The 144,179-nt window shown below is 45.2% G+C and overlaps 1 protein-coding gene across 1 annotated transcript; it reads right to left on the bottom strand.

Annotated features, from left to right (window-relative positions):
* Positions 1–72,532: 72,532 nt before the first annotated feature.
* BCL2L10 (BCL2 like 10) lies at positions 72,533–107,502 on the bottom strand. The gene is made up of 2 exons (XM_085644178.1): positions 106,803–107,502; positions 72,533–74,524 (listed from the first exon to the last, which is right to left on the bottom strand). Exons 1-2 carry the CDS (start codon positions 107,205–107,207, stop codon positions 74,393–74,395), a joined length of 537 nt encoding a protein of 178 aa, XP_085500304.1. The 5' UTR covers positions 107,208–107,502; the 3' UTR covers positions 72,533–74,392.
* Positions 107,503–144,179: the final 36,677 nt, after the last annotated feature.

The raw sequence follows: 144,179 nt of genomic DNA, 5'->3' as shown, positions 1-144,179 counted from the left end.
CTCCATGTTACCCTATCCCGCTAAGATTGTAGAACGCGTGGTCAGTGGTGCACTCTCTAAGTACCTGTAATTCAATGGAATCCTAGAGGATGTACAGTTTGGGTTCCGTCCGGTCCATGGTACAGAGACGGCCTTAGTGATGGTGATGGACGAGCTTCGCATGCGTGATCGAGGTCAGGCGGTGGTCTTGATCCTGCTTGACCTGTCTGACGCATTCGACACGGTCAATTACGCCACTCTTCTGAAGAGACTTAAAGAGGTGGGAATAGCAGGCACGGCTTTGAGCTTGTTTCAATCCTTTCTTTTCAATAGGAAACAGGCAGTCTCGCTCCCCCCTAATCAGTCAGATTTTACTGACATTTTGCATGGCGTTCCGAAGGGCTCTGCGCTTAGCCCTATTCTCTTCAATGTTTAGATGAAACCTCTAATTCATGTCATAAGGTCACACAATATTAACATTCTAAATTATGCGGATGATACCCAACTGATTCTCTCCTTAGAGAGAGAACAGGCTACAACGCTGGAAGTGCTTCATGAGTGTCTTCGAGATACTGCTCAATGGCTGAAGGAGAATTCGCTTCAGTTTAACTCTGAGAAAACTGAGATTCTCTATTGTCCAGTGGGGAAGAACCCCACGGGGCTTCCCCCGAACTTCTGGCCATTAGCATCAGCTAGTCCAGTGTTGCCGGTTGAGAATGTCCGCAACCTGGGTGTTATGTTCAACAGTAAGCTGACTCTCGATTCGCAGGTAAGTAAAACGGTGGGGAGTTGTTTTGCCATTATTTGAGCCCTGTGGAAAATTCTCCCGCTACTCCCATTGCATGCACGAGCACTGATTGTGCAATGCACTATCGTAAGCAGATTGGACTATTGTAACGCTTTATTGCTTGAGTCCCCGAGATATTTACTGGATAGGCTTCAGAGGATTCAGGCAATAGCTGCAAAACTCACCTTGGGGAAATCAAGGCGGTCTTCTACCTCTTTGGCTTTGGCCGAACTGCACTGGCTCCCAATTGGTCAGAGAGTCCAGTTCAAATCTTTGTGTATAGTTTTTAAAGCCCTGCATGGACTTGGGCCGACTCTGCTGAGAAGGAAATTTGCGTGGTATATTCCAGTGCGGAGCCTTCGCTCCTCTACAGCAAGGTTGGTAAAAGTGCCTAGGTATAAAAAATAAAAAAAATTAGGTGGTAGGGCCTTTTGCACCGCAGCAGCACAACTGTGGAACAGGCTCCCTCTGGAGCTGAGACAAATGAAGGACCTCCTCCCTTTCAGGAAGAGATTAAAAACTTGGCTCTTTCCTAGCTTGTAATTGGTCACTTGCGTCTCCCAGAACACTAGTCTGATGGTTTACACTGTTGGTTCAGCGCCAGGATGCCTGTTAGGTGATAGAGCGCTTAATAAATGTCATAAATAAATAAATAAATAAAATAAATTATTATACCCTAGCCTGGATATAGGAGATGGTCCTGCATATGCCTGCTTCTCTTCTGTCTTGTAATCTTGCTGTCTTTTAGTGGGAGCTGTCACGGACTAGAACAGTACATTTATATTATAAGTGCTTACTATTGGCTTTGACATGGCCTCATGTCATCTTGTTTTCTGACTTTGCCTTACTTCTGCGTGCACAGCAGTGCTTGCGATTCATATTCAAGGTCTTTCTGCTCCTCACTTATTTTTCGCTCTTCACTGACCAGTGTGAACTGGATATTATCTGTACAATGTGCAGCTCTGCCTCGAAGTCAAAATATGGGAGCTTGGCCAGCCTCCGTCTTGGCCTTGACTCAGACTGGTACAGCCAGCTCGGTTTTTTCCAATGAGAAGGGGGAGAGGTTTTCTAGAATCTTCGCCTCACGTTGAGTAATAGTATTAAAGCTGGGAGCATTCGGGGGCCAGGTGGAATTTCACCACAGATTAGACGGAACTTGAGTCCTGATTAAAACTCCTTCCTGGGCTTTTGACGAGCTTCCCAAACTTGTGTTGGCAAGGATGATGCAAATTCAATCTGTGAGATGTTCCGAACCATTTTGTATATATTTTCTACTCTTTGCTACCTATACATACTGCATTTTATTCTAATTGTTCATTGTAGTTAATTGATACTTGGGAATCTGCATTTATTGATATATTTGGCCTACCTTTTTAAACATTACATTATTAAACTTGTGTGTGTTATTTTAAAAAGCACCTGAGTTTGTATTTTTGCCTCCAGAGTAGAAGTGCTGTGCAAACGTGTATTATTTAAAGGTGCAGTGGTAAATGTTAAGGGTGGGCGACAAATTCCATTCCGCTCGCGGAACGTACGAAATTTCAGCATTTTCACGATTCGCGCGGAATGCGAAAATGTTGAAACTTCCGCGGTCTGCGGCGGAACGGAAATATGCAGGGCAGGATTCATTCTGGCACGATGCTCCTGTCACTAAACCTCAACAGGAAGCACTTACAGGTATAAATAAAGCAGGTTACAGGTATAAATAAAGCAGGTGCCCAAGTTGAAGCTCAAATTCAGTAACACATTAATAAGCACAAAAGAAAACATTTGTGAGCACGGTCGAGGCTGGGCAGGTGTGCTATCTCTCCATATCTACCGTCAACAATTTGCTGTAATCCTTGATGGAGCTCTGTGCATCCATGAGTTTCTCGAGCGCAATCCCCGTGTAGTTCCTGACACCAGGAGGTTCTGTCTCCTCATCTGCTGTTCTGATCGGTCTCTGGCCCTTTATAAACAAGAGGCATGTGAACTTCATGGAAGCCCCGCCCGTTTGGCCCCGGCCCACACACCAGCGGTGTGCAATGTCTTCCCGCCCTGTCCCCCACTATGATGGACAGCTCACTCGAGGGACCCCGGCGCCCGTCGGCACGGTGACAACGTTACAGACACACATGGTCACTGGAGACAACTCTTCTGGCCCTGTACGCAGCTGTAGTGTAGGGCAAGCACTATACATTTACCCAACGAGGTAGCACTTACTGATTAGCCAGTAGAAAGTACTCCAGTTGAGTAGAGGTATTGCGCAAAACGTTGGCATCTTCTTGGGTAAATAAAAATATGCAGGGCATTATTCATTCTGGCACGATGCTTCTGTCACAAAAATTAAACCTCAACAGGAAGCACTTACGGATATAAATAAAGCAGGTGCCCGAGTTGAAGCTCAAATTCAGTAACGCATTAAATCAGCCCAAAATCTCCACGAGCACGCAAAATTTCACATGTTCGCAGAGATTTTTTGCCGTTTCGCAAAATTTTGCAAAATGTAATTTAGCAAATTCCGCCAGGTGGGAGTGCAGGGTTTCGGTGTGTCCTTTTAGTGAAAAGCACATACATTACAACTTGGAGTCACTTTCGTAGGCTTCGAACGTTGAATTTTAAAAGGGAAAAATGCTTTCTAAAATGCTTACAGAGTCCCAGATGCCAACTGAGTTATTTCAAAGGGAGCTGGTCTCTCTCAAAGAAGGAAAACAATTTGGTATTTCAGACAGAGACAGTGGTGTCATCTTGAATGTGTTGTTTAGCATATATCAAAAATTTGAACATTTAGAACAAGAATGTAGTGAGCTGAAAAGAGAGTTAGCTGATGTTCAAATTGAAAATAAGTCTTTGAAAACAGAATTAAACATGTACCAGGCTCTGAAGCCGTTTCTTTGACCAGCGATGAGTCATATGCGAAAAATGCGGCAACAACATCTGCGTGGTGAGTCTCCCGGAGGGAGAGGAAGGGAGGACCCCTGAAACGTATGTGGAACACTGGCTCCAGGATATCTTACCTGCTGGGATGCTGTCGTCACACATCGTGGTGGAGCGGGCGCACCGTGTGCCGACCCAACGCCCCCCCCCCCCCTGGAGCATGACCGCGATCTTTACTCTTCCGACTCTTACACTACAGTGACAGGGACACGATCCTGCGTGAGACTCATAAGCTCTCTGAGTTGAAAGTCGGAAGAAGCTCCATCATGGTGTTCCCAGATTACACGGTACATGTACAGAGGCGCCGGAGTACCTTCAAGGTGGAGAAGCGCCAGCTGCGTTATTTGGAGCTTCCCTACTCTCTGTTATTCCCTGGAAGACTGAGAGTGGTGGCTAAAGGCGTTGCACGCTTCTTTGACTCGCCTGATGAGACGTGGGACTGGCTGGAGGAATCCGGCCTATGGACAGGACCCCGCACCTCAAGTGACAATCCAACCTAACCGGTCAACAAAAGAAATCGCTGTTAAGGGAAGAGAGAGCGGAGGAATAGCGCATCCAGTCAAGCGGCAGTGCCGCTGCAGGAGCAGAGCGTGATGGAACGTCGTGATGCCCTGGAGTTGGTTACGACATTGGGGACCCAGACCTATCAAGAGGCGAGTGAAATCAGCTCCTCTAGATCGGCAACTGCTAGTGGATCGTCCACCCCCAGACCTGAAGACCCTGATGAACTGCGACTACCAGATGTCACCCTGCAGACTGCCGATGACCTTGTGTGAGGGACTGCCAAGTCTCAGACATGTGTGAAGACCATGCACGCAAGTAGAGACTGCCTTGTATTGATTATATATGATGTTGTTGGTTTGCTGAGATGCGCTCAAAGATTGCTGCCATACGTGCAGTACGCACATAATCTGTATGTATGCTTACGTCACTGCAACACCGACTTAATGTACCACATCCATTAACACACAGGTAGGGAACTGGGTGGTTACTCCCTGACATAGAGGGATAGCCAATAGGTGTAGTAAAGCTTACTTTGTCCACACCTCCCATCAGTCTCCAGACTGAATTAGTCACTGCCTTGTTGGGCAACGCAGTAGTTTGGACGAACGTCACTGGAGTTCGCCCCGATTGTTACTATGGTTATGGTTCATGTTTCCCGTTTGAGATATGCAAGAGCAGCCCACGCTCCCAGTCTACATAATGCACCGGACACGCCTCTGATCACCGCACATATACTGACAACGTATACTACTCCGCCATGATGCAAGTAAATGTGACAACGTGGAACATATGCGGTATGCATACACCCACCCGTAGATACTCTATATACTCTTACCTACACCAACATAAGACACACGTGGCATTGCTTCAGGAGACCCACATGTCATAGCCCGAACTGGTGCGCCTGCGAAGTAGATGGAGGGGTCAGGTATTCGGAACTACCTTTACGGTGCATGCAAGGGGTACATTGGTATGGGTCAGGGCTGGGGCCCCGTTTGTTAGTGATGAGGTCCTCAATGACGTGGAGGGCAGCTATGCCTTTGTGAAGGGGTGGTTAAATGGCCTAAACATGCTGCTGGGTTCCATCTACTTCCCCAATGTCGACCAAGTTTCCTTCCTTGAACGAATCTCTGGGGTCCTGGCCCAATAGAATGGCATCCCCTGGCTGTTGGGTGGCGATATTAACTCAGTACTAAATGTAGAATTGGACAGATCATTTTCGCCATTAAATAGGACCCTTTCCCTGTCTAATGCGATGGCCCTTACACATTGGCTTACGCACTGGGCTCTTATAGACCTATGGCATTTCCTTAATCCCACTGCCCCTGTTTATTCTGATTATTCCGCAGTACATAACCTACATGTGCGTCTCTTCAGACTGGTGGGCTCGCAGGTTCTGCTCCCCTTGATCCATGGCATTGACTACCTAGAACGGACGCATTCCGATCATAATCCCCTGTTGCTGCGGCTCCAATGGGAGATACAGCGCCCTCCGGCCCCCATGTGGTGACTCCGAACTAATGCATTGGAGGACCCGGCATACCGTGCCTCGCTGGGGACGGCAATTTTTACATATTTTGAACTAAATGAAGGTACAGGAAGCGACGCACTTATTGAATGGGAGGCATTCAAGGTGTTTATTAAGTGTCACTGCCTAGGTGCCACCTGGAATATCAAGAAGCAACTCTCCAACTCCCTTACCAAAATAGTACAACAATTGTTGCACTACGAACAGGGAGGAGATGAGGCAGGCAGAGATGTGAGGCGTCTCGAGGTGTTGCGATCTACGCACGCAGAACAGTTAGAGCGTCTTCGCTGCCATAATTAAACTGCACATGCAGCTCGCACGCACGTTACTGCTGATAGAGCGGGCAGGCTCTTGGCATGGTTGATACAGCAGGAATACACACATGCCCCCATTGGGACACTGCGGGGAGGGTCAGGTCAGATGTTATGTACACAACGTGAAATACAAGATGTCTTGACACTACACTATACCGACCTATACCGCTCCCATAGACGAGACAATGGGCGTGACCTAGAGGGGTTTCTGGACGCACTACAGCTGCCAACGCTGGGTCAAGAGCATAAAAAGGCACTCAACACACAGTTTACACTGGAAGAGATTGGGGAAGCCATACAAGCGCTTGCTTCTGGAAAGACCCCGGGTCCTGATGGGCTGCCAGCAGAGTACTACAAAGCATACCGGGTCTCCCTTGAACAGCGTCTCCTCACCTTATACACCACTGCATTAGAGTCCCAGCAACTTCCACCCTCTATGAACGAGGCGCACCTGATATCGCTGTTCAAACCTCAAAGACCCTACGGAGATGGGCTCATATAGGCCCTTGGCTCTGCTTAACACCAATTACAAGATACTAGCGAAGGTGTTAGCAGATAGACTGGCACCGCTTGTTCTGTCATTGGTTCACACGGATCAAAATGGCTTTGTGCCTTCCTGTAGTACTTCCCTTAATCTATGGCGCTTTTTCAGGGTGTCTGCGTACGCAGTGGAAGCATGGCCCCGGGCGGGTCGCTTTGTATTAGACCTAGAGAAGGCCTTTGAATCCCTGGAGTAGAGTTACCTATTTATGCTGCTTGAGAAATTCGAGCTGGGTCCAGTCTTTAGCCAACTGACACGCCTCCTCTACACCAACCCCACAGTCAGACTCTATTCCAATACAGAGGGGTACGTGACAGGGGTGACCTTTATCTCCGCTCCTGTTCGTGCTCGCGATAGAGCAATTGGCAGAAGCACCACGCACCCAACTGGGCGACGGAGTACCTTTGCCGGGCGGTGACATCCTTCAAATCGCAGATGCGATTTTGGAGCACTGTACCATTTTCTGTAACAGGCAGGGTTGCACTTACCAAAATGGTAGTGCTCCCGAGACTCATACTATTCACAAATCTGCCGGTCTACATCCCAGCCTCTTTCTTCGCCCCCATAGAAAAAAAAAAAAAATCGGGATTTTATCTGGGGTAACGCCAGACATAGGATAGCGCAACGGAAACTCTATCTGCTGATAGAGCAAGGGGGAATGGCGGCTCCTTGCCTTGCCTCACAGCTTCAATGGGTGGCACGTTGGCTCTCAGACCGCCATTGTGCAGATACTGCCACTACGCATCTGCCCTATCCTCTGCAGCATATAATCAACCTCTTTTACCCAGGTGCACGTTCTAGGCCACCGGAGCCTCTACTACTTGATGTAGCCTATAGATGCCTCCGCAGAAGCCTGTACATCACCCGTGGAGTGACCCCCTATGCGCCAGCGATACCTCTGGAGGGAACCCCCGATGGCTGCGAAGTAATCTCTCCACAGATCCTTAGAAGGTGGCAGGAGAACGACATTCAGACGCTTAGAGACTTATATCGGGAGGAGGTACTTCTACCATACACGTCCTTGGTTGAAGAAGACGGGCTACCGCCTGACATTTTTTGACTCATTGTGCATTGGTGGCCCCGCTCACAGCCAGGTAGGGGGATACGACTACTGAGCCACGGACACACCTTACCATGCAATACTTACATGTTATGGGGGCAGGTAGGCACCTGGTGCGGTGGTTCGCAACTTCCTTGAGGACCCATGCTGCAATTAGCCTTGACCCATTATGTCATAAGTGGGAGCAGGATCTAGGACACCAGCTTACTGACACAGAATGGGCTCGGGCACTTGAAAGCCCGACACGTATACCCCACAATATGCGTTTCTGACAAATACAGCTTTTCATCATTCATAGGGCGTATCTCACACCTGCTAAAATTAATCAATACTTCAACCGGGTAGATGATGAGTGTCCGAGATGCACTGAACGAGGGGCTGACTTAATCCACATGGTATGAGGTTGTGCCCAGGTGGGTACCTACTGGAACCATGTGGCATCTCTCCTCTCTCCTGCGTACCTGCACAGACCGAACGCTGACGCATGACTGGCCAACCTACCTGTTGCATAAGTTCCACAGAACACCCGCTACAAAGGTTTCTTCGAGATTTCTAGACTTAGGGCTGATAGTGGCCAAGCGGCTCATTACCAAGAAGTGGAAGGCGCCTGACTCCCCTACCTTAATGGTCTGGCGGAACTCAATGCTTGCCTGGACGAAGGCAGAGAGCATTGCCATTAGGCAGCAATGGGACTGTGCAAGACCCCCATTGCAGCATGCTGGGACACTCTCTACAATGAGCTGCAGCTCACTGTGGGCATGGAAGGAGAGGATTCCCCTGAGCCACACTCTATAAGTGACTGATGTCATCCTGAGTTTGGGTGGTGGCTACTATGCGTCGCTTCCTTAACGTATTGCATACCACTTGTGCGCATGGGCTACTACAACTCACAGCTGGAAGGAATGGCAGTTGGCAATCTCCGGTAGTGAGTAAACAAGACACAACTTTCAACAGGATGTCAAGGGCTGGATAACAGTTACTACGGTTTTAATATTTTCTTCTTTTGCAAGTTAATGCAATCTGTGTTTTCATTTCTCACTCTAAACTTGCGATACTGCCTAACAGTGCAAATAACAATGTTATTATCCGCGTAGTGGGTTAACTTATGTGAAGGCACGCATCAACAGACAATGTACAATGTGTATAATCTTTTGAATAACTGCGGCCAAATGTTCATGATTGTTGCCCTGCTTTTCTTGTCTCTCCACAGCTTCTCCCTCCCTCAGCCCCCCCCCCCTTTTTAGGTCTCGCCTGACCCAGCGCATGCGCTGGTCTGGCGAGACTTATTGAGAGGGCTCCAAAAAGTGCTACCAGGCCAGCCTAGAGGTACAGTGCATGTGTGCGGGCGCACGCGCCGCACTTTACCGCAATTACTTTCACTTTCGCGGCCGCTTTGCATAGCCAATAGGTCTCGCTTTTGGGACCTTATAAGCATTTAGTTATGCAACTGTTGCATGGCTAAACACTTATAAGGTCCCAAAGGCGAGACCTATTGGCTATGCCAATGCTGGTTTCCTTTTAAAACTGATTAATGGACACAGACTGTGGCTATGTTAACTAATTTGGGTCTACTGTTACCTCCCGCTCCAAACGAACATTGAGCCTCTGATCCTCATACTGTGATTATGTCATATTACCGTATATGTACCATACTCATGTTGCATGTTATAATGTCTACTACTGCTTGCACGCAGGTGTTATTAGTATTGTAATCTCTTTACAAAAAGGAAAACAATAAAACAGATATGCAAACATTTTTTTAACAGAAAACGAGAGAACAACGTGGGTGTGATGGAGAGGGCACGTGCAGTGGAGTGAAGGAAACACGCACCACAACTGTGCAGTGGGGTGAAAGGAAGCACGCACCACAGTTGTGCAATGTGCAATAAGGTGAAAGGAAGCACGCACCTCAGATGTGCACTGGGGTGAAAGGAGGCACACACCACATATCTGCACTGTGCAGTGTTGTGAAAGGAAGCACGTGCCACTACTGTGCAGTGGGGTGAAAGGAAGCACTATCCACAGCTGTGTACTGTGCAATGGGGGAAAGGAAGCACACACCTCAGCTGTGTACTGTGCAGAGATGTCAAAGGTAGCACGCACCACAGCTGCGCATAGGTGTGAAAGGAAGCGCGCACCACGGTGCTGAAAAAACGCGAATGTTAAAAGGTGCGGTCAATTTTTAAGCTGTGTACTGTGCAATGGGGGGAAAGGAAACACGCACCACAGCTGTGCACTGTGCAGAGATGTGAAAGGTAGCATGCACCATAGCTGCGCAGAGGCATTATTTAGCAACCGGTGCCAGCAAGCACACACAAAAAGCAAGTGCTAATAATTAAGTGCCCATGTGCACACTGGCAGACACTGGCTCAAATTAAGCCCCCAGCAAGGGCCTGCGTTATGCCCCTGGATCAAGCGAGTACCAAAAGCAATGTGGGGAAAGGAAACACACACCACAGCTGTGCACTATGCAGAGATGTCAAAGGTATCACGCACCACAGCTGCGCATAGGTGTTAAAGGAAGCACGCACCACTGTGATGAAAAACGCTAATGTTAAAAGGTGCAGTCAATTTTTAAGATGGTACCGAAAAAGAGGCGATTATAGAGGCCAACTACAGAGTACAGCAAATGTCTTGACAATGACATATTAATACAAAGATAACGGTGCAGGAAGACAGTGCTGACAAAATGCGAGTGCTGGAAAAACAAGTGCGCACTCTTGTGGCGGTGGGGTCTGTCCCTTGGCTGGGATGGAGGGGACGCACCTTGTTAATATCTTATTGTCATGAATGCGAGTGCTGGAAAAGAAGCGTGCACTCTTGTGGCGGTGGGATCTGTCCCTTGGCCAGGGTGGAGGGGACGCTCCTTGTAAGGAAAGCTGCAAGGTCTTGAAATTAAACATGATCCACAACAGATGGGACGCTGCGCGCCGCTGCTCGCCGCTGCTCGCTCCCGACAGCTAAACCCTGTGGGAGTAAACATTTTCAGAAAAGGTGGGACATGCACCCGCCTTTGGCCAATTGAGTGCTTTCATTTTTGAAAGCCACGCGCAAAGGCCAATAGCATGTGTGAAAAATCGAACACCACTCACACGAATTTGCAGAAAGTCTGAAGTGATTCCAAGAGGCCTTCTCCTAGAGCGGCGCATGCGCGCTGCGCTAGGCTCGACCTAAAAACCAAAACAAATGTCAGGCAATGTCCACCCATCCATGAAAACGAATGCCCAGCGTGTCTCTCTTATACCGCTAGATTCAAGTAGCTGATTCAAGTTTCTGAATGGTCGTTTTAACAATATTGCAGCACCCAATCAGTTTATTATGTACAGTGATGTAACACAGTCCACAGAAGCAATTCATAGTTCATATAAGGTTAGTGATTGGATGTTACGTTTTGTTTTCTCTCGAAGAATATTGTTCATTGTTTTTTAAATAGCTACTTTAAATTGATTGTTTACTCTAGCAGTTGTTAACATGCCTCTGATCAAGCATTATAAAAGTGAACATGGCTAGAAGAAGAGAGGAGCTCTTGGTGCCACTGCTATCAAGAGAGGACGAGCATGGGGTGAACCCGTGACTCACCCAGTGCTCCACACAGTACTGTCCATGGGCCCTGGCCGTCACTTAATTACTTGGAAATACAAGCCCATCTGGGAACTCACATTAGCACCACTTACCCAACTTAGACTGAAATTGGAAAGAGGAGCTGGAAAGGCCACTACATGACAAAGAGTGGGAGCATTCCCCGGAATTCCCAAAGAAAGTATCCCGAAACTTGTTTAAAAAATATGCAATTTTTTATCCTACACCAAGCCTACCTGACACTGGCACAACTTTAACTCTACTACCCGAAGTCACACTTTTCCTACCCCTGTAGCTAGGCCCCTAGCGCAGCATTTCTACACAGATTCTGGGACTATCCCGCCCAACAGCACTACTGGGACACCATCCATACCCCGCTGCCTGAGGTCACGGGGCATCCTGACATAACTACCTGGGAGTCCTGCTCGCTAGGCATATTCCGACGCTGGAAACACCACAAAGTCCAGACGCGGTTTACAGCCCCAGCTGTTCTTCGATACACAAAGCTGCTCTGCAACACAAATATCAGAATTGCTATTCAGATGGAACAGTCCTGTTCTGAATCAGCTATGCAAGTGTGCACCACCTTTGTAACTCAAGATAGGCTTGCAATTCATCGCTCTGCTACAGCTATCAGAGTGCCTAGAAATAGCAATGATGTCACTGTTACAAATACAATAACCATGTTAGAATATTTTTTGCCGTTTACAGTATTCATTTTTTCACCTCTTTATTGTGTGCTGCACGGTTACAATTAATATAATTTGCATTAGGTTGGGATTTTAAAATGAACAGTTGGACACGTATATATTATGTTTTCTAGTGCTGGCTGATTGTGTTATCCATTTATGAAAAAAGGATTTGCGATTCTACTAAGTCCCCCTATCTAGTCTCAAGGGACTAAGAGTTACGAGAAACCCATCTTATGCAAACATTGCTCAGTGGGTTATGTGTTGGTTGCAGTCCAACTTGTTTTGTGATTCCGTTTGGTAAATTGACTAAGTCCTTGGTGCCGTAGGGTCTAGAAAACTGAAAACTGTTATTCTGCAAAGCTCTAGAAAATGTATGAGGGGGATAACAGTAACATTTAAAATCTGTATCCTTAACCACTGCATGCCCTCCAATTCAAGAACCTTTATCAGTGACATCCGTGGCGTGGTGTTCCTCCAAGCATTTTGCCTTAAACCCTCCCATTTTGTTGAATTTGTTTTAATTGGCCTAACGACTAACCAGCACTAAAGTGCTTGAGCTCACTCCTCTAAAGATGGTGAATTTCGAGCAAACCCAATTGGCACATTCAATTTACTAAAAAAATGTCCCTAGTAAAGTCGTACAACATGTACCTTGGGCCTGGAAATAAATGATACTAGTTGGCCTGCAACAATTATTGTACCACCCACTTAAGTAGCCTTTTTAGGTCTCGCATGCGCTGCATAGGAAAAGACCTTTAGAAATCGATTCAGTTTTGCAGGCAAAAACTTGCACGCATTGCATTGCTTTCAATGGCAACGCGTGTACGTTTGGTTCCTGCACACTTCCGCAAGGGAAACAGGCGCAGGCCCCCTCTTCTCTCCCCTCCCCCTGCTTAACAAATGCCATGCCCAGCCTTCACTTTCACAATATCGGCTGCGCATTTCTATTGTTTTGCACAGCTCGCCATACTCCTACTGCGCTTAATTCAGCTCTCTGTGCCGCCAGTCACGCCTCCAAACCTGCCCGCTCACTTCCTCTCAGTTTCCCTGCTGAAGTCCCTCCATCCCCGCGCCCTCTGCCGTGCGCTTGGTTTACCAAGCTCGCTGAGGTTTCCGAGCTTGGTTGCAGTTCCTGTGATAGCTGTGGCTCGTGTACAGCCAGCTTAGAAGCTCTGCTGCAGTTGATGTGCTGCATTTGTAAGTTGCGTGTTTTAAAGGTGCTTTTGTGTGCTTTGTGTTCCTGAGACTCGGTTGCACAGAGGGTTGGCTGTACTTTTTCTGTAACCCTCCTAGAAGTGCAGTGTTGCATGCATGCTCCCAAGTTCCCCTTTAGCTCTTCACAGCTCGACTCCTGCTTCTTTGCTACGTGCTTTAAAGCCCCGCTGCGCTGACCCATTATCAGCCTTGGAAGGATAAAAGAGGCAAACAGCATTTTAGAAGACCTGCCAAATAAAATCTAGCCATGACCAAGAGACCAGTCTTTCTGCACTGAAACCTATGTGTGCTGCTTCAGATGCCCTGAGTGGCAGCACTTTCCCGAATACCTTTGCATCCCGTGGGACACGTGAGGTCGTTTATTACAGATCCGAGTATAGTAGTACTGAGGGCCAAGCTTCTGGATTATCTAGCTGTATGGGATTTGCGTTTCATTCTCTAACGTGCCTGACTTAAGCCTGTGGCTGAAAATGGGGTGCACAGTTTTAAGTTAAATGTGCCTTACGCTGCAAGAGGGCAAAGGCGATTTGTATTGTAAACATGAAGGGACATTTTGAAATACACCCATCATACATGCATCCCCCGTTGTACAGGCCCTGCCATGTGCCCTTTAACGTTACCTTGAAATGCAGCCCCATTGTGTCTGTGTGTGGCATCTCTGTAACAGGAAGTGTGCGCTGTGGTGCACTAATCTGTCAACGTAAGAAAGGGTTTTTGTGTGTTGAAAAAGTGCCCTCTGCTGCATAAAGACAGCTTGACAACCACCTCGCCTTTTTTGTCAATTTTATGGGTTACCGATACAACCAGGGTCGCGGTCCCATACACTCCAAGTCTTAGCTAAAAAGTGAAGCATTTACATAATGTTAAATATCTGAGCTCTGATACTGTCTGAACATCCCAAAAAGCGCTTAAATGTTGAACGGCACTAATAAAATAAAAAACACTAGAGGAAACTTGGTTCCTTTGAAATAATGCCCTTGGCTAATAGTTGTTATAAAAGATGCTCTTTAGAATCGCAGTTCATTATATCGTGGTTAAAAAATACACTTTCCTTCGAAGATGTCGAGAGCAGCTTTAATTCTAGCCGTTCATTAGAATGAAGTATACAACCATTTTTCTTGGTTGAAGGTATGAATGTATAGATGATGGATGGTTAGGCAGGCGGGCAGCAGTTCCTCTTAGCAATTCTCTTAACACCTCAGGTTTTGCACCTGGTAATGCAATTGTCTACATTCAGGAGCACAACTATTATTTTTTTTAAACAATGGTTATTGTTAGCAGGTATTTAAACTATCTGCTTTCCGAGTCACGTCAGAAAAGATCCCACTGTTGCCAAGTAAGCGGTTGTCTCTATTCTTGACACTGGAAGGATGGAAATCTGAAGGGACTATGTAGGTGGTAGGATACAGTGGGCGCTTTACCGATCATTCTACCTCACCGTTTTGTAGCGAGCTCGCTGTTGCGCTGCCCACTCAATTTATTCATGCAAAATATTTTGAATACCTGAATAGATGTGCAATGCATCACAAATTATGAAAAATGCAAAGCATCAACGATTCTTTGATGATTCAGAATAAAACTCTGAATAATGCCATGCATATTATTTATAACGTTCTCACCCATCACAGACACTTCCCAAAGACATTCATCAATAACAGCCATCTTGCTGATGCTGCTCGTCAGTGTGATGCTATTGACATGCATTAGACTTACGAATGGTGTGAAAGGTTGAATCAGTGTAACGATTTAACCCAAATGGCAAGTAAATTAAACAAGCATTGGCGGCATAGCCAATAGCTCTCGCCTTTGGGGCCTTGTAAGTATTTAGTTATGCAGCACAATATCCTTGGTGCAACAACATCAACGGTTGCATGGCTTAACACTTATAAGGTCCCAAAGGCGAGACCTATTGGCTATGCCAAGGCTTCTTAAATATGTTTCAGGTCTATCACCGTAGCCTGTGTGCAGTTTTAAACTGCTATTTCAACCTCACAAAATAAATATTTTGCCTGGCTTGAAATTCTTTTTTAATACATGTAAGTCACCCCTAAGTTAGGGCCTAAACATTTTACAGGACATTATATTTAAAACAGTTGGACATACACTTTTACGTTGTACATATCCTGGTAGTGAAAAACTCTCAAATCTGTTTTTCACAATTGCAAGGCCTACCTCTCCCATAGGATAACATCGGGTTACCTTATTTTATTTAATAAGCATTAACTTTTGATTTGGAACAGCTGGAAATTCCATGTTTGGTGTCTAATGAATTGTAATTTTATATCCTCTTTAATGGAGAAGTTAGATTTTAAGATACAATTCTGAAAATGCCACTTTTAGAAAGTTGGCATTTTCTTGTCCGAACAGTTTGTTGCTTGAATTGAATTTATGAATAACAATATGTATAATGTCATTTACCATGACATATAATGGTGAGGAAATTGCATTTCTAGATGTTGAGTTATATGTCGACCAAGGCAAAATGAATATTGAGAAAAGCAACGGAAAGCAACTTCTTGTAATTCTTTGCAACATGCAAGCAGCTCTCACCCTTGAAGCTAGATGGAGTCAATTTCATTCGGGGAGCTGCTAAGAGCCAGGAAAACCTGTCGTAATAATATTGAATTCACACTTAATCTTATGGACATAGAACATAGATTTTTGACACAAGGATAGAATAAGGATGTAATCCTAAGAGCCAAAACAAGACTAAAATGGAGTGCTACTCCTAAGGACACATTAAAACACAAGAATACAAAGAAGACAATGAGATTAGTCAGAGGCTATCACTTGGGGTCAAAAAAGTGTATAACATACTTAGACGACACTGGTCGCTTCTCACATCAGACTTGACAATATGACAATTCATAATGGACCACCCAAGTATTACTTACCGTAAAGGCAAGACAATATGTAATATAGTGAGTCCCAGTTATCCCAAGATGCAAACAACTTGGGACACATGGTTACAGAGACTTAACAAGGGCTCATACAGATGTGGTAATTGCAATATGCGCATGTCGTCATTACATGGAGTTAAGGAATTAGAATACAATAATTCACGTACATTTTTTATTTGTTCACACATTGACAGTACCACAAAAAAATTTGTTTAGGTGATCATTTGTAAATGTAAGAAGATGTATGTGGGTAGTAGCATCAGACCACTCAGGAACCAAATTGTGGAACATTTTAGAGCTTTAAAAATTTGCAAGAGAGGTACCCGATTGCAACTTGTGCTAAGGAATGTGAAGCACAAAAAATTATCTTGCGATTTGCCTTTCATGGGATTGAATCTATACCAATTGATGTGAGGGGTGGAAACCGGGCACCTAAGTTGAGACAGAGTGAAGGCCGATGGAGTATTAAATTGAATGCAGTAAATAAGGGACTAAATATAGATCAGGAATTAGGTGAGTGCCCTGTCTTTTCGAATTTTCTTTATCATGAATAAGCCTCGTTATTTCTATCCTAGGTACTCGTATACACTGTGTCTTTGACTACCTGCTCGGGTTTGTCTAAAATTTGGTTTTGCGGATTGCCTGTGTAAGATTCATCTTACCCCACTCTGGTCAATAAAGTCAGCTACAGATCTGCAGACTTCGGTAATAATTAGGCACTATCTAAATTATTAGACAAAATAAATTAATGGCTACATATGACCTCACTCTCTACTTTTTGCAGGCACATTTTAATCATCATTATTAGACCATCAATTCATAGATCCTTTTGGAGCCTATATCCGGGTACAAATGTAAACTTTTTCTTTTATGTCACTATGTAGATCTTGGTGCATTGAGTGCACAAAAACTTTATGTCAATTAGGGGGTCACTGCGTAGTGCATGTATACATAGTCTACGGTTTGGCTGCACACCGTATTGGCATGATACACATATATTTCTTCTCTTTGGGTTTGTTGCATCATTTCTTTGGTACCACAGGATCTTAATCTATTACACTTATTTTTCATTTTTCTTTCTTTTCTTTCTCTCCACAACATTCCTTGTGCCTTTACCACTATTAAGTCCACAAACACAAAGCATTAAAATCCTCATTTTTATTCATTGATTTGTTGCTGGGACTACATATACATTTTTTATATTTACAAGTACTACACAAGTGTCTTATGTGGCATTTCCTGACAAAGACACTTTTGTGCCGAAACGAGCACAGAAAGGAATTTGTGTTCCAGCCACTGATTGTTAATCGATTGTATTATCTCTTATATTTACAGACCAGTGTCTTTCGACTTTGATTAAATGTTTATTATATACTAGGAAACACAAGATATTATCAGTTCATCATACCTGTGTTGCTATTGTCCTGTTTGTGTGCCTTGTTCTTATTGTGTAGAATGATATTAGAGTGAATGCAGATATGATTGAAGTATGTATGTGAATTATATAATTTAAGATTTATATTGTGTTTATTTATTTTAATTCTCATCCGCCTCTGACCCCAGTAAACTAAAAAAGTAGGATGTCATTACCGTTACTCTATTTCAAGAGACTTAGGCAATCAAGATAGGACCCGAAAGATGCCGCCCGCCTACCGGTAGACGACAAACCTACTAGGTGTTACTGACCTCTCGTCAGAGAGGGTGGTCGCACTCCCTTCTGGTTGATCGTAAACGATGGCCGTAGCTGATGGCCCAACAAAGAGAGAGCAATGCCTAGCACAGTCAGAGAGCTTCCCGAGGGGCATAATCATAGGATCAAAGAAAAAATATATATGTATATATATTTTCCAGAGTGATAACAGACCAACTTAAAATAATCAATTAAAGTTGCTCCCGAACTAATGAAGAGATCAGTTGAGCCAACAGTCCCATAGTGCCTTCTTTCTACTATTCTGCAATCTTTCCAAGTCCGTTTTGGATGTCTTATATAAGGAGGACAGTCAGTCTGAATGAGTGGGGGGTGTATCCTCTACCTATCTCCTACATATTTGTCGTCTAGCCAGCAGGATTGCGTAATATAAAAAACCCTAGCCGGGCCTGTAACTCCACTGGCTATGCCAAAACTGATCAGGGCAAGGGAAATATGAACTGGGGTTCCCAAGATGTCAGCTATGGTAGCTCCTACTCTCTCCCAAAATTCAGAAATAGCTGGACAGTCTTTAAACATCTGTATGTCTGAGGCAAGTGATTTTTGGCAGAACTACCATTCTAATTAGGTTGATTCTATCCAAAATAGTCAATGGGAGATGGGCCCACGATTTCATGAGTTTCTGTCACTCCCTGGAAATGTTTGCAAGATTGTTCCCCGAAAAGTTGTCTATGTTTTGGACAATCCTAACCCCCAAATATCTTTTTTCGCTTTTGATCCGGTGTCAACACTCTGGCAGATTCCATGACATGTCAGTTTTTCCCGCATTTACAGCGTAGCCAGACACCTGGCCAAAGTCTTGTGCTAACCTGATGACATGAGGAAAAGACGACTCCAGATCAGATATATGGATCAGGACGTCGTCCGCATACAAGGACACCTTCCTCTCCCATGCTCCAAACTTAAATGTGTGATTCCCGTCTCCTTCCTCAGACGCTGAGCAAAGGGCTCGATGTACAAGTTGAATAAGAGCGGGAGAGGGGGCAGCCCTGTCTAGTTACCCTAGTGATCTTAAAAGGGTTAGTCAATTTACTATTGACTAAAAGTCTTGCCGATGGGTCACTATATATAAGCTGGTTAACTCGGTGGAATTTCGTCCCAAAGTTGAACTTTTCCAACACTGCCGAAAGATAAATCCCATTGACCCTATCAAAGGCCTTGGTGGCATCTAGTGTCATTGCAGCCAGGGGTAGTGAAAAGGTGGAAGCGAGATCAATAGCTGCAATAAAATCATAAGTAAGATCAAAAAGATTCCTGCCTCTCAAAAAACCCTTTTGATCTAAATGTAATAATCCACCCGCCACCGCACCCAATCTATCTGCCAAAATCCTTGTGAAGACTTTATAGTCTGTGTTTAAGAGGGAAATGGGTCTATATGACCTACAGTTCGCCGGAGACTTTCCTGCCTTTAAAATCAATGTTATAGTGGCTTCTCCCCACGAGGCAGGAGATCTAGCACCTTCAACTAATATCTTGTTGAATAAAATTGTCATAGTTGGAATTATTGCCTTTCCCAAGAATCTATATAATTCCGCTGGGAGCCCATCGGGCCCTACGGCCTTACCGCCTTTACAAGCGAAGATAGCTTTCCTGCCCTCCTGCTGAGATATATCAAGCTCCAGATTTTCTCGTTGGGAGGAGTTTAGAGAGGTGAGCTTAATCCCACTTAGCTACTCCCAAGCGCAGTTGCTATCCACCAGATTGTCTTCATCAAAAGACAAAAAAGGCTTCTCCAATCTCTTCGTCGGTAACTGCCGATGTGTTATTGTGTTCAATGTCAATTTGCTTTATGACATTTCGTACCCTGTCAGTCTTGGCTTGCCATGCCAGGAGTTTGCTGGCCCCCTCCCCATTTTCAAAATGGGCAAGCTTACTAGCCTCCCATCTTTTAGAAATCCTGGTCTGGATAGTGCTCTCCAACTGATCTTTCAGGGTTGCCAGTTTCACCAGATGTTCCTGATGTTTTGCTGTGTCAATCGCCCCATTCAGGCTCAGCTCTACAGCCTTCATTTCACACTCAGTACTCGCCACCTCCTCTATATATGGCCTGTTCTTGTAAGCTATACTACTTGTTACAAGGCCTCTAAGATAGGCCTTCAAGGCATCCCACACTACTGAGATCTCAGCCGACCCGATATTTATTTTTAAGAAGGACTCGGTCTCCTGGGATAAGTATTTGGCTTCTGATTTGTCCAAAAGTACTGAACGATCAAACATCCACACTCTTGGTTGTTCTTTCTCTTCCCAAGTTAGATCTATCCATACCGCCGCATGATCTGATAGATGAGGAGTAAGATAACCTATATCCTTCGTTTTGTCGCTCGAATCATGGCTGAACAGGATATAATCGATCCTTGATTTATGTTTGTATTTACAGTTATAGAACGAGACGCCCAAGTGGGAGCCAGACTTTTCTCTCCAAATGTCGCTCAATCATCATCATCATTTGAAGATATGTCCTAAATATAGACAACACATTTGCCCTGCTGCTTGGGGACTTATCCAACTGAGGATTCAGGACTATTTTAAAGTCACCAGCAAAAATAATTGGAACTAGAAATTCCAGCATATTTGCGAAAAAAGTTTTCAAGATGGAGGGGTCATCTTGGTTAGGGCCGTAATAGCCTACCACTGGTAATAGAGAACCTTTACCAAATAATTTAACGATTACCTGCCACCTGGGTCTATCATAGAGTTTAAGAGCCGGTCATTTGCTTGCTTTTTAACCAGGATGGCAACCCCCTGATGTTAGCGCTCTGATTTGAGCTGACAATGTTCCACCCATCTGACCTTTCCAAAGATCCCACTCATTTCCTCTTTCAGGAGATGTGTCTCCTGTAAGATGATTATTTGAGCAGGGGAGTCTTTGAGGTATTGTAAAATGTTTGCCCTCCTACTTTTCACCCAGAGGCCATTGACATTCCAGGATAAGCACTGTAAAGTCCTCATGGTGGTTTAAATAGCGGAACCTTAAGTATGCCAGGTCTCCCCGAATGCCGACAACAAACCAAGCGCGATAACCATAAGCAAACCAAGCTAAAAGGTGAATGAGAATTTTTTTTTTGTTTTAACCCCTATGCTCTCCCCCCAGTGCTCCCTTAACCCCACTTGAACCCCTCCCTGGAGAACCCTAGCCCCATCTGCCTGGACTAATAGTCCAGATTCTGCTTACCGGGGCAACCTACCCTGTCCCTAACTACTAAAAATAATACAAACAGGCAAAAAAGAAACTGAAACTCCAACACGGACGCCCTATCTCTATCATCCTAAAAGTCTACTTCTAGTGCTGTGACTATGTGTTTCGGTTTGACCGTAAAAAAAAAAAGAAAACTCAATATCTAAAAGATCTTAAGTCTTGAAGTAAGATTCAACCATTCCCTGAAACCCTACCGTGTACATATTGGTCATAGCTGAGCTATTTGGAGACTTTGGTTAAATATTCCAAAAGCTCATCCGCCTCCAGCACTGTTTTTAAGTTATACATTTTATTATTGTGCATGATTTTTAGGAGTGCAGAAAATTTTAACTGGGCCACTGCGCCCAATTTCTTAAAGTCTTCCATTTTCCTGCCCAGCTCCCATTGTTGGTCCAAAGTGACGCGTGCCAGGCCAGAGCGGATTTCAAAGGCAAAGTCTCTGGATTTCAATGATTTTTGTTTCAAGGCACAATTCAAAATCTTTTCTTTCATGGAAAATGTGAGGAAGTTTATTAGGATCTTTCTCGGTTTGGTCCGGTTAGGATGTTTCCTGAACGGATCCCTGTGGATCCTCTGTATGTCCTTCTTTAGGTCTTCCTCAGATTCCTCGATCTGGACTGAATACTTTATGAGAGTTACAATAAATGCCTTAAGATCGTCCCCCTCCTTTCCCTCAGGAACATTCCGAAGACGTATATTATTACTCCGAGAGTTATTTTCCAGCATTTCGAGTCTGTCCCGGAGCACAGCCTCTTCCCACTTAAGTGATGATATATCTGCTTTAGCTGCTCCCAAATCGTCCCGGAGTTCTCCAACTGAACTCTCTAAAGCCACAGTCCTTGTGTTTAAGAGATCGATTTTTTTTCTCAAGAGACTGACAGAAGAGCCTGATCTCCCCCTGATTTGCCTCTGAGACAGAAAAGCCCTTTCTAATATCTGTTGAGAGGGTAGAAAAAAAGCACCTCAAGAGATGCCACAGAAGACCCCGCAGTATCATGGACCACAGAAGTTTTCTCCACTTCCACTGGCCTCCCTTCTTTCGTAGACAGGGCTTTCGACTCCTGTGTGACTATTACCCTCGTCCGATCCCAGAGTTACAAGTTTAATCACGGGTGCAGTTTGTATAGCGGACATAGGGGTGCCAACTGCCTCTCTCTCAGTCATATCCTCCAAGGAGGGCCTCAACCATAACTGCCAGGAAGTCTCTCTGAGAGTCTCCCCCTGCTTTGCCACATCCAACACCTGAGGTTGAATTTTAAAGTAGGATCTCAAGGAAGGGGGTAATCTTAATTCCTGCATCCAAAGATTGACCCTTAACTCTGCCTGCTTTAATGCTTCTGCCCTTAATTTCACAGAGCTGAAAGGTTGAGTTATTTTCAGGTTCTGTGGGCGAGGTAGTACCCTCCTTCCTGTGAGTTACACTGTTATGTATGACAAATTCGCCTTCCAAGGCCAGCTTGATATTTTTATCGGAGGGGTTCCATTTAGTCAACCCCTTCGCTGCTCCCCCCGCTTGCTATCTCTCCTTGCGCTTTTTGCTATAGGGGTTGTAATATTAACAGGAGCTTTATTGTGCTGTGCAGTACTGACCTTAGAGAGCCCCCCCCTGCTGACCTGCCAATGTCTGCTCTGATCGATTCTGCGGCGTGAAAAAATGGCAGGAGAAGCTTACCATCTTCTTTTGCGAACGTTTTGGTCGTAGAAACTGCACCGGAGTTACCCCCTCCTCCTGGCCCCCCTGTACCTCGTGTCATTGTAGCTGCAGATACGGAAGAGCCGGGGTGAGCCCATCGATCTCCGAGGACAAACACCCGCCCTTCTCCTCCAAGCAAACAACCTTCTCCAGCATGGATAGCTTCCCTGTGCTGTCTCTGCCTTTTCCGGAATCGACTCGGAGGAATCCGCGAGCCGCCACTCTGTGGCCCCTCCTCACCTTCAGGGTGGCAACGGTCCAACGCAGCATTTAGGTGCGGGACGAAGGTGCCTCCGGAGACAAGCGACCGCTTAACTAACGGCCGCCATGTTCTCCAAGATTTATATTTTATTGTTTAAATAAAATAACATCTGTATTCGTTTATAATATGGTTTGTTGATCCTATATGTTTATGTAAAAATATATTATATCAATTTTGAATACATTTGAGTTACCCTAGGTGTTTGCATTCCTATAGATCAGGAATTGCAATACTTCTTCGGTACTTGATAACCACATGCCACACATGCTTTATCACGTTGGCACTATTCTTTACTTAATCTGAGTCTTACCACCTCTTCTCGTCTCCTCATCTGAATAGAATTACTAATGGACCTTTGTGGGAGAATTTATCTGCAAACATAGGACCGATCACAGGTTGGCTCAATTGCAACTGCCCTCTGGCATTAATGTAGAGTATAGGTCTGCTTTTTCATAAATGGCACTGCCTCGTCCCAGAATGAGAAGGGTTTGTGCGCAAACAATAAGTGATAAGAGGCTGCTTGACATTGAATATGGGACTAGCCCTGGACCATGATAGGCGTAACTGAGTTATGTCCGGAGCTAGACGGAGATTATGTTAACCTTATAGAGAATCATAAATATAGCCTATTTGTAATTTCTCATATATAATGAAACGATTGAGAATCATCAATATAGCCACTTTTTAAAAATTTCTCCCCCTCCTATTTGAAGCCCACAGATACATGACTAAAGAGCGGAGGTGACCAAAAGAGGGGAGGTGATCCGGAACCGGAAGCGAGCACAAGTTTAGCGAACTGCAGACCGTGGCCACGAGTTGCAGCCGGCAGCGGTACGTCCCGTCTGAGCCACTGCGCCTGTCCAGCCGATCGGTTGTCCTGCTTGGGATTGGGAGAGAGAGACCGTGGTGCGTGGTTGAGGTGGAGAGGCAGAAGGGAAGCGGAGCGGGGGTGGCATTTGAGTCCCGCTCCGTGTTATACCACCATCGTTTTCACCCACTTCATCCTGCTCTGAACCGTCACGACAACCGCCGTCAAATCCCATCAACTGAAAAAGGGGGGGGCAGAGCACAGCGGACCATTGCTCCCGCGAACCCTGCCACGGTGCGCGAGCCGTGGCTGTACCGCACGAGCTGTGTTGCTGTGCATGCGAATGCCCCAGTGAAGCGCGAGGAAACTGGAAGGAAGTCCTCGGAGGGAGCGTGTCTAGTCTGGATATCCGAGTGGCTGAGCAGCGGTTCAGCGGAGCGGCTGGGCAGCAGAGTGAGCAGTAAAAATGTCCTTAGTGCCGACACCGTTGTGCCAGTACTTGTGGCACCTCGGAGACCTTAACGAGATCCCAGTGAGACCCCCCAGACATCGGGGGCTCACAGAGACCGTGGCAACGTGGCAGATCGGACGGAGCCGGAGCTCCTGTGGTAAGCGCGGCCGCTATTAGACACAAAAGACACCCCTAGAATTCTGGATGAATTAACTAGTAACATTACAATCTCGAAATCAACAAAATTAGAAAGTCATCAAGTACAGCAAACTTTAGACTACAATGTCACGTGTCCAGATATCAATGTTAAGGACTTAAAGAAGCACCAAAGGAGCCACAGACAATCCAGAACAGTACGCCACAAAAATAATTTGACCCAGAAGGGTCAGTCTGTCAATCAACAGACTTTCCACTCCTAAAGATCACGGAACTATCTAAAGAACATACTCTGGTACCTAAATCTTTGTTTACCCTTCAAAAATTCTTTGAATCAGTCCTTAAACATCTGGGGAATATTTTGGAAAATTCCGATCAGATGCTGTTTACCCAAATAGGAATGTTAAACTACCCAGTGGAAAAAAAAGGAAGAAAGACCAACTAAAAACAACACTTCCAGCAGAAAAAGGTGAAAAACACAAAGCGGAAAACTTCCTCTAACCTAAAGACGTATCAACAACAAAAGTGCTTTCACCAATGAAGAAAGAAGTAGCAACTCAAACAGGTCGGAGTCTAACAAAAAAGGGAACACAAGAACTCAATCAGATTTATTCGTTTAGAAATCTCTTCAAGGAAAATAATAAGCTGGATACTCATCAACCGTCCGTAACATATTACCCAATCTTCGCCAACATAAAAACTAAAGCACAACTAAAATTGAATAATTCAATTGTATCTAACCAAAGAGCAACAGAAACTACTGCAAATGTAACCATCGTTTCTCCTGGCTTAGAAACATCGAACAACAAAAGGAAACAAAAAGAATCATTCAGAAAAGGACAAAGAAAAGAGCGATAAGAAGGATTGCAAAGAAGAAAGCTCAGAAGTCAAAGTTCCAGAACACCTTTTCTCCCACCATTACGTTTTTAGGAAAAGAAGAAAGACCAGAAATGGTGCAGAACCCGGTAGAAAAGGAGCAGAAAACTTCAACTAAAGGTTCCAAGGGGAAACTGTAACCAACTTAACCCAATGGCATTAAGTTTCTCAGCTATAGAAACTGGAACAAAGACGCTGGTTCATAAGGACATCCCACAAAAAAACTATTCTACTGGGAAGACTCACAAACAGCTTGAGAACATCATGCCATGCCGCCTCGAAATTACATACTTATTCCCCTCAGGAGATGTCCCGCTTAAACGTGAGAGAATTATACATTTACTACAACAGATACAGCCGTTACCCTCCTTATCTAGAAATGAAATAAAGTTAGTAACTTTCCCAGAAAAATCTAAAACCACAACAGCGATTATAGAAATAAAGTTAGTAACTTTCCCAGAAAAATCTAAAACCACAACAGCGATTGTAGAATTCTGGTTTCCAGTAATACCAGGAATAATATTAAAGGAAAGTGAGATTCTTCATAAATATGGTTATGACTCGACACCAGTGCAAAACTGCGAAATACAAAGGTTGGAGACTTCTGAAGTAACTAACAAATCTAAATCTCAGCAATCGATCCAAAAGTACAGTGCCATAAATAATCCCCCAAATTTCTTTAAAGAAAATATAGTTGTCTCGATAAAGAATGGAGAAGCTTGAGCAAAAACTCACCAAAGAGGGAAATAACAACAAATGAATACTCATGGGCCTGGATTGCAGAGAATCTGAACAGTAACAAACAGGGCAAGGAAATCAAACGCCCTTTTTAACGCAGGTTTGACCATCTTTTCCTGGAACATCGCAGGAAAAACACAGGAGAAATTAGCCTTAATTATGGAAGACCGACCAGGGGTAGTGGCACTTCAAGACACCTGGTCAACAACAACTTTTGACCAACAAGACTACTTCGTATACGATATCCCTGCAGTAAAGGTCAAACGGGACATGCGAAAGGTGGGATTGCAATTCTTCTTAACGAAGATTTTAAGTGGGACCAAGTAATTATCCCAATAGACTCAAAGAACTTCCAATGTATCAAGGTCAAATTTGGGATTGACCCACTAGAAACTAGGAAAGAACTCCTCAATTTTAATGTCTATATTCCCCCCCCGGGTCAAAAATGGATGCACTAGCATTGGAAATATTCGAGGGAATTGAAAAGGTAATAGACGGACAAGGCTACCCGTCAGTCTTTATAACAAGCGACTTTAATGGAAATATATCGAATGAGTTACTCAAAAAATGGGTACACTATGAAAAAGAAGTAGCCTTGGGAATTTCCACTCCTTTATTCCCCAAAGAAAACAAAGCTGATAAAAGGTAAAATCTTGCTAGCCTCACTCTCAATGCTAAACGGAGTAATAATAAACGGCAAAGTTGAAGGCGATATTCCGGCATCATCCACAAAGCAAGGGAACTCCAGCTCCACAAACCTGGACTATATGATCTGTAGTTTGGATCTGTTCAGATAAGTTTCACACCTTAAAATTAATTTTGCACCGGGAAGTGATCATGCAATCCTTCAATTAGCTAGTGGAAAACACAACTTACATCCTCAAGCAACATCATGTATCTCCAAAGTACTGTCTTGATGAACCAGGTCCAAGGATGGATACTTTGGAACTCAAAGACACTCAATAAAATAATTATTGCAATTGAGATGGCTCACCCATTACAGATAACGTACTCTATAAACCCGATAACAAACTTTGAAGTAGTCATCAAAAACCTGATACAATTTTTGCAAGAAAATCTAATAAAGCAGGGCCCAAGAGCGAAACAAAATAAAAGACGTATCTCGACACTAACGCTACGGAATTAAATAAATTCATGAGGTCACAGTTCCTCCAATATTCTCAAAACAACTAGAAATTAACAACCTTAAAAAATGGTGCAGGAGAGAAAAAGAAAAAAATCGTAAAGAAACACAGGATAATAACTGGATCGACATCCAGACAGCAGCAAAACAGAATAACCAACGTGCATATTGGAACATAATCGCCGAAGAAACAGGCACGAAAAAAATCATTACAAGCTATCCCAGTACCCCCTTCAGAATGGGAAACATATTTATCCAATTTATATAAATTAAACAAAAGTCCTGAAAGTACGAACGGATCTGAAAGTAATCCAGCAATAAATACTTTAGTTAATGGAGGGGCTCCATCTTCCTCTCTAATTGAATTATACATAAAAAAGGCAAAAATGTCGGGAGCAACAGGACCGGACCAAATTTCAATTAATGTCCTCCAAACCAATCCCAAAGAATGGAGTAACTTCCTTGCTCCCCTCTTTTGCCACATCTTTGATACAGAGGAAATTCCCAAATCTTGGAAGGGTAGCAAAGTAATCCCAATACATAAGAATTGTTCTAGGTTACTACCTGGCAATTATAGGCAGATAGCTCTCCTGGATGCAACAGGAAAGATTTTTGCAGCAGCAGTACTAGATCATCTTAAAGACTGGGCATTTTCATCAGGTCTAATTCCTTTATATCAAGCTGGATTTAGCCCAAAACACTAGGTCACGGACAACATTGCAATGCTGCAAACAATAATTGACAAATAAGTATCCTTAAAATCTCAGGTAGTGTATGCTGCGTTCGTCGATTTCACGACCGCATTCGACAGGGTGGATAGAGGAACCCTCAGAGAAAACTTCGTAAAATGGGTATCCCAGATAACCTACTCCATGTAATAATATCACTATACTCCGGAACTTAATGTCAAGTCCAAATGGGGAGGGAGAAGGGTCTCATGATCCCAATCCCTACACCAAGCGGCCTCAGACAAGGATGCCTTCTCGCTCCCTTACTGTTTTATTTATACCTTAGCGATCTGCCCGATAACTTCAAACAAGTCTGCAATTTTCCACCTAAAATTGCAGGTCATAAAATCCACACCATGATGTATACAGACGATTTAGTCATTTTAGATTAACACCATTCGGCCTGCAAAGGAATCTGCAAGCACTCTAGGACTACACTGAAGAAAACTATTTAATACCGAACGCTGCAAAAAGAAAAATTGTTCCATTTTCCTGAAGGAAACGGTATGCAAACTACAAATAGACTCTAGGGGGTAAACCGCTGGAAGTGGCAAGCGAATACACCTACTTAGGGAGAATCTTTTCTAAATCACTACAATACTTGCCTCAAATACTGAATCTGAAAGTCGACGTCCATGTGGGGGTAAACTTACGAATTTATGCAACGACCAGTCAAAAGCATTTTTCCTCTCTTCTTCAGGTATATAGTGCTAAGATTCCACCAGTGCTATCATACGCTCTCGAATACATCCCACTAAGTCAATGGAAAAATTTGGACTTGAAAGTTCTCCAGAAACTTACAAAGATGTCTCAAGCAGTTCCGGTACAAGCTCTCCGCCTCGAAGTTTCACTAGTTAGCTCTTATGCTAGAGGAATTAGCAATATTATTAGATGGGCATATAACATAATCCATGTGGAACAAGGAATGCTAAGATCCCCATTACAAATAGAGACATTTGAACATGGTTCGTTGAAATTTGTATTTTGTAGGAATGTCTCAATTGCTTTTAAAATATCTAATGTTAACATTAATATGTTGCAATCTTGGACTCCTACCTAATTGAAGCTCTTCTAAAAACATCTGACACCAAGGTTAAGCTTTGAACTTGACACTCAGCATTGCTCCAAATTGAAACTATATAAAAATCATGCTGAAACAATTCTATATAGGAAAACACAGCAGTATATCTTTTGTAACCTAAAGCACGGTGTCAGGCGATCAATTATATTACTTCGGCTTGGGATACTCCCCTTAAAATCTTTTACTTACAACGGTCTCCCAAAAGAAGAAACTAGCACTTTCTGTAACCTATGTAATGGTGGGGAGCAAGATCTGGAACAAATGTTATTTGTGTGTCCAAACGTAATAGTTGTAGAAGCAAGAGAAAGGTTTATACAACCCATTCGTAGAAAATGTAAAATGTATTATGCTCAGACCTTGATTTAGCTTTGTAAGGTACCGCCAATTTAATTTGTATGCTACAATCCATTCAAATTTTTAAAATCTTTTTGAAGTTTGTACTAGATTGACAACTTTTATCATCTTATTGTTAAATTTTAAAGGTAAATATTATGTATTAAATATTTGATGTTCTCAGCCGAGAACTAAATCAAATAAACTTAACTTGAACTTGATACATGGCTAATGCTCTTTGAACTGCTAAGAGTTATCACTTGTATAATAAAGTGCTGGGTCGAGATGAGAAATAATTAAATAATGTAACGCGTGTTAATTTGATTAAAGTGCAAATGTCCTTGGGTTCTAAGAAGATGACGCCCAATCGATTGTGTATACAGAGCATATCCTTATATGACCGCTATGTTCCTTAATAATTAAATGGCGTTTTGATTCGTGAGAAAAATTGAAGATATTTCAAGTCTTTATGACATGACGCGAACACGCTAACCAAGATCCAAACCTGGTTTAACGCAAACCACTTAAAACTGAACCCGGACAAAACTGAATTAATACCGTTCTCTCTGAAAAGTAACCACAGACCAATTTGAGACTGGCTCAAGGAGCTTGATACTCTAACCTGCTCACTCGTCCTATCTGACTCGGTAAAGTCACTTGGCATTACCCTGGATAAGAACTTGTCACTGAAGGACCACATCAAGAACTCTGCAAAAAGTGCGCTTTACTCTCTAAAACACTTCAAGAAAATTAAACCTTTCATTCCTCAAGATGATCTCAAGACAATCGTACAATCCCTAGTCCTTTCAAAACTGGACTATGGAAACGCCATCTTAAGAGGGTCACCAAAAGCACCTAGACCCACAAAGGTTATGTTATGTTAATGAGGCTTGTAAAGCGCACTGTTACCGTTAGGTGTCCTGGCACTGATATGCATTGCCTACTGGTTAAGAGGTTGAGATGGTGAGTGAAGGGAGCTATTAGCAGAAAAGCCAGGTCTTAAGACCCCTCCTAAACTCCAGGAGGTCAGGAGTCTTTCTCAGCTGCAAGGGGAGATTATTCCAAAGTTTAGCAGCACAATAAAAGAAACTTCTGCCTCCCCAACTGGCTGTTTTAACACGTTGAACTTGTACCTGCCTAGCTGAGATTGAACGGAGTGCCCTGGAAGGGGTATACCAGAGTAGATGTTTCCTCATAAACTCTGGCCCGCATCCCACCAGGGTTTTGAAAACAATGCAAAGGGCCTTGAATTCAATCCGCTGTCGCATGGGCAGCCAATGAAGGTCCCTAAGTCCCTTTATTATGGATACAAACTTAGGGATACCCAGAAGAGGTCTGGCAGCAGCATGTTGAACTGTCTGTAATCGACTAAGCTGCCTTTTATGGATATTTATGTACAGAGCATTGCAATAGTCTAGGCGGGACATAACCAACGCTGTGACTACTGTTCTGAGGCAGTCGTCCGGGAGAAAAAGTTTGATTTTCCTCATAATCCTGAGTATAAAAAAGCAGGATGAGACCACCTTGCTGATTTGATCAACTAAGGACAGTCTGGAGTCTATCACAACTCCCAGATTTTTTGCTTTTTCCGTGGGAATTGGAAGTGAGCTTAGGGATTGAGGCCACCAACTAGGTGACCAAAGATTTGAGGGTTTACCAAGAATGACCACCTCAGTTTTTCCAGCATTAAGCTTCAGACAGTTGGCTGTCATCCAACCGGCAATGGATTGCATACAATTGTAACAATCCCGGCCGGCCTCATCCTCTTTGCCTTTTTGAATGGACATCACTATTTGGGTGTCGTCAGCATAAGAGGTAGGTTGGAAGCCGAAAGAGCGGATGATAGCTGCCAGAGGAGACACATACACATTAAAAGTGTGGGACTAAGCGTTAAGGTCAGTCCTTAACATGGCAGCATGACTCATAACTGGTGTAAAGAGATTTGAACACATCTCACCAACCCTCAACGCTCTCAGCTGGCTTCCCATAGAGGGTAGATGTATTTACAAACTGGCCTGCATCACACACAAGGCCCTTCAAGCCCAATCCCCCAAGTACCTAAACAGCAAACTAGTAAAAGCAGGAAAATCCAGAACTCTGAGAAGCACCAACTCTCTTCGTCTCATCCCTCCGAAACTGAAAAAGAAAACGACCCAGTGCCGGTCCTTCTCTGGTAACGTACCCAGGATGTGAAACACATTCCCTATCGACCTCAGATGCAACCCCTCCTTCTCTTGCTTCAAAAAGGACCTGAAAATCCTTCTCCTCAACCAATACTTTACCGACCAAGACAACCAACCTGGGCATCAATAACCTAATGGACTCCCCCCGCACTCTGAACTTCAAGGATGGTGATTATCTGGCGGTGTAAACCACCTGCGTCTTTCTCCCCTCACTGGATACTTTAGTATGTTGTCTTTGCTTGTATCTTTATGCAACCTCATGTCCTACGATGTTATGCAAATTTTATTTTCCTTTATGTATGTAAAGCGCTCTGATACCCACGGGTCTAGCTAGCGCTATATAAAACTTTATAAATAAAACAAATAAACATGACATGTTTCTCTGCTTAATAAGACAATGGCTTGTGGTGTTAATATTTAATCAGTTTACTTTCTCTTAACTTGTATGAATACTTAGATTATTGCAATATGGCGTTAAAGTATGGAGCAAATACAGAGTCCTTTTTCCATTCAGGTATTAGATGATACTGATGGATGCCATCACAAGGAGTACTCTTTTTGGAGACAAGTCTGAAAGAGATCAGTAAGAAAATGTCTGAATCTGGTTTAGCTAATAGACTTATGCGCATCGGTGCGCATTTCTGATCATTCGGTTGGCGTTTAATATCAGGGGGTGCGATGATACATACCGAGTATGTACTTCCTATGTCGACAGAATATGTTGACTTTACAGTTTACACGTTATATAGAAGACTTGTTGTGATGTGGCACAAGGTGCCTTTTTAATTTGTATGACAATATGATAATATATGCTGACAATGAGACTTGAAATGAAAATGGCATGAATTTTTGGCCCTACAGATGTTACACGGTGTATTGGAATGAGGGTTAATTGAAGAATAGATATTTGAGAGGCCACGGATTTTGGGTAGTATGTCCAGCACTGAATACTTATTGTAACCAAATGAGCCATATAGGTGTGATTATAATTTTACTCAGTCGATTTTTGAGCTTTTGGATACAATTTATAAAAGACAATGATACTGTTCAGAACAAAAATAAACTTTTGTGAGTAGAAGGCCTGTATAGGCGAGGGTGTAAAACTACCCCCTTGATCACAAGAACTCAAACATGGGTAAATATTGTGGTATGCCATTTCTGTAAATTCTGGAGCATTTAACACAATTGGTGCTTTCCCCCTTCCTACTTTCTTAGCTTGTTAAGTACACACATGTAATATTCTAACCTCCACCACCTCTAGAATTTAGTGCACAAAAAGGAGGAATACTATTTTGCATGGAATCTAGCATTTTTGGGAATAGATGATTCTTTTCCAAAAGAAAGAAATTCTTGTTCCCAAATTTAATTTTCTAATTTTTACTCTTTTTTTTGCTGCTTGGGTTCTATATAAAAGCACTACATTTCAATACATGATGGCTTTAGTTTGGGCTCCCCAAATCCAGTTAGATTAGGGATTATTTAAAATGCCAAGAGTGGATTATAGAATTCTATTGTTCATTTTTGTAGCTCTGAGGAAGTCAGTGATTTACTGCATGGACGAAACACGTGTTGGTTGGCTACAACACCATTTTGGTGTATAACAAGAGTGTGGACAAAGATGAACAACACAATTGTTTTGGATAAGACTGAAGATGGAAAATAAATGAAAAAATACAGCTTGTGGGCATTTATGTTGGACAATTGCTTGGGATAACCTTTCTTCTGTTTCCGGGGGCTTCTGCCTCCGCTTTGAAATTGTTGTGTGGCCGTTTTTGTATATCTTGAGCATGTTGTACTGATTATTGTTTCTTTGTGTAAAGAATCAATCCTACCACCTTCCTATTGCAAATACAATAACCATTTTAGAGTATTTCTTGCTGTTCACAGTATTTATTCATTTATTCACTGCTTTATTGTTTGCTGCATGGTTACAATTTATATCATTTGCATTAGATTGTGATTTTAAAATGAACATTTTGATATGCATATTCTGTTTTCTAGTGCAGCCCGGGTGTTTGGCTCATTTATGAAAAAAGGATTTGGTTTCCACTAAGTATCCCCGTTTAGTCTCAAGGGACTAACCGTCACCAGAAACCCATCTTACGCAAACATTGCTCAGGGGGTTATGTATTGGTTGCAGTCCAACTTATTTTTGTGATTCGGGTTGGCACATTGACTAAGTCCTTGGTGCCGTGGGGTCCAGAAAACTGAAAACTATTATTCTGAAAATCTCTAGAAAACATATGAACGTATGAGAGGGTAACAGTATGAAGGGAAGACAATGAGACAGTGGTTCAATACAGGATATTTATTAACAGGATAAACGGGTACAGAGAGCCGTCCTGGCCAGCAGCATCCCAAGCCACATGAAGCAACTGCCACATAGAGAATACATGTGGCATGAAGCTCTTATCAACACTCCAGATGACATCACACACACAAACACTCTGCCAGCATCACCACACCTCCCTCTTTTTAATAAAACATTTCTACATATACTCACTCCTCCAAAGTGGTGCAATATACCTGGAAAAGGTACGGAATAAAAAAATGAATTATCAGAGAGAATTAAACATCCTTTAAAACACAAACAACAAGACAGTGAAAAGAGTAAAAGGAGCAATCAAACGTAATCATGTAATTTGACGGGTCTGACCTGATCTCTGGTGCTTTTACTGACTCTCTCATGACCATCCACATTGGTAGCAACCCCCCGCCGTCCCCCTTGGAAAGCACCCCTGGCAGCATCAATCATCTTGGAGCGCACACAGGTATCCTTTGCAACACGAGACATATTCAACCAGTTCATATTGGATAATTTCACAGCATTCCTATGTACCTCAACAATCTGTTGAGATTCCAAAAATTTGGAAAAACCTTTTCTAACTGAGATCGGATTTCTTACTCTGACCCAGTCTCCAACATTCAGTCTATGAGTTTCTCCTCTAGCAGTGGATTCACAATTCTTTAAGCTGGCTTCAACTGGCTTCTTGTTCGCAGACTCCCACACACACTTCATATCGCAACCTTCATGAAAGGTCTTGACCATCCAAAACGAGTAAGCCTGAGTAGAAGCCCTTCTTCCCCTCATGAATTCAAAAAGAGTGAAGTTTGTGGCAACATGCAGTGAAGTACGATATGACCAAACTAAATCCTTTATAGCCTGAAAAACACAGGATTTGGTTCTAAATGCTGCTTGCACACTTTCCACAATAACTCTGTTAAATTGTTCCGCCGTGCCATTACTCTGCATGTGATAAAGCAGAGTTCGAATATGCTTAATGCCACAGGTGCCTACAAATAAATTAATTTCTTGCAAGACAAATTGAACACTATTGTCCGTTAAGATTTCTTCAGGATAACCTTCTCTAATAAAAACTTTGATCAAACAATTAATTACGCTCTTGAAATTTAGAATGCTGATTGGCTCAACTTCAACCCCCCTGGACAGATGATCTACAAAGACCAGGAAATACCTCAAATTAGAAGGTAAAATTTGGAACGGTCCTAAAAAATCCATCCCTTATCTCTGCCACGCTTTACCAGGCGGAGAAACAGGAGCCACAACCACACCCTCCAAAACCAAAGCTTTGTCACTAGTTTTACATCGTACACACTGTTGAACTAATTCATCAATTTGAGAATCTATTTTTGGCCACCAAAAATCAGTTCTAACCTTCCTCTTAATAATTGTGGCACTCAAATGACCCAGATGTGCAGCTGAAATTATCTTCTGCCGGAAACACTCTGGAGGAACAAGTGTATCACCTCTAACTACTTTGCCACCCTCAACAGATAATTCATCACACACTTTCCAATACATTTGTAATTCTGGTGAAAGACACTTCTCCTTGGGCCAATCTTTCCTAATCAAAGACAAGACTTCATTCAGGACGACATCCTTGTTCACTTCAGCTACCTAATCATCTTCAGCAAAGGACAGACTGTTTTGACTAATGCAAGCCACAAAACACTCTTCAATTTCTATTTCCCAATCTTGTTCCTCCGTATCTGCAATGGGAAGTCTAGACAGACAATCTGCCCTACAGTTCTTTCCCCCTGGGATATATTACACATTAAAAGTGTATTCCAAGAGCATTGCAAACATTTTTTCAAAGCGAGCAGTGGTGCGTTTTATCTTTTTGCCAGATAGAATGTCAACAAGTTGACAATGATCAGTCTTTAGTACAAAAGATCTACCCCACAGATACTGCTTGAACTTTTCAATATTCCAAACACATGCCAGAAGCTCTTTTTCTAAGACAGAGTACTTCCGTTCTACAGGACAGTGTTCTCGATGCAAAACCCACTGTGTGGTCTTTGCCTTCCTCATATTGCAAAAACACTACCCCCAGACCATAATCACATGCATCAACAGTGAGAACAGTTTGTCTCCCCTCCACAAATGCTTGTAAAGCAGGAGCTTTAACAATATGATCTTTGATATTTTGAAAACCCTTTTTGCACTTATCGGACCATATGAATGTTGCCCCCTTTTTCAACACAGCTCTGAAACATTGTCGTCTTTGCAAAATCCTTCATGAACTTGGCATAAAACTCACAAGCCAAGAAAAGAGAAGAGCTGTTCACTATTCTGTGGCGCTGGGGCTTCAACAATGCTTTTAACTAAACTGGTCTGGGTTTTATGCCATGCTCTGAGATAATGTGACCTAAATACTCTATTTCTTTTGCTTTAAAAGTACATTTGTTTTTCTTTAAGGTCACACCTCTATTTTCTAAAATACTGAAAACTTTATCAATGGACAGAACATGTTCTGCCTCAGTTTTAGAGAAAATGAGAATGTCATCTTGAAATACCACAACATGAGGATTGTCTTCAAACATTTCAGTCATGAGTCTCTGAAAAATAGCGGCCGCCGAAGCCAATCCAACAGGGTAGACGTCAAAACTGAAAGACGCCATCAGGAGTAACAAAAGCTGTGAGATGGCAAGACTGAGGATCTAATTCTACCCGATGATATGCAGCCTCGAGATCTAATTGTGTACCAACAGGAAGATCCAACTTTAGCAATTAAATCCTCAATGCGTGCAAGAGGAAAGCAGTCGACCCAGATGGCATAATTCAAGCTCCTTAAGTCAACACACATCCTCAAGTCCCCAGACCTCTTCTTTGCAAGAACAATCTCCGAAAGCCGCAGAGTCCACTTTTCCAATTATACCTTGATCACTTAGACCCTTCAAATGTTTAGATAAGTCGGCCCTAATGTTAAGAGGACATTGCGCAATTTATGCTAAACAGGGCTTGAATGATCTTTTACCCTGATGTAGTGTTGGAAACCAGTCACTTTGCCTAAACAATCTTGTAACACTTTTTCGAACTTATGCTTCCACTTGCTTGTTATGTCAGTGCTAGACAAAGAGTTGATGTCCTTTTTTGGTTGACATTGTATTGACTTTTTATCAATGAAAACTGGTCTGTCTAAACCTGGTTTAATAGTTAAACCAAACTCATCTTGATGTAGTAAGCCAAGAACATTGATGCCCTTTCTTGCCACATAGCCCTTGCCTTTGTTGACCTCTCCCAAAACACGGATAGTGGCCCAGAAATAACCTAGTAGCTCAATTCTGCTACCTTCATAAGCCACCGTAAGTACATCAGGTGGTAATAAACTTTTCTTCTCCCAATACATAAAATATTTATCTTGTGACACAATAGTGATACCTGCTCCTGTGTGACAAGAAGTTGAATTTCAACGCCTTGAATGCCAATATCAACCTCTGGATCAACAATGAATGATTTTATTTTTGTGTCATACTATATCTCTCCACTACAATGTATTGTTGATTGGTAACCAGTCATCATGACTTTCAGATTCATTCAGAACACACCTGACACTCTTCCTTTTAGTTCCCCTACAGACTCTCGCAAAATGGCCCATTTTCCCACATTGTTGATTAACAGCTGGAAAATTCCTAAAAGATGAAACATGCAAAGGTGAACCACATCTGAAACAACTACTTTTCTGACTATATGCTCTATTTTGCACAAAAGTTCTTCCACATCTGAACACATTTTGTTTCCTGGCATCATCACTCTTGATAATTGGAGATTTACTAGAAACAGCACCTGAAACATTGGTATTAGACATAGCAGTTTAATTGTTTTGCCTCCTCTAAGGACCTCGCGATGCTTTTAGCAATAGCCACTGCTTTGACTAAAGAGGGATCCTTACAAGTTAGCAACCTTTCTTGGATTCTTTTACCATTACACCTAGCTACAAGCTGATCTCTTATAAGCTGCAAAATAAAGTTCTCAAATTCACACTTGGCATCAAGAACCTTTAACGCAGTGATTAAAGTATCAATATTTTCTGTGGGTTTCTGCACTCTGGTAAAGAATTTCTACCCGTGTACCACAATGTTTTCAGTTTTTGTGACATCAAGTTGAGCCACTGCTATCTCAAATTCATCAGGATCTTCGCCTTCAGGTGGGTCATATGGCAGCAAATGATCATAAACATTCTGTCCTTCAACCCCTAAATGATAGTACACAAGATGTTTTTTTCTTTCAGGTCTAAACCTTTGGCCGTCAATAGCACCCAAATAAGCTTTAAAACACCTTAGACACAATTTCCATTCTAATGGTGGATCTCCTGGTTCTTGCAAAAAAGGTGCTGGAGCTGTAACACTCTGCATGACAATTTAAATACCTGTAAACAAGAAGTTGGTTAATAACAAGAAAATGAGTAGCAAAGAGAAAGAAAAGAAAGCAAGGAGAAAAACAAGAAAAAAAATGAAAGAAGGAATGAAGTGTTTTTCTTTTGTTCTTTCTCTTGTCCTTTTTAAAAACACAATTGTAACATTTCTTTTTGTGAATGAAATATAAAGGATGATGAAGTGATTTCTTTGTTTTCTTCGTTTAGTGCAACCACGGAAGATGAACAAGTCCTTGCTTTGTTTTCTCACTTCGAGAAAAGGAAGCACAGTAGTCCTTTCTTTCTCTTCTGCTCAGATTACCGAAAGTTTGAGCTGGGAACGCCCTTTTATAAACAAAGAAGCTGTGAGCCCCACGAGAAGATCAGATACAGGCTCCAGCGCTGTGTACCGCAAGGAAAGATCAGACACTGGCTCCAATGCTCCCCGTGAAATGAGAATGCGCGTAGACATGGAAAACAAAGATCGAGTGTGGGCTACGACTCAAGCTCGAGCGCTGAAAGCAGGTAGGATTACGTAATCAGCAGCTGTTACAGCACTAAATAAGATACAGCGCAGCGCGGCACTTGAAGGTTTCCCAAAGCTCATGAGAGGTGCTAAAATACGTAAAAGCACCGGGAATCGACGTTGGCTATATTGAATGCGAGATCGTAAGGTTAAAAGTTGAGCTCACATCGGCTGTGGTGAAAGTCAGAAACAGTGCGTTGCATTGAGGTGAAGTAAAGAAATTAGGATGCTCTGTGTACCCCCGCAAACATGTGTGCCTCGGTGAAAATGAAAAAAAATAACGTACTTACAGTTTGCCTAAAAAGCACAAGCTGAAAGGTTCAAACCGGTACCTTGTAAGGCTGCTCAGAATTCCGTTCAGTCTTCCGACATCTCGCAAAAGTGTCACGCTGATTAAAGTCCAATCACGTCTTCTGTCCCCACTGAAGGGAAGATGAGACACTGGTCCAATAGAGGATATTTACTAACAGGATAAACGGGAACAGAGAGCCATCCTGACCAGCAGCGTCTCAAGGCACAAGAAACAACTGCGACATAAAGAACACTCGTGGTATGAAGCTCTTGTCAACACTCCAGAAGACATTACACACAAACACTCTGCCAGCTTCACCACACAGTAACATTTAAAATCTGGATCCTTACCCCTGCATGCACTCCAATTCAAGAGCCTTTCTAAACATGGTGAATTTGGTACACACCAAATTTGGCACATTAAATTTACCCCTCGTAAAGTGGTACTACATGTACCCAGGGCCTGGAAATAAATCATACTAGTTGGCTTGGAACACTCATTGTACCACCCACTTAAGTAGCCTTTTTAAACATGGCTCAGGGCGGTCACTGTAGCCTGTGTGCAGTTTTAAACTGCTATTTCAACTTGACAAAATAAATATATTTTCCCCTATGTTCAATTCTTTTTTCATACATGTAGGTCACCCCAACGTTAGGCCCTTAACATTGAAGAGGGCATTATGTTTACAACAATTGGGTATGCACTTTTACATTGTACACTTTCTGGTAGTGAAAAATTGTTACATTTATTTTTCAAAATTGCAAGGCCTCGCTCTCCCATAGGATAACATTGGGTTGCCTATTTTATTTAAGAAGTGTTAACATTTGATTGGGAATAGGTTTAAAGACCATGTTTGTTGTCTAATGAATTGTAATTTAAAATCCTCTCTAATGCAGGGGTAGGATTTTAAGACAATTCTGAAAATGTCACTTTAAGAAAGTTGAACTAATTCAAACAAGTTTAACTCATATACAAAACTTAATAAAAATCACGTGTGCACCTAGTAAGGGTCTCTGCCAGCCACCTGATTCATTAATGAAAGTCCAAAACCCAGATGAATATCCAGGAATGCCAAGTGCACTACAAACAAGTCGCTGTATAAGTGTATAAGTGTACACAAAGTTTTCAAAAATTGTTAATACAGCAATGCAAAATGTTAACCATTCTTGAAAGAGTCAACCAAACTGTATTCAATGTGTCCAATGTTTCAAAAGAATTCGTCAAACATGGAGCATATTTCAATCTGCTTTGTTCTTGATTGTCGCAGACGAAATATAGTTTTGAAGAAAAATAAATATGCTTGAAATCAGCAAAAGAAATGACAGCGTCATATTTCCCAATGCATTTCGGGCTACAGTGTGAGCCCTTCGTCAGGGGTATCTGAAATACATTAATAATCTACATCACTGATTCTGGTAACTGTTACTCAAACATTGTCAAAGAGTTAAAAGGGAGATAAGAAAACAGAAGGGCTCTTCAGAGGACAGGATAAATGTGAAAAGAGAAAAGGATTCAGTAATCGACCACAAGTTTCGTACATTCTAGGGTGTCGGTGTGCTTTTTGAGTCGTTTTCTTTTCTGGATTCAGCCGGACTGTGTGGCAGTTTAGATTCACTCGCATAGTCTGCATGCATTATTTTTTTTTTTGCATCGCCATTATGCCTTTTGAAAAAATACTTCATCTCACCAAGAATAAAGCTGACACTAAAGCTTACACTTCCTCTGAAGCAACACACATTTATGGGCTCATTAGAGAAGTCAGGTCCTTCAATACCTCTCTAGAACCAGTACATCAACAAATCCAGCAATTGGAATACTTAATGCGTAGAGAAATAAATCAGCGCCTGCATGCTACAACTCTAATCCAATATCATAAAGCTAGCAGGATACAGAGGGGTCTACCTTTAGCAATGAAACCTATGTTGTTTAAAATGAATAAGAAATGTATGGACAGATGGTACGCTATTTTAAATAAGTGCTCCCTGGACCTTATTTTAATAATAGTTGAAGAGATGTCTTGGGTATTAGTAGGCTTGGAGACTGAAATCAAAGAATTACAAGCCACATTAGTATCACGCATGGAGACAGTTGTTTGGACAACTACCTTAGCTGAAATCAATACAAGAAAGATTATCCCCAGCACACTTAGACAGTCATTATAGTTAGTATAATTGCATACTGTGAGCAACGATTAAACACAGTTGAGTACAATTTGGTGATTCTCTTTCTTTTATACAACCTTGATAAAGTTGCGGGAGATTGCCCATTAGCGACGAAACACGTGCCGGCTGTCAGAAGAACTTGACAATAAAAGAAAGAGAATCACCAAATTGTACTCAACTGTGTTTAATCGTTGCTCACAGTATGCAATTATACTAACTATGACTGTGTACATGTGCTGGGGATAATCCTTCTTGTTGCGGTTAGCTACGGCTGACAAACTTTGGGGGGGGGGGGGGGGATCAGTGGTGCTCCTCACCCTACAGCACCGTTATCAATTTTGACAAGCTGTACACACCTATATGATAATCTCCTGAGTGGCGCCATTATTCCTATACCCAACCACTACCTTACAATTGTCATCTGAAATCAATACAAAACTTGATTATGCTAAAAGAGATTTATGAGCGTAACATCAGAAACTTTCGTCGTGACACGATCGACTATAAATTAGATTACGCCTACGATACTTTTTTCCACCATTGTCGCAGATTCTAAGGCTGCACAAGATTTTGAATACCGTGAATTTAAGCCTCGGAGTACTTTTGTCTCTCCTGTCTCCCACAAGATTATAGATGCTTTTGAAACTTTGGTCAAACAAGACTTGGCTAAATTACCTGCCAATAGCCCTGTGGGACCCAATCTGTCAAAAAAAGAAAGAGCTGTTTTGAAATCTTTACAGTTTAAAACACACTTTACATTTCACCAAGGCAGATAAGGGTGGGGCATTAGTCATTATGGATCGTAAGTTTTATGCAGACAAAATAGAGGCTATTTTGGAAGACACTTCTATTTATCTACCTTTGTCAGAAGATCCCACTGAGTCATTTCTAACTCTACTAGATTCAACCTTGTCCCATGCTTTGGAAATTAAATGGATAACTGCCAAAACTAGAGAATTCTTATTCATCGTTACCCACGTAGACCGGGGCTTTACATGCTTCCTAAGATACACAAAGATCTAATGAATCCCCCCCTGAGACCAATAGTATCTGGCTGTGGATCTATACATGAACCACTGGGTCAGTATCTTGAGGTCTTTTTTCAAACTATAGTGCCAGCAAGCCCCTCGTATTTGCAAGACACCACTCATTTGTTGAACATCCTTAATGAGGTTCACATCCCAGACACTGGAGAAATTTGGTTATGCACAGTGGACGTGGTGTCATTATATACGTCGATCCCCCACCTTGAAGGCAATGAATCTATTGAGTGGGCACTTTTGAGACAAGAGGACATACAGACCAACAAAGTGTTCCTCCTTGAACTCCTACACTTCTATTATATAGTTATTTCCAGAGGAAGGATCAATTTTTCCTTCAAGCTAACGGTACATCCATGGGCTTTTCAGGAGCCCCCAGCTACGCGAATATATGCATGTTGAAATTTTAGACAGAATACATTTTCGCTGATGTTAACTGGACCAGAAATATGATTTTATACCGCCGTTTTATTGACGACATACTTATTATCTGGCATGGACTAATCTGGAAAATCAGATTGTGAAATTGAATGATTAAAAACCCTAGGATCCAGTTCACATCTCAGATTGATTCAAAGAATATAGCCTTTTTGGATGTCTTGGTGAAACTTTCAGGCACCACTATCGACACTAGTGATTTCAGGAAACCTACTGACCATAACAATGCTTTGCTATATCACAGCTTTCATCCCTGGTCTCTTAAATGTCATCTCCCTTACTCATAATTGACGAGAATTAAGCGCATCACTTCGGATTTGGAGTTGGGTTTGCAGACCATTCAAGAGTACAAAAAAAGTTTTTAGCAAGGGGTTATCCTCAAGTGGTAGTAGATCAGGCTGAAACCCGATCACTTGCCTTATATCGCAATAACCTTTTGGGAAAGACATCTAAAAGTCCTGGCACACCTAGAGAGGTGTTTGTTTCTACTTATTCGACTCACTCATTTTTGATCAAGAAGATCATTTTGCAATGGTGGGATCTGCTTCAATTAGAAAGCAGGACTCAGGGGGGAGATACTGAGTTTTGGTTTACATATGCAGAAGCAACTTAGACAACATCAGGTGCAATTATATGAGGATCTACGGCGCTCAGAATGTAGACTAATCGAGGTAGTGCGTTATAAGGCAGACATTACACAGGCACAAACACAGGTGGCTTGGGGCAAGTCCAAGATTAACGAGGAATGGGCTAAAGAGATTGCCAAAAAATACCATCTTTTCAGGAAAGACGGTTATGGGTTTGGGGAAACAGGCAAATGCCTAGTGAATAAGATCAGATGTAAGGAGGTCAAGAACTCTATAGCGGCAATTGAGGATTTGGCAAGGAATACAGTAGAAAACACCAGAGGGTATTTTAGAAGTGTTTAGTACATTTTATGAGACGCTGTATGCCGAGGATGCAGATACCATAGATGGTCAGGAGGAGTTATACAAGGACCCCCATAGGATAATCCTGGATGAAGAAGATAAGAGGGCATTAGAGGAACCGATATCAATGCAGGAGTTAATAGATGCTGTGGGCTCACTGGCTATGGGTAAAGCTGCAGGCCCCGATAGACTGCCACTAGAAATATATAAGTTACTGCTACCAGAAATTCAGGCAGATATGCTTGCGGTGTGTCGGGAGGCACAAAAAGGGGCTGCTCCGGCATCCTGGGATGAAGCAAGTATTATTGTGTTTCTAAAAAAAGATAAACCCCCTACACTCCCAGGGTCATTTAGACCAAAATCCCACATAAATTGCGACTGTAAAATGTACGCAAACATTTTAGCGACCAGTTTATCTCAGGTTATCACGCCTTGGTTTCAGTCCACCAGCACGGGTTTATACCAGGTAGGGACACTATCAACCATACAAGCAGAGTAACAACACTGCTGGATATTGCCAATACACGCAAGATGCCTTGCGGGGTGATATTATTAGATGCAGAAAAGGCGTTCGACCGTGTCTCATGGGAATTCTTATGGGTTACATTGAGGTGGCATGGTGTTGGTGCAGGGTTTATTCAGGCAATTAAGACGATGTATAGATCCCCAAAGCCACGAATATGTGCACTAAGGCTAGAATCAAATCCACTAACTATATCAAAGGGCACTCAACAAGGATGCCCCTGCTCCCCCCTGTTATTTGTGATATATATTAACCTGTCCCTAAACCTGTTAAAACAAAGACTGAATGAACAACTATTAGGTCTTAGGCTGGAACAAGTTGATATATTTGCACATGCAGATGATATTGCAATAGTTTCACCGGACCCTGCTATTACATTGGAGCAGACTGAACAATTGGCAGCAATACTTGGGAAGAGTGCAGGCTATAACTTAAACCTAGCCAAGACACAGGTAATTTGTACTGATCAACCACAATTCAGCGATCAGAGAGTTATAATGGAGGCCTCATATTAGGGAATACGTTTGAATGCCTGCCTGGATACAATGGTCAAAATTAATTGGGATCCTCTTAGCAAGATCAAGAAAGATTTGGACAGGATGGAAAATCTATATTTGTCATTGCATGGAAGATGCAATGTTCTTAAAATTAATGGGCTTCCAAAGGTCTTTTACTTCTTTAGGGCAGTACCACTGTGTATAGCTTTCATAAACAAAGGGGAATGGATCACTGGTACCTGTCACCAGGGTTCAGGTGGTTGTTCCCGAAATTTGATAAAAAAACCCTCATTCACGTAGAGCTGTTCAGGGGCGGTATATCTTGATTCTTCGCCTTGATTTAGCTACGTGTCAGCATCATCATGGAGTTTTCTCTCATGCTTCCTCCGCCCGGAGGGAACCACTGGATGTTACAGTAGTGATCAAAGACAGAAAATTATATTATAAAAAACAAAATGGTGAAGTGCTCTTGTGATGTGAAAAAATAGTTATGTTTAAAAAGTTCCTCTTGCTACCTGGTCTCAATTTTATTTCGTGCGGTGCAAGGGAAAAAGAATAAAATCTGTAAATGTGCAGATAGAATATGTAATGAGTCCACTGCACTTTAGTTGGTCGACATGTTTCAGCCCGTAGATTGCCCAGGGGGCTTTCTTCAGGACCTCAGAAAGGAGTGATTTGTGAAAGAAATGGCGAATTGCCAAATCTTATGTGAGAGTTCGAGTAATACTCGATTTAGACTCTGATAAGGATAATACCTAAAAGGAGAAGGGGGGAGAAAGAAGATAGACATACGGGTCCTCATTAGTCCAGGGAAACCGCGGTCTTGGTGTAGCGAAGCTATGTAGACTATACAAAAGCAAATATAGATGGCAAATCTTTAAATACATTCTTTATCATTTCTTTGTGCAAGTGAGGATTCGAACACACAGCAGGCGAGATGTTTCAAAAGTGGGTAGAGTAGAAAAAATTCGAGGGGTTAGCAAATATACTATTCGTAACAGAAATAATAGAGGGTGCTGCTAGGTTAGTTGAGCGCACACAGTCTTTTTTTTTTGATAAACAAGTTTTTATTGTTCTTTTTTGCAACAAAAACAGTGAGCCTTTCAGACCAACAATGTACATTCGTCCCATCTGGGAATCATTACCCCTCTCAGCCCCCCCCCGTACCACCCCGCCCCCCACCCCGCCCCACCAGATCACATTACATTTCCTAACCATTTCCCCCACACCCTACGGTATTTTTTGTGGCAGCCCCGAGCTTGGTAGAGAGACCGCTCCTGCGCCGCACACCAGTCCACTCCCGCGCTCCACCTGGTCAGACTGGGCGGCTGCGGCTGTTTCCAGGCTGCCGCAATGTCCCGCTTTGCCACCATTAGCGCTGTCATAAGGAACAGTTTTTCAGCGCGGGAGCCGTCTAGTCCATCAGTGATACCCAAGAGGATGTGCTTGGGGTCGTGCGGCACCTCCCACCCCAGGACATCCGTCAAGTCAGTTTCAATGCTACGCCAGTACCCCTCCAGTTCCGGGCATGACCATACCATATGGATGAAGTCGGCCGGGTCAAATCCGCAGCGAGGGCAGGCTGCGTCGGTGGAGAGACCCGCACGGCGCATACGCGCTGGTGTAAGGTATGCCGCATGTAGATAATAGATTTGAATGAGCCTCAGCTTGGCGGAGGCAGTCACCAGCCTGGGGGCCATAAGGGCGTCCCGCCAGTCGATCTCGTCCAAGGGACCCACCCATTCCTCCCATCGCTCCTTCAGACCCCCCTGGGGCACAGGGGTATTGTTAACAAGGGAACGATATATTCTGGATATGCCTCCCTTTCCTAGGTTACCCATCAGAACCTGAGCCTCCGGGGGGCTATGGTCCGGCAGCCGGATGTCAAGCGGGGTGTGTACCCGTATGGCGTGTCGCAATTGGAGGTATCTATAGAATTGGGATGAGTGGAGAGAAAAGCGCGTCCGCAGTTCAGAGTATGAGCACATGCGCCCCCCTCGCCACACGTCCCCCAGCTGGGAGATACCGAGCAGATCCCACGATCCGAAGCCCTCCAGCCCCACAACCTCCCGCAACCATGTCCCATGCCAGAGAGGGGTGGCGCGCGTCAACGTCCCGGTCCATCCAGTGTGGCGGAGCGCAGCCCGCCAAGCCAGGAAGACCGCCCTAGTGATGTCGGGGCAGGAGGTGGGAACCGGGGCGCCGTACATGCGGTCCTGAACGCTGGAGAGACCCAGGGCTTCCAGTTCCACCCTGTAGGCCGGATCGGACCATCCCCCCCCAAACCAGTCGTGGATGACCAGAAGCCGGGTGGCCAGGTAATAAAGGTAGAGGTTGGTCATACCAAGCCCCCCATCAAAGGTGGGGAGGCGGCAGATCGGAAGGGCCAACCTCGGCCGTCCACCACCCCAGAGGAACCTGGTGGCCATCCCATCCAACTCGCGAAACCACGACCTCGGAAAGGACACCGGGGTGTTCTGCAATACATACAAAAACCGAGGGAGGATCATCATTTTGTAGAGCGCCACGCGCCCCAGCGGGTTCAGCGGGAGCGAGTGCCACCGGGTGAGGTCCGCTTTGGCTTTTTTGACCAAAGGGGCCACGTTGAGTGCCCAGCTCAATTCCGGGAGGAGGGAAACCCAGATGCCCAGGTATTTGAAAGACAGTCGGCGGAGGGGAATCGTAGTCTGCCAATCGAAGCATTCGCGGGAGGGGTGGAGAGGCACTAGGACCGACTTGTGCGAGTTGAGGCAGAGGCCAGAGGCGCGGGCAAAGCGGCCCAAAATGTGGAGAGCCCGAGGACCCGAGCGCGCTGGGTCACCAAGGTACAGCAGGACATCGTCCGCGTAGAGGGCGATCCTGTCCTCCTCGAGGCCCGGCCACTCCCATCCCCGAATGAGAGGATCCGCTCTGATGAGGGCGGCAAGGGGCTCCATTGCGAGCGCGAAAAGGAGGGGTGAGAGCGGGCACCCCTGCCGCGTGCCCCGGCCGATCCGGAACGTTCCTGACAGCGCCCCATTAACCAACACTCTGGCGCGAGGGCGCGCGTACAGAACCCGCACCATCCCAACAAACTTGGGACCAAAACCCACATGAGCCAAGACGTCGAACAAGTAAGGCCACCCCACCGAGTCGAAGGCTTTCTCGAAGTCGGCCAGCAGGAGAGTGAGGTATGGAGATAGACGGTGGCGGTGCGCCAGAGCCACATGGAGGCGGCGGAGGCAATGGCGAGTGCCTCGATCCGGCATGAAGCCGCATTGGTCTGGGTGCACTAAACGCGACAGGAGGGGCCGGAGCCGCTGGGCAAGGACCGCGGCATATAGTTTGATATCGGTATTGATCAGAGAGATCGGCCGGTAGGCCGACCTGTCACTGGGCGGCGGAGTGGATTTAGGCAGGACCACAATCGTGGCAATGTCGGCCTCCGGAGGGAAGGAGCCTCTCTCGACCGCCTCCGCGTACAGGGCACCCAGCCGTGGAACCAAGTGCTCCTTGTAGGTGGCATAAAACTCCTGCGGGAACCCGTCCGGGCCGGGGGTCTTCCCTGCGGACGTGCGCCCTATCGCATCTCCGATCTCCGCAGGGGAGATGGGAGCCTCCAGGCTCTCCCAATCACTCGGCCCCAGCCGGGGAAGGCTGAGGGCACCAGCGGCGAGCAAGGAAGCCAAAGACAGATCCGATGCCCGTGCCCGGTAGAGTTGCGAGTAATACTGAGCGAAAGCGTCCGCTATAGCCACGGATGAAGACTGAAGCGCGCCACTCGAGTCGGTCACCGCCGGGATGATGCGCGATGCCCTGGGGTAAGTGGCCAGCCGGTGCAGAAGTGCCCCGTTTTTGTCGCCCCAGCCGTATACCCGCGCCACCGAGGATTGCCAAAGAAGCTTAGCTGCGTCAAGCGACCGCTGACGAATCTCTTCGCGTAGGAGCCGTAGTTGCCGGGTCTCGGCGCGCACACAGTCTTAAGTTCATATTATATACACATTCATAAATCTTAGGGGGGTGTGGTTAGTGGCAGTGAATCAAAAGAATATTGTTAAGGCAAAAAGCCCAATATCATACTCAACGGGTGTGCCATGTATGTTAAGAAGGCGTATATGGACCAAGTCGTAACCCATGCGAAAGAGCGCAGTCAGCATGTAGCGCGTTAATGGTGTTGCTTAAGCCGTTGTATGTAATGCGGCAAAAAATGAAAAGGAGTCATGCATAACGAAGGTAAGAGTGCCGAAATGCGGATTACTGATTAACGCGGCAGAAAATCAAGGTCAAACGAGTGTGCGTACCTTACGAAGCTCCAGTTCACAGCTTCGCCGGGAGGGCAAGAGTGCGTATTGCTGTTGGGTAGATGGCGAAAAAACAAGGAGAAAAGGGGGAACAAAGTTTAGGTAATACAAATATAAAGGAAGGGGAGTACAACGTTACGGGTCTTCTCCATTCGCTCCGGGTAGCTGCTTTTTCCTACCGCAATTCTGTAGCTAGCACGACTTGTGCTGACGCTTTCTTCCTGTTTCCGAGGAAGGCTTTGGGAGGCGTGGTTAAATGTCAGCTTGCGTTCTTAAGACTAGTAATAGATGCATTACAAAGGATATGTACTCGGAAAAAAGGGGCCAAATTATTCCAAATTGAAAATCTCAAAGGGTAAAAAATTATCAAATTAAAAAATTATACTCAAGTCCACAGTGGTGCCACTTTATAAGCACTAGGAGGGGATTTGAGTTATATCGAATATCAGTCACACAATGGAGGGGTGATGTTCAAGAAAGCACCAGAAATAAAAACTGAATGATAGTCCGTGTAGTGTATACAGCGTGTGGAAACATCTGTTCCCAAGGGGAAAGGTGGGGGGAGGGGGTGGGTTTTAAGGGGGTTAGGGAATTGCGGGAGTTGTAGGCTCGTGATCGTATATCGTTGTGATATGATGTCAACTTTTAGACACTAAGCCACGGAATATCATCGATAAGTCCATTTTGATTGGTCTTTAGACGGTGCACCCATCTTTGTTCCTTTTCAAAGAGTAACTTCTCTGCCTTAGGTGATGTTGAGGTCAAGGTTTCAAGTATGACCCATTTGAGGTCATTCAGAGTATGTGGGTGGTCAATATAGTGACTACTCATTTTCGTTGTTCCTCGTTTGCACTTGACGTTACTCCTGTGTTCGCAAATTCTTTGCTTAACTTTGCGACAGGTCATGCCGATATATCTTAGATTACATGGACATGTAATCATGTAGATAGCGTTGGTCGTGTTGCAATTCGTATGTTGTCTCATTGTCCAGGTCAATTTGGGTGTTAGTTCAATGGTTTTGGTAATTTCTGTCAAATTACAAACAGAGCAGTGTCCACATGGGAAATGACCTACCACTGGAGGTAGAGCCCATAGAGTATGGAGAGCTGGACTGGACCTAGGTTCTGGTGGCCGTGTATGGACCAACATGTCTTTGTAGTTTCTTGTTCTCTTATTGGCGAACAAAGGTTTTGGCCAATCCAGCAAACCTAATGTTAATATGCGTCAGTTCTTATTGATGATCTTCTTGACCGTGTTTCTAACAATGCTGTATGTGGTAACACAGGTCAATTTGTCGGGTGTTGTGGTCTTAGGTGTGTCTAGAAGGTTCTCTCTAGGTTGGTTTCTTGCCCTCTTTTGGCATTTGTTGATTGTTCTGTCAGGGTAATCACGTTTGGAGAGTTTGGTACAGAGGTCTTAAGCTTGTCTTTTATATTCTTTGAGTTTGCTGCAGTTCCGTTTTAAACGCAGGAACTGGCTGTATGGCAGGTTCTCTCTCAGGGGGCGGGGGTGGAAACTGTTATAAGAAAGGAGACTGTTTTTGGCAGTTGGTTTGAAAAAGGTTTTGGTTTTAATGATGTTGTTTTCTACATAGATATTCAGGTCCAGGAAGTCTAGTTGTTCTGTTGGCATTATAGGTGAACTTAAGGCATTGGTCTTGCATATTCATCCAGTTATAGAAGTCTTGCAGGTTCTCTTCTGAGCCTTCCCAGAACATGATGACATCATCTATGTATCTTTTCCAGAATCGGATATTAGAAAGAAATGGGTTCCTGTCATTTTGTATATGGGTGTTTTCAAAATTGTTCACATAGAGGCCTGCCACACTGGGATCAAAGGTACTCCCCATGGAAGTACCATGGCATTGTTGGTAGAGTGTGCCGTCATATTCAAAATAGTTTTCGGTAAGGGCCAGTCTACAGCATTCTAACACAAAGTGTCTAGGTGTTTGGTATGGCCAGTCCTGTTCAAAGAGTAGTTCTTCAAGTGTGTTTAAAGTGGATTCTTGTGGTAGGCTCGTGTACAGACTTTCCACATCTAATCCCACAAGTAGCATGGTCTCGCTAGTGAAAGTCTGATCCTTCAAAAGATTAAGAAGGTCACAAGTGTCTTTCAAATAGGTGGGCGTACGTTGTACCATTGGTCTCAGGTAATGGTCAGCAAACTGAGATAGAGGTTCGAGAACTGACCCAATGCCTGATACTATGGTGCGACCTGGTGGAGGATGTCTGGCCTTATGTACCTTCGGGAGGGAGTAGAAATAAGGTATTCGTGGGGAGTCAGTACGTAGGAAAGAGGCTTCATTCTTGAAGATCCAACTATGGATTTGTGCTTCTTCTACCATTAGGTTGATGGTTCTTTGTAGTCTCAATGTAGGGTCTTCTGTTATTACTCTGTAGAATTTCCTGTCAGATAGTAACTCAAGGCATTGTACGTTATAACTTTTTTTGTTTAGTATAACAATGCCTCCTCCCTTATCTGCAGGTTTGATGATGTCTCTATTTGATTTGAGTTCTTCCAGGGCTTTCTTTTCTATGGTGGTAGTGTTCATAAAGGGTTCCTTGACTTGATTCTCTAGGTTGTTAATTTCCTTCATGATTGCTTGTTCGAAGGCCTGGATCTCTACAGGAATTTGATGATTCATAGGACAGAAGGTGGACTTGGGTCTCAAAGAAGTATCACCTGTGTTGGGGTTATCTTCTTTGTTTTGGAACAAGGCCTTTAATTTCAGAGTTCTGCAAAATTGGGCAACTTCACTTTGCAATTTAAAAATGTCTAGGGGATGAGTGGGTACAAAGCCGTGTCCTTTATGGAGGACAGATTCTTGTTCTTTTTAGAGAATGATGTTCGAGAGATTAAATATTAACGAGTCGTGCTGGTGCTTGGTTTCTCTTTGGTCATGTTGGACATGCTTCTGGTTAGTATTTGTCTCTCTTGGTCTGTCCAGGCCACTCCTCTCCTTCTCCCTCTCTGGTTGGTTCGGCCTCTCTCTAAAAAAAAAGGCGGCTGTTGTGTATATGCTCCCATATAAGGTCCTAGCTGTGGTGGTACTGTCTGATATGGATTGATCCATCCGTGGTAGTTTGGAGCGAAGGGATGGAAAAGTGGGGGCGGGTGTCCCCCAAAGTGTGGATTCCTCCATGTATTCAGTCTGCGCCTTTGCTGGAGTCTGTTCGAGCCTCTGTACTTGCGTTGTTGTGGTGTATCTTCCCCACTCCAGTCTGAGTTATTGGAGGAGTCCCGCTGGAATCATTATCAGTCTGGCCATCTGGTATTTCATAGTCATCTTTACTGTAGGGATGCATTTTCTCTAGGGAGAAACGTTTGAGATCTTTGCCTAGTTTCTGAATTTTATTCTGTGTTAGATATTCCTTGGTCTAATTCATATCACGATTGATCTCTTCCAGACTTTTCTTGTACACCGTGATGTGTACTATGTTCTTAAGTCTAGCCTCACTTAGTTGTATCTTGATCGTGAGGGCTTCAGTTAATCTGGTTGCGGTCTTAATTATCAGCACCAGGTAGTTCCTGGTGCATTTCCATGAAATAGCTGACCAGTCTTTTCTGAACGCTAGGTCTTGAAGAAAGATCCTTGTGGCATGATGTACCCACAGGCCTTTTGGTGCGGCATTTGCACGGAGGTACTCCGTCATGATGACACCACCGTGGATAGCGGTTTTGACTTGTTCTTTCTTGTCCTCAGATAATGAGTCCCACTCATTGTTTTGTGTTAAGGTATGTGTAAGGTCTTAATTGTGTATAGCTTCATTATGGCGACAGAAAGAACCCCCTACGTTCGAGATGTGGAGAGGAAGGCTATTTGCCATCTGTAAACTTGAGACTAGTTTGTACGCTGTCAAAACTCTACGGAAACGTAGACTGGGCCGGGAGATTTGGGGGGGGGGGGGGGGGGGGGGGGGCTTTAATTGAATTTCTTTCGCTGGTAACATAAGACTTTAATTAAGTCCTGCTCGGCTGGGAAAGATTAAATCCCCCTTCTTTATCTATTTTTATTTACTGTCCTATGGGAAGTATGCTGGATGGTAGGCATGTGAAGGGCAAAGCTGGATTTAAATAATGTACAGGAGGTTGGGACTCCCAGAGGGAACTATATATATCGTCATGTGATCAAGGCCCTCCAGGGCTGAAACGCGTAATGGCTGTTCCATCGCTTTGCTGAGGAAACAATACATTATTTTAACCGCTAAAGCTTTGTGGTCTGCTCTCCTTCTGTCACAGGATAGGACAACTTTAAGAGGAGTACGAGTCATATATATATATCTATATGGGTTAGAATAGTGTATTCAGTAGTAATTTGTTTTATGAGGTTATATAGTTTCCTATGTTTTTGTATATTTTTTCTCCTGTACTGTGCTTTGGCTCTGCATGTTTTCTTTTCCTGTCATGTTGTGGATACCTTGTGCCTTTCTTTTTGTAATGGTCTACTGGCTTAATAAAAAAGAACCAGATCTGAAGGGTACACTTTACAAGCTGATTGCTACACGAGCGCTGGTCGCGCTATCATCTAGCTCGGACAACTGGTCTTTTTATTCTCCCTTTTGCCCAGCTTTGTTCATTTTGGTTTTTTAACCCCTGTTTTTACTGCCGCTATATTGGGCTTGCTGTCCTCTTACCTGTATTTAAATCAGGAAAACACACCGCCATTTGGTGGGTCCGGGTTCCGGGGCGGATTTATTTTGCGGGCGCCATCTTTGGTTGGGCTGAGTGTGTGTGGGCGCGGGCGCCATCTTGGAGCGTCCCGACGCTCGAGTGGATGTGGGAGACGCCTATTTAAGGCGGACTCGTCCGCGCAGCGGTATCGCGCAGTGGGACGCCGTTCGCTTAGCCGGAGTCGTGCCAGAGTCCTGCCCGTCTGCGCCCGTCAGCGTCCCGGAGGCGTTTGAGGCGACGGGCAGGACGCGGCCACTCGGCTCGAGTTAGCTTGCTTTTTTTGAGCACTATGCTACACTACTCGGTTCCGGAACTTCGGTCTTGGCAGTACACAAATGGTTTCTGCCGGACGGTTTTTCCTGCTCGCCACAAGGGCAAGCATTGCTGCCCTGAGTGTGGCTGGCGCCCGCAGAAACATCTTGGCGATGCGCCACAGAAGGCGGCGGTTTGCGCTAAACATCTGGGCCTACTGCTCAACACTCGATCTCTGGGCCGGCACGCTCTGGATGTTTTTGTTTTGCTAGAGTCAGAAAAACCCCTGTTCCTAATGCTCACCGAGACGTGGCTCGGCGAGGCGTCCAACCCAGATATTGCCACTGCTATCCCGCCCGAGTATAACATCTTCAGGCAGGATAGGCCGAAGGGGCGTGGAGGTGGGGTGGCATTAATAGTCAACAAAATGGTCACCTGCACCATCATTCCATCGGACGCGATCAAGGATTGCGAATCCCTTGCCTTCGCCATTGTCCTTTCACCACACCAATCGATGAAGGGTCTTCTAGTCTATCGGCCGCCAGGGCCCATGGGCTCTTTTTTTGAAGAGTTCCAGTCGGTGACCTCTTCTTTGTTACTTACATCAGAACATTGCATTGTCGCCGGGGACTTCCAACGTCCATACGGACGTGGAAACGGATCCCAATGCGATGAAAATGTTGGAGGTCACAGCCCCTATGGGCCTGGTTCCCTATCATGTTGGGCCGACCCATGAGAAGGGACATACCCTGGATTTGACCTTCTCTACGACCCCTATAGAGATGTTGGCCCCCACCCAGGTGCTTTGGTCTGATCACAGGCTGGTGAGATTTTATCTCTCAGATGCTGGGAAGCCTGCCGGTGTCCCCCGGCAGACTGCCGTGGGATTCAGGCCACTTCACCGGATTACTCCGGAACTGTTGGCACAGTCCTGCGCCGATCACCCCTGTGCCTTAACCGGGAACTTAGAGGAGGATGTGGAGCGTTTGCAGGTCTGGCTCTCAGAGAGGCTCAATGATCTTGCTCCTCTGAGACCCCTCCGCAAACCCGAAAAAGGTGCTTCTGCCCCTTGGTTTACGGAAGCATTGGCGGCCTCTCGTCGGCAATGCAAGGTAGCGGAAAGAGCATGGCGCGTGAAATACGACGCGACGGCGAAACTCACCTACAGGTCTCTGGCGAAAGCGTGTCATCGGAACATCCTCGCGGAGAAGAAGGCTTATTTTGCTAGAAAAATTGAAGCCGCTTCCAACTCCTGTAAGGAGCTTTTCGCCATTGTGCGGGAGTTTACAGCCTCTCGCGCAGCGCCTGCCCAGCCGCCCCCCCCCCCCCCTCCTGCGCCTTGGGTCAGGGCGATTGCGGATTTTTTCACCTCTAAGATCCAGCGGATCCAGGACTCCTTCCTTGTGTTGGATCCTGAGGTACCAGGTCGGGCGGAGAATGCCGCTGTTACCCGACCGAACGCCGGTGTGGCCTTGGCAGCTTTCCCTCCTCTCTCGCTGACAGCTTCATTTGACCTGATGGTGGGACTAAAGTCAGGTTCCCCTCGGGATGCCTGCCCCGCAAAATTTCTGGCTAAAATGGCAGCTGTCATTAATCCACTCGTGAACCCCCTGTTGAACTGTTCTCTTGCACAGGGTGTGGTTCCCCAGTCCTGGAAGCAGGCAATGATTATTCCCCTGCTTAAAAAGCCTGGTCTGGATGTGGAGGTGTTAGCGAATTATAGACCTATCTCGCTCCTGCCGGCTTTGGCGAAGGTCATTGAAAAGCACGTGCAGAAGGTGCTTGCCGATTACTTGGAGGCCCACGACCTACTGCACCCTACACAGTCGGGTTTCCGCGCCAATCTTAGCACCGAAACAGCCCTCCTGGAAGTCTCGGAGGCGATAAAGGAGGTGCTGGATTCGGGTGGGAGAGCGATGCTGGTGATGTTAGACCTGTCGGCGGCCTTTGACACCGTCCCTCATGAGGGTCTGCTTGCTAGACTCTCAGAGATTGGTCTTCGAGGGACGGTGCTCCAGTGGTTTCGATCTTTCCTGGCAGGCCGTCGACAATCGGTCTGGGCTTCTGCCTGCTCCGCCGAGATGTCGCCATTGGGTGTCGGAGTTCCTCAGGGCTCTGTCCTGAGCCCAACTCTATTTAATATCTTCATGACCCCTCTGGCGGCCCTGGCGGAGTCTTTCGGGGCCCAGATCGTTTCTTACGCCGATGACACCCAGCTCCTCTTCACCTGTGAGAGGGGTGCGGACTTCGATGGAGGTAGGATCCAGGGTTGCCTTGAGGCTGTGTTTCAGTGGTTCCATCATAACAGCCTCAAGTGCAACTCGGATAAATCCGAGGTCCTCTTTTTTGGGTGCAGCTCGGACCCGGACTGGAAAGTGTGGTGGCCTGAGAACATGTTTCCACCAGCAAGTTCGTCCCAGGTAGCTAAAAACCTTGGGATTAAGATCGACAATGGCCTCACACTACGCTCGCAGGTAATCGGTCTCACAGGCACCTGCTTTGGCTTACTCCGGATGCTTCGCAAGTTCCTTCCCTTGTTATCGGAGGAACATAGGAAGATAACGGTGCAGGCGATGATAGGCTCGAGAATAGACTATTCCAACGTCCTCTATCTCGGCCTGCCAGAATACCTGCTTCAACGATTACAGGTTGTTCAGAATTCGGCAGCACGTGCTATTTTTGGACTATCTCGCCGTGCCAGAGCCTCGGGCCTTTTGGAGGCTCTGCACTGGCTTCCTGTCCAGAAGCGGATAGTTTTTAAAACTCTCACCCTGGCACACAAAGCCTTGCACACATCTGGAGCAAAATATCTTCAGAAAAGGCTGTCCTTTTACCGTCCTGCCAGATCGCTTAGGTCTGAAGCCTTGTTTCTTGCTGCAGTGCCCCGCGTGAAGAGAGCTCGCATCGGTGGCCGCTCCTTTAAATTATTAGCGCCTCAGCTGTGGAACAAATTGCCTGTGTCCCTGCGCAGCACCCCTAACTTGTTGGCCTTTAGGAAGGGGCTTAAAACTTGGCTTTTCACTTCTTAGTTTCAGGTCCTATCCGGTTTCTTCTTTTTCTGTTTTTGTTCATTTTTCCTGTTGTGTTTTGAGATTAGTGTGCAATTCAAAGCGTCGGGACACTCTTTCGAGTAGCCGCACGCTATACAAAAAAACCTGTATAACATAACATAACATAACAAGATAGAGGGAGGAGAGCTTAGAGGTAAAATATATGGAAAGGAGCCTTTCATTAGATTACACGTCAGACAGAACATCAAAGGTAGACTATAAATTTGTTGAAACTATAGGAAAGAAGAAACTTATGTACATGGTATGGAACCCAATCAGGAAAACAAATTAAAGTTCAGGTTTTGCCAGGGTGGGGTGTGTATAGGGCCTCAAATTCGCTGGGCTATCAAAGATGGTCGTTTTGTCCTTAACGTAACCTTGAAGAAACAAGGGTGAATAAGACCATAGCTCACATTCATGGATTGAGAGCGAGAAGCAAGTCCAAAAATCTTTCCTCCAAGTGGCCGTAGATTGTGCTACATCCTGACTGAAGAAAATCTTTGAATATTAAGTTCAGATAAATCTTTCATGACGACAATCTTGGGGATGTTGGACTTAAGGAAGGTGATAATATCTGACCCCTCTGTACCATTAGGAATACCATAGATTCTCCGATTATCTGTTGCGGTTTTCTAAGTCCTCTGTCGTTTTATTTTTTTAATAGAATAACATCTTTGGACAGGAATTTAAACTTGGCAATTACATCCAGGTCATCATTAATTCACTGTTCAACTTCTGTAATCCTGGACTCAAAGGGGGACTATTTGTCTTTGATGCGTAGGACAGCATCATTCGTGTCCATTATAAATGAGTTTATATTTTTAAGTTTGTCAAGGATATCCTCCAGCGTGAAGGGTAACGGCTAGCCTGTGGGAGAAGTCAGGTATTTTTTAACTCGCTTATTGTCATTACCATTGGGTTCTGTGCGAATGCTGTCAAGGGGCGTAGTGGAAGCAAAGGACCTTGAAGACAAAGAAGGTTATGTGTTCATTATGAATAGAACAAACAATACTGCTGTAAACCAACAATATCTTTACGAAAAGTGATGAGCAGCAGAGCTAGTTGCAAGAAAATGAGCTACTGTAGAGGTTTCAAGCAATATTTTAATGAGGACAACTCTGGAGACAAAAGCATGGACTAAAACATGCCAGCTCACTGAGAAAATTAGGAAATTCATCAAAGGTTGCCTATTGGTCAACGAATCATTTTAAATTGCCCATTTTTCGTGAAGGAGAAAGGTTTTTGTGAGCTTTTCGGCTCCAATTTAAGGTGTGGCGCCGCAAAGAGTGATAAAATAAAATGGCAGGCACGGCCACGGGTGAGAGCAGCAACAGGCAGGCATCAATGGAAATGCAGGGGGACCTTGAAAAAGGACCAAAACTCACCCCGGCAAATCCTCGCTACCCCCACAGTCACCACGGACCTCCCAGGCATCAGCAAAGCGTATCTGGTCTCAACTTCCTCCATGCAGAAGCAGACCTCTTGCACTGTTGCCGCCTCCTTGTCAATCTTAATACAGCCGCAGTGGTCATCACTTCTACAGTATCAAATAGGGGGGGGGGGGGTCAAATTACAGTAATGCAATCTCATGAATAAGTCCACTGCCCAAATTTGCTCCCCCAGAAAAAAAAGCATTGAGTATCAGGGAATATCAATCCTTTTTGGCACAATGTTAAGTACATATACTATTAAAACTAACTTTTTGCTAATGACACAGCAAAGGTGGCATTTATATTATTGTATCTTCATGGCTTATGTCATCTCTTTGAAAGTACCAAAGCTGCTGATATTAGGTTTTTCTTGCTGAAGCCAAGCAATAAGTGTCCTATATTAGTTAATAGCAAATTAATTTCAAAGTCATGACCTAATGAATCGTTTTTTTTTTTTTTACCAAGTGTTGCAGGAAGACTTAAAATAGGCCTTATTGTTGGTTTTCAACTGACCTACATCCACAACTGCTTTCATTGATCGACATTACAAACAGATGCTCAAAAGAAGCGGTTAAGAACAGGAACAATATGGTTCAGTCGACTATACTCTCACTTCTGAACATAATGGAAAAACCACCAATGTGGAAAAAGCAATGCAGATTGTGCACGTTCATAAGGCCCCTATTGCAGAGGAAAAGGAAGAAAGGCTTGTTTATGTCTGTATTGAGAAGAGGGTAGTAATTTTGTTCGACAGTGCCCCTCATTGTTGAGAAACAGGGCAATTCAGTCCTAGATGGCAGAACTAGGGTAAGCGGCTGTATTTAAAAAAAAAAAAAGATAATAATAATGTGCCTATCAACAAGTGCTGTTTCTTTTTACCAATACATCACCACACCAGAGAGCAGTGACTATCTGGGCTCTGGTAGACTCAAGAGCTTTGAGTGGTTTTGTGGGACCTGAATGTGAAATATGCCAAGAACTACTGAAGAAATCAAATGGATTGATGGATCCCATCTAAAGTCTGCCTGTTAAGAAAAACAGCTGTTAGTAATGGTCTCATCAGATCGAAATTTTGAGACTAAGTTTTGATGTGCCGATGCTTTCACTTTCTCTATTGTTTTAGGCCCTACATAGTTAAGAACACATATCCTAGAGGCTCAACTAGCAGCACCCATTGATTAAGTTATCATCCAGATGTTGCAAAGAACTTTTATTTGTGTCCTACTCCAACAAAGGCCGTGTAATTAAATAGCTTTGCTACTTAAGCAAGATCTGAATCTTCTTCTGAAGCGGAGCCTTCTGACGTGGCTATTCCATATGAATATAAATAGTAGATGTATTCACTAAGAAATTAGAGGCAACGTTGCTGATCCATATTGTGCCATCAAATTAATTCCAGATCGCAAGATTCCTTGTTATATACACTGACTGTTCAGGAATAGGAAGTGAAGAGGTAATGTCTGCAGGAAAATATCCAGAACGGTTTTGATCAGAAGTCCACCTCACAAGCAGGAGCTCCAATCGCTTTCATTCAGAAATCTAGTTGTAAAGATCTTCCTATATTTTTCATTCTTAAATCCAGTGTTAGATATCTATCATCTACGGATTAAAAAGAGCTAAATTAAATCACCATCTATACTCATTACCGCCTTCCCCTTATCTCAGTTTTCGTGGATCAAATCAAAATTTGCATTTTTTGTTTTAAGCCTCAAAGTTAAATCCTAGCATGGTTTTCTCTTAGCAGTTGGTAAAGCCCAGGAATCTGTTGAAGCAGAGAAATGGATTTTAAAATTAGTGAGAAGACCAAGAAGAAAAGAAAAAAAAAAAAAAAAAGGAGGGGATGCTTTATTATGACATACCGAATCTGGCAATACAACAATATGTTCTACATTAGGGCTATGGCATTCCAATGCCAAGTTATCTCATGCCACCACTGTTAAAAGAACTTCTGAAACACATTCCTGGTATCCAATAGCATCAAAATCCATCAAGGATTATATCCAATACTGTTCCATCAGTGCACAAGCTAAGTCTCCCCATACTTGACTCGTAGGATTACTGCAACAATCTGTACACCACATCAACCTTGAAATATGATCTCCATGGATTTTAATAGTTGAATTACCAGGCTCGCTAGGTTCCTACACTTTTGCATTTACTTTTGCAAGGGTACTACACTTTCACTAGCGGTGGATTGCTTCACAAAACGTACACTTCATTTTGTTGATACCATCCGCAGTAGACCTGGCTAGTATTTTCATAGATCATATCTTTGTTTTAAATGAATTACTAGCAAAAAACAACAAAGCGATGGATAAAATGACTGAATTAATCTAGGCCACTGGCGAAACCGGTCCATGTTTTTCCATTCCAATGTACACAGGGCATACAACCTCAAGTGCTACCATCAGTTTTCTACCCCTTCTATTGTACATATGTTAACTATTACACCACAAAAGGGACAAAAGACATTGGGTATATCAACATTTACTGATGACTAAGATAGACTATACATATCATGCTTGTTAGACCTGTCAGCCCTTTGGGTGGTCCCTCCTCATCATCATTTATTTTGTCCCACTTTTGCCTCAAACCCTGTTTGAATTTTTCCTTTTTGGGAACCACCAGACTTTTTAGTGTTGCTGCAGATTCAGGGAGCCATTTTAGCTACCCCTGAAACTTCTGTCTGAGGGCCTGGAGCACACAATGGTGGCCACCTGTGACATCACCAGCATCCACTGGAACCTGCTAGCACCTTCCAGAACATTCCAGAACCCTGTGACAGTTGGAGGCGGTTTAGAATGTTGGGAAGCTAAGAGAGAGTTGGCAGTTGGAGCTGGCAGTTGGCACCTGACTGGTGAGGAGTGAGCAGCAGAAACTTGAAGGAGGAAGGAGTGAGGCAGCAGGGGTGGAAACTTGTGCCTGGAGTGGGGTCCATAAACCCACCCTTGATACTAGTCCCTACTGACTGAGCCCAGCCTGGAGCCCTGTGTGGGAAGAAGCCAGAAAAACCATCCTAAGGACCTGGACAGCAGGAACAGGCCTTAGAAACAGAGAACAGCAAGATCCTGACCTGGAAACTGGGTTCCCTGGAGTCCGACGTCGAGTAGCCTGAGACCTGAAGCCCGAGGTGGAGAAGCGGCGCTGACTGGAAAAGTAGAAGTCGTACCCGGAGCCGCCAGAGGTCGAGAGAGGGCGCCGTCAGAGGTCGTGAGGAGTACCAGAGGTCGAGGAGGAAGTCACCCGAGGTCGAGTGAGCGGCGTCATCGGAGGAGTGAAGTCCGCCCTCCGGAGTCGTCGGAGACCGAGGTGAGGTGTACCGGAGGTCGGGAGTGAGGATCGCACTCCGGAGTCGCCGGAACCTGTGAGAATCGTGCCGGAGGTCGGGAGTGGAGGTCGCACTCCGGAGTCGCCGGAAACCTAAGGAGAGGAGCACCGGAGGTCGGGAGTGAGGATCGCACTCCGGAGCCGCCGGAAGTCGACATCGAGTCAAGGCCGGCCGACGTCATCGAAGTTGAGGTCGCCATCGGACCGGAGCCGCCCGAAGTCGACATCGAGTAAAGACTGCCCGACGCCATCGAATCGGAGGTCGAGATCGAACCGAGGCCGCCGACATCGAAACCGGAACCGCCTACCGGCGTCGTCAAGAACTGACATTGTGCCGAGGCCGCCGACATCGATCCGGAACCGCCTCACGGCGTCGACACGACTCCAGCGGCGTCGGAGCATCAGAAAAAGGGCAGTAAGTGGAGTAGAGGGCGCCTAAGGCCCTGTGGAGACCTGAGAGACTGCTCTAAGGGGCTAGGGAGGTGCTAGAACCAACCTGACTGTGCCAGGGGTGAGCTGGGACTAATCTAGAGAAGTTGTGTGGAAGGAGAGAGCCAGGACTCTGGTATTCCCCCCTTGATCTACCTCAGTTTAGGCCTCAGCCTTGTCCAAGCCAGGGAGTAGACACCCCCAAGCCTTCCACATCCCCACAAGCTGTGCCTGGGCCAAATCAGCCCTTAGGAATTCAAAAGTGATCTGATTCCATGAGTGTCACTGTCAGCTTTTAAGTATTTATTAGGGGCACTGTATTTATTGTATTTAACCTATTTATTGTTCCACTGTATTTATTGGTCCACAGTATTTATTGATGCACAATATTTATTGGGTTACAGTATTTATTGCCTCAGAATATTTAATTGCCTGTATGTATTGCACTTATATTTATGCCTTCTTTATTTATGATCACCCCTATTTATTGAATCATTAAGCCAGTATTTATTTGACCTGCACTATCTAAAAAGTTTGTATATTGTGATTGTTATTCATTTATCCAATCAGCAACTGAGAGAAAAAGAAGATAAAGAAAGATATTTTCATAATTTTTACGGTGTAGTCGTTTTTGGAACGGATGCACGCATGGTTATTGTTTGGGTATGTCGTATGCTTAGCACGGAGCCTGATTACTGACCACTCGAGCCAAGCTACCACAGTGTGTCCGGAAGACCACCACCACCCCTTCTAGTGTGGGAGTGGTTTTCTAACATAAATTGGTGTTCAGTGGTGGGATAGAGCTGTGCCTACGCATACTCAACAATAACTGTGGGTAGTCCATAGGCCTACACCGGGAGTTGTCAAAGCGGCCTTCCTAATTGTGGGTTTTTGTTTTTTCCAAATTTACTCTGGTGGTGGGAGGAGGTATTATTAAAGGTACCCCCTGCATAGTTACTGCACAAAACCTGTCCTCTAACCTGAGTGGGCGAGTTGGAGTTTGTACTAGAAAATCTAGAAACGTACACTGTGGCCCAACTCAGGGAGTTTTGCCAGCGGGAGGGGGTGTACTGTCCCCCAGGAGCAAAGAAGGGTGCACTCCAAACCAGCTTAAGGGCTTGGGGGGAGGCACGACGGGAAAGCAAGGCTGAGGAGGAAGACAGGGATGGGGAGCCTGACCCCGAGGGGGCTGAGATGTTCCAACCTGAGGTGGGGAACCTGTCAGCAGGGCCCAGAACCATTTCTAGGAAGGGCAGCAGTGCCTCTAGCGGTGGCTTGTCTGAAGTGGAGTTAACAGACCGGAGGGAGAAAAGACAGCTCACATGGGACTTAGCAAGGCTGGAGAAGGAGAAGGAGGAGCAGAGGATGGCCCATGAATTACGACTGAAAGAAATAGATCTTCAGATCTTGAGAATCGGGGCACAACCTGTTCCTAATGGTGGCAGCCAAACCCAAGAGATCACCAGGGAACCTAAACCATACCTGCCAAAGGACATAGTAGCTAGCTATGGGGCGGGTGACGATATCGCCAAGTGGCTAGCGGCCTATGAGCACTCGTTGAGGGCCCATGGGGTTCCAGAGAAGTACTGGGGAGGGGGATTGTACAAGTACATGCCTCCAGCTGGTAGGGATGCATTATTGGCCCTCGAGGAGGATGAGCAGACCCACTACCCCACCATGAAACTGGCGCTCATCAGAAAGTTTGGACTAACACCTGAAAAGTACAGACAGAAGTTCAGGGGTAGTCACAAACTGGGCACACAGAATTGGGTGGACTTCCTGGACTATGCAAAGAAGGCACTGGAAGGTTGGATTCAGGGCAGTGAAGTGAGGAACTACGAGGGGCTGTTTGACCTAGTACTGAAGGAACACCTGCTCGAGAAATGTTTCCCTGAACTGCGGCAACACCTGGTGGATAGCAAGCTGACCAGTCCCTGGAAGCTTGCTGAGGAGGCGGACATTTGGGCTAGTACCCGGGTGTCCACAAGGGGGACTGGAGGGGATACTCAAAAGGCCGGACAGGGCGCCCCCCAGAAGAAAGAGGGAGGGGAAAAGAAAAAGGAGTTCTCCAAAGGCCCCCAAAATAACTTCCAAGGGAAGGGAACAGGATTCACCCCTAGGGCTAACCCACCCAGAAACCCTAATCCTGGCCAGAGTCAGCAGCCAGGGGTTGTCCATTGCTATGAGTGCGGTGGCGTTGGACACTATAAAGGAGATCCGAAGTGCTTGAAACGACCACCCCCTCCCACTGGAGGAAAGACCCCCGGAGTAGCTAGTGTAGTGCTCGGGGAGGAGATGCCCTTAACTAAGGGAAGGGAGTGGGCGGGTGTCACTTTAGTGTCCCTGGGAGAACGGGAGATGGTTCCTAAGATCCAGGTGCCCGCAAATACCATAAAGTATGGGCAGTGGGTCACCATCAACGGCCAAAGAGGGGAGGCTCTGAGAGACACAGGAGCCAGTATGACTATGGTGCGTAGCCAACTGGTGTCTCCAGAGCAGGTAATTCCCGATGTACTCCACCCAGCCGCGATGGCTGACGGCAGAACAGGCCACTATCCAGTGGCCGAGGTTCCCTTTGAATGGGGGGGGGGGTTGCAGGTTCACTTCGAGTTACCGTAAGCCCTGCCGTGCCAGTCGATTGTCTGCTGGGGAATGACATGGAGCACAACGCTTGGAAGGAGGTGGAATACCGGACTCACACCGAGATGCTGGGTACACCTGACTGGGCCTGTGTTAGCACAAGGTCCGCGACTACCCGAAGAGGGAGTTCATTTCGGCTGGAGCCTGGAACAAAGGCCCAGCCAGCTGCCAGTCAAGGGAAGAACCGAGGACAGGAGGAGCCTGCCTCGGCGTCCCCACCCCGTAGGACGGATAGGCCACCGGAGGTGGTGGACCAGGAGTCTGCGGTGGGGGACGTTACCAACCTGGAGGACCTACCCATCCCGGCCGAGTGGCACGTGGAGGGAGGCCCGTCCAGGGAGGAATTCTGCCAGGGCCAGAGGGAGTGCCCTACCCTTGAGGGGCTGAGGCGACAGGCCGAGGCCCAGGCAGCAGGGAACGTTGAAGTGAACTACAGTGTTTACTGGGAGGACGGCCTCCTCTACAGTGAACCCAAGGCACCCCTACATGGATCGTCACGAGCCTTGGTAGTCCCTCAACGTTATCGAGCCTTCCTTCTGGAGTTGGCTCACGAGATACCATTGGCAGGACACTTGGGGCAAGACAAGACCTTCGCCCGTCTTGTCCCACACTTTTATTGGCCTCAGATGAAAGTGTCGTCCGATACCTACTGCCGGACATGTGTGTCTTGCCAAGCCAGTGGGAAAACAGGGGTGAAGCTGAAAGCTCCCCTGGAACCACTTCCTGTCGTTAGCACCCCCTTTGAAAGGGTGGGCATCGACATTGTGGGTCCGTTAGATCCACCAACTACAGCTGGTCACAGGTTTATCCTGGTTCTGGTGGATCATGCCACACGGTACCCAGAGGCAATACCTCTGAGGACCATAACAGCACCTGTTGTGGCTAGGGCCCTGATGGGAATCTTTACCCGAGTGGGTTTTCCCAAGGAAGTTGTGTCCGACAGGGGGACCAACTTCATGTCAGCGTATATGCGGGCGATGTGGAAGGAGTGTGGAGTGACATACCGGTTCACCACTCCTTACCACCCCCAGACCAATGGTCTGGTGGAGAGGTTTAACAAAACCTTGAAGGGCATGATCAGAAGTCTGCCTGAAAGCCTGCGGAGGAAATGGGACGTCCTCCTACCCCGTTTACTTTTTTCCTACAGGGAAGTGCCACAGAAGGGAGTGGGCTTCAGCCCCTTCGAGCTTCTGTATGGGCACCCTGTACGTGGACCTCTCAACCTGGTGAGAGACGGATGGGAAAGAACTCCCAGAAAGCTTCCCCAGGATGTGGTGAGCTACATGCTGGCCTTCCGGAGCCAAATGGCTAAGTTGTGGAAGCAAGCTTCTGACAACTTGGAAGCCAGCCAAGCAGTGATGAAGGCGTGGTATGACCACAATGCTCACCCGGTGGAGTTGGAGCCTGGCCAGAAGGTGTGGGTGATCAAACCAGGAGAGCTTAGTGCCCTCCAGGATCGCTGGTCAGGACCCTTTGAGGTGTTGGAGAAGAAGGGTAAGGCTACCTACTTGGTGGACCTGAAGACCCCTCGTCAGCCCCTGCGGGTGCTGCATGCCAACCGCCTCAAACCCCACCACGAGAGGCCCCAAGTCATCTTGATGATGGTGACTGACGGAGGAGAGGACGTGGAAAGCGAGCCTCTCCCTGATCTGTTTGCGTCTCAAGAGAAGGATGGGTCGGTGGAGGGAGTGATTCTCTCCCCATCTCTAACTCCTGAACAGCAGGAGGACTGTCGCCAGGTCCTGGGGCAGTACTCTTCGTTGTTCTCCCTTGTCCCGGGTAGGACTCACCTGTGCGTCCATGACGTGGACACAGGAGACAGCCCACCTGTGAAGTCCAAGATCTACCGGATGTCAGACAAGGTGAAGGCCAGCATTCATAGTGAAGTCACTAAGATGCTGGAGCTAGGAGTGATCGAACCTTCTAGCAGCCCCTGGTCCAGTCCGGTGGTGTTCGTACCAAAAGCTGCACCACCGGGTGCCCAACCAGAACTGAGGTTCTGTGTGGACTATCGGGGACTGAATTCAGTAACCAAAAGTGATGCTCATCCGATCCCTAGGGCGGATGAATTGATTGACCGGCTGGGAGCTGCCCAATATCTAAGTACCTTTGACCTTACTTCTGGGTACTGGCAGATCTCTTTGACTGATGGAGCAAGGGAAAGGTCAGCCTTCTCCACGCCCAATGGCCACTACCAGTTCTGTGTGATGCCCTTTGGGCTCAAGAACGCACCTGCCACGTTTCAGCGCCTGGTAAACCAGATCCTCACCGGAATGGAGAGTTTCTCTGCTGCTTATCTGGATGACATAGCCGTCTTCAGTAACAGCTGGGAGGATCACTTGCATCACCTGCAAGCTGTTCCAGGCCCTGAGACAAGCTGGATTGACGATCAAGGCCAGCAAGTGCCAGATCGGGCAGGGGTCGGTAGTGTACCTTGGACACTTGGTGGGTAGGGGAGCGGTGCAACCCCTCCAGGCGAAGATCGAGGCCATCATGGCCTGGGAACCCCCCCAAGACACAGACTGAGGTCCGAGCATTTTTGGGCCTCACGGGATACTACCGCCGCTTCGTGAAGTGGTACGGTACCATCGTAGCCCCCCTCACGGAGCTCACGTCCAAGAAACAACCTCGACGGGTAGTCTGGACGGAGGCTTGTCAGCAAGCCTTTGAGAGATTGAAGAAAGCCATGTGCGAGGCCCCGGTCTTAAGGGCCCCAGACTTTTCCAAGGAGTTCATTGTCCAGACAGATGCATCAGAACATGGCATTGGGGCAGTGTTATCGCAACTCAACGAAGAGGGTCTGGATCAACCCGTGGTCTTCCTATCCCGGAGACTACTTCCCAGGGAACAGAAGTGGAGTGCAATAGAGCGTGAAGCCTTTGCAGTGGTATGGGCTCTGAAGAAGTTGCGGCCATACCTGTTTGGCTCTCACTTCCTAGTTCAGACCGACCACAGACCCCTTTGTTGGCTGATGCAAATGAAGGGGGAGAATCCCAAGTTGTTGAGGTGGTCTATTTCCCTACAGGGAATGGACTTTCAGGTGGAACATCGGCCTGGAGTGGACCACGCCAATGCAGACGGTCTCTGAAGGTATTTCCGCCTTAGTGATGAGAACTCCCCAAGGGGTTGGGTAGCTCTTCCCACTTTCAGCTGGGGGGGGGGGGGACGCGTGTTAGACCTGTCAGCCCTTTGGGTGGTCCCTCCTCATCATCATTTATTTTGTCCCACTTTTGCCTCAAACCCTGTTTGAATTTTTCCTTTTTGGGAACCACCAGACTTTAGTGTTGCTGCAGATTCAGGGAGCCATTTTAGCTACCCCTGAAACTTCTGTCTGAGGGCCTGGAGCACAAAATGGTGGCCACCTGTGACATCACCAGCATCCACTGGAACCTGCTAGCACCTTCCAGAACATTCCAGAACCCTGTGACAGTTGGAGGCGGTTTAGAATGTTGGGAAGCTAAGAGAGAGAGTTGGCAGTTGGAGCTGGCAGTTGGCACCTGACTGGTGAGGAGTGAGCAGCAGAAACTTGAAGGAGGAAGGAGTGAGGCAGCAGGGGTGGAAACTTGTGCCTGGAGTGGGGTCCATAAACCCACCCTTGATACTAGTCCCTACTGACTGAGCCCAGCCTGGAGCCCTGTGTGGGAAGAAGCCAGAAAAACCATCCTAAGGACCTGGACAGCAGGAACAGGCCTTAGAAACAGAGAACAGCAAGATCCTGACCTGGAAACTGGTTTCCCTGGAGTCCGACGTCGAGTAGCCTGAGACCTGGAGCCCGAGGTGGAGAAGCGGCGCTGACTGGAAAAGCAGACGTCGTACCCGGAGCCGCCAGAGGTCGAGAGAGGGCGCCGTCAGAGGTCGTGAGGAGTACCAGAGGTCGAGGAGGAAGTCACCCGAGGTCGAGTGAGCGGCGTCATCGGAGGAGTGAAGTCCGCCCTCCGGAGTCGTCGGAGACCGAGGTGAGGTGTACCGGAGGTCGGGAGTGAGGATCGCACTCCGGAGTCGCCGGAACCTGTGAGAATCGTGCCGGAGGTCGGGAGTGAGGATCGCACTCCGGAGCCGCCGGAAGTTGACATCGAGTCAAGGCCGGCCGACGTCATCGAAGTTGAGGTCGCCATCGGACCGGAGCCGCCCGAAGTCGACATCGAGTAAAGACTGCCCGACGCCATCGAATCGGAGGTCGAGATCGAACCGAGGCCGCCGACATCGAAACCGGAACCGCCTACCGGCGTCGTCAAGAACTGACATTGTGCCGAGGCCGCCGACATCGATCCGGAACCGCCTCACGGCGTCGACACGACTCCAGCGGCGTCGGAGCATCAGAAAAAGGGCAGTAAGTGGAGTAGAGGGCGCCTAAGGCCCTGTGGAGACCTGAGAGACTGCTCTAAGGGGCTAGGGAGGTGCTAGAACCAACCTGACTGTGCCAGGGGTGAGCTGGGACTAATCTAGAGAAGTTGTGTGGAAGGAGAGAGCCAGGACTCTGGTATTCCCCCCTTGATCTACCTCAGTTTAGGCCTCAGCCTTGTCCAAGCCAGGGAGTAGACACCCCCAAGCCTTCCACATCCCCACAAGCTGTGCCTGGGCCAAATCAGCCCTTAGGAATTCAAAAGTGATCTGATTCCATGAGTGTCACTGTCAGCTTTTAAGTATTTATTAGGGGCACTGTATTTATTGTATTTAACCTATTTATTGTTCCACTGTATTTATTGGTCCACAGTATTTATTGATGCACAATATTTATTGGGTTACAGTATTTATTGCCTCAGAATATTTAATTGCCTGTATGTATTGCACTTATATTTATGCCTTCTTTATTTATGATCACCCCTATTTATTGAATCATTAAGCCAGTATTTATTTGACCTGCACTATCTAAAAAGTTTGTATATTGTGATTGTTATTCATTTATCCAATCAGCAACTGAGAGAAAAAGATAAAGAAAGATATTTTCATAATTTTTACGGTGTAGAGTCGTTTTTGGAACGGATGCACGCATGGTTATTGTTCGGGTATGTCGTATGCTTAGCACGGAGCCTGATTCCTGACCACTCGAGCCAAGCTACCACAGTGTGTCCGGAAGACCACCACCACCCCTTCTAGTGTGGGAGTGGTTTTCTAACAATGCTGATCACCATTGTCAAATACCGCCTTCTTAAAACGTAGGAGATATGGTCTGGTTGTCCACAAAGTTCTAGTCCATGTTATATTCTTATCACAAACTCTCTTCTAAATGTGTAGGTCCTTTTCATATTGTTGAATTGGTTGGACATGTGGCTATGAAGCTGCTCTAAGCTATGCAATGGCTTATTTATCGAGGAGTCCAAACCTGCAAAATCCACAGTGAATACTCCTCCTCAATCAACCTGTGGTTGATGATAATCCAGAATACGAGGTGGAGGGAGGCTATCTTAGAATCTAGGTGACAGCATGGTCCATTGCAATGTTTTATAGCATGGAACAGGTTTAATGCTTTGGAGAGATCCCGGGAACCAGCTTGATTTCTTCCTACTTCCAGTTTCATTAGACACTTTCATACATTCTTTCCTCACATACCTGTTTTCTGGGGGGCAGAGTTCTTAAAAGGGATAATATCAGAATTTAGACAAGGTAAGGTGGAAAACACACAAGGTCACTTGCTTTCACCTCCCATAATGATACCCATTAAACTCCCTTCAACTTCTTTAATATTGTGCTTAAATTCAAAGAAGACTTTAGGTAGGTACCCGAAATAATAGGAGTACACAGGGTTAGGATAGACAGAATATTGAGAGTTAAGTGGAAGTAGCACTGACCAAAGCATTTCACATTCACAGTCTTAAATAAGTGACTAGCATGACATTGTTTATAATCCAGCTTATGTTTTACAAAACTGTTGGGTTAATGTTTGTTTAGTCTATGTGGCTTCTAGGAGGTTGGTTTGAGGCTTTCAAATATCTTACTGGCAAAACGTCAGTGGGGTTTGTATTCAGCGCTTAGCAAGCAACATATGAATGTTATGAAATCTGAGTGACACAGCTGCACAACTGAAAGGAAGGAGACATCTTGTTTGTAAGTTCCCCGAATGTTATGCAAGAATAACTTGGCAATATACTCTGTATTTAGTTCTTTCCGGATAGCAAAATACTTTCTGCAACCAAGCCTGAAACACGAAAAGTGTGTGAAGTAATACAATTCTCATACATACCAGCAGCCTACGCAGCCACTTTGTCACCGATATGCTTGCAGTATTAGCCACTCTATCAGGGATATTTGATTATGGTTAGTGAATGTCCCACTAATGGTACAGTTGTGTCCATGCCATAGATGACCAAACTATAGGATTTTGGTGCGCCTCACATTAATCCAGTGTTTGCGCGCAAAGGCCTAGGCCTACCCTTAAATTGCTATTTATTATGGACTTGTCCTGGAGCGGTAGCCCAAGTGAGCCCTCAGTGACAGGAGAACTATGGTAACTGGTTCCATACTTGTAGAGCGGTGGGGGCAGCATACAGTGTTTCGCAATAAGTATAGTCTGACAAGACCATTTAATCTGTGTCGTGCGAATGGGAGCCTTCTGGTGAACCCAGAATTTTCATGCAGAGATCACATGCAGCTAGACATGGGCATGTACACTAGTGGAGAAAATGATTTGCAGTGTGTGAATGCCAGGGTGAATGAGAGTGACACAGGCCTGAAAGTTCAATTGTGGCAGCTTCTGGCCTGTTCATGTGCACCAGATGGAGGTATGGTTACTTTCCCAGATAGTGCAAGCTTATTGCTGACAGTGCAAGCTTATTGCTGACATTCCTGAGCCTGGAGGGAGGGAACCCGGACACTAGAGGGAAGGAAGAGATGCGCTTCCCCTAAGAAATTTTAATAGATGCTCTCTGATACAGAGGACTGCTGATTATGAGACTCTAGACATTTAAACAGGTTATTTCCGATTCAGAGGACTGCTGGTTAGTCTTCCTGAGACTATAATTCGGTGGATAGCAGGGAAAGGGCGGTACCACAGTATGTCAGGGGGTGAAAAGTTCTTCAGAAGGGGAGCAACTCTCTTCCTGTTTATCGTCAGATGTGACTGCTTCTAGTCAAGGTACAGGCTGCTCACATGGCTTTGTGTCTCTGTAGGGCGTGCTTCAAGTGCGATAGCCCTGCTCAAGAAGGATCACTCAAGACAGGGGGAGGGAGAGTCTGAAAGACACATAGGATATGGCACCTGACCTAAACTGGTTCTGCAAAGGCAGGGAATCCACATCTCCCACCTGCCAATAGTCCTAAGCAGACTGTCCATCCACCGGTGTATAATGACCATTCAACATCTAACCTTTCTTCCTGTGTTTTTTAGTACGGTTGCTCTCTTGCATCACTCTTCTGCATCACTTTATCACTGAGAGATAATATAAACACAGGAGCCAACAAAACGCCCAAGAAGAATAGTCTCTACTAGATGTTCTTTTATCTTGTTCTAGTTTGAATAGCCACACAACTTACTGTAAGGCAGCCTGGACACACACAAAGGCGCCATGTCGTCCATATATTGGAGTAAAACACATTCTCGTCGACATAGGTAATTTATTGGACTTCGAGAGTCAAACAAACCTTGTAAGGGAAACTGGATTGTCGCTTACTACACAAAGCCGGCTTACATTGTTCTCAAGATCTCTGGAGTTTACATTTGGAATTATGAAGCTATCTGGAACCGTACAAAAAAAACCTTACAATTAATCAAGTTTTTGTGTAAAGACCCACAGCTTCAAACCCCGATTCAAACAAACCTCGTAAGGGAAACCAGATCGACGCTTACTACACGAAGCCAGCTTACATTGTTCTCAAGTATTGAACAGTCAGAGACAACAGCCAGTTAGGATTGACTGAAAACAACGCAAAAAGCATTTTTAGGAAAAAGCAAATAAATGTTGACAAAACACACAAGCAGTTTGTAGTGAAATGACAAATCAATTTGTTCACCAGTGGACGAATGTTTCATTAAACGCAAACTGACTTTTGCACGGAATAGAATAAAAAACAAACAAGTTCAATCAACGAACAATTTTTTTTTATTAAAATTAAAAATACAAAACAATGCTTTTGTACAACAATTGCTTGGCTAATATATTAAATTTTTAATGAAAACGTCGATTTGACAAGGATCTCCAAAGAAATTCCAGCTGACTTTGGATTTCCTAAAATATGATTTCCTACATAAGATTCCAAATACTAAAATCCTTTGCATTGGCCAGAATTCTGTTTAATTTTACAGTCTCTGAAGACAATGCACTTATTTAGTCTCACGCTAGGTACAAAAATGTGCCAGCGGGGCCAACAGAACAACTTGCATCCATTTGTTTTTTAAGCAAAACTGATCATATTTTCCCCAAACATCCCAAACTTAAAGAAACAAAATGAATAATATTCACATAAAATTATGAATGTTGGTTTGGAATGAACAGATCTATATGCTGCAAAACATTTGCAGTTGACAATAGCTAGGTAAATAAGGAATGATTCAAAGACCTTATTTTGTGTAAACAAAAAGGTCCTGGTGCGTAAACGTGCTCAGTTTAAAGAAATAAAAATAATGGTCATAGTGCACTCCCAGACGTGGTACAGGATCAAACTTTGACAACATACTTAAGCCCTGTCCTCGATCTACTAATGTGTGAGGTTACTTGGTCCATTTTACTTAACTTTGCTTCCTCCTGTGCCTATCCACCAAGAAGAGAGTTCGAAGATCGCCGCCTTCCATTCTGCTAAATTGCAGCAGTGTACTTTGCATATCCTAGTTCGTAACAGAAAAGGGCAGAAAGTCCTTTTACTGGGATTCAAAGACTGACTAAGCAGAAAAATAAGCACCTAATGGCTGCTTGGAGGTTGCGTATCAATTGTACCAAGAGAAAAAAAAATGTATTGATCACCAGTGTCCAAGTCAATGCATTAATGATCGTATTTACCTGCTCATTTATTCAAAATTCATGTTGGAAATACATTGGTCTTAATTTTCTCACATGGCCGAGCTACTTCTACTTTAGTTGCGACGTGACTTTTACAAGCCTACATTTTTAAAACAAATATATTAATTTCAAACTGCACCAGTCAACTCCATGGTATCTCAAAATCCATAGTGGACCATGGATTTGGTGACCGAATGGAGCAACAGGTGTTTTGATGAAAAATATACGGACTGAAGCTCCAAATGTATGGCTTGCATTGCTCACATAAGTAACGCAACACGTTTTTGCATTAGGGAACCCTAGAGCAAATCATGCCAGGAATGCAGAACCTTCCATCCAGAGAAGGATACCACGAAATGTCTCAACCCCCAAGCAGACATCAGTAAACAATAGAAGCATTCTACAATATTTTTTTTGTTATTGCTCGTAATGGAGAAACGTTTCACTGGATGGTCCCTTTTACAAAATGTGTGATTTAAACAATGGGGAAACGCCTAACTTCTTGGGATTGGACAGAATGCTTTTCCCCAGATTTCAATTTATGTTACAAGTTAATCTGCACAGGTTCTTAAAAGTGCCTCGTGCTCGCAGGAATGCTAACACCCAACCACAACGATAATTTTCCAATGCATTGCATATAAAAACACATCAATCAAAAAAGAGGACCATAAACCTGCCGTGGTGGGGGGAAAAAAAATCTTCTTGAAAGATCAAACTAGTTCTTGAACTCCTCTGCATGTTTAACCGCAGTCAATGAAATTAATCCGGTTTGAACAGCTCAAATGCAAAATATTTATCCATTATTTAAAAGATTTGTTGGTGCCCACTCAAATTGTCAACCGTGTGGATTTATCCCAATGAACGGAATTTCAAATGGTAATTTTAAATGATTTCAACATAAGAAACGTGTATGCGTCCGTAGTTGTTCTCATCCACCATACACAAGAATTATCTCACAGACAGAAGAACGGCTAGCCCCGCCAGCCCAACTCCAGCAGCTGCAAGTATTGCGTTGTATGTGGTACAGTTCTTATTTTCCTGATGCGTGTTACTTTTGTTGAAATAATGGCAGAATCCATCCTAAAATAAAAAAAGGAAAATCCTTCAATTATTATTCGAAAATAATTACGTTCTGCATTTTATTAAAAGAAACGCAAAAAAAACACACAAGGGAGGAGAAATACATGTAGACTAACGCTGCAAAACTCATTAGGGATCCGCCTTTTAATGCCTACGATAACAGTGCACATTCTACTTGAAATTATGCTGGAGACACCTGCATTCAGGATCCGTAAGCATCTTTAGGTTCTACAGTATTTCTTGATCCAACAAGAACCAAATCCAGCTATGTAGCCATGGATTTCCAAAACTGTCACCAAAAAACACTCGCATTGTACACTCATATCTCCCCAAAAGAAAACAGACTGAACTTTTCAAACTAAATCACAGATGCATACAAGCAGGCCAGTGAGTGGAATCATCAAGGCTTTCTGGGAAACGTGAGGAGTGGTTAGAACTGTTGCCAGGGATTTGCATTTCATATTCAAAATTTCAGCTAGTAGGCTCCAGGGCTTAATTTGAGCCAGTGGTTTCCGGTGCTCGGCCCCAGTACAATTGTCAACATCGGCTCTTAGGATACTACGCCACATAGTGGCTCGGTTTATTTAATTCAGATGCAAGCACAACAACAGTGGTTTGTCAATTCAATACACCTTAAAAATGACTAATACCTGCCCCCAAGCCATTCTTGTAACTTTGGGAGGCTGGAATAGTTTGAATTGTCCCTCTTGTGGGAGCGTAATAATTAGTAGCTGTGTTTGTACTGTCATTTGCAGCGCTGACAGGGGGAATGGGAGGTGCAAGCTGCAGTGGACTCCTGACAAGGGCCCTAGCACTTATTTGTTTTCAAATTAAGCACTGGTAGGCTCCAAGATTTCAAGCAAAGCCAACAAGTCTCCTGTTTTCTTGATGATCTGCAGCATCTAACAAGAAACAAGAAACAAAAAAAAAAAAAAGGAGAAAAACGGCACGCTGAAGCCTCAGATGTTGGTGGATTCATTTACCTATGTGTGCGCATGCATGATGACGTATGCACATCCATGTGTCACCATACAGGACTGTGGATGGAATGACGTGGGCACAAATCTTTTTTCCCCCCCTTCAATATGCTCATCCGAAACGGTGTTTGGAACTGGAATCAGTAATTTAAAATAAGGGAAAATTTACTTTTGTGGAAAGGCTTTTTGGAAAGTGGTGAGGCCCAGCAGAAAATGGCAGCCGCCAGCCCTTGAAAACAAATAATAATAAAAAATAAATTTTGTGTATATATATATATATATATATATATATATATATATATATATATATATATATATAAATATATATATATTCTCCGCACTGGAGGCAGTTTCAAACGAATCAACTATAAAGCAAGGCTAGTTCGTAAAGCGGGACTTTACATAGACCCACAAGGGTTTTATCATTAACTTTATTGTTTCTGCCAGTCAAGATGGACTCACTGGAGGTCATTATCTCCGCACTACAGGTACCAGAAGGCCTTGTTGGCCACGCCCACTGAGGCAGGAACCTGGAAGTTATGAAGAGCGGAGATTGCTGTCTGGCTGATTGCAGTTATTTAAGCCATTGAGGAAGGGAACCGGAGTTCCCGAAACGCGTCTGGCGAAAGAGTATGCTGATGCCTTGTTCCACGCTGCATCCTGCTGGCAAGCCGTTTCCAGTAAAGATTTGGAACATTTATCTGCATGTGTGTTTCCTTTCATGGGGGGTAAAATTTGGTGAATATTAGCGGCTGAGCCCAGCCGCGAAAGGAAACCCACCGCTGAGAAGCGGGCCTGTGATGGCGTCAGGTTGGTGCTATCACGCACGGGAGGCAGTTTCCAAAGAATCAACTATAAAGCAAGGCTAGTTTGTAAAGCGGGACTTTGCATAGACCCACAAGGGTTTTATCATTCACTTTGTTTCTGCCAGTCAAGATGGACTCACTGGAGGTCATTAGCTCCGCACTACAGGTACCAGAAAGCCTTGTTGGCCACGCCCACTGAGGGAGGAACCTGGAAGTTATGAAGAGCGGAGATTGCTGTCTGGCTGATTGCAGTTATTTAAGCCATTGATGAAGGGAACCGGAGTTCCCGAAACGCGACTGGCGAAAGAGTATGCCGATGCCTTGTTCCACGCTGCATCCTGCTGGCAAGCTGTTTCCAGTAAAGATTTGGAACATTTATCTGCCTGTGTGTTTCCTTTAATGGGGGCTACAATTTGGTGAATATATATATATATATATCTGCATATTTAAGCCATTGATGAAGGGAACCGGAGTTCCCGAAACGCGACTGGCGAAAGAGTATGCCGATGCCTTGTTCCACGCTGCATCCTGCTGGCAAGCTGTTTCCAGTAAAGATTTGGAACATTTATCTGCCTGTGTGTTTCCTTTAATGGGGGCTACAATTTGGTGAATATATATATATATATATCTGCATAGAAAGGACAATATGGAGCAGAAGGGAGTTTGTGGAGCAATGTAGAAGCAGTTGGGAAGCAACGAGGATTGGACTAATGATAGACGGTGGCTCCTGGGGTTGGGTTTAAATGTGGAAAAATATTTTTTTAAAAAAGCAAGGGAGACAGCTAAAGAAACATGCATCAAAGACTATTGGAAAAAATAGAAAGAAAAAAAAAATAGTTTTCTGAATGTGAGCAGGTCATTCAAACCAACAGATGCTAACAAACTATGCTTCAGGAAAGGGACAAACAAGAGGAAGGAAAGGCACTGAATGAAAAGATAAGTAAACTTTATTCGCATCAGTGGATAAAAAAAAAAACTCTTGCAAAGAATGTACAAAAGAAATTTTTTAAAAAATACACAATAAATATGGTTTCTAAAAACAGCCCACAGGAAGAGAAACGTCAAGCACATACACCAATGGTGCGATTTAAAAAGGAGTAAGGCGAGACCCCAGATAAATTAAAAAACTTTTTTTTAAAGTGTAGGTATAAGAGTTAAAAGCAGCATTAACATTAGCACACAACTTTGTTGGGCGATCTCATAAGATCATAAAGTCACATGGTGCCAGAATAGCTTAGGGTTGTAATATAAATGTCCGTACTAGGATAGTTTTCTTTTCCCTTGGTTGTCACTGAGCCTTGTGCGCGTTTTCTAATTTACATATCCTTGTTCAAATTTGTTTAAGAATTTCGCAAAGCTGCATTTCAATTTAGGGTATTCAGGCTGTAAGCAGGATATGACGGCCAGCCTGTATGTGCAGATCCTTTTAATACAGTGTTATGAAGGCGACTCCTAGCCTTTTCCATTTCAGGACAAATACATACAAGGTGAGAAAGATTTTCCAAACTTGAGCCACACAGACGACAGCTTATATCAACAGTGTGCTGCTGCCATGCTGGGTTTTTTTCCGCTGGTGTGGGAGGACAGCCCAAGCGGCACCGCAGCAGCTGTAGTTTCAGGTGGAGCGGATATATGCAAGCCGGATACTTTGCCCGCTTTAACTGAGAATAACTGTTACTGACCGTCCAGGCATGTGCTCCATTTGCAAGCTCGTCTTTATCCTTCAGGGTGGAGAGCCTGGCCATTGCAGAATTGACTGATTTTTTAGAAGCATTGGCAGCACCCATAGGTTTCCAACTTGCAGGTTTGCTAGAGATTGGTCTAAATACTCTTTGAAATTGCTGCTGTTAGTGCCGCTTGTGTTATAAGTTGCTGAGCGCAGAATGTTATTTAATGTGTTAGGCATGCATGTTTAATTTGAAACACTTAACTTTGCGCCCTGCCTGCCAATTAAATCCCTCATAAGACCGAACTCCAAGCCTACAAATGGTAATCAGTGGGCCAGCTCCAAGCCTATCAAGTTTTTGTCATGGTCCACAAGAGGTCTTTCGCAAATAGACAGCCAGGCTGTCTGTGGGCAAGACTTAAAAGGGGTATACGTCTTGGACTGTAAGCTGTGTAATTGACTGATTTCCTATAAGCTACATCTCCCGCCATATCCTATCTGGCCCTCACTGCACAGCAGCAATGTTTTACTTAAACAAAGTAAGCTATTTAAACTTCTAATAAGTCAATAACAGTGTTTCACCATATATTACCACCATTCCACCACCTTCATTTTGTAACACTTCTTACTTGTGTGCGCAATAAAAGCTTTCTGTGCCAGAAGGCTAAAGGCAGAACTCTACTTCTCATTTTAAAATTAATAGGAAGCACAAAAGCCCGCGAATGCAGAGACCACGTTCTTGAATGATGGAGGACTGTGGACAGCAAAACAAACTTGGGTTCGAATGTAAAAGGGAACTTTTCTTTACTAAAACATTCCTTTTTTTGTCTTTCTTTACATTTCAGTAAGATGGTCATATACAACGAGCAAAAAAACAAAAAACAAAAAAAAAAACTAAACAAGTAGACCTAAAACATATAACATGCACCTTGTCTCGCGTGATGTTACCGGTCAGCGCCTGTTGGTTGTAACGTTTGAGGTACAGTTCGATTCTTTCTGTTTCCTTATAGGCTGACCTACACCCTCTATTCTAGTAAATGGTCACAGGTAGGAAAGGGAAGAAGGGACCAGAGCGGAGAGAGAAGAGAAAAACTTGCTCGCGATTGTCCAGAAAGGTTGGAGACAGATCGCTAAACTAGCCTTCTTCATGGAGGTTCATAGGGTCTAGATACTGGTCCAGGAATGCCCACATTCCCCTGTCGGGCTGTCTCGTAGGGTCATTGGGTCTGCACCTCTAAGGTATGTCACCCAGTTGAGCCAACCCTTAAACGATGCCTTGGATGGGTCTTTCCACTTATTTAGAACCATTTTTACACATGCTGTTAGTAGGAGATCGAGTAAGTCGCTGTCCCGTTGTGCGATTAGCTCTGTCCTAATGGGGGCTGTTACCAGGGTGGCAAACTTTGTTTTAAGGGAACACCCTAACAGGTCTTTTAGAAAATCAAAGATATTCTCCCATTAAGCTTTGACTTTAGGACAGTGATATATGAGGTGAGCCAGATCCCCCCCTTCCGCTATTACAATTCCAGCATTGGTCATTTGTGTTCAAGCCTATGTTCGCCAGGCGCGCTGGGGTCCAGTGTAGTGTCCAGAATTTTGTCTGAGCTAGTACCGGTGCTCTTACTTTGTGTAGGGGAGGACCATAGTACTTGGATTTCTTTCTCGCTTAGTGTGTTACATTGATGAAATGTACTCTGGCAGGTAATGTAATCCAGGAGCCATAGGTGTAGTTAAGTAGATTTATTCATAGTAAGTAGGATGGTAAAGAAGGCCCCACCGGGAGCAGCATCCAGCTGCTCAGCCCATCTCACTCAAACTGACCACACTTCAAACCATGCATCCACGAACATTCCGATGACATCAAAACACAGGCTGAGCAGCAGGGAGAAGGAGAAGACAAGAATATAACATAGTGTACCTCCGAGCTGCGATTCCCAGTAGTTACGTGTCTTCTCGTTAAGTTTCGAAGTGTTTGGTCGTTGAAGTCTATAAATGTGTGACACCTGGTGACCTATTTTGTGGAGGTTCGACATATATTGGATGATTGAAGGCTTGGTATTAGACAGTCTCGCTTTGGACAGTGCAGCTTTGATTTTTAGGAAATTATAAAGCTCAAATATCTGGCAAGTTGTGTTTAGTTTTAAGTGAGCTGAAAGTGGTAGGACTCCCTCCCTCCTCAAGCTGAATGGGAAGGGAAATCCCTATTTTCATCCACGTATTCATAGAGAGCGGTTTGCCTTTGTATTTTCTCTTATTGTTTGCCCATAATGATTCCCATCTTGAATTTATTATTCTATGTTCCAACTTCTGGTCTACCTTCAGTAGGGCGTTTCTGGTGTTTGTGAGTATAGGGTTTACTAACGTTTTGTGTTAACTGGTTGTTAGAAGTGCTAATGGATCGAGGTTGTTTAGTAAAGCTCTTTCTACTTTCAGCCACGCTCGTGTGTACTCCTGGTCTGGTAGAATCCAGTAGCTACCCTGTTTTGCCAAAAAGGCAGTTTGGAAGGTCTTAAAATCTGCCAGGTTTAATCCACCCAGAATTTTCGCAAGTCTTAGTTTTATAAGGCTAATCCTTGCTGTTTTGTCTCGCCAGATGAAGTTATTTAACATCTTATCTATTTTGCGATGGAAGTCGTCAGTGAGTGTTAGAGGGAGCATATCAGTCAGGTAGTTGATCATTGGGGTTACCATCATTTTGATAGTTTCAATCCTCCCCCACCACGTAATAAATTTCGGCGACCATCCCTCAAGCAGTTTCTTTATCTTGTCCAACAAAATTTTCATTGTATTCCAGTGTGTTTTTAAAATCATTGCCAAAGTAGATGCCCAGGTATTTAAAGCAACTGGTTTGCCAAGCGAGGCCCGAAACTCCCAATATGTCTCTAGTGGTATGTAAATTGAGAGGTTTGCATTCCGACTTATCCTTGTTAAGTTTATAGCCGGAATGGTCTGAATATTTGTTTATGGAATCCATGAGGGCCATGATGGAGGCTTTAGGGCTTTCAGTGACAACGAGGATGTCATCCGCATATGCTGCTAGTTTGGTTGTGACCTCATTGATGATGAACCCTTTCATCTCTTCATTGGTCTCGATGTCTTTAATCAGAGGCTCAAGTGCTAGTAAGAATAGGGAGGGGGACTGGGGGCTGAACTAATCTCTTTCCCTAAAGTGAGCATCTTCCGGTGTTATTTTTGAGAGATTTCATCTGTTAAGGTAATCAGTGCAGCCCTTTTTATCCAGTGTTTGGTCTTTATTATAGAGCGCCTAGTAGAATACACTAAATGTGCGTAGAATTTCTTTATGTTGTGTGTGTGATGTTATGCGAGTCTGTAATTGCGGAGATGGTATGCGGTCTTGGTTTGTGTTTTAGGTAGGATGCCAGGATCTTCCCAGCTTTGTTGGCCTCGCATAGGTTTATTGCTTTAAATTTGTTTATCCACAGACCCGCTCAGAATTCTGTTGAATTTGTATTTCCTTTGTGAGTTCTGTAAGGACCCCAACGTTTTGGAGTCTGAGATATACGTTGTCTCTAGTCTTTGGATATCTGATTCTAGTTGGTCCAACTGGGCCTTAGCATTCTTGTTCATCTTGCCTTTAATGTCCATAATTGTCCCCCTAACTGGCTTTCAAAGCGTCCCACATGGTTTTTGGGTCCGTGTCTGTAGTGTCATTAAAGTTAATGTATTCTTTTATGGCCATTTCTATTTTAGTTCTGTTGCTATGTTCTGTTAACACATCACTGTTGAATCTCCATCTACGAGAGTGACCCTCGTTGTGGCGACCACTTAGTAGGAGGCCGACACAGGGATGGTCTGAGATTGTTCTCGTGGCTATGTCCGTGTTCTCTATTAGGTGGGTGTGTGTGCCTGAGATCTGCATGTAGTCAATTCTGCTGTATGAGTTGTGTGGGTTTGAGTAAAAAGTGTAATCTCTCGCGTCCGGGTGCTGAAGTCTCGAGGTGTCTTTCAGATTGGATCTGGTACATAAATTTTTGAGTACTTTGTGCCCCCCCCCCGGGGGTAGTGTATGGCACTGTGATTGTCTGTCTATATTGTAGTCTAGCGCCATGTGGAAATCACCTGCCTACACTGTTAATTCATTTTGTGGGAGTGCCTCCAACCTACCCGAGATGCTGTCCCAGAAGGCAGAGACATCTGTGTTAGGTCCGTATATGTTGAGTACATGAATGTTTTCATCTCCCCTTTTCAGCTGGATTCTCCTTTCTAAAAATTGCATTGATGATCTTCTATACTTATCCTGGAGTTCCTATTTATCAAGTTGATTACACCTAGTTTCTTACCTACTGCCGGAGAACAAGCCATCTGGCCAACCCATCTCACCCTAATCCGTTCTGCATCGTCCAAGGATAGCTTAGTCTCCTGTAGGAGAAAGATGTCCGCTTTAGTTTTAGCTAAGTAGTCAAGTATTTTTTTTTCCCTTTTACCTGGGTGATTGAGGCCTTTAGATTTAGGGAGACTATCTTTAAGTTGGACGTTAATGAATTCGTAGGGTTAGATGTCATTTTACGAAGCTAGGAAACGGTTGATTAGTCAAGGCCATGTTCATTCTCCGTATGATAATACTCCTGCTCTTTCTATGACTTCGTGAATGTTTTTTCTGTCTCAAACTTCTTCGTGCCCACTCCCCCGCTCTCTCCCGTGACTGGGTTTCAATCTCCACAATGCATGCAATAGTGTAGGTGGAAAGTTTAAAAGAGAAAAGGGTAGAAACTAAGCAGGAGTGCCTGACAAACAATACGAGCATGACGTAAAAAAAGACTAAAACCCCCCCCCCCCCATCTACACCTAGAATTCTGGACGTGCGACAGCAAAGATCCAGCTCTGTTTCCCCTGGGATAAATATGGAACCGTGTACACATGCATCTGTGGCATTAATCACCCTAGCGTCAAAAGCTACTTGCAACTTATTTAGCATGCTGCTCTATTCACGGACAATGATCTTAGAAAGGATATTAGTGATTATGTTGTTCACTTATAACTTATCAGCATGATTTGTCTCTGCAAAGTTTGGTTCAAAGATGTGCTCGTTTAGTGCGCCAAAAGCGGTGTGTCTGTTTTGTGATCCACGTTCATGGCCTTCCCAGAGTTAGATTCGGCCGTCTGGCACTTGAAGTAGAAAAGTGTACGGAAGTAGCAACTTGACTGAGGTAGATAGTGAGGTGAGGTAGATGGATGTTTGCATAGTAGTGGAGGAAGACTACAATGCCAAAATTATAAGACGATATATCTTTACTCATTCCCCCCCAGTTCTGGTGAGGCTCTCCTCTTTCGCGCTTGCTTGGGAGAAATCCATTTGTGGAGTCGGACCTTGTAGGTAGCTGGACAGGTCATTTGGGTCTTCGAAGATGTGCGTTCTGCCCTCGTCTGTGATTCTGAATTTCGTCGAGCCTATGAATGAGAAGAGGATGTTTTCCTTCCTTAGACTGTCTCTTTGGGCCAGAAACCGTTTCCTTATGTCCACTGTGTGTTTAGAGTAGTCCTGGGTGAGAATGATTATTTTGTCCGTTCCACAGCAGATTCTGTTTTTTCCTGGCCACTGTGAATATGGCTTTGGTATGCTGTTATCTCAGAGGCTTGCATATTATGGGGCGCGGTGTAGCAATATTTGATGGTCTGTAGGCTGGAACTCTGTAAGCCTTGTCTAGCTCCCAACAGCAGGTCAAACTTTAAGTTAGTAAGTTTAGGGATCATGTCCTGTATGAAAGCAATGCATGACCCACTTTTCTCCTCTTCCCCCTCGGCGACCCCATGTATTCTGATGTTCTCCCTCCTGTTGCGGTCGTCTAACTCTGCTGTTTGTCTTCGGAGCATTGCTGTGGTTTTAGAAAGTTCTAGCAAAGCCTGGTTTGCCTTTTGCTCGCTATCTTCCACATCACTTACCCTCTGTTCTACTTCTGTTAGTCTATTGTTCGGTGCATGTATGCCCGCTCTGACTGCAGCCAATTCCAGGCGGATAGCATCCGTGGTTTGCTTGGTCGATTTAGCTAGGTCATGTACTTCCGCCAGTTTTCTTAAAATCATGTCCAGCGGGTTGTTGATGTCTGGTCTTTGATGGGGGATTCCAGAGGGTCACTCTTATTCTTTTTGGACTGCTGCGTAAGTTTCCCTTCATTACCAGCCATAGCTGCCAGCCCCCTCTTCTCCTGCTGTGGGCTGAGCCTTCCTCTGACCTTCCGCTCCATCGTTGGTTCTCTTGTGGTCCTCCTCTGTTGGCACTAAAATATCGCTTTAGACTTCCTCGGTTGTCGGCACAGTTTTTCAAAGCCGCAGGGTCGGTGTTGGGCTTGGCGTTCTGGTCGTCTGCGTTTTTACCAAAAGGGCTCTGGACCACTCTGTGCACTCTATGATGGGTTTGAGCCGGCTGGCCTACGCAAGTGAGCTGGTTGCGGTTATTCTTTAGGCCACCTTGATCTATATATTTTATTATTGAGCTTGGATGGCACCAGTTCCTTCACGTTATGTAACCCCCCCCCCACCCATCCCCCCGCTGAGGTTGTAACGCTCACCTCATGCTCACCATGACAGATCTTATTTAGCCCTTTACTTAGAGATAAAGCGCAGTTCCGCTTTACCTGGGCACGTGCTTGTATGGTATTCTCTCGACCGTGATGGAAAAAGTTGGAGTCTATCAGACTCTGAGATTTGTGAGGTTTTTGTATCGGCGCTATGGGGGTTTGTCTTTAGCTTGCTGGTTTCCCAATATTCATCATGCGGCGGTTATTATTGTTTTCAGTCTGGGCGGCTGGCGTATGTTGTTGCTGACTTTCTTTACATTTCACACCGGTTCCCCCTTGCGCAAGGCTCCTCAAACACTTTGGTCTCTTTGGGCTAGGTTGTGTTGTCCCTCCGCTGTCCAATTGGCTTGTCTGGCATAAACAAGATGGTGGCGCAAGCAATACCAGGCGGCGGCTATAGGGTGCGCTTTCGCTTCTCTTTTTTCATAATATTTTGCACACTCCCGTTACGTTAGTTTTCCGATCTCCCCCTTGTGCGAGGCTCCTCATACATTTGGTCTCCTTGGGCAAGGTTGTGATGGCCCTCTGCTGTATTTTCCACAAGCTGTAAGATGCCGCAGACCCTCCCGCTATGCTGAGCGTGCGCTGGCCAGGAGCTTGTACAATCCAATTTGTTTGTCTGGCATAAATTAAGATGGCGGCGCAACCAGTGCGAGGCGGCGGCTATAGGGTGCTTGCGTTTTACCCTAAGCTGCCCCGTTCGCTTTTAAGCAGGACCTTGATCGCTGCACTCCCAATATATGCAGAGTTGTTTGTTAACTATCTCAAGATGGTGGCCCCCATCCACCAGTATCAGTTTCAGTTTCGCTCTGGGCAGATTATCGATCTTCTACTCCCCCGACCTCTTACAGACAGCGCCGTCATCTCCTTGATATTACACAGAAGGTCCCCCAGCACTAACCTTGGGCGAGCTAGCTGCTGGACCCTCTGCGAGCGTGGTTAACTTCAGGTATCGGATACAGGGTTTTTCAGTTAGCGGGAACCATCTTGGATCTTTTCTCTTTCGTACAGGGAGTTTCTTCCCCAATCTCCTTCTCTTTGTTGGCGGGCTGGTTATTATAAGCAGATCAGCTTTGCCCCCGATCGTTCCGACGTCCTATGGTGCATCTTTTTATTTTTTTTGCTTATCAGCACATGTACGTTCTTTTATGTTGCTCGCTCCCAGGTTCAGCGGAGCGCTGGAATCAGGCACCTTCACCCATTGCCGTCCAAGCCACGCGCCCTTTACTAAAACATTTCAACTTTGTTTTTAGCCAGATTTTGAAAACAAGTGTTTCCTTCGCAGTAACCCTAATACTTGGAAGTACATAAGCTCTGTCCTATTCTCAGCATCGGAGTATCACGACCCCTGTGCCCTTATTAGTAGTGGCCACATAATGACAATGCAGTGGATGTTCTGTTATGTTGTGCGCTTTATAAAAACGACCTAACTCACCCTGGGGCATCTAGGCGCTGACTGGGGAACTATACTGAGGATGGAAGAAACTGCATCTCAAGAGGGGTGTCATATTTGGAACAAGAACGCTTTTAGAGGTTTCCTAAAGATGATTAGCGATGGGATATTACGAACAGCTATAGGGAGCTTATTCCAATAGCTAGGAGCTAAATATGAAAAAGATCTCCCTCCGGTGCGGGTAAGACGAATTCTGGGGACCTGGAGAAGGTCTAAAGTGCTGGATCTAAGTTTCCTACCTGGAGAGTACTTAAATAGTTGTTTTCGCAGGTAAAGAGGACCTCTTTCCTTCAATGCGTTTTGTAAGGCAACAGATCTTGAAATAAGATCTGTACTTTATTGTTAGCCAGTGCAACTCCCTCAGGAGGGGGGTGGGGGTCGAAGCTGACCCTGCCAGGCAATTCAAAATCAGTTGTGCTGCCGTATTCTGAATCAATTGCAGTTTAGCCAGTCGAGTTTGTCCCACTTCAGCCAGCAAGGCATTGCCATAGTCCAGACGGCTAATAACCATCGCCTGGACTAAGGTTCTGCGCTGGGAAGTAGGCAGATGGGGAAAGATTTTCCTGAGAAGCCTTAAACCATAGTAACATGAGCTTACTGTTGCGGCCACATGACCTTTCATGGTCAAGGCCTGATCCAATTTTAGGGCGAGATTTTTTACTGACTGTTTAGGAGTAGGGGCCTGGCCCAATTGGATAGGCCACCATTCATCAGACCAACTATTTATGGCTTTACCCATAAACATAACCTCAGTTTTTTCCGGATTGAGCTGGAGGCAGTTTCTTGTCATCCAGTCATAGATGGTAAGCATTCCGGAGGCAAAACGAAATTTGTCGAGCTCTGGGTTTGGTCCGATGGTATACATAAGCTGAGTATCATCAGCATATGGGATAATCTCAAAAGCCAGGCGCTCGATTATTTGTGCCAGCGGAGCCATGTATATATTGAAAAGGGTGGGACTCAAACAGGAGCCCTGCGGAACGCCCCTATCCAGCAACATTTTGCCTGAAACGTATGGTCCCAGCATAACAGTTTGGGTTCTTTCAGACAGGTAATGTTCAAGCCATTTAAGGGCTATCCCATTTATGCCACAATCCAGGAGTCTCTCCGACAGCTTAGAGTGTGAAATAGTATCAAAAACTGCGGAGAGATCTAGGAGGATCAAAATACCTGATCCTCCCCCGTCGACAGTTAATCTAAGCGCGTCCGTTACCGCCAAAACAGCAGTTTCTGTACTGAAGCCTGGGCGGAACTAGACTGAGGGGTCCCGAATGTGATTATCCTCGAGATACGAGCTTAACTGTCAATTGATGATACTTTCCAGGATTTTTCCTAATAGTGGTAACAGGGAGATGGGGCGATAATTACCCAGAACCAAAGGGTCCGCTGAGAATTTTTTTTAATATAGGGCGAACAATCTCCTCTTTCCAGGTGGCTGGAATGGTACCCGTGAGGATAGAGTAGTTGAACATATCTCGGATTGCCAGGGCACAACTAGATGCCAGTAACGCCATGATTTTTGGTGGGCATATATCTAGTGGAGATCCAGATTTAGCCCCCGTAAAGCCTTTAATGACCTCCTCTAATGTGGCTAGTTCAAAGCAGTTTAGGGAGCAGGCTACTATCTTATTCCGCTCCTCTAATTTTTGTGAAGAAGCCACTTCAAGGATGGTAGATGAAGAAAAATTTGCGTAGATATTTAATATCTTTTCGCAAAAATAGATAGCCAAGGAGTTACATAACTCCTGGGATTCCTGAAGCAACTGTCTGCAGGCTTTGGGGGGGGGGGGGTGGGGGGGGGGTGGGAGAAAAACCTGTACAATACCAAACAAGGTTTTCTGGGAGTTGCTTGCATTATCGATATGTCTGATAATAAATTGCCGTCTAGCGGTTCTTAGATTCTGTTGGTAATTGGACAGTGCCTTCCTATACAAACCCCTATTTTCCTAGGTCTTACTGGTACGCCATCTTCTTTCCAGTCGCCTGCATCTGGCCCTTTCCAGCTTCAATTACACTGTATGCCAAGGAGTGGAGGCTCTTCAAGGGGCAGAATTAATTTGTTTTTTTGGTACGACTGCATCAAAGGCCACTTTTAAAGTGGTGTTGAAAGTCTCCAATTGTTTGGAAACTTCCATAGTTTTGACTGTATGATCAAGGGAGAATACCTCATTAAATGCCACAGGAGTGAAATTACACCAGGTCCTCCGCTGGACATGATTCTTACATAAGGCGAAAGCCAATAGGAGCATCACTCAGGAACACCACAGCATCACTATATGCTACCACAGCATCACACAAGAACGCCACAGCATCACTCCAGGCCAGCACAGCATCCCTCCAGGCCAGCACAGCATCCCTCCAGGCCAGCACAGGTTAAATTGTGGCCAGCACAGCATCACTCAACGACACCACAGCTTAGAAACATTGGCAAAGTCAATAGCTCTGTCTAAACACTTATAAGGCCCCCCCAATGCATAGCCGATAGGTCTCGCCTTTAGGACATTAGAAGGGTTTAGTAATCCAACACAATATCCTTGATTAAACAACATCAAGAGTTGCATGGCTAAACACTTATAAGTTCCCAAAAGCGAGACCTATTGGCTATGCCAATGCTTGTTCCCTTTTCTTCTCAAGTTTATTTTCCTTAAACCAGAGAAACCAGGATTCCGCTCTAAAGGGTGCCTTTGAACTGGCAGACGCTTAATCTACAATGGATGGGGAGAAGAGACAAATGCTTTTAAATGACATGGTAATTGCGGGGTAGGGGCATGTGCGGTAAACAATTACAAATGCTTAGTGAAAGATCCTGTTGCTGGAACCCAGGCAAATCAGCCCTTTGTGCGAGAGCAGAATACAACCTATTCAGATGCAATGGTGAGCCACCTCTCTCCATGCCTGCCCAGGAAGGCTATCGTCTTGCAGATGACCGCAGACGCATCCCATCACACTCAGCCCTTCCTATGCTGTGGCTGTCTAGAGGGAATGCACAAAGTGTAGCCTTCTCCCTGCCCATACATTTATTGGAAACAGGCTGCAGGCACACAGAGCAAAGTTAAGAACAGAGAAATGACCACTTTCTAAAAATGGCATTTATAAAAATAGTAAAGTCAAATCCAACTTTACCATTAGAGAGGATTTAATCGCCATAATTCCAAGGATATAAATCATGAAGTAGTTGCTCCTACCCTATTAGGAATTACAACTTTAAAAAGGTGTTTTAAGAACTCCCCAATGCTATGGAAGGAGTGGGCCTCACAGCAGTTAAAATAAAAATAAAAAACGACATTTAACTGTTTGTCACTGCCAGGACATGTAAAACCCAAAAGCACAAGTCCTGCCTTTTAGTTACACAACACCCTGCCAATAGGGTCACTTAGGGCCTACCTTAGGGATGATGTGTGTAATAAAAGGGGATTTTAAGGCTTGGCAAGAGGTTTTAAATGTCAAGTGGCAGTGAACAGCACACACCGGCTCTGCAATGGTAGGCCTGAGAAAGGTTTGAAAGGCTACTTGTGTGCGTGGCACAACCATTGCTGCAGGCCCATAAGTAGCATCTAGATTACAGGCCCTAGGTACATGGTATACCACTTAACAAGGGTCTTACAGGTAAACTAAAATATGCCAATCAGGGATACACCAACGTCAACTTGTTTAGGGGAGAAGCACATGAACTTTATCACTGGTTAGCATTGGTAAAGTGCTTGGAGTCCTAAATCCAACAAACAGAAAGTGGAGGGTAGCATGCAAAACGTTAAGGGAAAAACACCCTAAGGATGACAGGCCCAACACCAAGTAATCAGGAGGCTACTCAGAGGGAGGGCGAGCAGGAGGGACAGAAAAAGGATGCTTGGGGGCCGGGAGTGGGCACATAAAAAAAGGGTGGATAGGAGGAGCTGGAAACAAGCACACAAACAATGAAGGGTGGGAGAGAAGGGCTGGAGGGAATCCCATGGAAAAAGGAGGGTATGGAGGAGGTGCTGGGGCATCATACATGAGCAGAAAGGACAATCACTCAGAGTGGGTGGGATGGGCATGGGCAAACACAGACAATGGGCAGGAGGGACTATGCAACCACATGCACAATGAAGGTTGGGTGGAAGGATCTGGTGGAAACATGTACAATGCAGGGTGGGCGGGAGGATCTGAGACAGACTGACTAGGTATGGTGGGAAGGAAGGGCTGGGGCAAGCCCACACAGGATGTGAGGGGATGAGCACAAGCATGGAGAATGGAAGAAAGAGCAGGGGGCTCGTGCCATGCGCATGGACAATGGACTACGGGAGGGTGTTCAGGACTTGGCGTGGGGGGGGGGGGGGGAGGAGGGGCAGAGATACTGTAAGGGTGAAGAAATACATGAGGAAAGACTGCTTTTTTTTTTTTAAATGCATTCTTGTAGAGTGCTTGCATAAAAAGAAAAATGTAGTGCCTGAAAAATCGGGCAGTGGAAGGACAGTAATGCAGCCATGCTTCAAGGGAGGGACAAATGCACAAAGGAGGAAGTCTACAGAAGCGGACTAATACGAAGGCATGCAAATGAGAGAGGCAATGCAGCAAACCAATGGCATGCAGTCGGTGGCCTCCAAGCCCCCTGTAATAAAAAGTCTCACAAAAACCAATGCATGACCTAAACAGGAGCAAATGGCCAACTGGGTCAGCAATAAGGTGCCAATACTGGAAAGTAGCCTAGAATCTAGGGATGAGTAAATAATGCAGAATATACATTTCTGAAAGGAAAGGGTGCATCCAGCTTGTCAAATGCAGTTTGAAAACCTCACTACCGAGAACCCGCAGGCCTGTCTGAATATGCCACAATGGCCTCTATGTCAGTCTTGAAAGGTAGGCACCTGAACGCCCAATTTTAGTATATGTAGAGAAAGTATTGACATTATCTGCAGCAACGTGAGCACATTTATTTCCTTTAGCAAAACCAAGTAAAATAACCTCAGCCAATTAACCCAGTACTGAGTTGTGAAGGGAGAATTCTCATCCGTTACCAGGAAATCTAGGTTCTCTGTATAGAGGCAATGGTTAGGGACAATCAACTTGTCCAGAAGAAAGAGCTGAGTCATACAATAGTATAGAGGGGCAAAGGACCTTCCTGGCTAGCAGACAACTCCTCTGGATATGATCCCTCTAAAGTAGCTGGAATAGGCCAGTGAACCAAACCTGGTACACCCAAGCTGGAGCCACCAGAGATGCCTCTAATCTTCTGCACAACCATGGGGGTTGAAGATGTCAGAGGAAAAGAATGTATTCATGCCCTTGCACATTCATACTCAACCATTCATTCATAGCTTATCTGAATTTCTTGTACCTAGAGTTCACATGAGCCATAAAGGCTTAGTAGACGTTTGGGTGTCCCCAGGCATCCAAAGAAAGAGGATTAACACTAAACTGGTAAGGAGCTTTAACAAGGTCTGCGCCTGTATTGCCTAGTGCTGTAAAAGATTTAGGGGACCATCAGGATTATGGTGTGGCCACTGCCAGCTCCAACTGCTCAACTGCTATCTGGAGAGGTTGCAGGCAGTTTATGCCCCCATTTATAGACTTGGGATATGGCCATGGTGTTGTACTTGGGCACCATGACGATTATGGATCACACCACAGGATGGCAAGATAGCCTGCAGCTTCAACATGTTTATGCCAGGACAATTCTGCTTGGACCCAAAAGGCACCCATGTACATGAACATTCAATACGACAACTCCAATATACTGCACTTTTGCTGTGTTGACTTAGGTGTTTCCATTTGTTAAGCTACCTAGGTTTGCGCTCCATTCACAAGTACTTGATACAACCTCTGAGCTTTTCCCAAACAATGGATCAAGTCCCCAAGAGCACCAACAGATATAGCAAAAAAGCTGCAAATTGCGTTTACAATTTCTTTCAATTATACACTTTTGGAAACGTCCAGAGGGCCCTTAAATTGTGCCCTAGTAAGACAGTCAACCAAGTAGAAGTAGCAGTGGAACTACTGCAGCCGCAGAGGTTGTCACATTGGCCAAGATCTTAATGAAAACTCAAGGGGCTGCAGTAAGGTTTAAGAGCAGCATCCCGTTTGGCTGGTGTAAGTTTTCCTCCGTGAAGCAGAAGTAGTTTCTCGCTCTCAAAAAGAGTTAGAGGATATGCACAGTAGGACGTACATAGCTTAAAGGCCGAAGCACTGCCGAGTAAGATACCCAAGATGAAGGAAGAGGGAGCAGGGTCAAGACGGATTTGCATATGGCTGGGTCCACCCTCGGGTGGCACGGTGAGCAAAAGAATAATGGATTTAGCCCGGATCTCTTGACTGCGGGCAAGGGTGAATGTTTGATTTATTCAGCATTCTGTCTATCATGTGTGTGTGTTTTGACATACAAGAGAAGACCTGACAAAATCTGGTCAACCAGTTGAACAACCATGATAGTTTATCAAAGGGAACTTCCAACACTGCCCATCTGTCTAAGAAAAACAATTAATTGGAATAGTTGGTCAGCATGCTTGTCAGTACACAGACAACTCCAGGTATCCGTTGCACTAGAAACCGTGCCAACCTGTTCTCAGATGTGAGCCATGATGTACCCTGTCCAGATGATCCTAATGCAATATTTGAACTTCCTCCAAGGAAAGTGTGGTCCACTGTCTAACAGGCAGAGCGGATCTCACAGTAAAATTAAAAGACTTCTGCTAACTATAGAGCTATGCTACATTTTCGGTCGATCCTCCAGGCCTCCGACCCTTACAATTACGAGTAAAAGTGAACATCTCTTAAGTGATGAATGGCATGCATTTTTCGCGCATTTGGGGGGGGGGGGGGGGGGGGGGGACTATGGATTGACCTCGGTACAGATCCAGTTCAAAATCAAACAGGACCTCACCAGATGGCTATTTTCCAGGCAATGGACACGGCATGTGTAGAGATCAGCTATTGCAAACAAATTGCAGCAAGCAGGACAAAGCCCGAGCATGCATACATCAGCTCAGAAGATTATTAGGGTGTTTGACAAGTTTGAAAAGAAGTTTCCAAAAACATCATGCTCTTCAGTGTCATCAATAAAGAACTCCGCTCATTGGAGTAGAGCAATGAAAGTACACTTCTCACCGCAGGTTGACTGGATCATCCATAGCAGTGCCATTACACACTGGCAAGTGCTACATTCAAGTCCAGCACAAATGTAAAGTGGCTCAATTTTCAGTTCTTTCTCTAGCACTCTTCTCTTGCCAAAGGCCTTCTAATTGTGGTTTCCCCCTTAACATGCTCTCAGAATTCACTATACTCTTGCTGATGCCTGGCAAAGCAAATTGGTGAAATAACATTCATCTTGCCAAAAATCATCATTAGAAACTGATCAAACAGCAACACCAGTAGTTGGTAAAAAGCTTTTTTTTTTTTTTTTTAAAAAAGCTGGTTATTTCACTTCCTTGAACCGAAAGGCCAAGCTAGCTAAAAACAACACTCGTGTCCCAACACGGCTTTGGTAAATGCTTGTCCAGTAAGAGTGGAATCTCCTTAATGAAGTTTCTACACTTCACATAAAAGGTGATGTTCCAACAGGACACTCAGTCTAGAGCTCTTATCAAAGACATCATATACAAACGTCTTCCCTGGAGTCCAGTGTTTTTAGATTGCCAGCCAACATGGCTTTCTAGTGAGCATGCTTCAGTCAACTATCTTTCTCTTCAACCTTCAGTCTTGAGAGGACAGATCAGCTGCCATAATAAGGGGCAGGCAGGGTTGAACTGTACAATTTGCGGAGGAATGGCGTTACCCAGGGAGCCCTCTGGGAGGTCACGCAGGGCTGATGGCTATGATATTTAGCAGTAATATGCTGTGTACACCAAGCTTAACTCCCTCTCACTACTTTCAAAAGGAATTGCAATATACTCGGGTATTAGAATACAGTGGTTTGGAAAAATGCTAAACATACAAGTTAAACATCGAGGCAAACAAAATGTATCCTTTACCCAATCTTCAGGTCACTTGGCAGTGGTTGCAATCCATTAATGTATTCCTGATTTCTTGACCACATTCACATAAGGAAGAAGGTGTCCTTAGTACCATGTGTGACATAACGTTGACAAGGGCTTGGTGGTACCAAATGTCGGTTAACCATTCAACAAGACCAAGGAAAGAGGAATGGCCATTGTCAGATGTGATGGGGTTTATCCACGACTTGGATGGTTGTCTCAGTGCTGTATTTATGTCTTACTCAGTTGTGTAGAAGACAGCTACTATTGAATTGGTCTTGAAACTAGATGGTAACTTTTTTTTCCAGCAATTAGAAAGCAACAAGCCCCTAGTTTGCGAATCACGCCCTCCAGGATTATAACTTTCTTTTTCTCAGTGGTGAGAGTAGATGTTCTCTTTTGAGTGAGTCAGGGGACAAGGAGAGGAGGACTGAGTGCAAATGCTTTTACAGATAGGAATGTCACAACTGATATTTAGAGTATTTTATCTTTGTACGAGAGTAGCAATTGAGGCAAAAGATGTACAATCTAAAAGTATTGAAAATGGTCCATTTGGGTAGGTTACTTGGGTGCCGACGGGATGGTGGTACAATGCTTGGAGACGTTTTTGGTGCCAGATCTAGTGTATTTTTGCAGTGGGGAAACTCGATCATGATATTGTACTTGTTGACTCAGTGAGGTACTGTCGAAGCACAGTGATTAACTACTGACCACTATGAAGAGGGTTCTACTTGTGTTGGCGACTCCTGTAATAGTTCATGTGTACTATAAGGACTATTAGCATTTTTTTGTTTTAAGATTGTCTAGGAGTTGGGTTTTGAGCAAGCTTTTTTCTTCATTAACGATGCACTATCTCCGATTTCGTAGGTGTACCAGGGTGAGGACTGAAACGCCCTAGAGATTCATGGGATGCCCTGAATTATAGAGACTAGAGGAGTTGGAAGTCCAGGATCTTGGCGTTGGCTTGAGCTACGATCAACAAGGAGCAGAGCTAGGCAATGGGGGACTGAGAGAGACGGAAAAAGTACAGTTTACTTGTCTGTGTAGTTTTGCAGCTTGAAGAATTTTCTGGATTCACATGCTGTGCATTAATACGCCGTCTAGTGGTTGGGTCTGAAATGGTTGTATTTGGACCTACTTTTTTTTTGTTTTTCCTCTTGATGGGCGTCAACGTACCTCCATCTGATGCCCGCTTTTGACAGCACTGCGCTTCCTCCGAAAAGCCCCACTTTTTATTTTTTCCCCCTTTTCCCTCCTTTTTTCCATCTTCGTCGGTGGAGGGTGGGTTCGCTTGTGAAACCAGGAAATTCTTCAAGCTGCAAAACTACACGGCAGGTAAGAAACTATGTTTTGTAGCGTGAATCTTTCCTGGATTAGCATGCCGAGCATCGATTTTGTAGCAGTATGTTACTACAGTGGCGACTGGGTTGAAGAGGAATGTTGCTTTGAGTATAGATGTTGTACGACCCTTTGTTCTACTTGGGCTTCTTTGTTCCTCTGAATGTCCACACAGAAAGTGTTTCTGAACGTGTGCACTGAAGACCATGTTTCCACCATGCAAATAATTTGTAGTGTGTCTGCTAGGGAGGCGATAGTTGCCCCTTTCTTCCTTGCCGAATGTGCCCCAGGGGCCCTTTGTAATTTCTTACCTGTTTCTTTAAGGCACAATTGTATTGTTTGTGCTATCCATCTTGCAAGTGTGTTCTTGGTTACTGGTCTCCTTTGAGAACTGTTTGCGAATAATACAAAGAGTGGTTTTGTTTTCCTGTATTCCTTTGTTTTTACAATAGAATACATTACTGCACTTCTAGCGTATAGGGTGTGTAACGTACTTTCTGCATGGGCCTTGGGTTTCAGGAAGAAACTTGGTATCTGTATGGTTTGATTTACATGGAACTGCAAGATCACCTTTGGCATGAATCGTGGATCAGTTTCTATGACAGTTCTGTTGGTTATTTGGAACTTAGGATTCCTGTATGGTTTCCATTTTGCCCTATGACACTTCCTAGTGGTAGGCTTTCTTGCCTCACTTAGGATTGCCATTGTGTTCTCCGGTAACCTCAGGAGTTCTGCTGCCAGGCTTAAAGCCTCTGGTTCTGGGTGAAGCACCCTTCTTTCTTGCGTGGTTAACAAATCTTGTCTTTTTGACAATTTATGAATAGTCTGCTGCAATATTTCCATTATTTCCGAGAACCAGGTTTGTCTTAACCATTGTGGGACAATTTGTATCATTTTCATGCTGCTGCTTCTGCACTTGCTGATCACCTTGTGAAGTTGTGGTATCGGGGAAAAGCGTATGCAAATATCCCTGACCAGTCTATCCATAGTGCGTTCCCTATGAACTGTTAGATCTCTTTGCAACACCCCGGAACACAAAACTACCATCTCTGGAGTTCCCCCTTTCTGAAACATTCTGACTGATTCAGTTTCCATTTGTGAAACCATAAAGATTGCCTGCTTAGCCTGACCGCTACTACATGGTCTTCCCCCAGTAGGTGCATTGCTACGATGTTCATTTCCTGAAGAAATGCCCAATTTCACAATTGTTGTGCGTGGCATCGACTGTGTTCCACCCTCTGTTTATGTAGAACATGATGGCCGAGTTGTCCTTTTGGTTTATTTGGCTACAAGACAATGCCATCTGAACTGGTCTCCGTGTTCTCAATGTTTTTGAGAGCTCTGTACCATTTATTTAAAGAAATGGGAGTGTTATATATTATAAATTATACTATTCCTATCCGAAGTCGATTCCTCAGGTCATTCCATCTTGGAAACAGAAATTGTTCCACAGACCTCACAGATGAAGCAGTCAAGAGCCCCCCCCAGTTCCATACATTAGCTATTATTACTCATGGGTCTTTGAGACTAACGGCAATCCAAGAACTTCGGAGAGGTCATGCAGTGATCAAGGAATCCTTTACAAAAATGCTAGAAATGTATATGGGGTTGTGATTGACAAAAAGTGTTTGAATGTGTGAAAGCAGTAATTTCCTCAGCTTCCACTGAAAGAATTTGTGTGCATGGATGCTATGTGATACCACAGGATGCCAGCATTTACCAACTTGAAGCTTTATTATCACAGAAATCTAGGGAACAGGAGTGGACGAAGGCATTTGAATTCAGAACAAGGAACGAGATTCAATCTAGGTACACTAACAAAAAGAAAGAACTTTCAGGAGCAACAAACTTGACCACAAACCACTAGTTTATATTGTATTCCTGGGTGGTGTGTTCACATTCACAGTGCATAATGCCAGAGCTCCAAATTACAAGAATATTGTTTGTTATGCTATCTTTCATTCCTTCCTGCCCAACAGATTGTGAAGCAAAGCCACCAAAAGAAAAGTAGGAGGTTATGGCTGTTGGTTTAGTAGGAATGCAATAATCCGGAGGAGTAACTGAAGCTGAATGGAGAAAAGAGAATGTGAACAAGGCTATGAACCAACTAAAGATATTCTGAGGCAAGGCTGGCCTTCGGTCAAAATCTGGCAAAGATCATAACACTGATTTTCGTATTACCTATGAACCAAGTGTACAGGATGTGTTTAAGCCAGGACATGGGTTCCACCAGAAAGTCAGGCACAATTAATCACCCATTAGGGTATCCAGGCGCCAAGGTGTCGCTGGGCTCAGTAAAAAAAAAAAAAAACGCCAGGTCTCGAATCTTTCTGAATTCCGTTGGAGATGGTGATGTTCGCAGGTGAAGGGGGAAGGTAATTCCAGGCCTTGGCGGCGAGGTGGGAGAAGGAACGACCTCCACTGTGGCTCCAGCGAGTGTGTGCGAGAGAGGTAGATCGCAGGTGTCTGGTGGAAGTTTAGGCGGTGGTTGAAGTATGCTGGTCTCTGGTCGAGAAGAGTCTTGTGGACTCATGTCAATATATTGAAATGACATCTTTTCTGGAGGAGGAGCAAGTCGAGGTTCCAGAGGTGGGGGGTGATGTGGGTCTGTTTGGGGAGATTGAGGAGGAGTCTGGCAGCTGGGTTCTGTATCGTCTGGAGTATCTTCTGGCAGCTGGGTTCTGTATCATCTGGCGTCTCTTCAGGAGCTGGGTGGCGATTCCAGCATAGAGTGCGTTTTCATAGTCTAGTGACAAGGGCATGAGTGACCGTTTTGCTGGTGCTGACAGGGGATCCATCTGAAGATTTTTTGGAGTACGTGGCGGATGTGGAATTAGGGGTATGAAACAGCATTGATCTGGCTTTCATGGCGAGTTTGCAGGCCAGGATGATGCAGAGTTTGCGGGCATGGTCTGTCGATGAGGGTATGGGTCCGAGATTGGCGGGCCACCAGGTATCGTCCCACAGGGACGTGCTCTTCCATCTTGTCTGCGGTGAGCTTCAAGAAATAGGTATTCATCCAGTTAAAAACACTCATCATGCCATTGTGGAAGTTGGTTCTAGTGGTAGGGTCTTCCCTGAACGAGGAGGATGAGCTGGGTGTTATCTGCATAGGATAGGATGTTGAGGCCCTGGGTTCTGATGATGTTGGCCACGGGTGTCATGTAGGGAGAATAGGGTGGGGCTGAGGGATGAACATAGAGGGACACCGAGGGTGATGCTCTTGGGCACAAAGGTATAGAAACCACTCCAGGCCACATGAATATGTCAGCACTGAGTATTCTACTAGGACCTTACTTTTGATGGCCAGGAGCACAGAGACGCTAATGTGATGTATGCACAAACTGGGCACTTTAAAAACTAGGGGCCAGGTGCGATTCGCAATTAGGAAAATCGCAAAATGGAATGCACAAGTGTGTGGAACACATTTACTGATTCCTAGGGGGAAAATCGCAGATGACCTACCTCATGAATATTAAGGAGGTAGATCGCAATTCGCAACCCCCTAGGAATCGCAAAATCATTGCCGTTTGCTGCATCGGAAAATAATTTTTGCGATTCGGACAGTTTGCGAGGAGAAAAATGCTTAATGCATCTGGCCCCAGATCCTTATCTATGAATCTCATGCAGTTGCCAGAACATGCTTGGCAAAAACTTGCATTTCATGTGACGGTTCCTTTACGTTTGCTTTCAGTGCACAGGGTTATGTTTTGGTGGGTGTTCATCATCAGCCTAAAAGGTCTCTTTAGCCATCACCAAAGAAGGATTTCCAGAGATACTCGTTACCTATTCCCCAACCCCTTACAGATAGCTCTTTACCAGTCGCAGCCTAATAAAATGTAGGCCTGGTCTGAACATTTTTGATGGGGCTCATTTTGGTTTCCAGTCTTTTCCTGTATGCGGAGTCACTTGTGAAACGCAGACTATGCGTAGAACATGCCAGACTTTGAATGCATTTAATGCTGTTGACTAATAAGTCAGTGGAATAGTTGCACAGAAGTAATTTACTACAGACTGCGTCCCACACATAAAAGCTGGGTTGGTTTTTCAAATAACAAAACCCTGCTTGCGCGGTCCTTCTTGTAGTCAGTTTACTTTTAACAAAGAAACAAGCAGCTGGACCTCTGGATCAATTCGAGATAATCGGTGGATGAAGCATCCCAGCTCCAGATGGTCATGTTTGCACAATGCTTCCCAGAGGTCTAGGTAAACTAGTTCTGCGCTCGGTTCTTCCGGAACATATTCATTGCACGGATGAGAGTTGATATAAAACTTTTTCAAATGCAGTGTTTTTAATCGTCAACTGTAAAAGTGTTGGTTGGAGTTGTAAGTCACGTGACACCGGATACCAACTTCTTGCTTCATGGTCAGATTATAACGGTTAAATGTTGCCACTTGGTAATTAAAATAAGAGTTTCTTCTACAAATTGAGAAAACTGACATTTTGAAAACGTGTTCTATAATAAAAGACTATCGTAGCAGTAAAGTATGTTCTCAATACACTCAAGAGGCTAATACAGCCGATTAAAAGGCTGAAATGTACCTAAACATCGTCCATATTAATTCCGTATTAACCTACATAATTCTTTACATCCGAGAAATAAATCCCCTCTATTACTTCTCATCGTGACATTTTGTTTACTCCTGGCTGTCAGCCGGGTGAAGCATTTTAACCAGAGCCTACCTACCTATACAACACAGAAATGCCTGTATTTTTTTTTTCACAGTGAAAAGCCCATGACATAAAATGCTCCATTTGCCTTACCCCGTCTGGTCAATAACAACTGAAAGGGCATATAATGCAATGGTCCTCGCTTTTGGGTTAATATGCCTCCTACATGCGTCCATTTCTGTGGTAGTTGTAAAGAAGGGAGATGTAAATGTATGAATGCGGAAATCAGTTGGCCGAGGAGGATGAGAGGGAATCTAACCGGCTTCTAATGGGTATCTAGTCTAGACACATGCTTATCCGTACCTTACAACTTAAGTTATCTACAGAAACAACGGAATACAGACTATTGGTAAATCTTCACCATGGCAGCAGGGTTTAAAAGACTTGTGCAAAGAAAACAAAAAAGTTTGCTGAAGAAAAAGACGACATATTGGCTGGCCCACCAGCAGTGCTGAAATTGTATAAGAATGAGTGCTGGTTTCCCAAGCTCTGTTCAGAAGCTCACAGCCTGTGTTATTAAATGTCCAGGCGCTGAACACCAATGCAGTAGACTTGAATCAATCTCATCATACCTCTTTAATCCACTAACATCCACTCCCTGCCCCTGTGTCTCACTCTCGCAGGTTCTGGCTTTCTTCCTTTGTGTTGGTTTCTCACTCTCTCTCTTCCTTCTTATTCCCTCGTGTGTTTTTACCCTCTCATGCACTCAGTAAATGTCTAATGAGGAAAATAAGTGCCGGCCTCCCGAAATGAGTGCCGGTGAACCCCACAGGAAACCCCCGGCTACACAAGACTGTCTCCCTCTAGAAATCAAGATGTTTGAGATTGTGCATTTGTTTCCAAGTCTTCGCTGCTAGGTAGAATAAGCATCCTCTGCTCTTGCTGCATCTGATGCAGGGGGTGTGGACAAGCGAGAGGAAAGCGGATGTGTATGGTGGGCTGGTGAAAATTCAGGCTGTGGTTCACGTAGACTGGTCTGCAGTAGTGTAGGATCTTGTATGCATGGGTGAGTATTTTGCACTGGCATTTGTTCTGAACAAGGAGCCAGTGGAGATCGGAGGGGAGATGTGGGTTTGTCGCAAGAGATCCAGGACGAGTGACAATCGGTATGGTCTGTAGCCTTTGGTGGAGGTGGGCTGCGATCCCCAAGTAGAGAGCATTGCCGCAGTCTAGTCGGTTGGAGATGAGGGCGTCCTGAGCGCTGGGTAACCGTTGTAGGATATGATGTTGAGTCGGTAGGATCTGATGATGCTGGCCAGTGGTATCATGTACGTGTTAAAGATGGGGAGCTGAGAGATGAACTATGAGGTACTCCACGAATGATTTCTTAAGGGTTCCGAGGGTAACTGTGATAGAACTTTTTGTGTTCTTCCGGTGAGGAACGAGGCAATCCATCTGAGTGTAGCTCTTTGGATGCCGATGCTGTGCAGTCTTACGATGAGCGTGTGGTGATAGACTGTCTAATGCCACCAAGGTGCAGGAGGATCAGTGCCGCTATCCAAACCTAGTCGAGGAGGGTTCGGATGTTGTCAGTGGCTGCAGTGCAGACTGTTGTGTGCTGTGGTTGCTGCAGAATCAAGACTGGTATGCTTACAACCCAGCACACAACTCTTAAGTTGACAGCTATACTGAATGGAGGGCACCCAACAGCTTATACCCGAATCAGATTGGCAGGCAATAAAGCTTTTAGCACACTTTGCCTTTCTCAGCATATGCCACAAAAAAATGCCCATTGTGTGTCTGCGTGTCAGTACCACCTAACGGAGAGGGCCAGAAACCAGTCGTTAGTGTCAGCATTCTAAAAATTGTGATTGGATGAACCAATCTAAGTAGTCCATAGAGAATGCTAATAGCTGATACTTCCTGCTATAGGACTGTAGGGGCAGCTAAATCCTGGAACGACCTCCCGGTTCACCTTAGAAACGCAACAGACTTGTTGGCTTTTAGGAAGGGTTATGGAAACATGTTTTTTGATAAGTAACTGCCTGTGCCACTCTTGCATGACGGATTGGTAACTAGCGCCAGGACACCCTTGGGTAATCGTGCGCTTAATAAATATCCGTAACATAACAAGCAAAACATATTGGAACATTTGGATTTCTAAGATCACTTTTAAACGCAAGATCTGAAATATCAGAAAACTGTTTTTTCAAGTAAACACGAAGCCTCAAGAATGTTGACCAGGACACCAAAGCTGTCTGAGGTTTGAAAAGAATGTTCGACATGCAGCCACACCAGACTTCATACGCACTAAGTAACGATGACCGCTGAATGTGAGCAAACAAAACTATCTACATTTTATCCACACTTAAAGTAAATTCTATTTTTGATACATGTATATGTGTGTGATGTATGTTGTGCAAGTTCAAGAAATGGGGCCAGTACTCCCAGCAAAAGTTTTGCTGGCATGTATGCCGCTACATGGGATATTTTTGGGTGCGTTACGGAAGGAAGGAAGCAAATTCGGCCACAGAAGTACAAAGGAGGTGACAAAAATGTCTCTTCTGCTATGCTGCTTATTTTCAGCAAAACGGGTAAACCAAGGTTTTTATAATGATCCACCATAAACTAAATGTTCTTCACGTAACCCAAACAGATTGAAGCAAGGAGCGTGCCCCGCCACGACAAACTAAAGAGGTAATAAAAGGGTTAACCTCCATGAGCAGTTTTTTTTATTTATTTAAACGGGCGAGAGGTATTTGCCATCACTGCACTCTGGAAATGCACAGCATGGTGATCGCTTGTGCTTCAGTTGGATACTGTTACTCCTCCCTAGTACGAGGTACCTACAATAACTTGGTACATCCTCTGCCCTCGTTAAGAACCAATTACACGTCTGGGTTACGTCTCCTGTCTTTGTAAAAGATTGTACCGATGTGGAACTTCAACATGGTTTGATGAATGAATGAATGATCTAAACTTGTCAGCACAGGTACTCCAACAGGAGTGTCCCGGCGCTAGAGGTTCACACACGACGGCAGCCAAGGACGACTTAACTGTTAAAAAGGCATATTTTCAGCTGTTTCTTTAAAATGTAGTCAGATCAGTAGATACCAAAAGCACTTTAGTATATATTGTGAAAAACTGCACGAAATACACAAGCTTCACTAATCAATTCACATGGCAAATACACAATAGCACTAGCTGTACCACAAGCTCTCCCTTGATCTCAGTCACCAAATTCAGACCATTACTATCTAGACAGAAAAAGACTGAATGCCTGCTTACACACTACCAAGATGGTAAAATTAAGAAACTATTCTCTCAAATCCTGGCGTAAAATCTCTGCATAAGATTGTCAAAGTGTTTGCGTGACCCTGGAGAAACACCTAGAAGCAGTCAGTCAATAAAGACTTGCACATGCTGGCGAATAGGACGCACCAATCCAAGTACGAATGAATGTACAATAATATGCTATTAACTTTTGTGCTGTTCGAGAAAGTCAGGATCCCCCGCAGTCTGCAAGGACTGTTGAATTAAACCAGCTCTGATAGACAAGTGGGATACCCTTTACTCCCTCCCACACAAACTCAGCCACATGTAGACTTTGTTTAATAGCTACATGGAGCTTCTTACCAACAGGAGAGCCAGTGGGGGCCAAACGAAATAGAAAGATAGTTCAAGTGTCGCGGCAGACACCAAAAAACATCCTAAAAGGTCAAGGGATGAAAAACACCATAGAGTCCACGCTCACCTCCTTAGGTACCACTGTCCCAATCAAATCCAAGGTAAGAAAGTTAGGAATGATTAAAGATGCCAGCCCATGTCTCAACTTAGAAATAGAGGCATTAGTCTAAACCACCTTCCACCAACTGAAACGCTTAAAACATGTCCCCCATCTCGCAAGAGAACACAGACCCATGGTAAGAGGGGCCTTAGTTCACCCGAGCCTAGACTACATATTGCACTGCCTTGTACGCCAGCCTACCCATACAACAAAAATACAAAAGACCAAAACGCACCAGTGCATGTCATTTTCGTACTTCAAAAACACAATCTACTCACTACCCATCTTGGATACCAGCAGTACCGGTCTATACAGGTCAGAATTAATTTCATACACCTTACCCATCCCTTACTAAAACCTGGACGGCTCAGATGCCATCAAATAAAAATTTACCACACAATACTAGCTACCACAATACCACCCACCCCGACCTACCCAAGCTATCACACTAGATTGAGAGGATACAGGCGCTTTTCAGTATCGGGCTCACGTCTGCTGAATATGTAAGGCTGCCCGGGGGGGGGGTCGCACAGCGGCCCGCCCCTTGGAGGGCGGCCGCCTTAGTGCCACAGGAAGGCACAGGGGTGGGAGGTCGAGTCCCTGGGCCAGTCCGGGGGAGACCCCAACAGATAGCTGTTTCCGGCGAGGGCGGGCAGGAGACAGGGGTACTTATACTGTCTCCGCCCCCTCCTCGTCCTCTTGTCCGCTCGTTCGCCTTGCCCGCCCCTCCGCTTACCCGGCGTCCGGAGGGACAAAAGGGGGGGGGCAGGTTTTTTCTAACAATGTTACTTTGTGTTGCAGGAGGAGTTACAGGGCGATCCAGGGTCTGCACTTACCAAGGGGTACAGCATGCAGCAGCACCATGGGGTGCTAAGCCAGGATACCCAGGGATGTTTAGCGGGTCCCCTGGAAGAACGACGGCGCCCCGTTAACCGAAAGGCGGTTGTGGGTCTGAGCAACCGGGGGCTGCCATTTATGCTCCGCCCACCCATCACGGGGGGGCGTGGTGAAGCATGTGGACTGGTGGTCCACGGATGGGAGGGGTGGACCCTCCCAATATTTGGTATACACCAGTTGGCGTTGCCATGGTGACTCTAGGCTTATCAGACGGGCAGGCGGCATAGGGCTGGCCTGCCCTGGGATCGCCCGTAAGATAACCCACCTTGTTTGCATATTGGTTATGCTAATAAACCTGCAGCAATATTTCTCCACTTACATTACAGTGTCGTGTGTTTTTATTTATGCACTTATGTCTTATGTGCTTTGTGATAACTGTTGCCGATATTGGCACTATGGTATGTGCGCTGAAGCGGTCTCATTGGCAGTAGCACACTTTTAATGTATAATAATTAAAACAATATATTCTTTCAGAACAACAAATGTTAAAGTTAGGAGGAAAATAACCACATTTAACTACAGAACGTGGTGTCAGGCGCGTCAGCCAACAGGTATGTGTATTAAATAAATACAAGGGCTACCTCCTCTAGGAACGGATTGTTCTAAACAAGTATAACCTTAACTAAACTCAACTCTGCTCACAAAGGTCCATCCTACTGCAGCTCCCACGGAACGACAATAGCTTTCCAGTTACCTCATTCAGGAAAAACAACACTTAAAGACAATGTAATTACTTAAGGGGTTGTAGAACCGGAATCACAGCTCCAAATTCCTGTGGGAATGTGTGTTCTCTATACAATACCTCGTAACCAGCACTGGAACCAAATGGCGGCGACGGCATGGCCAATTCGACAGCAAGTCATCTAATGAATTAGCTCAAACGTCAAGAACTCCACTCTGTACATACCTTAAGAACCCAATTAGAGATTAGATCAAAGCGAATACAAACTGTGATATGCCTCGTATTGGCCGTCGACATCTAAGGAACAATGACACAGAGGTAAAAGTGTGCTAGGACAGACTGTCCAGCTGATGGGCACGGGGCACCATGCACGCCCAGTGTATGAAGGAAGTGCTCCGTGAACAAAAGCCAGCTATGAATGAAGTGCACACGTGTGCAACCGGGAGAGGCAACTGAATGAACAGTGCTCAGCATGGCTTTGTTCTTCACTTGGGCCTCGACAAGAACACTAGGCAGAGTACTGCGCGACGAGAGGTCACTTATTTGAAGCTATCGCTGGACATATACCACTAAGCATAGGGTGGACCAGGCGTCCCGGGTTTTGGCAGGGAAAGTTCCGGTTTTCACCAGCTGTTACGGCAGATTTCGAGAAATTAAGTTTATGCCCCGGTTTCTGGAGAGGGTCGACCGAAAACGGTGGGAGGTGCCCTTTTATGTTTCCCAAAGCGGGGAAAGTTAGCTGCTGTTGTAAGAACGCAGTTTAACAGGCATGATGGCTCTAAACATTGCATTGGATCTGTGTGGCTCTGTAATTCTCTGCTGAGGAGCTCTGTCATTTTCTGTGCTCGGTTGGAGTAAATTGTAGTCCTTCTTCTATTTTTGTAAAATGTTCCGGTTTTTTGGCTTTCAGTCTGGTCACCCGAACAAAGCACAGTGCGCAAACGTGAGGGGGGGAGAAATAAATGGTACTGTGCAACGCCTAGAAAAAGAGGGCCTAGAGCTGCGAGGTTGTCTCTCGCGAGCTACTCCCGTGAATGAGGAGTATGAAAGTCGAATTGCCACATGCCTAATGTACAAGGGGGTGGGTGAAATGAATGGTACTGTGCCTAGGCCTCTCGAGTGGTGCTGTGCCCAGAGCTCTTAGCGTGAATACCGCGGTGCATACGAACCCACTCACGTGAATGAATGTTGCTATGAATATGGCTAATTACACGAAAGAGAATTACACTATTGCAATGACTGGTCAGGTCTAACGACATGAAGGGTGCCATGGAATAGTAAAATCTGTAAGCAACGATTACTATACAACAAATAACTGTACATACATAGTGTCCCCAACAAAAATCGTGAAATATCCGTGCTATACAAAAGGATGAACAATTAGTGTGACATTAGTGAACGGGTCTTTCCTTGGGCTCACCCCGTAACAAACAAATGAGATTCCCTCAAAGACTCCTCACAGATTAATGAATAGGGCTCCTCGCACATATGAATGAATAGGGCTCTCGCAAATGAATGAATGGGGCTTTGCGCTAGCCTTCAGCGGCTCGGACAATACAAAGTTGGGAATATATTTACCCATCCACCGTTCTTTTCCAGCCATTCGCGCTTCTCCTGCGCCAGGTAGTGGCTCAGCACCCCCGCCAGTCTGCGGGGGGTCTCTGCACAGCCGCTGCTCCTCTTGGCCAGAGATCCAGCGAAAGCAATGAGCGCCACTACCCGGCCCCAGCTAAGGCCGCCCTCGTCGCCCAGGTGCTGGGCCACCCGCTGCAGTACGAGGGCGGGCTCGGTCCCACCGGCCTCCAGGGCACAGCAGGAGTCTTGGAAGAAGTCCCGGTGCGGCTCCAGCACGTCGGCAGTTACCCTCAATAGGGTGCGAGCCTTGGGGCTGACCGGTGGCTGGGAGCTGGAGGGGCCAAGGCAGCAGTGCCGGAGGTAATCTTCCAGCAGCTGGGAAGTTTCCTCGCTCAGAGAGTCAGGCATGGCGGCTTCCAGTGACAGCAGTCGCGCGTTTGTCCGGTTCACTAGCCCCGGGTGCCATGTGCTTAAAACCCTTTAACCAGAACCGACAACCCCCTCCCACTCCCAGGCAGCAGCTGGACAGCCCCAAATAACTGGATTTGGCTTCCTTCCCTGGAGCTCCTCCCCAGGAGGGGGAGTCTTACCGAGACGGCACCGCCCCTAAGTCGCGGCCTGTATATACCCACCATGGCCAGCGGTGGCAGACCCTCGACTTTAGCACCGCTCGGAAGACGCGTTCAACCAGACCCAACGTTTTATTAATGCTTGAAAATGCTACACTTTTAAGTATTTCGAACGAAGTTCACGAATCGCAATCATCCTGTGATTTATGTATCCAGTGTACTTAAACAGCAGACTATTTAGGTGCACGTGACTTATCCCACTCAAAACACTTCTGTTATGGCCTCCCCTTTTGGTGAAAATTTATATGGCAGTTGTAAACTGAATACTGAAGACGCTTTAAAATGGCCGTAGTCTTAACTGGAATCCCCCGGAAGTTTCTGATGCTGTTCTCCATTTTGCTGTATCATCATGCATTATATCCAGTCAAAGAAGCCTGTGCTCAATTTAAAGCGGCCAGCTAGGCAGGATATGACAAATCCTTTTTGTGCCCAGTTATTCATATGGAACGAGGAAGACGTCACGATTCCCTCGCACGAGTTTCCGTTAACAAACTATCACTTTCAGCTTGTTTTCACATTACATTTTAGCGGAACCTTTACGCGCAGCTCTTATCACCTTGGTTAACTTTTTATTTAATTGGAGAAAAATTTGCATTGACAAGTAGAAATACATTACATATAACAAATGCCAAGCCAAAGGACAATGAAACGAGCATTTGCTTTTGAGCTATTGGCACTGTAAATGACAATGCCTTTTATTCATGTTTTGAGTTTTAACACATAAATAAAAGGCATTGTCTGTAGAGTGCGTTCTCGCAAATGCCAGACCTATTGCATTGCAATAATGGGGCCTGCTTGTTAGATTGTAAATATCAGAGGAAGAGACCGACTTGTGACATCTTCAAAGTAGTGATAAATAGTGCAGTGAAAAAGATGTGTAAGTGTTATAATATACACAGACACAACGTGTGAAGTGAAAGTTACATATTATTCGAGCTATAAACACTTACAAAGCGCTCCAACATCTTTTGCTCTGTGATTACACCGTCGCGGCTCTGGAAGAAGAGCGGGGGGCTATTTCCTGCTCTCGGCTCAGGAAGAAGAGCGGGGGGCTATTTCCTGCCCTCTCCGTGATTTGAGTGTGCAGTGTGGCATTGCGTAATGTCATTGATATCCTTGGCCTAATAAAAACACTCCAGCTGTAGTAGGGCCCTGGCTTCACCTCCTGGTTCAGGGTGGGCTGTGCTTTATGGCAGGCATGGAGAGAGGGAGGGGTGGCCTCGGCTGCAGCTCCGGCCTCGTACAGTGCCCCTGCTATTACAAGTGAACGAGAGGCGATGAGGTGGTGTTATTGGTATCGGTGGTGGTGGTGGTATTGGTGTTGGTAGTGGTTCTGGTATTGGTGGTGGTGGTGGTATTGGTGGTGGTGGTACTGGTATTGGTGCTGGTAGTTTTGGTGGTGGGGTATTGGTGGTGGTGGTGGTATTGGTGGTGGTGGTATTGGTGGTGGTATTGGTGGTAGTATTGGTACTGGTGGTGGTGGTAGTGGTGGTGGTGGTATTGGTAATGGTGGTGGTGGTATTGGTGGTTGTAGTGGTGGTTGAATTGGTGGTGGAATTGGTGGTGGTGGTATTGGTGGTGGAGATATTGGTGGTGGTATTAGTGGTGGTGGTTTTGGTGGTGGTATTGATGGTGGTGGAGGTGGTGGTATTGGTGGTGGTGGTAGTGGTATTGGTGGTGGTATTTGTGGTGGTGGTATTGGTGAGGGTGGTGGTATTGGTGGTGGTGGTATCGGTGGTGGTGGAGGTATTGATGGCGGTGGTGGTACTGGTGGTGGTGATGGTGATATTGGTATTGATGATGGTATTGGTGCTATTGATGGTAGTGGTGGTGGTATTGGTGGTGCTATTGGTAGTATTGGTGGTAGTGGTATTTGTGGTGGTATTGGTGTTGGTATTGGTGATGGTGGTGGTTTTAGTGTTGGTGGTAATGGTGGTATTGGTGGGGGTGGTGGTATTGGTGGTGGTTAGATATATTGGTGGTGGTGGTATTGATGGTGGTGGTGGTATTGATGTTGGTGGTATTGGTGGTGGTATTTGTGGTGGTGGTATTGTTGGTGGTGGTATTGCTGGTGGTAACGGTGGTGATATTGGTGGTCGTGGTATTGGTGATGGTAACGGTGGTGGTGTTATTGGTGGTGGTATTTGTGGTGGTGGTATTGTTGGTGGTGGTATTGATGGTGGTAATGGTGGTGATATTGGTGGTCGTGGTATTGGTGGTGGTAACGGTGGTGGTGGTATTGGTGGTGGTGGTATTAGTGGTGGTGGTGGTATTGGCAGTGGTGGTGGTATTGGTGATGGTTGTGGTGATATTGGTGGTGGTGGATGTGGTGGTATTGGTGGTGGTGGTACTGGTGGTGGTATTGGTGGTGGTAGTATTGGTTGTGGTATTGGCAGTGGTATTGGTGGTGGTGGTATTGGCGCTGGTGGCGGTATTGGTGGTGGGATCGGTGGTGGTATTGATGGTGGTGGCATTGGTAGTGGTGTTGTTAAAAATCCACATACACGGAGGATCTTTCGCAGTTGGCAAGCTGAATATTGAGGCAACTGTGGCCCATTTTAATTAAAGGAGGTGTTTCCATATACACCAAAGTTGAGTGGAGAACAAATATCCCTCTCCTAGGATTATTTATGCAGAACCTGCCCCTTATAAAAAAACTCAGGTTTTATATTCCACTTTTAGCATCTTTTATGCAGAATCTGTCAGCTAAAAGAATAAAGGTTTTTATGGGGCCCACCTAAGGATAACACACAGAGAGAGATTTACCTACATCCTCTGAATATTCAGACTCCTTTATGTCTGAATAGGAGTGTTTGCTTTAAAGGAATAAAGATAAAATTATGTTGCTGGGAGATATCGTTTTTCCTGAGGAAGGTGGTTGTGAAATCAAAGAACCCACCGGAACGCCTCAATGCTATACAGTTTGAGACACTATATATTTAGAAAATTTATTAGAACTTGAGAATCAAGTCTAAAAGTACTTCAGTTTGACAGATGATTTGTTACAGGTTGGTGTCCCTTTAATGACATTATTGTCTAATGTATTTTCCCGCTATGGCTTGTGTGTTGATGATGTTTTACCAATGATGCTATGTTTTATTTCTCTTTTTCTTGAATATTGATTTATTGGTGTATTGAATGATTTTTATGCTCTTTTTTTAAACGTCGAATGTTTGTACAAATAATGATTTTTTGTATGCATTGTGAGTTTTTGAATATAGCCTTATAGCCCGCCGTAGCGGGCTATACCGGCTGTTAATGGCCCGCTGCAGCGTTAAAGGCCCGAGCCGAAGGCGAGGGCCTTTAACAACAGCAGCGGGCCATTAACAGCGGTATAGCCCTGCTACGAAGGGCTATAAGGCTATTAGAACATTCTGCCACTAGAGGGAAGAATGTTCTACCAAAACAAAGCCCTTCAGGGAGCGTGAGGGGATTGAAATCCGCTCAGGCTCCCTGAAGTCTTTGTTCACAGCCAGAGCTGTGAACAAAGACACATTGGAATGTTGGTGCTCCGGGCTTATACCGGCCAGTATTAGCCCGGAGCGCTCCATTGTCTTCAATGGAGCTGCCAACGTTCCAATGTTCTAATACATATTACATTTTCTAAAGAAAAAAATTAGTTGGTACTGTGTACATATATATACATAATTATATTTTTGTTTTGGTGATATTGGTTGATCCTTGGTTTGAATGCGCGATAGCTGAACTGTTAAGATGCCCAAAGGGGCGTTACTTTTTGACTCTTTGTTGTTGTTAATAAAGCAGGCTTTTGAAAACAACCCATCAGGTGGCTTTAGTACATATGACATGTAACACAGATGTGATGCTGGCAGCTTCAGCCCATTAGCACATGATTATGTGCTCCCTGAAATTCACATGACTTAATTTGCTAACATTTCTAAATCCATTTTACTTGGGGGGGTTGAAACAGACTCAAGATAATGTTAAAGTGATTGAAAGCAAGCGCCCGTGTTACAGGGGCAGCAGTGTTGCTTAAAAAAAACAAGCGGTTTCAGCTAAAGCAGCGCATGTCCGGCCTGCAATAAGAGAAACTCAATCAAATAAATAGTGCTTACAGGCTAAATAACAGGTCCCGTGTGTAACAACTGAAGTAAAAGGGCCAGTTGCCATGGGAGGGTCCAAATTAAGACAAGGCCGTACTAAGGAGGGACTAACAAGCCTATTAACAAATCCCAATGCAGCATTTACGAAAGACAATGACACAAGCCAATGAAAAATATGGGAGGAGAGTGGATGCGGGTTCTCTCCCATACTCTACTACAGCAGTCTCGCAGAGTGGGTAGCGCATGCGTGCTGCCGCTAGGCTCGAATCAAAAAGAGGAGCAAGCAACATCATTGGGGAGTGGGTAGAATAGAGCATAAAGTACAGAATGCATGATCAATCGTCAGAAACACAGATAAAAAACATTATAGCAATGGTCTGGGCTTGGCGTAACCATCACTACGTTCCTCATAATCTAAAATAAGCATTACAAGGGAGCACGTTCAAATGACGACACTCTCATGTGATGGTGGGTTGTCACTTTATTTGAATAAAAAAAAGATTAACAAAGAGGGGGCTGCCATCCATCCATTGGTCAACGATCCTCCTCCTGCATTCCTCACTCGAATCCCGAGGACATGCTAATAGAATGCCATCCCCACGTCACATAGACATACCTAGAGAACAGAGAACATTACACATATCTCTCTCTGCAGGTGGCTCAGCAAAATAAAATATTTGCCTATGATGGCATAATGAGACCTGTTTATGGGTCAAGTGTATTACAGTTAAGTCAAATAGATTATTCAAGTTACTAGATCTGAAGGCCTAGAATTATATTTTATGATTTTCCGTGGGAAGATCAGAAGACTTGTTGGGAAGATCGGCAGATATCATGGAGAAATATGCGGAAGGAAAATGGGTGCATGTAAAGGAGGAGGCGTAAAGAAGACATGGGGTAAGCAAGATTTTCAGAGCCATTGCAAGTGAAGAAAGTCTATCCCTATACTGTATTATTGAATGAAAGATATTTCTGGAACACAAGACGTTAGTGAAGGTTGCTGACTTTGTTGAAGGAGAGGGTCAATGGTGGGGATGGAGTTCAGTCCAAAGGAAGGGAGGTGCATGGAAAGGATAGTGTGGGTCATGGCAGGACTCAGCAAGAACCGGCCTGGCATGATGATTATGTGGTGGGATAAGCATTTCTCAGGACCTGCGTTGTGTTGAGGTTGAGCTTATATCCTAATACAAGATCAAATTCTCTCGCAATAGATTCTACTGCCGTTAGAGCAGCAACCAGAGTAGGTGTTAAAATAGCCAAGTCATCTACATAAGCTAGAACTTTCAGATCAAGATGATGTATGTGCAATGGGCTAATAGCCTCTTTCGATTTAAAAGCTTGGATATAGAGCTCAATATCAAGCGAAAAAAGCTGGGTTGAGAGGACAATCCTAATGAGTACCTCTGGTGATTTCTATAGGATCTGAGGGGCTACCAGCACAAAGAACACTAGCCTTCAGATCTACATATAATTGCCGAACCAGAGACAGAAACCAAGGGCTCAATCCAGAAGTGCCCATAACTGCCAAGAGAAACGTTCAGGAAACCCGATCAAATGCCTTTTCGGTGTCTAACATTATCATTACAACAGGGGGCCTCATCAACCGTAGCAACCACCAGGGCGGTAATTACTGTGTTGATATGTGAGGTTGTGTCGCGTACGAGTATAAACTCATGCTGGAATTCACAGTAGATACCCTGTTGGCCAAAACCTGAGTATAAATCTTGGCATCTGCGTTAATCAAGGAGATCGGACTACAGGAACCATAGTGCATAGGGTCCTTCTCTTTTTTTTATGGAAGATAACAAATGTTAGACTCCCCGCAGGAGTTGGGCACCTGGTCAGAGAAATCAAAAAAGTTAAAGAGATCACAGAGAACCTGTGTTAGAACATGTGACAAATTTGCATAGAATTCCTAAGGAATTTGGTCTGGACCTGAGGCTTTGCCCTTTGATAATTGACTGCCTGCCGTTTCGACTTCGGGCAAACTTGTAGGCTCTTCCAGTCTTAACCACTGTAGCCAATTTAGTTTTCTATGATGATATGTGTCAATAACCTGATTGACAGCATCCACAGAAGCAAAACAATCCTCCCAATATGCTAGAACACCAGAAATTCCTCCCTTATGCACTCCTGATCAATAATATGTTCACCTTTATCATTGATGATCTTCTTAATAACATTAGCGCTAGCTCTTTTCTTGACCTTAAAGGAGAGTAGTCGTCCCACCTCCTCGTTATTTTCAAAGCTAAACAATTGCTTAGCCAGAATCCTTTTATTAGCTCTATCCCAGATATGTTTCCAAAGGGCAGCAGCTGAAAGCAATGTAGTACTCTTCCAATCTTAACCGATTATACTCTGTATCAGACAATGCTCTATAACACTGAGAGAAGAGCACATTCGGACCTTAACGGCATCAGATTCCCTCCACTGATATGTAGCAAAGTTTAATGTATGCCCCCCACAGAACGCCTTGAGCACATTCCATTTACAGATAGTGGCATTGGAGCCAATATTGATCTCTAGATCATCCATTAGATGGTTGTTCATTAAAATAAATATATTAGTCATCAAGAAACAAACTCCAATCAAAAGTCCAAGCTCGTAGGGGCGGTCCTTGGGCTCGAATAAGCAAAGATAGTGAATTATGGTCCAATAATATTCTCGGATTTACTCAAATACTAAGCTGCGGCAGAAGAAAATGACAAACGAGAAACATATTGATCCATGAGAGAGAGTTTATGGGGGGCATAGTAAAAAATGAATCCAACCTCATGGGTAGACAGCCACGGCAGACTTCGACCAGCGCATAGGAAATCATAAGTTGCTTCGCAAAGTGCCTGAAGCACTGTCTCCGCCAGTGACCAACTTCGTCATACCCTGGTACGTAGAGTCTACTCCCGGGTATAATGTGACAACGAAATCACCACACATGATCAGGGGCTTGGGCCATTGATGAAGTTCTGCCACCAAGCAATAAAAAACATCTGGTCACCCTCATTAGGACCATAAATTACACATATGGAAAATCAGATATCCTCCCTGAAGTTTGTTGCAGTAAGCCATCGATTGGTCGAGTCAGATTTTAGTCTCAACGCAACCCATTTATTATCCCTCACCAGAAGGGCGACTCTCCACTGGGCCAAGGTAATGCTAGAACTGCACAGGACTCTGTAAGCCAGCTCCTTCAGCAACAGAGTTTGCTCCCAGGAGAGGTGTGTCTCCTGAAAACACAGAGAAAAAAAATTACTACTGAGGGAATAAAAGATATATACAAACAACCGGAGGATGAACCTTCCAATTTAACAATCCACACGTCGGCAGTCCCGTTGCAAAAATACAAACACCAACTCTCACCTCCATCAGGGAAGGAACTAGAAATGCTCATGGCCCTGACAGATAGGATAGCAACAGACATGCGCAACGCTATTAAGAACATGAAGAACACTCTATTGCTCTCCGAAAGCTATCTCTCCAAAATAATCCAGAGTCAAAAATCGGCACACATTCTCCACAATAAGATCAACACAACCCCACTGCCTCTATCCAATAGAATTTACCGGCCACGTATCTTCCTTAGATATCTGTCGGACACTGAAACCCAAAACCTACTATTCTCCTACGATACGACTTCCAACTTCCCTGATAAAATAAGTGACCAGAAGATTCAGGTGGTACCAATTAATTCCAACAGAATAACTCATACAAATCACAGTAAACCAAATGCAAATAACCTGAAAGAAATATCACGAAATATCACGAATCCCAGAGGGGCCTGACTCCAACCCGGACCTAGAAAACCCTACAAAAAGATCCCATGCCTACTTATCAACTGCCGTTCAGCAAGGAAAAATGCCAATGACATTGCCGACCTAATCTTTAATCAAGATACTGATGTGTCGATCCTAACTGAAACGTGGCTATCAGAATCATCCTTCCCATGCCTAGACCTGCTGGTGCCTCCGAACTATAACATTATATGACTAGATAGACTAAAAAAATGGGAGGGGGAGTGGCCTATCTACACAGATCAAACATCACCATCTCTAAAATTCTCACAGACCCTATAGACTCATGTGAATACCTGAGGCTCACAGCACGATTCAAAGACAACCAAGTGTTCAAACTACAAGCATTCTATCACCCGCCAGGCAAAAACCTAACTTTCATAGACCATCTAATGGAAATTATTACAACTAACTCAGAACCTCACTCCAAGGATATTTTTCTAGGAGACTTCAATCTTCACTGGAACGACATCAAAGATAATCAGCGCAACACTCTGAAAGAATTCCTAGCCGACCACTCACCAGTACAAGTATGTGCCCTACCAACCCACACTAAAGGAGTTACTCTAGACTGGAATATCTCCAAAGAAAATTCGATCCAAGCAATCTCAATCGTTCCTTGTGATTGGTCTCATCACCACTACATCATCTTCCAAATATCAGCCAAAAAAAAGAAAACAATATCGCAACCAATCAAACCCAAACTTTGGGTGAGAGACACTAGAGATCTGAACTCAGGGATTCTAACAATACAAAGCGAGAAAGATCTCCAACCCCCTTCTGAAATAACAGACGTCAGCAAGCTTACAGATCACTACAATCAGATGATATCTAAAATAATTGACGACATTGCCCTGCTAAAACTTAAAAGAATACAGATCAAAGATAAAAATCCCTGGTTCAATGGATCACTTAATGAAGAAAGACATAAACTCAGAATAACAGAACGAAAATGGAGATAAACTCCATCACCCCCCCCCCCCACTTAAAACAACTAAGAATGACCAGAAAAGCCTACAATAAAAGCATACTTAAATCAAAAAAATAATTTTTTAGAAATGAACTTGAAAACGCAAAGAACAGACAGAGAAAACTCTTCGATCAACTAAAAGAGCAATCAAACAAATTAGTAAAATCTTCCCTATTAACGTTTAAATGAGACCTGAACTGTGAAGATTTCTCAACATTCTTTACTGACAAAGCCAGCTCATTGGAGAGAGAACTCAAGAATAACTCTGAAAAAGCCTCAATCCTAAAGAGTGAACAAGGGAGGAACCATGCCCTACCGACATAAGTAATGCCCAAAAATAATATCCAGTGGTCAACCTTCAAACTATTTGATCAACATGACATTACCAAAATATTACTATCTCTGAAACCAAATAATCATTACAATGACCCGCTGTCGTCTAAATGCTGGCCCTCGTGCAACCACATGGTCATCCCATACTGGACTAAGATAATTAATGAATCGCTTACCCAAGAATCAATGCCGGACTGCCTAACAACAGGCCAGGTGGTCCTTCTACTAAAGAAATCTACGGAGAACTCATTGGACCCTAACAACATTCGCCCGGTAACAACCATTCCTCTACTAGCAAAAGTACTAGAAAAATATGCGCACAATCAATTAAGTCAACACACTACTGAATTTGAACTACTTAATGACTGCCAATCAGGGTTCAGACCAAACCACAGTATGGAAACACATAGTAGATGAAGCTTTGCTAGCCCTCGACTGCAATGAGACCTGTCTCCTGATTCTTTTAGAACTATCATCTGCATTTGACACAGTAAACCATCCCAAATTATTAGAGTGCCTGGAAAATAGGATGGGCTTATCGGGAACTGTACTGAAATGGTTCTAATCCTTCCTAGAGAACAGATCGCAAATATTCCTGGTAGACAACAAGCTATCCCCACCATCTCCCATTCAAATTGGGGTCCCACTAGGATCAACTCTATCCCCATCACTATTTAACCTATACATTGCACCATTAACTGAAGTACTACATAAGGCTAACATTTCGTTTCACATGTATGCTGACGACACCCAGCTGTATATGAAGATATCATCTCCGGAAGAGATCAACACTCTGAACCATGCACTTCAGAAAACCGTTGAATGGCTAGCCAACATTCATCTTAAGCTCAACGCACAAAAAACCAAATTCTCTCTGATCTCACCTCCGAAAAGTTCAACCAAGATCAAAGAATGGACCAAGATGATCACAGCACTAAACGGTACCCCGACTATAGTTTACTCCACCAAATCCCTGGCTATCACACTGGACAAAGATCTAAACATGAGAGCACACATCAACACAATGGCAACAAACGCTCGTTTTCATCTACCTTAGGAAACTGAAGACCCTTATCGATCCCGGTGATCTAAAATTGGCAGTCCAAGCACTGGTCATTTCAAGAATTGAATATGGATGCGCAACTCTATCAGGACTCCCTAAGATCTCAACAGCTCCCCTAAAAGCTTGACTCAATGCAGCAACTAGACTCATAACGGGAACCAGAAAATACAACTACATCACTCCTCATCTGAAAGCGCTAAACTGGCTACCATACGAAGCAAGAATAGAGCTAAAAAATGCTTGTATCACTCACGAGGCAATACGCCACAAAACTCCACATTACTTAGCTCAGAAAATTACGCTATCCGCCGGCACTAGACCCTCAAGAGGATCGGAGGATTTTCTACTGAAACCAGCATTCTGCCAAAAGAAAAAACGTATGATAGAGCATTCACGGGAGCAGCACCAAGGATTTGGAATTCGCTCCCACCGAATAGCAGAAGAATCACCTACGCTCCTCGATTCAAAAAGGAGACTAAGGCCTTTCTGATGGGTACATTTCTCCCATAACGACCAACAGGGATGTCTATGTCGTTATGGAAATGGGCTGGCAATACGGCGATCCTAACGCAGATGATCAATTTAACTAGTGGGAGCAGGAATACTACCCTGCTAGGCACAGATCATAGAAACTGTTGACCTCCCGATTCAAGATACAGTCATTATCTGAGCTTGAAGGGCTAGCATCTACTCCTACGTTGAAGTACGACAAGACAATCTTGAATGTAATCTAATGATTTCTATTAGTCCTCATTATATTATTGTGTATGGATAAATATTTGCCAATGTTAGCGGAACATATAGACATGTTATTGACGTGAAACATTGGATATCTGCTTATATCGAAGTGGTTGGCAATGTAAAGTGCTCTGACATCCAACACAGGGTCTGGTTCGCGCTATAGAAAACACTAAATAAATAAATGTGTGGTCTCAGAGTGTATAGTTCTTCCCATATTAATTTGCAATTCTCAGGTACCTTAATGCCATTAATATTCTTAGACAGGATATGAAGGTTCTGGGTATGACCACTATCACGGTAAGCCATAGTTATAATATGTCATTGCAGAGACACGACCTGCACAAGCTCTATGACACTTCCAACAACCCCTCCGAAACTGTCCACTAAAACTACTTAATCTAATTTGTTTCTCAGATTTTTAATGGAATACCCTCTCCACACTCCAATGTGATGATGATGTGCCACCTCATGTTAAAGCCCTTATCCCAACCGTCCCGAGGATGACCCCCACCAACTCCACCCAAGAGAGCAACCAATGCCCCAAAATATGAGCCCAAAGACAGGGCCATCATTTCTCTCGACAACCGGCAAGACTATTTCAAAGCAAGTATAGCCACGGAGACCAAGCCCCTCCAATGTTGCACAAATAACAGAGAGATAGAAATGGAAAAAGAACTAGAGACCACAACAAAGAAAACAGGACAATAGAGGAGAAGTGGGACATTGGCCCCACAATTATAGACACAGAAACAACTGAAATATTATAATCTGAAATAAGGACCACCTAGAACCAGAATAAGCAACCGTAGAGCGGGTAACAAGATTGCCACCTCAACATGGTAAGACTGGCAAGAATGGCAAGTCATTTTACTGGTTGCCACTTGTATAACAGCTCAGCGACCTTTGCTGAATCATAACAAAAGTACAGGTGACCTTCATACTTTATCCACAGTGCAGCTGGCTCCGTAAGAGGGACTGTTGCTCCCATGTTTTGAAGGGCAGGGATTTTGTTAGACCTGACAGCCTTAGGGTGGATTTCCCCAAACGTTTGCCTGTTTGCCTCACCTTTTTGCTGATTTCTTTTTGTTGGCCTTAGGACTTTGAGCACTTTACTACTGCATGTACTTCTCCCCTAGAACATGGTTTGATTGACTTATCCACAATTGCCATATTTAATTTATCTATAAGTCCCTAGTAGAGAGCACTACATCTGTCCAGGGCCTGTAAATTAAATACTACTACTGAGCCTGCAGCACAAATTGTGTCACCCACACAAGTAATACTTTATAACATGTCTCAGGTCTGCCACTGCAGCCTTGTGTGCAGTTTACACTGCTATGTGGACTTGACATTTAAAATCACTTGCCAAACCTTAACTTCCAATTTTATTACATATAATTCACCCCTAAGGTCAGCCGATAACGTAGGGTGCTGTACAATTAAAAGGTAGGACATTTACTTTTAAGTTTTGCATGTCCTGGTATTGAAAAAAAAACACATTAGTTTTTCACTACTGTGAGGCCTACCCCTCTCATAGGTTAATACTGGGAATTCCTTATTACATGTACAAGCTGTAGCTCTTGATTGAGAAGGAGTGGCTCTGTCATCTTCATATCATTGAAATGGTAATGGCAAATCCTCTTTGATGTCACAGTTGAATTTATCATTACTGCTTACGAAATGCCTACTCTTAGCCTATGTCTGGGGTGGTGTTGGGTCTTTAGATGAGCGAGATCTGGAATGTAGGGTTGGAATGTGGAATTACTTTTATGTGAGGCAGCGACAGTTGATGGTTTCCCTGCTGCCCTGCTGGTTGTATCTACTTTCTTGTGAAATAAAAGTAAATGCGTCTTCTTTTCACCAACAATATCTTTTAATTGGCGACAACAGTTGTAGGGGAGTAGGATCTGCCTCTTATGGTTACCCCACTTTTTGCTGATGTTTCACTGTTTTTCGACCTTAGTCTGGCTGGGGCCCTGCTATTCAGGACCCCAGCCTAGTTGCTTCCTCTCCAAATTGATTCCATGTACCTTAGGTACACCACAGATTGGATTCTGAGGTGCCCTTATAAGTCCCTCGTATATGGTATACTATGTTCCCAGGGCATAGGTACCCCAGAGGCCTACCAGGGGCTGAAGCATGTATTATGCCACCCCTGGGAAGCCCTCCAAAATGACACAACAGGTCTGCTACTGCAGCCTGGGTAAGGTGGTGCTTGCACCCCTTACAGAGATATAGGTTCACTATATCTCACCTAGCACTGCACATAGAAACCTATCAGTCACCCCTATGGCAGGTTTAATCAATCCTGAAGGCAGGATGCTTGTTTATATGTGAGAGGGTGCCCAGGCATGAGCTGAGCCCCTCACCAACCTTCAGAATCTATCCACCGGGGTTGTCAGTAGTGTAGCCTGACCATATACTCTTGAGTGCATTATAACTAAACGGTAAATGCTAACTTTGGACTGGCTGCACGGAAACATGTCGTGTTTGGTGTTAAACACCTTGGAATCATACCCACAGACCAGTAACTGGTGTGGGAGTATGATCCACCCTTCTAGAGGAAGAGACATGATAGCACCGGTATACCTGGTACCAACTTGAAAGAGCCCTGGCATCACAAAATGGATGCTGCAGCCACAGACACAAGTCTGGTCTCCTACTGCTGACCGATACCTCGGCAGGGGAGGCCTGGACAATAGGTTTCCTGTCACTGGGAGGTGTAACCACCTCCCAGACAGGCTTTAGTGTATTGCGGCTGGGTGGGAGCACTCCAAGAGTCTGCTTTGAAGTCTGCACTGGGGGCACATTTGGTGTCCCTGTGCATAGTTCAGCTCAAACCGGTTGCAGGGGCTACCAGCCCCTGTTCTGCGTGAAACTGGACAAAGGAAATGGGTGTAGCCACCCCTCTTTCCAAACCCTCCCATAGGTGGGTCCCCTGAGTTAGTCCAACCCCTTTCTTAGGTATAAGTAAGGAACCCCTGGCAACAGGATGTTAGATAACCCTGGACGAAACTCTGCAACTGAATCCTGGAACTTTGACGCTCTACTCAAGACTAGAGGACTGAAGAAATCTCCCTTGGGGTCAAGGAGTGACTCCCCTGCTTGGCAGGCACCAAAAACGCATCTGTCCGGTCTGCATCTCCGAAGCTCCTGCCGGACGCTGAAGACTTTGCAACACCAAAGGTGGATTTCCAGACTTCGCCGAGGCTGAACCAAGTCCCCAGCAAAGCTGAGACCCGCAGCCCTCGTGAGTGACGTGGAACCGGAACCCCTGGACACCGTGCATCCTCTTGACGTCCCCTAAGGCTGTGCATTGGGTTACTTGTAGCCCACACTCGAGCAGAGAATCCACCGAAGAATTTCGGCCTAGTCACCCCGAGTGACCCATGGGCCGCCATTTTGTGATTCCTCTCGAGGTCCCTTCGCGATCCCTGGTCCGTTGACTGGTGGGTCTCTGTGAAGGTAACTCAGACTTTCTTTGGGCTTCTCTGGTTGCTCCAGATGTCCCCTGACTCCCCACCGAATGGTGAGTCCCTCAGACCTTGCTGGTCTGCACCGAAGCATCTTTCTTCTTTCTGCGTGGGTTGCAGTTGCCAAGGCTTGTTCTGTCCAATCCGGGCACCGACGCTGCAGCACTCAACATCCTTCGTGGGACAGCTCGAATCCAGCTCCTGGTCGTCCTTGACGCCTCCTGGTCCTCGTGGCTGATGAGTCAAGCTTCACCTTCTTCACCTGAAACACCCGACATCAGTGGGCATTTGTCTATCGTGCCCCTGGTCACTGGCAAGTGACCCAGACTCTGTCCCCTCTGCTTTCAGGTTCTTCACATCTTCGATCCAGGCTTGGATCTCTTCGGACACTTCGCATCTTCCCGGCAGCAGCACTTCTTCGCCAGCTTCCATTGAAAACGACGACGAGACCCAACACCATTTGACACCTATGCACCCGGCTTCCCTGGGTGAGGTAACTCGAGTACTCCGGTGCTCCCGTAGGTGTTGACCCTAGATCTGCCTAAGTCCATAAGGGTTTGGTGCTAGACCATTTGTAAGTGTCCCTAATCTTTAAAAATCTAACTGCGACTTTCCCCATAGAAGCTAACGGGAGCTCGTGGCTGTGTTCACACACTGCACACGGCCCCCGTGGGTCCCCTGTGTCACTACCTTAGTGGTTCCTTGGGGTCCCAGCAATTCTACAGGCTCTAGATCTTGTGTCTAGTTAAGTCGTGGTTCTTATACCACTATTTTAGTATATGGTTTGGCTGGCCCCTTGGGCCTGACGTGTATTTGTGCTATTTTACTGTAATATTTGAAGTGTAACTTATGTGCTTTTGCTTCTAGCCTCATAAAGAGACTAGAGGGGTGTGTTTAGTAATAAATACATATATTTTATATATATACCTGGTGTGGTTCATTTGGTCATTCAAGAGATTATAGACTTGTAAAACAAGCTGCTTTACATTCCTTCAAGACTTAGCCTGAAGGCTGCTCTTCATAGCTACTACTAGGATAGCTTTCAATAAAGTTTGTAATTAACCTATCATCAATAAGGGGTTGTTTGGACTGGTGCAAGGTGCCCACTATAACTAGTGGACAGCATATACCAGGTCAACTTCTTACAACTGTGGACCGGACCAGAAGCGCCTCGTCTTCTGTCACCAGCAGGGTGTCCCGTTTGTGGTGGATTTCCGCTTGGTCCTAGCGGATCTTTACCACCGCAGTGCAGACCTGTTTCCTGTGGTTTGTGTTATTCCTCTTCCGATGTGTATTCCGCACTCGGTGTTGCGGTGAGTGGCGCCCGCCTTGCACAAGGGAAACAATATTAATTTAGCTGTAGCGCCACTGGAACGCTTCCTCTTCAAACTGTAGCGTCACTGGAATGCTTCTTTTTTCATCTGCAGCATCTCTGGAACGCACGTTGTTGCACGTCAACACATTTGCAGCCACCATTTTAGCTGTCTCTTTGAAACGTGCGCTGTTTGCGCAACTGCTGCCATTTTTAAGCGGGTTTGTTTCATATTGGAACTGCTTACTCGTGTGCTGACATCGTGGCTATAGGCACGCCTTTATGCAAAAGCCTATCTAATATAATATGAGCATTTATTCAACGATAGGCACATTTTTCAGCAACATGCACATACGGCGATAGGCGTGCCCTTTTTATTTAAAAGCCTATCTACTAAGCAACAGGAATATATTTTAACGATAGGCACGTTATTCTAGTACATGCAAATACGGCGATAGACACGCCTTTTATGTAAAAGCCTATCTACAAACAACATTGGTATTCATTCTCCGATAGGCCCACTGTTTCAAGTATGCAAATACAGTGATTGACACGCCCAATATGCAAATGACTCTCTTATCAAACTTCTGATGGTTTACACAGTTATTATTGAATTCTGTAAGCATGTTTCTTTTAACTGTATTTAGGAGTGTATTCATTAGCTACAATTTATTTATAGTTCGTAGCTAGTGTGTCATTTTATACACTTTAGTGATCTTTGCTAGATTTCTGTAATTATATACTTACATATATAATTTCTCAATATGCAACAATCTTTGAATCCTCCTGCTTCCTTTCCTGCTTCTCCTAGATTACCTTTAGTTGAGTGGGAGCAATGGAAGGAGGGTTTTGAAGCTTATTTTGAAGTTATTGAAGGTGATGTGTTTACTCAGAAAAAGAAATATGCTAGTTTACGTAATGTTTTGGGAGTTGAAGGCAGAAAACTTTTATAACATCTTCCGGTTGCAACCGTTATGGACGAAGGTGAAGTTATCGATGAGTATGCCTCTGCTATAAAAGTTTTAGATCTACGATTAAAAAAGAAAAGAAATGCCATTATGGTACGCCACAAACTTTATAAGAGACATCAAATGCCAGATGAAACTGTGGAAAGTATTCTTATTGACTTAAGAGTTTTAGCTGAAACGTGTGAATTTAAAACATTTGAAGATGAAATCATTTGTGATCAAATTGTAGAAAAGACAAGCAGTAAAAAAGTTCAAGAAAAGATCCTTACAGTCGACAATTTGACTTTGGATAAAGCTATTGAAATACCACAAATGTTATGGAACAAGTGAGCATCAGTACTCATGTTCAGTCTGTACAAGCACAAGACAAGACCAAGAATGTATGGCTCAAAACTGAAGAAAAGAAGAGAACATTTGAATGCTATCGCTGAGGCAGCAAATTTCATTTAGGGAATTCACCTTTATGTCCTACTCATGATAAATGGTGTGGTAAATGTAAAAAAAAGGTCACTTCATGGAAGTATGTAGAGATACATTCAATAAGGAAGCAAAAGTTCTCAAATCTGTGAATACTGTTGATGGTATTAGAGACTTACCAGTCTGATTCTGATGAAGGGAGTGTAGTCTGTATGGTGGCTGACAGTGAAGAATATAGTGACAATATTTCAAAAGAGATTGTGGGTAATGAAATTGCCTCTGTGACTGAACCAATTATCAAAAAACCTCACTGTATCATTTTAGTTAATGGTACTGCAATCAACATGATGGCCGATTCAGGTTCCCTTTTTACTCTGATAGGTGTGGAGGAATGGAGAAAATTGGGAGGTACACAGTTAAGGAAATCTACTGTCAAACCAGTTGCCTTTGGAGTGAAACCCATTGAAATAATAGGTGAATTTGATGCATGTATAGAATTTAAATGGAGTGTGACCAATAGTATATAATGTATGTAGTGATTGATGGATCAAATATGTTGGGTTGGTTGGATCAGCTTAATTTGACAATTGTACTTGATCCGAATAGTCTTGAACAAGTTCTTTTACGGAAGGACGTGGCACATGTTATGTCTGTAGAGAATTGTGCTTGGACACAAGTTTTTCCTGATGTGTTTGTAGACTGACTTGGGAAAATCAAAGGCTTTACCCATCAAATTCAATTGAAAACTGGGGTTAAACCTGTGGTACATAAAGTAAGGCATGTTCCTATTTCCATGATAGGTGAATTAAAAAAAGAATTGGAAAAATTATGTTTAGAGAACATAATTGAGCCCATTGAGAGCTCAGAATGGCTATCACCAATAGTTTTAGCCAGGAAGCCAAACGGAACTTTAAGAATGTACATCGATTTAAGAGACTTAAACAATAGGATTTGGGCATCCTTTGCCTAATATTATTGAAATGCTTTTTATGGTTAAAGGGGCTAAGTTATTTTCTATCCTTGATATGTCTTCGGCGTATCATCAAATTTCCTTACACAAAGAATCTTGACATTCGACATAATTTGTTACACCTTGTGGAGCTTACAGATTTAAGCATAAGCCCTTTGGGTTATCTTCAGCATCGTCTGTTTTTCAACGAGGTATCGAAACTATGATTAAGGGTGTAGACAATATTAGATGTTTTCAAGATGACATTTTGGTGTATAGTACGAATGAAAGAGAGCATGATGAAATGTTAGCGCATGTGTTAAATATTCCTCAAGAGAAAGGCGCTACTCTAAAATCCTCAAACTGCAAGTTTGCTGTGTCTAGTGTGGACTAGTTGGGGCACAAATAGTCAGCTGAAGGGGTTGAACCTAAGGAGTCCTTGGTTAAGGCTATAAAAGTCCTTCTTTGGCATGTTGGAATTTTATGTTCGTTTTGTACCGTTATGTGCTGAAAGAACAAAGGGAATGAGAATGCTTCTCAAGAATAATGTCAAATTTGTATGGTCGGATGAGGTGAACAAAGAGTTTGATGATATGAAGTGTGCTGCTGCTGGTGCTATTCCTCTAAAAGCATTTGACAATCATGATCCTTGTGTGGTTGTAACTGATGCCAGTCAACATCGATTGGGTGCTGTACTCATGCAATCAAGGAATGGTAAAGATGAAATTGTAGCTTTTGCGTCACGTGCTTTGCGTGGAACTTGAAGCACTTACTCAGTAATCGAACATGAGGCATTAGCCTGTTGGTGGGGTGTAGACCATTTTAGACAATATTTCTGGGGCACAGATTTTACTTTACATAATTTGTTCACAACGAAAGGGGCTGGCAAAGCCAATACAAGAATTGCTAAATGGTATTATCGCATGCAAAAGTTTCAATTTAATCTTGTGTATGTTCCTGGTATGAAAAATATTTTCGCAGATTGTTTATCCAGATTGCCTTTGAGGATGGAAGAAGACGTCATTGAAGATGATGAATGGAAAATAGTAGCTTGTAACACAGTTGATGATGAAAAATGTTGTATTGAGGAGGTGGAATGGAAAGAGGCTGTCAGGCAAGATGAAGTGTTGCAAGAGTTAATCTCGTATCTGGATGTAGGGTGGCCAAAAGGGAATGTGAAGGATGCATGCATGGCATACAAAGACATTTTTTGAAGAATTAAGTGTGTCTGATGGCATAGTTAGGAGGGTAAATGTATTACTTGTTCCTCAAGGCATTCGTGGGAAAAGTTTGGATTTGGCTCATGAAGGCCATGTAGGTATGAGAGTCATGAATAGGAGAATCAGAGATACCTTTTGGTGGCCTGGTTTAGCTAGAGATGTGGAGCATTGGGTGAGGGAGTGCTTAGCTTGTGCTCTCAGTAATAAGTCTCAGGTCACAGTTCCCAGTTCTGTGGAATCTGTTCCCATTCCAGAGAAATCCTGGGTCAAAGTTGGTATGGATATTATTGGTCCTATGAATGTGTTAAGGGAAGGTCAGAGGTATGGTATTGTTCTTGTGTATTATTGTTCAAGTTGACCTGAGGTTAAATTTGTGCGCAGTGCCAATACCGTTGAAGCGATTACATTTTTACATGAATTGTTTATGCGTGAATGTGCTCCCATGGAAATAGTTTTAAATTTTTTTTAATGTTTTTATTGCATTTTGAAACACATAGAACACAAACAAAAAATACATATAAATAAAAAAAAACAGATCACCTAGACCATAATCAATTGTGCAACACAAAAAGTCAATACATAATATAGTGGCTGGCGGGGGGAGGAGGAAAAAAATCACAGATGGCACCATGGCGAGGTAATTTAGCTACACGCAGGGCATTATACGATAATGAGCATTATATACAGACATTCGTAAACCACATGGCAGTATCAAAGTATCAGCAAGAATATATCAGGGCTTTAGACAGTAAATAATAACAACAATATTGCTTTAACCAACTGGCACGTCTTCAGAGGTTTGCTGGGCCAGGCGATATTGGGCATACAGACCCCAAAAGCTTTTTGGGCGGTTGCAAGGTGGGAGCATTTCGTTATAAACATCTGATTGAGTGTTACAGTAGATCATATCCCGCTCCCATTCTGCAATAGTAGGTACAGAACCCCTCATCCACCGCATCGCCAGTCGATGTTATGCCAAATGAAGGCCCATCGCCACAAGTTTCCGTACATTTTTCTGGAGATGCTTAGTGTACCCTAGGAGCGCCAGCATGGGTTCCAGATTAAGGGTGAGCCCAATTATGTCATTCAAGACCTGAAAGATCCTACCCCAATAGGCTTCCACCTGAGGGCATTGCCAGGCCAGATGAAAGAAGCCATTCCCCTGCACACCACAACGCTCACAGTTATCAGAATCACGTAAACCATATCTAAAGAGGCGTAGAGGGGAATAATAAACTCTGTTTAAAAATTTTAAATGTGAAAATCTATTACGACCGTTTATGGAGATCTTGCGAGTGGCTTCACAACAATAGGACCATGCGTCATACGTGATTGTGACGCCTATGTCCACTTGCCAGGCCTGTCTAACCTTCCTGAGAGCAGAGGACTTAGTAGCTAAGACCATGGCATAAAGTCTAGATATCAGTTTACTAGGAGTTTGTGAGCTCAAAAGTGTAGTCAGGGGTGGGATGTCTATTGGCTCCAGGAGCTCATCCCCAAGGACTGCTCGCATCGCATTCCCGGTTCTAAAAAATTAAAATTTCGTTAGTGCCGAATGGGAATTGCCATTACCAGCCACCTCTACCCATGTGCCCACCCTTCCGTGTTTAAACAGAACTCCAATTAAATCTATGTGCAATTTATTTAAGGAGTATAGTGTTCCCCTCTCCGAGCTGAGCACGAACCACTGGCACCACTCCACAAGTAGCCGAGGCGAATACAATTGTGCTCCATTGTATAATCTGAGAAGCGCATTCCATGCATGAACAGTGGAGTTAATTGAGTCAAGTATTCCGCAACATCTCGTGGGCATCTGAGTTAAGAATTGAGGCAACGAGTGCGGGGCAGCAGTGACCTTTTCTATCTGGAGATGAGGCAAATCATGTGGGCCATGCACCCAACTGTAAGCGTGAGAGGCCTGCGTGACCCTGTAATAAAGTTCAAGATTCAGGGCACCCAAGCCACCAGCTGCGTACAGGAGCATGAGAGTATCCAAGGTGACTCTAGAAGATTTACCCGCCAACGCAAGCTTAGTCATCAAAGAATGAAGTTCTCGGAACAGGTGCTGGGGCACCACTATAGGGATATTGACAAACAGAAAGAGCAGACAAGGGAGCATTACCATCTTCATTAATGAGACCCTACCGACCAGGGACAACGGGAGCCGAATCCATCTGTCTATATCATCGCCAAGCTTATCAATTACCCTCCCGTAATTAGCCTTAAGTACTGTGTCTGCGTCGGAGTGCACCTGGATGCCCAGATAACGCACCGGGTCGGATGTCCATTGCAATGGGAAGTCAAGTGGTAGCTGTGTTGTGGTGGGAGTCAATGGAAATATGATCGACTTGTCCCAGTTAATCTTAAGGCCAGACAATGCCCCGAAGTGCAGTGCCTCACGTATCGCAGGAGCCAGATGTACCTCGGGATCGCGAATATATGAGTGTATCATCAGCGTAAGCTGAAGTAATTAGATTGTAATAAGGAAAACAAAGTCCTCTATGCCCATGATACTCACGTAACGCCCTTAACAGGGGTTCAGCAGCCACTGTATACAATAACGGGGATAAAGGGCACCCCTGTCGGGTACCTCTGGAGATTTGAAAAGGAACTGAGACCGCTTCACCCGTGCGAACCCTGTCCTTTGGCGAATTATATAGCACCGAAATCAACTGCAGAAAGACCTCACCGACACACATGCGACACAGCACTGCATGCATGAACTTCCATTCGATTGAATCGAAGGCCTTTTCGGTGTCCAAAAAGACCACGGCCGCCTTAACCTCTGGCCGAACATGTTGCTTGGTGCCAAATATGTTGCGGAGATTATACGAGAGCATGCGTCCAGGTATAAAACCAGCCTGCTCAGGACCGATCAGTTGAGGAAGAAGCTGGGATAGACGATTAGCTAGTATTTTCGCATAGATTTTGGTGTCTATGTTGAGTAGCGAGAGCAGACGATAAGATGGGCACCTACGGGGGTCCTTATCCGGCTTCAACAAAGTGATAATCAACGCCTTTCGCATAGAAGAAGGCATTATACCATCCACAGCCATCTTGTGAAATAAAGTTATAAGGTGCGGAATCAAAAGATCTCTAAAACCCTAGGTGACCGTGAGAACATCCATCCTGGGGGCACTGCCCTCCCGCATCGAGCCTAAGGCTAGTCAAACCTCCGAGACCTCGAAAGGACGCATCAAGAATTCGCGTTGCCAATTCTGTAACCAGGGGAGTTGAATATATTCTAGATAGTGTGCTATGTCGTCGTCACTAGGGGAAAGCTTGGAGCAATAGAGCTCCTGATAATAGGAGCGGAACTGTTAATTTTAATGTGTTCCGTCAAGACTATACCCTCATCGTCTATTAGCTCAGCAATGCACCCAGAGTTCATACAATGGCGAGCCAATGCCACCAGCACCGAGCCCGGGCGATCAGCCTCTCCATAAAGTCTGGCTGAAGCATACTTGCCCATATGCTTGACCTCATTGTCGGCCTCTGCTTGAAAGTCAATCAATGTGGCTTTAAGTTGCTTGCGCAATTTGGGGTCATTTCCGAGAGCCAAGCGAGCCTCCACGTCTGACAGACGGGTCTCCAACAGAGCAAGGCGTACTCGACCACAGAACACCCTCATGCTTGCTAATGGCAACACCTCTTATAAAAACATTGAATGCCTCCCAAACCGTGGCGAAGGAGTCAACCGATCCCACATTAATGTAAAAAAACTCAGGGATCGCGTCACGCAACTCAGAGTTAAAGACTGAATTCAATAATGAATAAGGGGGAAAGCGCCACAAAAAAGGGGGAGAACACGGGGGCACCGAAATAGTTAACATAAGAGGCGAATGGTTCGAAAATGAACGGGCTAAAATCGAACAGTCCCGGATTTTAGGAAGCATAGTCTGTGAAATGAACCAATAGTCTATGCGCGTATGCGTATCATGCTGCGCCGAATAGTGTGTGTAACCTCCACGTGTGCTAGATCGAGATCTCCATACATCAGCCAGTTGAAGCTGCAACGCAATATCCGTTATAGCCTTCACAGTGGCAGATAAGGGACGGGAAAGACCTTTCGAGCGGTCTAGAGATGTGTCTAATATGCAATTAAAATCTCCCCCCAGAACACCAGCAGCGTTTGGCGATTTCTGAATAAGGAAAAAGGGACTGATAGAATCCCACATCGTCATAGTTCGGGCCACAGGAGTTTACAATCAAAAATTCCCACTCGGGCTGTAACACCTAGACACAACATACCGACCCGCCGGGTCCGTTTCATATTGTTCCAACTTGAGACCCGCTATCGGGTTAAGCCATGTCAGCACCCCTCTAGAGTGAGAAGTAAAGCAAGCGGCATGACATGTACCAGCTACCTGTGAGTAGTGCACACCCAGGCTGTAGGTGCGTCTCCTGAAGAAGGGCTACGTCAATCTCCCTACGTTTCAGGTAGGCAATTATTTTCCACACCTTCCGGTGGTTGTTTAGGTCCCGAACATTCCATGTCATAAGAGTCAGTTTTTTAACCTGGCCTCTGCCAGCAGTGAAGTCTGTCATGTAATCTGAAAGTACTCATAGTATGATCTCCCGCCATGGCCCCATGTCTCACACCGCCGACCATAAATAAAAAAGGACATGTGATCTGTAAAAAAGAAGAAATTAAATCAAAAAGACATTCCCACCCATGCCCTGCACATCCCAACTTTGCAGAGGCGAATTTCAGCCGTCCCAAATACTACCAACAAGCGTCCATGATGCAAACACATCTCAAATATCACAATAACCCCCTAGAAAAAGAGAAAAAAACTGCGGGTAACGCGAAGGGGCGGATGTTACCCAACAACAAAAACTAGTACAGCCCACCGCCACAACAACGCATATTAGTCATTGTGAGAAGTTGGCCTGGTATATGATGCTCACTAGTTAAAGTGACCACCCTGTACCATGCCAAGCAACCCTTATGGTGTGGTTGTAAGTCAACCTTTTCGGACTAGCTGCCCTAGTGGTAGCGTAGGCTAAGCAGTCTTTGAGGCTAAACTCGTGAAGCGTGTTAAGCCAGCTGTTTTACCAAATGCAACCCCCTTTTATACCAATGAAAGGACACCACACAGATATATATTCAAAATATATATGTATTTATTTCTCAAAGTAACCCCTAGTCTCTTTATGAGCACAGGAGCACAAATCGTCAAACAAGATTACAGTAGAATACACAGAAGTTGCACTTTATATGGATAGGCCCTGGTGGCCGCTCAAACCATATACTAAAATAGTGGTATAAGTACCACGAACAGAAAAGGGAAAAGGCCTAGGGCCTCTAGAATCGCTGGGCCTACAAGGAGCTAACTTCAGTTAGTGACCAGGAGGTCCACGGGTGGCGTGTGCAGAGCAAATAGTCACACGCGTGCTCCCATAGGTTTCAATGGGTGCGTAAAAAGTACAAAGTTACTGCAAAAAGGATCTTCCGGATGGACTAGGAACTCAAGATTGGAAACACAGACACTAGAGATGATACTCTACACTTGGGCGCCGGAATGCCAACTTTACCTCACCCACAGGAAGCGGGTGCTAGGTGTCGAAGTGCGTCGGGTTTCTTCTATCTGTTCCGTGGAGCCTGTGGACAAAGATGCTGCAGGCGGTCGGTCCGGGAGAGATGCGGTGGATCCAAGAGTGGATCGGAGATGTTGAAGACCTGTAAGCAGAGGGGACAGTGTTCACAGTCACTAGCCAGTGACCAGCGTGGCACCAGGTGGGTACCAGGCAATGTCGGGTGCAAACAGGAAGAAAGGTGTAGCTTGTCTCTGCAGCCACGTGGTCCCTGGAGGTCGACGACGCCCAGGAGTCGGTTCACGAGCTGTCCCACGCAGGCTCTCGCTGTCGGCGGTGTCGGCGACTTGATCAAAGCAAACAAGCCTTGGCAAAAGCAATTGTTGTGGAGAACAAGATAAGCTGATTGTTCTGACCAGCAAGGTCAGAGGGACTGCTCCTTTGGAGGGGAGCAAGGGCCAGTCTGGAGCAACCAGACCAGCAGTGTATTTCTTGAAGTTCGTCGCCAAGATGGCCACTAGCCAGCGGGCCAGCAACCGGTTAGGCGCGTCGAGTGGCAAAATGCAGAAGGGCCCCACGCAGATCGTGGAGATGCTGGAGGGCTCACCTTTGGTGCAGATGCTGCTCGAGGGTTGGGCTTCTCAGATCCCAAAGCACAACTTGGAGGGAGCCTCGGTTGTTGCACTTGCAGCTTGTCGTGGTCGTTTCAAGATGGCTGGCTCCACGTGTCTTGTTGCCTCCACGGGTCTCCTCTTTTCAGGGACGGTGGATCGGGCGGTGAGAGGTCTGGAGGTCCAGGTCTTGTCAGTCTCTGGGCTCGGGCTCCGGCGGGAGGCGGTGGCAAAGCAGACGTTGATTCGCTGGATGGTGCTTGCGTTAGCAAGGTGGTCACTCCCTGACCACAGGGGAGATTGGCTTCAGTCCTCTGTGCAGCAGAGCGTCGAAGTTCCCGTCTTCTTCTTAGTTTCAAGTTGATTCCAGGATGTCTGAAGTCTTAGGACACAGCTCCTACCTTTAAGCGGATTCTAGGGGCCGGACTACCTGCTAGGTCCCTCCCTATGGGTGGGACCAGGAAGGGGGGTGGTTACACCCCCAATCCTTTGTCCAGCTCGCCCCAGGCCCGGGACTGATGTGCCCCAGGACCGGTTTGAACTGGCATATGCACCGAGGCTCCTTGTGAGCCACAGGCATGTCTGGTTTCTTTCAAGCCCTACCTGACCAATACACAAAATCCTATCTGGGGTGGTGCATGCACCTCCCCTGGCAGGAAACCCTTTGTCCACACCTCCCAAGCTGGAAGGACTCCCAGCAGCAGGAGGGCAGACTTGTGTCTGTGGTGGCAGCATCCATTTTGTGGAGCTGAGGCTATGTCTGATTTTACCCGGGTTTCAGGTACTGTACATGTCGTGTCCCTCTAGAAGGGTGGAATGCTAACCCCGTCGCCAGAATTGGCGAGGGGTTAGTATTCTAATTCGTATGACACCTTACTCGACATGTTTTGATAAAGCCAAACCAAAGATAGCATTTAACCGCGAGGTTCATAATGCACTTAAGAGTATATGGTATGACGATATCTGGAAACAGTAGAAGGAAGTTGTTCCGACCACTGCAGACAGGCTCAGCTCATGCCAGAGCACCATCTCACATGAAACCAAGCACTCTGCCTTCAGGATTGTTAAGGCCTGCCATAGGAGTGACTTATAGGTTACCAGGTGTCCCATTTAAGGTTAGGTATAGGTATACTACACCTAAGTAAGAGGTGGTTACACCAACTTACCCCAGCTGAGTGATCAGCCAGTTGTGTCAAATTTGTTAGGCCAAGCCTGGGGTGGCATAATACATGCTTCAGCCCCTGGTAGGCCTTAGATACACCAATGCCCTGGGTACCTAGTGTACACTGGTACAGGGGCTCACAGGGTGATCCACTTCCAATTGGTTATGCACCTAGGGTGCATAGTGTAAATTTAGTAGAGAGAACAGCAGGCTGGGGGTCTGATTGGCAGGCCCACAGCCTCAATATATCAAAAACCAGTGAAGCAAAAAGCAAAAATTTGGGGTGACCATAGGATAGCAGACCCTACTCTCCTACACAACCCCCCCCCCCCAAACGCAGGGACATTAAACTAGCCTTGACCAGTCTCGTCTTCATGTCCTAAGTGGAAGTACCTGGAGAGACCATCTGCATTCCCATGGTCAGTACCTGGCCGGTGCTCCACTGTAAAGTCCATCCCCTGTAGGGAAATGGACCACCTAAGCAGTTTGGGGTTTTCACCCTTCATCTGATTTAGCCACAAGAGGGGCTTATGGTCGGTCTGAATCTTGAAGTGAGTGCCAAACAAGTATGGCCTCAGCTTCTTCAGGGCCCACACCACAGCAAAGGCCTCCCTCTCAATAGCTGACCAATTCTTCTCTCTGGGGGTCAACCTTCTGCTAATAAAAGCAATGGGTTGGTCTTGACCATCTACATTAAGTTGTGACAGCACAGCTCCCACACCCAACTCAGAAGCATCTGTTTGGACAATAAACTCTTTGGAGTAGTCAGGACTTTTCAGGATAGGTGCAGAGCACATGGCCTCCTTCAGGTCATCAAATGCCTTTTGACAGCTTACTGTCCACTGAACCTTTTTGGGCATCTTCTTGGATGTCAGATCATTAAGAGGAGTCACAATGGACCCATAGTTCTTAACAAACTTCCTGTAGTACCCAGTCAAGCCCAAGAAAGCTCGAACTTGAGTCTGGGTGGTTGGAGGAGACCAGTCCTTGATGGATTGTATCTTACTCTCCAGTGGTTGAACTTGGCCTCCACCTACAAGGTGGCCCAAATACACAACCTTACTCTGCCCTATCTGGCACTTAGTAGCCTTGATAGTGAGGCCTGCCCTTTGCAGAGCCTCAAGAGCCTTCTTCAGGTGGATCAGGTGATCCTCCCAGGTGGAGCTAAAGACAGCAATGTCATCAAGATATGCTGCGCAAAAGTCATCCAACCCAGTAAGGACTTGGTTCACCAGCCTTTGGAAGGTGGCAGGTGCATTCTTCAGACCAAAGGGCATCACCACAAATTGGTAGTGCCCACCTGGGGTTGAGAATGCTGTTTTGGCCTTAGACTCCTCAGCTAATCTGATTTGCCAATAGCCAGCTGTCAAGTCAAATGTGCTCAAAAACTTTGCAGAAGCTAGTTTGTCTATGAGCTCATCTGCCCTTGGAAAAGGGTGTGCATCTGTCCTGGTGACAGCATTGAGTCCTCTGTAATCCACACAGAACCTCATCTCTCTCTTGCCATCTTTGGTGTGAGGTTTGGGGACCAGAACCACTGGGCTAGCCCAGGGGCTCTCTGAGGGTTCAATGACACCTAATTCCAGCATTTTATGTACCTCAGCCTTTATACAGTCCCTGACGTGGTCAGGTTGTCTGTAGAGCTTGTTCTTTACAGGCAGACTGTCACCAGTGTCCACCACATGGGTACACCAGTCAGTTTGGCTAGGTATTAGGGAAAACAGATGTTGAAATGATTGTAGAACTTGTCTACATTCAGTCTGCTGATGGGCAGTGAGGTTGCCTCCAAGGGTCACTCCTTCAACTGAGCCATCTTCAGGGTTCTGAGACAACAGGTCTGGGAGAGGGTCACTCTCTTCCTCCTGTCCCTCATCTGTAGCCATGAGCAAGCCCATGTCTGCCCTGTCAACATATGCTTTTGGCCTGTTAACATGGAGTACCCTGTGGGGACTCCTGGGAGTTCCTAGGTCCACCAAGTAGGTGACCTCTCCCTTCTTTTCCAGGATTGTATGGGGTCCAGACCATTTGTCTTGGAGTGCTGCTGGGGCCACTGGCTCCAACACCCATACCTTCTGTCCTGGCTGAAACTCAACCAAGACAGCCTTTTGGTCATGCCAAGCTTTCTGTAAGGCCTGGCTTGCCTCAAGGTTTTTGGATGCCTTCTCCATATACTCAGCCATCCTGGAGCGGAGACCAAGTACATAGTCCACTATGTCTTGTTTAGGCTTTTTGAGAGGTAACTCCCATCCTTCCTTCACTAAACATAGTGGGCCTCTTACAGGGTGCCCAAACAACAATTCAAAGGGGCTGTAGCCAACTCCTTTTTGTGGGACCTCTCTGTAAGCAAACAGAAGGCAGGGTAGAAGGATGTCCCATCTTCGCCTGAGCTTTTCAGGTAATCCTTTGATCATACCCTTTAGGGTCTTGTTGAATCTCTCAACAAGCCCATTGCATTGTGGGTGATAAGGGGTGGTGAACTTGTAGTTGACACCACATTCCTTCCACATAGCTGTCAAGTATCCTGACATGAAGTTGGTACCTCTGTCAGAAACTACCTCCTTAGGAAACCCCACTCTGGAGAATACTCCCAGCAGGGCCCTGGCCACAACAGGTGCTGTAGTGGTCCTAAGGGGAATTGCCTCTGGATACCTGGTGGCATGATCCACTACCACCAGTATAAATCTGTGCCCAGATGCAGTGGGAGGATCCATGGGACCCACTATATCTATTCCCACTCTTTCAAAGGGGACCCCCACCACAGGTAGTGGTATTAGGGGGGCCTTTGTTGTGCCACCTGATTTGCCACTGGCTTGGCAGGTCACACAGGAGCGACAAAACTCCTTTGTATCTTCATTCATGTGAGGCCAGTGAAAGTGAGGGACAAGTCTGTCCCAAGTCTTGTTTTGGCCTAAGTGTCCTGCTAAAGGAATATCATGGGCCAAGGTAAGAAGGAAGCCCCTAAATTGCAGAGGTATAACCAAACTCCTGGTAGCACCAGGCTTGGGGTCTCTAGCCTCTGAATAAAGGAGCCCTTCATCCCAATACACGTTATGGGTACCTTGAGCATTCCCAGCAGCCTCAGCAGCAGCCAGCTGTCTGAGGGGTTCAAGAGAGGGACAGGATAACTGAGCCTGCCTCAAGTCAGCCCTTGAAGGTCCCTCTGTCCCCAGAAACTCAACCTGATCAGGTTCAAGCTCTTCAGGGACAGTTCCTTCAGGGTCCTCTAGATCAGCTTCCTGGGAAGGCTGATCATCACTCTGAGGCAGGGGGGAAGGCACAGCCTTGACCCTCCTGTTCTTCTTCTTGGTAGGTGCTTGGTCCATTGTTCCAGGATCCAAGACCTGAGGTTCAGTGAGGCACTTTTTGGCCTGTGACCTGGTCACAGCAAGGACATGTGATGATATACCTAACATCTCTGCATGAGTTCTGTACTCCACTTCTGACCATAGAGAACTCTCTAGGTCATTGCCCAACAAACATTCTACTGGGAGGTCTGCACTAACCACAACCCTTTTGAGGCCAGTTACCCCTCCCCATGAGAAGTTAACAACTGCCACACTATGTGAAGTAGTGGCATTGCTGGCATTGGTCACCAGGTAATTCTCACCTGGTATGTACTGTCCAGGGTCCACAAAGCCTGGTGTCACCATAGTGACACTGGCACATGTGTCCCTGTAGGCTTGAGCCACTTTTTCGTTAATTAAAGGAGTCTGTCTGTACTTGCCCAGGTTACTGGGGCTCACAGTCAGGGACAAATCAATGTCCCCATCACAGATCAAAACTGCCTGTGTCAGGGTTCTGTCTAAGTCAGAATCACCTTCAGTTCCCATAGCGATTCCCACTACACCCTTTGTCTGGGGACCAACACTGCTAACAGTAGTACTGGGAGCAGGTGCCTTAGGGGCAACAGTGTTGGGGGCTCCACCCTTCTTACAATCACTAGTCCAGTGAGTTGTATTCTTGCAATGATTGCACCAGGGTTTCTTTTGACCTTCTTTCTTCTTTCCCTTGGATTGTTGTTGGGACCCACCCTCCTTAGCAGTAGTTTGGGGCCCTGTTGAAGACTTCTGGTCTTTAGATTTCTGATCTCCACCCTTTTGGTCTGTTTTCTTCTGATCACCCCCTTGGCCCTGGCTCTGGTTCTTTTGCTTAACCCTGGTTCTGACCCATTTGTCTGCCTTCTTTCCCAATTCTTGGGGAGAGGTCAGATCAGAGTCAACCAAGTGTTGATGCAGTTGCTGGTTTTGACAGTTATTTAAAATCTGTTCTCTCATCATCAAATTGTACAATCCTGTATAATCAGATACCTTACTTCCCAGCAACCAACCCTTCAAAGCCTTAGTGGCACATTCAACATATTCAGACCAGTCCTGAGTCTGTGTCTTTTGGGTGTCTCTGAACATTAACCTGTACTGTTCAGTGGTTAAGCCTAACCCATCAACTAGGACACTCTTCAGGACTCTGTAATTTCTGACATCCTCTTCTCTAGTAGTGAGGAGTCTGTCTCTGCCTCTTCCTTCAAAGGAGAGCCAGAGGATTGCTGCCCACTGGTCTTCAGGAACCTGCTGCACTTTGCAGGCTCTCTCAAGAGCAGTCATCCATTTGTGGATGTCGTCCCCACTTTTGTAGGGGGGCACAACCTTAGACAGGTTCCTATTATCAAAGATCCTATCTTTGTCCTTAGGGACAATGCTGCCACCAGTGGGTATAGACCCACTCTCTCTAGGTTGCCTAACCTTGTTCAGTTTCTCTTCCATCAGGGCTACTTCTAGCTCCTGTTTCCTGATCCTCAGCTGGGCTTCCTGCATTCTGGCCTCATGTTCCCTCCTCTGAGGGGTGGTCATCCTTTTCCTGGAGTGACCTTGAGAGCCTCTAGAGGCATGAGAAGCATTAGAGTCACCTGAGCGATTCCTTTGCCTCCCAAGCCCCTGGTTAAGTCCACTGGGGAGATCCAATGGGATGATCCCATTGTCAGTCCCCAATAGCCTTAGTTTAGCTGGGCCAAGTATAACACTTGGCACTGGGCTATTTCTCCCTTCATCCTCACTACTTTCTGTATCCTCACCACTTTCCTCCTCTGTAGTATGATTCTCATCTAAGGGATGGCTATTGGAAAGGGGTACTTCTGTAGCATCTTCAGAAGGGGGGCCTCCTGTTCCTGTCCCTAAGGGGGCTAACTGGGAAGCTTTCTTGAGCTCTCTCTGATTTTCATCATTTTGCAAGAGTTCTCTGAGCTCAGCAGAGGTAGGGTTCTTGGGCTGTTTAAGGCCTCTAAGAGTTGCCAAATGCCTGAGCTCATTCTGGTTAAGGGTAGCAAAGATGGATGGTGCCCTCTGGGGGTCACTCTCAACAGAGATAGGTACATTGGACCCCTCTGCCCCAGCCATTGCTCTTAAGTGTGGGTGGATGTGTTGCAATCTACCTACACTTGGGTTTACCTACTAAACCTATCTAGTAGTTGTAGTCAGGGTGTGCTACTCCCTTTGCTCTACAACAACTAAGTTCAGTAGAACTTATGTATATCTAATCTTGTTTTATATGTACCTACAGGTACCTATGTGATCTTTCAATTGGTAACCAAGAGATTACAATGGTAAAACACAGCAAGCTCAAATCCAACCGCTGCTCACCAATGTGAGAAGTTGGCCTGGTATATGATGCTCACTAGTTAAAGTGACCACCCTGTACCATGCCAAGCAACCCTTATGGTGTGGTTGTAAGTCAACCTTTTCGGACTAGCTGCCCTAGTGGTAGCGTAGGCTAAGCAGTCTTTGAGGCTAAACTCGTGAAGCGTGTTAAGCCAGCTGTTTTACCAAATGCAACCCCCTTTTATACCAATGAAAGGACACCACACAGATATATATTCAAAATATATATGTATTTATTTCTCAAAGTAACCCCTAGTCTCTTTATGAGCACAGGAGCACAAATCGTCAAACAAGATTACAGTAGAATACACAGAAGTTGCACTTTATATGGCTAGGCCCTGGTGGCCGCTCAAACCATATACTAAAATAGTGGTATAAGTACCACGAACAGAAAAGGGAAAAGGCCTAGGGCCTCTAGAATCGCTGGGCCTACAAGGAGCTAACTTCAGTTAGTGACCAGGAGGTCCACGGGTGGCGTGTGCACAGCAAATAGTCACACGCGTGCTCCCATAGGTTTCAATGGGTGCGTAAAAAGTACAAAGTTACTGCAAAAAGGATCTTCCGGATGGACTAGGAACTCAAGATTGGAAACACAGACACTAGAGATGATACTCTACACTTGGGCACCGGAGTGCCAACTTTACCTCACCCACAGGAAGCGGGTGCTAGGTGTCGAAGTGCGTCGGGTTTCTTCTATCTGTTCCGTGGAGCCTGTGGACAAAGATGCTGCAGGCGGTCGGTCCGGGAGAGATGCGGTGGATCCAAGAGTGGATCGGAGGTGTTGAAGACCTGTAAGCAGAGGGGACAGTGTTCACAGTCACTAGCCAGCGACCAGCGTGGCACCAGGTGGGTACCAGGCAATGTCGGGTGCAAATAGGAAGAAAGGTGTAGCTTGTCTCTGCAGCCACGTGGTCCCTGGAGGTCGACAACGCCCAGGAGTCGGTTCACGAGCTGTCCCACGCAGGCTCTCGCTGTCGGCGGTGTCGGCCACTTGATCGAAGCAAACAAGCCTTGGCAAAAGCAATTGTTGTGGAGAACAAGATAAGCTGATTGTTCTGACCAGCAAGGTCAGAGGGACTGCTCCTTTGGAGGGGAGCAAGGGCCAGTCTGGAGCAACCAGACCAGCGGTGTATTTCTTGAAGTTCGTCGCCAAGATGGCCACTAGCCAGCGGGCCAGCAACCGGTTAGGCGCGTCGAGTGGCAAAATGCAGAAGGGCCCCACGCAGATCGTGGAGATGCTGGAGGGCTCACCTTTGGTGCAGATTCTGCTCGAGGGTTGGGCTTCTCAGATCCCAAAGCACAACTTGGAGGGAGCCTCGGTTGTTGCACTTGCAGCTTGTCGTGGTCGTTTCAAGATGGCTGGCTCCACGTGTCTCGTTGCCTCCACGGGTCTCCTCTTTTCAGGGACTGTGGAACGGGCGGTGAGAGGTCTGGAGGTCCAGGTCTTGTCAGTCTCTGGGCTCGGGCTCCGGCGGGATGCGGCGGCAAAGCAGATGTTGATTCGCTGGATGGTGCTTGCGTTAGCAAGGTGGTCACTCCCTGACCACAGGGGAGATTGGCTTCAGTCCTCTGTGCAGCAGAGCGTCGAAGTTCCCGTCTTCTTCTTAGTTTCAAGTTGATTCCAGGATGTCTGAAGTCTTAGGACACAGCTCCTACCTTTAAGCGGATTCTAGGGGCCGGACTACCTGCTAGGTCCCTCCCTATGGGTGGGACCAGGAAGGGGGGTGGTTACACCCCAATCCTTTGTCCAGCTCGCCCCAGGCCCGGGACTGGTGTGCCCCAGGACCGGTTTGAACTGGCATATGCACCGAGGCTCCTTGTGAGCCACAGGCATGTCTGGTTTCTTTCAAGCCCTACCTGACCAATACACAAAATCCTGTCTGGGGTGGTGCATGCACCTCCCCTGGCAGGAAACCCTTTGTCCACACCTCCCAAGCTGGAAGGACTCCCAGCAGCAGGAGGGCAGACTTGTGTCTGTGGTGGCAGCATCCATTTTGTGGAGCTGAGGCTATGTCTAATTTTACCCGGGTTTCAGGTACTGTACATGTCGTGTCCCTCTAGAAGGGTGGAATGCTAACCCCGTCGCCAGAATTGGCGAGGGGTTAGTATTCCAATTCGTATGACACCTTACTCGACATGTTTTGATAAAGCCAAACCAAAGATAGCATTTAAACGCGAGGTTCATAATGCACTTAAGAGTATATGGTATGACGATATCTGGAAACAGTAGAAGGAAGTTGTTCCGACCACTGCAGACAGGCTCAGCTCATGCCAGATCACCATCTCACATGGAACCAAGCACTCTGCCTTCAGGATTGTTAAGGCCTGCCATAGGAGTGACTTATAGGTTACCAGGTGTCCCATTTAAGGTTAGGTATAGGTATACTACACCTAAGTAAGAGGTGGTTACACCAACTTACCCCAGCTGAGTGATCAGCCAGTTGTGTCAAATTTGTTAGGCCAAGCCTGGGGTGGCATAATACATGCTTCAGCCCCTGGTAGGCCTTAGATACACCAATGCCCTGGGTACCTAGTGTACACTGGTACAGGGGCTCACAGGGTGATCCACTTCCAATTGGTTATGCACCTAGGGTGCATAGTGTAAATTTAGTAGAGAGAACAGCAGGCTGGGGGTCTGATTGGCAGGCCCACAGCCTCAATATATCAAAAACCAGTGAAGCAAAAAGCAAAAATTTGGGGTGACCATAGGATAGCAGACCCTACTCTCCTACAGTCATAATTAAGCTTCAGAAAAAGTGACATGCATCAATAGGGAAACAACTAAGCAGCCGCTTAGGATGTACGGTTTAGATACCAGCAAGGAACATGGGGTCGCCCCCTGTGTGTATGCATTCAACTCCACGCCCACCAAGACCAAAGGAAGGAGTGAGGGGAGGACAAAGAAGAAAAGAAAAAGCATGCCCTATGCAAATAATCAATATCACAGTCACCCCAACTAGCCCCCCGGCACACCAACCATCATAACATTGTGCATATATCCCAGAGAATAATAATACCACCACACTGAGCACATCAAATCAGCAATCCGTTAATAATGATAGCACACTCCCTCAGTCATGTCATCAAGTCCTTCAGCGCTACTAGCTGCAGCAGGAGTGTTGGTCTGCCCTCTCCCACGCTTTCCTGCTCTTTCCCAATCTTTAAACGCTTTCTGAAGGGACTGAGGGTCAGAGTAGATCTTGGGTTTACCATCAAACAAGAACTTATGGCGTGCCGGATATAACATAGCATACTCTATGTGCTACTCACGTAGTGTGCGCTTAAGGGGAATAAACTGTCGTCTGGCCTCCTGCACTTTCAGGGTGAAGTCCGGTAACAGAGAGAGGGAGGCCCCCTCATATTGTAAGATGCCCAGTTTTCTTGCCTTACGTAGCGCAGCGTCTCTGTCTCGGTAGTTTAAGAGTTTTGCAATTATAGGGCGAGGCGGGGCACCGAACTGAGGGCGAGGGCCAAGTGAGCGATGCGCCCTCTCCACAACAAACAGCTGTGAGAAGGTGTCTGCACCAAGCAGAGTCGTAAGCAATTTCTCTACAAAGGTCTCCATATTCCCCGTAGCCGTAGACTCTGCCAAGCCCGTGATACAGAGGTTGCTGCGCCGTGACCGTGGCACCAAATCCTTAGCTCTGTCCTGCAAAGTGGTCAATGCACGTTCAACACACCTCTGGGCGACACCAGAGTCAGACTGGGCCTCCTCAAACTCCGCGATACGGCGCTCCGCCATATCTAGACGCTCGGAGTGCTTATCAACCCTCTCCGACATCCTATCCATCCTGTAGGCTAGCGTATCAATTTTCGAGTCGATGGCAGAGAGACCCTTCTGCATGGATGTAATAATCTGTTTAATGTCACCTACCGGGTCATCGAAGGGCGCATCAGACTCAGATAGCATGCTCTCCGCCGCCTATTCATAGCGCAGAGACTTAAGCTGCTCATAGTTAAGCTTTGGTTGAGATTTGTCTGGTTTCCCCACCGTGATAGCCACAGCACAACAGACCACACAGGAGGACACTCACTGGATCCGGTCTGGGGATTGAGCAAGTGGTGAGAGTGAGCAAAAGGTATGGGCTGTGTCGGCAATATCAGGCAAACTGAGCAGGAGGTAAACAGTGGCAGCGCCAGCCCGGCCCGAGCAGGCCACCTGTTGTTTATACTCTCAAGAGGGGAAGGGGGTCCACCCAGTGTGCACAACAGCGCAAAATTAAGTGGATGGAGACAGGATTGCTCCAGGCAGCGCCCACAGGCAGCACACCCCAGTCAAGGGCCAGTAAGGCAAGTCTCAAAGATGCAGGCCAATAAGGCCGGGAGCCAGTACTCAATAGCGTGGCACTCTTCACAAATTTGCGCCACACCGGGCTCGGGTGCAATGCCGATGTATCTCGAGGAGCGAGGACCTCGATGTAGGGCACCCCAGCCAGGCCAAAGCGCCAGGATCTAACAGCCGGGCTAGATCACAAGAGAGGCTGCGCAGAGCCC

This window comes from Triturus cristatus, chromosome 3_1 (assembly GCF_964204655.1).
Source record: "Triturus cristatus chromosome 3_1, aTriCri1.1, whole genome shotgun sequence".
Taxonomy (NCBI): domain Eukaryota; kingdom Metazoa; phylum Chordata; class Amphibia; order Caudata; family Salamandridae; genus Triturus; species Triturus cristatus.
Note: the sequence above shows the minus strand (reverse complement) of the source record. Positions and strands in the feature narration are given on the sequence as shown.

Bases quoted from the DNA above. Each gene is read 5' to 3' on its own strand.
- BCL2L10 (XM_085644178.1), bottom strand. From the start codon at position 107,207: ATGCCTGACTCTCTGAGCGAGGAAACTTCCCAGCTGCTGGAAGATTAC. The intron at 74,525-106,802 runs GTAAATATATTC...TTTTTATTTTAG, and splicing joins TGGAAAAGAACGGTGGATGG to GATGGATTCTGCCATTATTT.